The sequence below is a fragment of the Phoenix dactylifera genome, chromosome 4 (genome assembly GCF_009389715.1).
Source record: "Phoenix dactylifera cultivar Barhee BC4 chromosome 4, palm_55x_up_171113_PBpolish2nd_filt_p, whole genome shotgun sequence".
In the NCBI taxonomy this organism is placed as follows: Eukaryota; Viridiplantae; Streptophyta; class Magnoliopsida; order Arecales; family Arecaceae; genus Phoenix; species Phoenix dactylifera.
The window spans coordinates 32,993,245-33,137,423 of NC_052395.1; the positions used below are offsets into that span (position 1 = coordinate 32,993,245).

Consider the following 144,179-nt stretch of genomic DNA (forward strand, 5'->3'; position numbering starts at 1 on the left):
TGATCATGGTACCGAATTTGAAAATCAACACTTTGAAGAATTTTGTACTAAAAATGGTATATCACATCAATTTTCAGCACCTAGAACGACTCAACAAAATGGGGTTGTTGAAAGGAAAAATAGGACATTGGCAGAAATGGCACGCACAATATTGTGTGAGTCAAATCTTCCAAAGTACTTTTGGGCTGAAGCTATAAGCACTGCTTGCCATATTCTAAATCGAGTTTTAATACGACCAATAACCAAGAAAACTCCTTATGAACTTTGGAAGAATAAGAAACCAACTGCTAAATATCTTAAAGTTTTTGGATGTAGATGTTTCATCTTAAACAATGGCAAGGAGGATCTAAGTAAATTTGATGCCAAGTCAGATGAAGGTATCTTTTTAGGATACTCCACATCTAGCAGGGCATACAGAGTATTCAATAAAAGAACTTTAGTAGTGGAAGAGTCAGTCAATATTATATTTGATGAGTCTGATAGTGAGTCTGCTAGGAAAGAAAATATTGTTGATGATGATACAGGAATTATAGACTTTGAAAAGTTGAATATTGATGACGTGCCAAATCAAGATAAGGGAGATGATTGCGTGCCACCTCAATCCCAAAACTTGCCAAAGGAATGGAGGTATGCATATGGACACCCTAAAGACTTAATCATTGGTGATCCATCTCAAGGGATAAGAACTCGATCATCTCTTAGAAATTTAAATGATTATCTTGCTTTTGTTTCACAATTAGAACCTAAGACTTATGAAGAAGCTGAAAAAGATACTAATTGGATAAATGCCATGCAAGAAGAATTGAATCAATTTAAAAGAAGTAATGTATGGACATTAATTGAAAGACCAAAGCATAACTCAGTAATTGGAACAAAATGGATATTTAGAAATAAATTAGATGAAAATGGATTAGTCATAAGAAATAAGGCTAGACTTGTAGCTAAGGGATACAATCAAGAAGAAGGAATAGATTTTGATGAAACATTTGCTCCTGTAGCTAGATTAGAGGCTATTAGATTACTTCTAGCATTTGCATGTTTCATGGATTTTAAATTATATCAAATGGATGTGAAGAGTGCTTTCTTAAATGGTTTTATTGAGGAGGAAGTATATGTAGAACAACCTCCTGGTTTTGAGAATCATGAATTGCCAAATCACGTGTTTAAACTACATAAGGCTTTGTATGGATTAAAGCAAGCACCTAGGGCTTGGTATGATCGATTGAGCAAATTTTTGCTTAATAATGACTTTAGTAGAGGAAATGTAGATAAAACTCTATTTCTCAAAAGAAAGGACAAAAATCTATTAGTGGTACAAATATATGTAGATGACATAATCTTTGGTGCCACAAATGATACTCTTTGCAAAGAATTTGCTGATTTAATGCATGGAGAATTTGAAATGAGTTTGATGGGAGAACTAAGCTTCTTTCTAGGATTACAAATCAAACAAACTAAAGAAGGCATTTTCATTCATCAAACTAAGTATACAAAGGAAATACTAAAGAAGTTTGGGAATGAAAATCATAAAGGAGTAGGCACTCCAATGAATCCTACTAGTAAGCTAGACAAAGATGAAAAAGGGAAGAGTATTGATATTAAGCTCTATAGAGGACTAATTGGATCCTTGCTCTACCTTACTGCTAGTAGACCCGACATCGTATTTAGTGTAGGAATATGTGCTAGATACCAATCGGATCCTAAGGAGTCACATTTAAGTGCTGTTAAAAGAATCTTTAGATATTTAAGAGGAACTACCAATATAGGATTATGGTACTCAAGAGACTCCTGTCTAGATTTGCTTGCATATTCAGATGCGGATTTTGCCGGATGCAAATTAGATAGGAAGAGCACAAGTGGCACATGTCAATTCTTAGGAAATAACTTAGTATCATGGTTTAGCAAAAAGCAGAATTCAGTGGCACTGTCCACAGCTGAAGCTGAATATATAGCTGCTGGTAGTTGTTGTGCTCAAGTATTATGGCTTAAGCAACAACTAGAGGACTATGGAGTTAAGCTAGATAATATTCCTATTAAATGTGATAATACTAGTGCCATCAATCTTACTAAAAATCCAGTTCAGCATTCTAAAGCCAAACACATAGAGATAAGGTATCATTTTATTAGGGATCATGTGCAAAATGGAAACATATGTATTGAGCATATATGCACTGAAAAATAATTAGCCGACATATTTACAAAACTATTGAGTGAAGATAGATTCTGCATGCTAAGGAGGGAATTAGGCATATGTGATCCTTTTTATTGAAGAAATATAAAAGGAAGCTAGTAGTTTCATGATACATTCCTCCAATTTCTAAAAACCCATGAAACATGAGTCAAACTTGTTATCTATAGATTCCTTACTCATGTATCATTGTCCCAGAAAGAATTTATAAGGATTGGAAGCAAGAAAAATTTTTAGACGCAAAAAGAAAGAGAAAAGAAAAATTCTGCACTTGGGTCGACCCAACCCAGAATAGGGTCGACCCAACGTTGAGTCGACCCAAGAAAATTCTTGAGTCGACCCAACGTCGGGACCCCACTGTTAAAAGGGGGACCCGAGAGCAATGTTAGGGCACTGTTTGCCCTTGTCCTCTTCTGAATACTCTAATCTCCACTCTCCAAACTCCTCCAAACTCCTCCAAACAGTAGATTACCTTAAGATCTTGGAGAAATGGGACCCAAAAGAGCCGTAGCCAAGAGATCCGGAAGAGTCACACGGATCCAACGTGAGGAAAGGCAACCTACGGAGCCATCTACCGTGTCTCCACGACGTGAGGCACGTGCGGAGCCACCTCCTCCTCCTTCCCCCTCTGCTATACTTGCAAGATTTGCGGGAAGACCGGTTACAACGGGGAGAAGGATCCATTCCGAGTTCTTTGATCAAGAAGGGTTTCGGTTGAGGGAATGGATCCAAAGGCAAGGTTGGGAGTATCTTTGCTCCCTAGATGTGTTGATCTACCCCGGATTGGCTCAAGAGTTCTATGCCTTCCTTAAAACTGGTATGGGAGGGCTTGTTTCGGAAGTTCGAGGGGTTCGAGTTCGAGTTTCCGAGGAGAGCTTGAGTGAGCTACTTCATCTATCCTGCGTAGGAGCCACTCCGAAAAGGCCAGAAGATAAACTGAGAGCCCTACAGTTGATCATGGAAAATGAGAACTTCAACTTTTCCGAGAAGATAATAGCTAGTTCTCTTTCTGCTGAAATGAGATTACTGCTCAGTATAATAAACAGAATTTTATTTCCAAAGACCGGGAGATTCGATCTCATCACAGAGCGAGATCTAGCAGTGATGGAGTGTATGATTCAGGGGATTCCCCTAAATCTTCCGGCCATGATACTGAGACAGATGAGGAAAGTGATCTGCAACTCTAGGGTATCACTACCTTATGGTATGATACTCACTTTGATTTTTCGGCAGCATGGTATATCTGTTGAGGGGGAGGCATCCAAGAGTCTGCTTCATACTGACACATACACTGCACGGACACTTATACGCATGGGATATGAGAAAGTGAACGGGCAGTGGATTAACACTGGAGCAGGCATTCAGGGTGAGGCACCAGAGGGAGATGCACCAGAGGCTGAGGATGAGGAGCATATGGATCATCCTACTGCACCTTCAGAGGCTGGACCATCGTCATCCGTTCCTCCGAGAGATACGGATGAGTTCTGGAGCAGGATGACTGAGCTCATGTCAGCTCAGGCGAGGACTATCACTGACGGGCTGATGAGCCGATTGGACGTCCGATTGGACGTCATGTCTGCTGAGATCAGTGATATGAGGCAGCAGATAGGAGCACTCTGGAGAGAGAGAGACCCATGGACCATCTGTGCCACAGGCTGCTGAGTCAGAGATTTTGGCACAGAGTCATCCAGCTCGTCGTGCTCCACGCCAGACACAGTCTCACCAGGCTCGACCTCCCCTCGCCACGTACACTAGGAGGATGAGGACTAGATCCCAGCCATTAGATTCTCCCTAGGCTGATATTAGCATTTCTATTTAGAGCCTAGGCTAGATATCTAGTTCTCATATGTATCTTGCTTTTATCATGTATCTTTAAATCTTGATTAAGGAACAGTGTATCTGTTTTTGTTTTTGGACATGAATGTACTCAAATGTTCCTATTTTGATCAATGAAGTTTGAATGGTTGTTATTTATTGCATCTTTTCCCATGTACCTATTTGATGATAACAAAAAGGGGGAGAAGTAAAGAAAGAGTAAATAGGGGAGAAGCAAAGATAAAAGTAAATAGAGTAACAAAAAGGGGGAGAAGTAAAGAAAGAGTAATAAGGAGAGAAGTAAAGAAAGAAAGTAAAATAATTTGTAAAACAAATTGAAAATCATATAAAAAAGCATATACATCCAAAGGGGAGCAATTTGCAACAATGAAAATGTTCAACTCAGAATTTATATCAAATTTCAGAATTTGGCACACATAAATTCAGAATTTGGCACGCACCTTTCACACCTCGATACATAACCTGAAACTCATGTTTTATCTCAAATTTTTGGAGTTTCATCTTTAATGAATTATAAATGAAAGGGGGAGTAACACAAAAAGTCAAATTGGCAACATTTAAATGATATAGGGGGAGACTTCACTCTTATATATGAAAAGCTGAAATTCAGCAAGTTAAACCCTTTCAAAAACTGAATTTAAGATAAGTATCAATAGGCTCATACTCTTTATTTTGTAATCATCAAAAAGGGGGAGATTGAGGATGATAGTGTTATTTTGATGATTAGCAAGCAATTATCTAGAGTATGTTATAAGTTAAATCGATACTTCATTCATAAGTTTATTATTCTCAGTATATTTTGTATTAATTGATATAGATACATTTTATTGTTCATTTGAATGAATCTAACCTTGAGATGCAGCAAAGTGTGGATTGAGTCGACCCAAAGGATGATTGGGTCGACCCCGGCACATCAAGAAAACATTTGGCACACTTCTGCAAGAATGGCAAAGATGAACAGTGAGTTGGGTTGACCCAAGGAAAGCATGAGTCGACCCAAGGATCAAGATCCTCAAAACAAGACAGAAAAATGGTTCTCTGAATTTACTGAGAGGGTCGACCCAAGAAGTAGTTGAGTCGACCCAAGCTTGAGTCGACCCAAACCCTGAGAGGGTCGACCCAAAGGCAAGACAGAAAAGAAGACAGAAAAGGTTCTCTGGAAACCCTGTTAGGGTCGACCCAAGAAGAAGTTGAGTCGACCCAAGTGGACTTTGAGTCGACCCAAAGAAAGGTTGGGTCGACCCAAATGAAGGAAGGCTGAATTATAAAGTTTCTGTGTTTCTGAGAGGGTCGACCCAAGGAATGTTTGAGTCGACCCAAGTGAAAGTTGGGTCGACCCAAGGACAGGTTGAGCCGACCCAAACACGGGCTGAAGCATAACGGCTAGTTCTGCAGATGTACTTTTTGTCCTTCCAAAAGGGAGTAACGGCTAGTTTTTGAATTCTAACCATTGGGGCTTGTCCAATGGATGTAGGAAGCTATTTAAAGTGGCACTATTCATCAGATAGAACAACTTTTCCAAAGAATATCAAAGAGTACACAAGAAAGAGAAAGTGCCCTAATCTTCTTCATCCAAGTGCTTCATTCAAGAATCAAAGAAAGGGGTTGAGCAGATTCAAAGAGTCATCTAGAGCTCCATCCTTCCTTGAAGAGTGAAGCATCCTTGACAAAGAAGAGAGAAGTCACTACAAGCGATAAATACTTTCTAAACTCTTCTTTGTAGTTTATATTGTTTCATTTGCTCATTTAGGAGTTTAAATTATCTAGAGTATGTTATAAGTTAAATCGATACTTCATTCATAAGTTTATTATTCTCAGTATATTTTGTATTAATTGATATAAATACATTTCATTGTTCATTTGAATGAATCTAACCTTGAGATGCAGCAAAGTGTGGATTGAGTCGACCCAAAGGATGATTGGGTCGACCCCGGCACATCAAGAAAACATTTGGCACACTTCTGCAAGAATGGCAAAGATGAACAGTGAGTTGGGTCGACCCAAGGAAAGCATGAGTCGACCCAAGGATCAAGATCCTCAAAACAAGACAGAAAAATGGTTCTCTGGATTTACTGAGAGGGCCGACCCAAGAAGTAGTTGAGTCGACCCAAGCTTGAGTCGACCCAAACCCTGAGAGGGTCGACCCAAAGGCAAGACAGAAAAGAAGACAGAAAAGGTTCTCTGGAAACCCTGTTAGGGTCGACCCAAGAAGAAGTTGAGTCGACCCAAGTGGACTTTGAGTCGACCCAAAGAAAGGTTGGGTCGACCCAAGTGAAGGAAGGCTGAATTATAAAGTTTCTGTGTTTCTAAGAGGGTCGACCCAAGGAATGTTTGAGTCGACCCAAGTGAAAGTTGGGTCGACCCAAGGACAGGTTGAGCCGACCCAAACACGGGCTGAAGCATAACGGCTAGTTCTGCAGATGTACTTTTTGTCCTTCCAAAAGGGAGTAACGGCTAGTTTTTGAATTCTAACCATTGGGGCTTGTCCAATGGATGTAGGAAGCTATTTAAAGTGGCACTATTCATCAGGTAGAACAACTTTTCCAAAGAATATCAAAGAGTACACAAGAAAGAGAAAGTGCCCTAATCTTCTTCATCCAAGTGCTTCATTCAAGAATCAAAGAAAGGGGTTGAGCAGATTCAAAGAGTCATCTAGAGCTCCATCCTCCCTTGAAGAGTGAAGCATCCTTGACAAAGAAGAGAGAAGTCACTACAAGCGATAAATACTTTCTAAACTCTTCTTTGTAGTTTATATTGTTTCATTTGCTCATTTAGGAATTTAAATCTTCTTTCTTTGTTTATTAAACTACTTGTAAAGGTTGGTTGGTTAGCCCGCAAAACCAACGGAATAGGTTGATTGGTGAACCCGGAAAACCAATTGTAAAGGTTCGTTGGTGAGCCCGTAAAACCAACAAAGGTTCGTTGGTGAGCCCGTAAAACCAACATAGGTTTTTGGTGAACCCGGAAAACCAAAGTGTAAAGGTTTTTGGATTGTGAGCTCGGAAAACAATCCAACTGTAATCCGCGGAATTATAGTGAATTCTCAAGGGGTCGCTTGGGGAGTGGGCGTAGGTGCTAAGGAGAGCACCGAACCACTATACTTTGTGTTGTTTGTATTGTGATTTGTTTTAGCTTACTAATCATTCATTTAACTTAAGTAAGTTAGTTAAATTTAAAAGAAACCAATTCACCCCCCCCCCCCCTCTTGGCTTGTCACCTTGGGCAACAAGTGGTATCAGAGCAGGTGTTCTTCTATTAATTATAGTCTTAATCGACTAGAGCTAAAGATTATGACAACCCCACATAACATATTATTTGCCGAGGGACTTTCCATAAACAGACCTCCACTGTTTGATGGAACTTATTATATTCAATGGAAAGCTAGAATGAAAATTTTTGTTCAATCACAAAACTATAAAATATGGAATATCATTATAGATGGACCTCACACACTCTCTCAAAATGTCAATGAAAAAGACTTAGCACAATTGAATGCTAACGCTATGAACTTTCTATATTGTGCTATCCATGAATCTATATTTCATAAGATTTCTGCATGCTTATCTGCTAAAGAAATCTGGGATACTTTAACAATTATTTATGATAAATCTCAGATTAGCTCACATGTGCTTCAATTGCGCACTAACAATGAGATTGCAGAATTCTCCACATTAGCCGAGTCGACTCCCAGTTTGTCCGAGTCGACTCCTAGAGAAGAACAGTCTGAAAGACAGAGACTCAGTCTTGAAGACCCTGTGAACGAGTCGACTCCAAGTATTTTAGAGTCGACTCCCAAGTTAGCCGAGTCGACTCCAACAAGGCCCGAGTCGACTCTGAGGCAGATTAGTTCAAAAAACAAAGAGTTCGGTGATGGAAACAAGGATCTATTCCCAAACACCGAAAGATTCAAAAGCTTCCTAAAGACAAAGAAGAAGAGGAAGCAAGAAGAAAGGAAGAAAGAGATAAAAAGCAAGAAAGCTTTGACCAAGAAAGAGTCAAGCAAAAAATTGAAAGCTAGAAGCAACAATGAACTACAAGAGGTAACTAACTTATGTTTTATGGCATTAGAAGATAAAGTAGAATCTGAATCTAATTTTACACCAAATGAATTTCATGAAGAATATTCTTATGATGAACTATTAAATGCTTTTCATGATTTGTATGGTGAATGTAGAAAAATAACTATCAAAAATAAAAATCTTAAAAAGCTAAATCTCGAAATCTCAAAAGAAAGAAATTCTATTGCTGAAATATATGACAAACTAAATTCTGAAAATAAAATCTTAAGGTTAAATTCAGAACAATTGATTCAGAAAAATCAGAATTTAATTAAAGAAAATCAAAACTTAAGTGAAGAAATTAACCAATCAAAATCTCTTATTAACAAATTCACTGTAAGTTCAGAACGATTAAAATTGATGTTTGAAAGCCAATATGTTGCTTATAATAAATCAAAACTTGACTTGACTCCTTTGCTTAACAATAAATCTCTAGAGAAAAAGGTTATCAATGCATTAAGCAAACCATTAAACAAGATAACTTATTTCAAACATGAAAAGAATGGGCATAACAACTTTTCCCATCGTTCTAACACAATTAAATCAAATGGTAAATTTATTACTATTAAACAGATTTGGGTTCCAAAAAGAACCATATGTCCTAACTCTCAAGGACCCAAGCAAGCTTGGGTACCCAAAATGAAAACATGAGGATGTAGACATAGGTGTGCCAAGATACGCATGGAACAAAAGAAACTTAAAATATACTTATGAAAAGTAATTAACAAAAATAATAATAATGAAATCAGTAATCCTTGCATCTCATCATTATTTTTGCTTTAGTACTTGATATGAATTGCAAGTATTGATCAATTTTGTGATATAGAAAATACTTTTGGAAATATAATCAAATCACTTCATTTTATAGTATGCTTTACTCATGAGGATGATAGTGTTATTTTGATGATTAACAAGCAATTATCTAGAGTATGTTATAAGTTAAATCGATACTACATTCTTAAGTCTGTTACTCTCAGTATATTTGTTTAAATTGATATAGATACATTTCATTGTTTATTTGAATGAATCTAACCTTGAGATGCAGCAAAATGTGGATTGAGTCGACCCAAAGGATGATTGGGTCGACCCCGGCACATCAAGAAATCATTTGGCACACTTCTGCAAAAATGGCACAGATGAACAGTGTGTTGGGTCGACCCAAGGAAAGCATGAGTCGACCCAAACATCAAGATCCTCAAAACAACTCAGAAAATGGTTCTCTGGATTTACTGAGAGGGTCGACCCAAGATGAAGTTGAGTCGACCCAAGCTTGAGTCGACCCAAACCTTGTGTGGGTCGACCCAAAGGCAAGACAGAACAGAAGACAAAAAAGATTCTCTGGAAACCCTGTTAGGGTCGACCCAAGAAGAAGTTGAGTCGACCCAACTGAACCTTGAGTCGACCCAAGGAAAGGTTGGGTCGACCCAAGTGAAGAAAAGCTGAATTCCAAGTTTCTGTGTTTCTGAAGGTTGGGTCGACCCAAGAAAAAGTTTGAGCTGACCCAAGGTTTGGGTCGACCCAAGAAAAGTTTGGGTCGACCCAAGCACGGGCAGAAGCATAACGGCTAGTTGTGCAGAAGTGCTTTTTGGACTTCCAACGGCTATAAACGGCTAGTTTCTTCAATCCAATGGTCAGGAAGGACTATTTGGAGGTTGGAGAAGTATTTAAGAGGGAGTATTCATCAGAGGAAGCAAGCTTTGGAAAATACATCAAGTGCATTCAAGAGAGAACCCTAGCAAGGCAAGCTTCATCCAAGTGCTTCATTCAAGAATCAAAAGAAAGTGGTTGAGCAGATTCAAAGAGTCATCAAGAGCTCCATCCATCCTTGAAGAGTGAAGCATCCTTGACAAAGAAGAGAGAAGTCACATCAAGCGATAAATATTCTCTAAACTCTTCTTTGTAGATTATATTGTTATATTTGCTCATCTAGGAGTTTAAATCTTCTTCCTTTATTTATTAAACTACTTGTAAAGGTTGGTTGGTTAGCCCGCAAAACCAACGGAATAGGTTGATTGGTGAACCCGGAAAACCAATTGTAAAGGTTCGTTGGTGAGCCCGTAAAACCAACATAGGTTGTTGGTAATCCCGTAAGACCAACGTAGGTTGTTGGTCAACCCGTAAAACCAACGTAGGTTGTTGGTGAACCCGTAAAACCAATTGTATAGGTTCGTTGGTGAGCCCGTAAAACCAACATAGGTTTTTGGTGAACCCGAAAAACCAAGGTGTAAAGGTTTTTGGATTGTGAGCCCGGAAAACAATCCAACTGTAATCCGCGGGATTATAGTGAATTTCCAAGGGGTCGCTTGGGGAGTGGACGTAGGTGCTAAGGAGAGCACCGAACCACTATACTTCTTGTTGTTTGTATTGTGATTTGTTTAAGTTCACTAACTCATCATTTAACACAAGTAAGATAGTTAAAATTAAAAGAAACCAACTCACCCCCCCTCTTGGCTTGTCACCTTGGGCAACAAGTGGTATCAGAGCAAGGTGCTCCAATAGTAATTATTGATCTCACAATCAAGAGTTAAAGATCATGACAACCCAAGTGGGATGTTCTATGAGTGAGGGACAATTAATTGATAGACCTCCACTATTTAATGGTATAAACTACACACATTGGAAAGCACGCATGCGCATTTTCATTCAAGCACATGACTACGATTTATGGAGTATCATAGTCAATGGGCTACATACAAATGCTAATCATAATAAGAAAATGGCTCAGCAAAATGCAAAAGCCATGAATATTCTATATTGTGCATTAGATGATAGTGAACTTAATAGCATATCTTTTTGCATAACTGCTAAGGAAATCTAGAATATGCTTGAAGGTAAATATGAATGCACTAACATTTTTAGTGAATCTGAAACTAGCTCTGAAGAAGAAGAGCAGCAAACTGAAATTAAAAATTCTTGCTTTATGGCACATGAAGATAAGGTATGTATTGGAACACAAAGTGATTTCTCATTTCAAGATAAAGTACATGCTGAAACTCAATCTGATTTTACATTTGATGAACTTCATGATGCTTTTTCTGATCTATACTTAGAATATAAGAAGCTTAGTTTAAAGAATAAAAAGCTAAATCAGAAAAATATATCTCTTGCTGAAAGCTATGATATAACTCAGAAAAATAATAAATTACTTTCAGAAAACAATGAAAGGCTAACTAAAGAAGTTAACAAATTTAAGCCTATAGTTGAAAAATTTACTATCAGCTCTGAAAAACTGAACTTAATGATAAATAATCAAAGAGCTGAATTTGAAAAGGCTGGATTAGGATATCAATCTTGGTACACACAAAAATCCCTTAATGACATATGTGTTAAATCCTCCACTATCTATCATAAAATGGATTCTAATTTATTTGATGAACCTAATGAACAAAAACAGAAAATTAAAAATCCATCATCTACTTATATTAAATCGATGTTTGTTAAATTTAATAAGAGTATGCAAAAATACATTCCTTATAATCCTAAAATCTGCAAGCCTATAGACAAAATAGCTATTAAGAAAATATGGATTCCAAAAGGAACAATAATAGCTAACCTACAAGGACCCAAAAGAGCTTGGGTTCCTAAGTTGAAAATCTGAATATTTTCTGTAGGTGTGTCTAGCACTCAAGGCTCCAACAAAAGATGTTAATTTAGACATTAGGTGCTCTAGACATATATTAAAGAATGAAACTTAAAATATACTTAAGAAAAGTAATTGAAATGAAAAGAATAATGAAATTAGTAATCCTTATATCTCATCATTCTCTTTGCCTTAGTATCTAATTAAAACATAAATTGCAGGTATTAATCAATTTTGTGATATAGGTAATATTTTTAAAAACATAATCAAATCACTTCATTTTATAGTATGCTTTACTTACTGCTGGATAAGTTGCTAAATGATTAATCAATTTATTAAGAATAACTCTATGAATTCTCTATATGCTTGATTGAGAGTTTTTATCAATGGTATTATCTTTTATTGATCATAGACATGAGAATGTATACTTGGTATGACTTTAAATATATGCACTATGAATACCAAGATTAAAGAAACCACTTTTGGCATATAAAATCAATTCATACTAGTATGTACTTAATCTCAAAAGGCCTTGTCATTGGCTTACTTAAATTAATTTCTACAAGGTCAAAGTTTGCTATGCATGTCATCTAGAAAAACAAACTAGAATCATTTCGAAATCTGAAAACATTGTTTCCACCTCTTAGTCTTTGAAAATTCTCCATAAGAACTTATTTGGATCTCTAGGATAGTGAGCCTAGGAGATAAGCTTCTTGACTTTGTAATTATGGATGATTTTTCAAAGCTAACGTTGGTTTTATTCTTGGCACTTAAATTGAAATATTTTCTGCTTTGGCACAAACTTACAAAAGGTTTCAAATGAAAAGGGTTTGCAAACTGTGAAAGTATCATGGCACAGTTTTGAAAACCAATTTGTTAATAAGGTTTGCATAGAAAACGGTATTGAATACAATTGTTTTTGCATCAAGAATACTATTACATATAGGGGTTATAAAAATATAAAAATAGAACCTTTGTTGTGTAAAGACAATGCTTTGTGATAGCAGTTGATTAATGTTATCATCACAGCTTGTCATATTATAAGGTTTCTATTAAATCTATTTTTGAAAAAAAAACCCCATGTGAACTCATGAAAAACAGAATATCAAATGGTGCATACCTTTATTTTTTTTTTCAGTTATACATGTTATGTTCTCAAGAATGAAATATATGCCAAATCTGATAAAACAAGTGTTTCTTTGGATATTACTCTCTAAGCAATGCATATAGAATATTCAATGAAAAGATACCAGTTGTAGAAATGTCAATTCATATTATTCTTATTAAAACTAGATCTTTTATTGAGAATATAGTTTGTCATTTTTGCTTCTATTTAAAAGACATTAAGAAGAATGAACAAGATGATAATTGGTTAAGTTAAACTAAATCATTTTGAAAGGGATAAAATTTGAAATCTTATTGAAGAATCTGAAAACTTTTTATATTTGGAACAAAACTGAGTTTTTCAGAAACACACTAAATTAAGAAGAATTTGTGATTACTAAAAGAATTAATCAGAAAAGATGAAATAGATCTTGATGAAATCTTTGCATAATTAGAAGCCAAAGATAACCACTTTCATTTGATTGTTTTATGAGACTTGTATTTTGTCAAATGAATGTGTAGAATGAACTTCTGTATGGTTATATTATTAAAATTTTTATGTAAAAATAACCATCTATATTTGAAAAATATTCATTACAAATATGATAAAATACTATTTGATTTAGAACAAGCACCAAGAGCATGATATGAATGATTAAGTAACTTTTTGATAGAAAGTAATAGTGATAAAACTATGTATCAAAAAGAAAAATTCTGATATCATAATTGCTTAAATATATATTGATGATATTATTTGTGGTGCTACTAATGAAGCTTTATGTAAAGATTTTTTTTTTTTAAGCTCATGCAGGGTGAGTTCGAAATGAGTAAAATGGATGAACTAATCTTTCCTCTCGAACTCCAAACTAAGACAAATAAGAAAGGGAATCTTCATTGGCCAAAGTAAGTTTACAAGAATATTCTTACAGAAGTTTGGCATGAAGAAAGGTATATCTATGACCCCATATTGTAGAGTTTAAAAATAATGAGCAAGGTAATTTTATTGTTTGAAGCTGTATTACTATATCATGCAGCTTGTAGGCCAAATTGTATGCTCATTTTGTGCTTATATGCAAAGATATCAAACTAATTCTAATGAATCACATCTAATTGATATCAAAAGATTCATAAAAATCTGTTAAGATAATAAAACTAAGTACTCCAATCTTAGGTAAAAGCAAAACAAGTATAATATATTCAGCATATTTATAAGAATTATGTGAGCATTTCTTTGGATGGGATAAAATCCATAATCAACTATAATAGGAAGAGTTTGGAGTGAACATTTTTAAAGAGAAAAGTTTAACCTTTCTACATTGCTCATCATAGGGATGGTGCCAATGGGGAGGCTAGTGGTAGTACCCGGCACTATTTGATCCAACTATTCGGTGTAGGGTATATTAGGGACGGCACAAGAGGGAGGCTAGTGGTAGTACCTCGTGCCCCTTCCAACTCTACCGGATAGGAAGCAAATAGAGTATAGAGCATAGAAAAGTAAAACCAAAAGAAATGAAGATTAGAATATTCACTGAGTGGTTAAAGAAAGAAATTCAAAAATGAGGAAATGAATGACAAGATAAATGAAAGTATATAAAAAGCTTGTGAAAAGCCAAATGAAGTTTCGATCACTTGAAAACACACCTTAAGGATAAAAGCTTAAACTTAATTTAAAAATGCTTCTATCGTTGCATTTTTTGTAACTTTCATTATATACTTCAATGATTGTATCATTTTGGGAAATAACTCAATATGATTTCTAGATGAAAACTACGGTTTAAGAAAAATAGAATTACTTTGGATACCTTGGTTGTTTGCTCCGATACGCATCTGAAACATATCATTTTTTATCTTATAAGTATACTGAAATTGGTCTAAATGATGTGTTTTTCAATGATCTTGATTGCAAATAAATGGTTCTAAACATATGATATTATTTTGATATTAAAAAGATTTATGGTGCTTCATATATACATTGCTGAAAAACTATGACTAAGAAATTAATATTTTGAATATACACTCCTACATAATTAAATGCTTCTATCATTAAAAAGAAAAGCTATTTTTAAGAAGAGAGTTAATGATCCTAAAGCTTAGAATATTTCAACTCACTTCAATAATTCTTATAGGAAAGAAAATGTAATTACTTTTGAAAGAAATTTGAGCTTCAAAAGAATTATTTTCTGATTAATATCTCCATACATATTCAAAAAAAAAATAAGAGGAAATATAATTTATTCTTGAAAGATTAAAAAGAGTGATTGCTATAAATTTTGAAAAATTCTAGAATCACTCTACATTCTTGATATTATAGAAGAACAAAAAAAAAAGGTTTGAAAGAAAATGCATCTTTTGAGGGGGAGCTTTAAATACTCAATCTCTTTATTGAAAATTATCTTCAAACTCTAAACTCTCAAATGGAATGATTAATTAAGGGGGAGAAAGAAAATTTCAGAGTGAGAGATCATATAGAACTTAATCGTATAAATTCGCATCTAACGATGAGACAAAGAATACTAAATGTAAAGTGGTATTAAACTTTGTGCTTCATTGAATATCTTTTGAAAGTTGGATTTCCATCTGTATTCATCGGTAAATCATTTATTTCTGAAAATTTAATTGAAAAGGATTCCATCTGTCTTAGTTTCGAAAATTTATCTTGGAATCTACTAATGAGCTCTTATTGGCTTGCACTTTAGTGTTTCAATCCTGAGCCAATTCATTTTAATTGATTTTGATGCTAGGATCTTTAAAGGAGTAAAAAAAAGTCTTTAAGAGAGCTTTAAAAGAACTTCCAAAGCCCTGAATTTTATGTATCCTACATTGCATAAATTCATATTTTGGTATCTATACTCCAATACTTTTATATCATGAAAGAACTTTGAAGTTATTAAGAATTAAGGATTCAACATAATCTTATGTTTTTCGAGTATATAAATTTTGATCTTTATCTGCTCTTATACTATACTCTAAAAATTAATTAGATTGCTCTCATGTTGCTATATACTTAATATATTAAAAAAAAAGGATATTGGATTTTCATTCGTGCTTTCTTTGAATATTATTCTTGATACTCCTTGAAATAACTTGAAAAGGATTCCATCTACACTTGATTTTAAAACTATCTTTGGAATCTACATTTAGAGATCACTTCTGGCTTACATCCTAAATATCTCATTCCTAAAGCCAAACACATAGAAATAAGAGATCATTTTATTAGGGATCATGTGCAAAATGGAAACATATGTATTGAGCATATATGCACTGAAAAACAATTAGCCGACATATTCACAAAACCCTTGAGTGAAGATAGATTCTGCACGCTAAGGAGGGAATTAGGCATATGTGATCCTTTTTATTGAAGAGATATAAAAGGGAGCAAGCAGTCTCATGATACATTCCTTCCATTTCTAAAAACCCATGAAACATGAGTCAAACTTGTAATCTATAGATTCCTTACTCATGTATCATTGTCCCAGAAAGAATTTGTAAGGATTGGAAGCAAGGAATTTTTTTTTTTTTTTTGAAGCGAAAAGGAAGAGAAAGCAAAAATTTCTAAACTTGGTCGACCCAACCCAGAATAGGGTCGACCCAACGTTGAGTCGACCCAAGAAAATTCTTGAGTCGACCCAACGTCGGGACCCCACTGTTAAAAGGAGGACCCGTGAGCTATCTAAGGCACTGTTTACCCTTTGTCCTCTTCCGAAAACCCTATTCCCCACTCTCAAATCTTCTCCAATCATCTCCAAACAGTAGATTACTTCAAGATCTTGAAGAAATGGAACCCAAGAGAGCCGTAGCCAAGCGATCCAGGAGAGTCTCACGATCTTGTTTAGAGCCTAGGATATGTATCTAGTTCTCATATGTATTTTGTGTTTATCATGTATCTTAAACTTTGATTAAGGAACATTGTATTTGCTTTTGTTTTTGGCATGAATGTACTAAAATGTTCCTATTTTGATCAATAAAGTTTGAATGTTTGTTATTTATTGTGTCTTTTCCCATGTACCTATTTGATGATAACAAAAAGGGGGAGAAGTAAAGAAAGAGTAATAGGGGAGAAGTAAAGATAGAGTAAATAGAGTAACAAAAAGGGGGAGAAGTAAAGAAAGAGTAATAGGGGAGAAGTAAAGATAGAGTAATAAGAGGAGAAGTAAAGAAAGAAAGAGAAATAATTTGTAAAACAAATTGAAAATCATATAGGAAAGCATATACATCCAAGGGGGAGCAATTTGCAACAATGAAAATGATCAAGTCAAAAATTTATATCAAATTTCAGAATTTGGCACATATAATTTCAGAATTTGGCACGCACCTTTCACACCTCGATACATAACCTGAAACTCATGTTTTATCTCAAATTTTTGGAGTTTCATCTTTAATGAATTATAAATGAAAGGGGGAGTAATTCAAAAAGTCAAATTGGCAACATTTGAATGATATAGGGGGAGACTTCACTCTTATATATGAAAAGCTGAAATTCAGCAAGTTAAGCCCTTTCAAAAAAACTGATTTTAAAGACAAGTATCAATAGGCTCATACTCTTTATTTTGTAATCATCAAAAAGGGGAAGATTGAGGATGATAGTGTTATTTTGATGATTAACAAGCAATTATCTAGAGTATGTTATAAGTTAAATCGATACTACATTCTTAAGTCTGTTACTCTCAGTATATTTGTTTAAATTGATATAGATACATTTCATTGTTTATTTGAATGAATCTAACCTTGAGATGCAGCAAAGTGTGGATTGAGTCAACCCAAAGGATGATTGGGTCGACCCCGGCACATCAAGAAATCATTTGGCACACTTCTGCAAAAATGACACAGATGAACAGTGTGTTGGGTCGACCCAAGGAAAGCATGAGTCGACCCAAACATCAAGATCCTCAAAACAACTCAGAAAATGGTTCTCTGAATTTACTGAGAGGGTCGACCCAAGATGAAGTTGAGTCGACCCAAGCTTGAGTCGACCCAAACCTTGTGTGGGTCGACTCAAAGGCAAGACAGAACAGAAGACAGAAAAGGTTCTCTGGAAACCCTGTTAGGGTTGACCCAAGAAGAAGTTGAGTCGGCCCAACTGAACCTTGAGTCGACCCAAGAAAAGGTTGGGTCGACCCAAGTGAAGGAAAGTTGAATTCCAAGTTTCTGTGTTTCTGAAGGTTGGGTCGACCCAAGAAAAAGTTTGAGCTGACCCAAGGTTTGGGTCGACCCAAGAAAAGTTTGGGTCGACCCAAGCACGGGCAGAAGCATAACGGCTAGTTGTGCAGAAGTGCTTTTTGGACTCCCAACGGCTATAAACGGCTAGTTTCTTCAATCCAATGGTCAGGAAGGACTATTTGGAGGTTGGAGAAGTATTTAAGAGGGAGTATTCATCAGAGGAAGCAAGCTTTGGAAAATACATCAAGTGCATTCAAGAGAGAACCCTAGCAAGGCAAGCTTCATCCAAGTGCTTCATTCAAGAATCAAAAGAAAGTGGTTGAGCAGATTCAAAGAGTCATCAAGAGCTCCATCCACCCTTGAAGAGTGAAGCATCCTTGACAAAGAAGAGAGAAGTCACATCAAGCGATAAATATTCTCTAAACTCTTCTTTGTAGATTATATTGTTATATTTGCTCATCTAGTAGTTTAAATCTTCTTCCTTTGTTTATTAAACTACTTGTAAAGGTTGGTTGGTTAGCCCGCAAAACCAACGGAATAAGTTGATTGGTGAACCCGGAAAACCAATTGTAAAGGTTCGTTGGTGAGCCCGTAAAACCAACATAGGTTGTTGGTAATCCCGTAAAACCAACGTAGGTTGTTGGTCAACCCGTAAAACCAACGTAAGTTGTTGGTGAACCTGTAAAACCAATTGTATAGGTTCGTTGGTGAGCCCGTAAAACCAACATAGGTTTTTGGTGAACCCGAAAAACCAAGGTGTAAAGGTTTTTGGATTGTGAGCCCGGAAAACAATCCAACTGTAATCCGCGGGATTATAGTGAATTCCCAAGGGGTCGCTTGGGGAGTGGACGTAGGTGCTAAGGAGAGCACCGAACCACTATACTTCTTGTTGTTTGTATTGTGATTTGTTTAAGTTCACTAACTCATCATTTAACACAAGTAAGATAGTTAAAATTAAAAGAAACCAATTCACCCCCCCCCCCTCTTGGCTTGTCACCTTGGGCAACAACTCACTATTGGATAAATTGCTAAATGATTAATCAATTTATTAAGAATAAATCTATGAATTCTCTATATGCTTGATTGAGAGTTTTTATCCATGGCATTATTGTTTATTGATTATAGATATGATAATGTGTACTTGGTGTGCTTTTGAATATATGCACTATTGTGGAGTGATTGATTAAAACCCCATTTGATTTTGATGAGCTCAAAGCATTTGAGTATATCTTTTAATTACTAATGAATTCAATTGAGTGTTTCAGTGAAAATCCTGTCTAAGTGTCCCAAGACCTGGTTCATAATTGTTGGATAAGTTAAGGAGTCTGTTTGAACCAATGTCTGAGACTCGAGTCGACTCCCGAGTATCACGAGTCGACTCCAAGCGTATCAAGTTCACTGGCACGAGCTCGAGTCGACTCCAGATGAGTACGAGTCGACTCCGACTGAGAACAGACAGAAGAACAGAAAGGATCAACTCAGAACCTGTCAACGAGTCGACTCCTGAAGTGCGCGAGTCGACTCCAATGTTCACCAAGTCGACTCCAGGGAAGTAAGAGTCGACTCCAAGCAGTCACAGGCAGAAAAGTCAGAGAGCAGTTTTCGGGTTTGAGATTCGAGTCGACTCCAGTGGAACGCGAGTCGACTCCGATGGTTGACAGGTCGACTCCAAAGAAAGCAAGAGTCGACTCTCAGCGGTACACAAAGAAAGTCAGAGACCATTTTATGGACTCTGAGATTCGAGTCGACTCCCGCAATACGCGAGTCGACTCCAAGACACCGCGACCCCAAGACAGACAGAAAACTAAGTTACTGCCTCTGAGATTCGAGTCGACTCCCAGACAGCTCGAGTCGACTCCAAGACAGCTTCACGTCAAAAGGCAGAAGACCATCTTTCGGAAACTGAGAGCCGAGTCGACTCCAAGGAAGTTCGAGTCGACTCCAAGACTGGACGAGCCAAAAGACAGAGGATCGGGAGTTCGGGCTCTGAGATTCGAGTCGACTCCCAGGACAGTCGAGTCGACTCGAGTGGACAAAATTCAAAATTGGATCCACGGACTTCAGTGGATGAGCCGACTCCAAAATTGCCAAGTCAGCTCCAGAAGTTGACGAGTCGACTCCAGGTCAAGACGAGTCGACTCCCAGTCGTGAAGGCAACTTTAATTCAAATTTGGAACAGTTGCCGAGTCGACTCCGAAAAAGCTTGAGTCGACTCCCGCTACAGCCGAGTCGACTTCTGATCGCGCGAGTCGACTCCAACCCACCAACGGTCATATTGTCAGGCTGCGCAGAGTGTTCAGAACGGGCAGAAAAAGCACTCTAACGGCTAGTTTCCGTGGGGGTTGGCTTAAATAGCCACAGAGGACTGTAGCAAGATAGAGAACAACTATTTCACTCCAACTAATCAAGCATTCAAGCTCTGCAACGTGCTCTTCAACGAAAAAGAGGAAGATCTGCATTTACTGCTTCCAACTACATCTTCCCAGCAATTAAAGCCTCCTTCTCCTGCATTCAAGTCGACTACTCTTTCAAGAGGAGACCAGAAGTTTAAGAAGCCATTCCTCATCTCCAATCTAAAAGCGTTTGAGGCTTCTTAACTTCATTTATTGTTCATATTGTTTTCATCTGCTTTTTGAGAAGCTCATTTTCTGTTTTCTTTCTACAACTTGTATTTACTTGGTTCAATCGGGGATTGAATCAAGGGGATTGAGGTTGGTTGGTGAGCCGAGTTAAAACCAACGTGTGTAAGGGTTCGATTGTGATCCCGAAAAAACAATCGGGGGTGGTTCTAGTCGGTGAGCCTGGGAAAACCGACCGAGTTCGTTGTGAGCTCGTAAAACAACAAGTTTGGTTGTGAGCTTGGAAAACAACCGGCTGTAATCCAAGGGGATTATAGTGAATTCCCAAGTGAGACTTGGGGAGTGGACGTAGGAGCAAGGGTTAGCTCCGAACCACTATAAAACTTGTGTTTGTGATTGATTGTCTCTCCTTCTCATTTCATATTACTCACAGCACATAGTAATTAATTAAATAACTTGCAATAGTTTTTAATTAATCATCCATAACGTTTTAAATTATCTAAATTATTTTAAAACCCAATTCACCCCCCCCCCCTTGGGTTGTCTATCTGGGCAACAAGTGGTATCAGAGCCTAAACTCTTCCACCCAAGAGTAAAAGATCGAAATGACAACCCCATTTGGATCTTCCCACATTGAGGGTCAGTCCACCCAAAGACCCCCATTCTTTAATGGGTCTGACTACTCATATTGGAAGGCTAGGATGAGAATATTCATCCAAGCCCAAGACTATGAGATGCGGACTATTGTAGTAAATGGGCCATACATCCCATCCATATATGTAGATGGTGTCAAGGTACCCAAACTAGAAACGGATTGGGATGAACATGACATGAGGAAGGCACAACTAAACTCTAAAGCTATGAATGTGTTTTATTGTGCCTTAGATAGAAATGAATTCAATAGGGTCTCTACTTGCAACTCTGCAAAAGAGATTTGGGATAGACTTGAAGTGACCCATGAGGGCACAAATCAAGTTAAAGAATCCAAAATAAATATACTGGTTCATAAGTATGAACTATTTAGAATGGATTCTAATGAGACAATCATTAGCATGTTCACTAGGTTTACAGACATTGTCAATGGCCTAAAAAGCCTTGGCAAGAGCTATACTAACAGTGATCTTGTCAGGAAAATCCTTCGGTGTCTACCTAGGTCGTGGGAAGCTAAAGTGACGGCAATCCAAGAAACCAAGGACTTGAACAAGTTACCACTAGAGGAGCTTCTTGGATCCCTAATGACGCACGAGCTAACCATGAAGCAACACAACGAGGAAGAGTCCTCCCATAAGAAAAAGGTAATAGCTCTAAAATCTACTTCATCTAACAAGGACTTATCTTGCAGTAGCAGCAGTGACGAAGAAGAGGATGAGGAAGATGATGGTGAGGCTCTTCTTGTGCGCAAGTTCAAGAGATTCATCAACCACAAGAAGTCCTATCATTAAAGGAGAGGCCCCTCAAATTTCTACCGCAAGGACAAAGGTAAGGAAAGGGAAAACGAGGGGATTGGGTGTTACGAGTGCAAGAAGCCGGGTCACATAAGAGCTGAATGCCCTTTACTGAAAAAGGGGAGCAAGTACAAAAAGAAGAAGGCTCTTGTCACGACTCTATCCGACTCCGACTCATCATCCTCTTCATCGGATGAGGAACAAGAGGAAAAGGCCAATCTCTGCTTCATGGCCAATGAAAGTGAGGTAACATCCGAATCACCTTTAGATTTTACTTTTGATGAGCTTTATGATGCTTTTAATGAATTAATGATAGAATATAAGGCAATAAATCTGAAGAATAAAGAACTAAAAATAGCTAATCAATCATACATACTTAAGTACGATAAATTAGTTAAGGATAAGGACTTAATCACCAAAGAAAATATGGAACTTAAGACAAGCAATAAACTTTTAACTCAAAAGACTAATACCTTAACTAAAGAAAATGAAAGGCTAAATAAAGAAACATTAGAACCCAAAAACCATAAACAAATCCTAAACAAGGATCTCACAAAAGAACTTAATGATCTAAAAGCAGAAAATCAAACACTAACTAAAGAACTTAACAAATACAAACCCTTAGTTGAAAAATTTACCTATAGTTCTGAAAAGTTAAACATGATACTTAATAGTCAACGAGCCGTATTTAATAAAGCGGGGTTAGGATATAAACCAAAAAATAAACAAAAACTTCTTAGTAACTTCTTTGTTAAAGCTGGAGAAACTAAAACTAAGAAAATAACCTGCTTTTGTTGTGGAACTATCGGACATAAGGTAAATGTATGTGACTATAGGAAAAGTAAAACAAAAAGGAAAATAAAAAGGGTATGGGTTCCAAAAGGAACCAACTTGACTAACCATGAAGGACCCAAGAAAACTTGGGTACCTAAGATGACATGATTTGCTTGTGTAGGAGTGTCTTGCAGCCAAGGTCAACAAAAACTGCTGGTATTTGGATAGTGGCTGCTCAAGGCACATGACGGGTGATAAAGATCAATTCTTCACCCTCGAAGCTAAGAAGGGAGGTGCTGTGACTTTTGGAGACAACAACCAAGGTCACATCATTGGTATTGGTAAAGTTCAAATCACCCCTTCTACTTTTATAGATAATGTTAGATATGTTGATGGTCTTAAGCATAACTTGTTAAGCATTAGTCAATTATGTGATAAAGAATATGATGTTATGTTTAAACCATCACTATGCATTATAACAAATCCTAATGATAATAGTTTAGTTTTTAAAGGGATTAGGCGTGGAAATGTATATGTTGTAGACCTAGAAGATCTTGCAAAACATAACCAATGTTTAGTTGTTAATGAAACTAAAGAAAATGATGCTAGTTGGTTATGGCACCGTAAGTTAGGTCATGCAAGCATGGACACAATAACTAAACTAGTTAAAAGAGACTCCGTGATAGGTTTGCCAAAATTAAAATTTGAAAAGAACAAAATATGTGAAGCATGTCAATTTGGCAAACAATCTAGGAACTCATTTAAATCCATAAAATGTGTCTCTACTTCTAGACCTCTAGAATTATTACACATGGATCTATTCGGTCCAACTAGAACAACAAGCCTAGGTGGAAATAAATATGGTCTAGTCATTGTAGATGATTATTCTAGGTACACATGGGTCATGTTCCTAGCACATAAGGATCAAGCATTTTCTGTCTTTAAGAAATTCCATAAAGAAGTAACCAATGCTAGAGATAACTCAGTAATAGCTATTAGAAGTGACCATGGTACCGAATTCGAAAATCAGTCATTTGAGGAGTTTTGTAGTAAAAAGGGGATAACCCATAATTTTTCAGCACTTAGGACACCACAACAAAATGGAGTTGTGGAAAGGAAAAATAGAACACTAGAAGAAATGGCTAGAACTATGTTATGTGAAAGTAACCTCCCTAAGTACTTTTGGGGAGAAGCCATTAATACTTCTTGCCATATATTAAATAGAGTTTTGTTAAGACCCATTATAAAGAAAACACCTTATGAACTTTGGAAAAACAGAAAACCAAAAGTTAATTACTTTCATATTTTTGGATGTAGGTGTTTTGTTCATAATAATGGAAAAGATAATCTAGGTAAATTTGACTCTAAATCGGATGAAGGAATATTCTTAGGTTATTCTACAACTAGTAAAGCCTATAGAGTCTTTAATAAAAGAACCTTAGTTATAGAAGAATCTATACATGTTGTTTTTGATGACTCTAGTGACATCTCGTCTAGTAAGAAGATTAATTTTGATGATGATGTTGAAATACTTGAAGAAAAGATAGATGAGATGGGATTTCAAGATAATAATCAAAAGTTGATTGAAGGAGAATCATCAAGCCAAGAGGGTATTGTGGATCATGGGCTAACTAAAGCTTGGAGGTATGCTCATGGGCATCCTAAGGAACTAATTCTAGATGATCCATCTCAACCCGTTAGGACTAGAGCATCCCTTAGGAATTTGAATAACCATCTAGCTTTTGTTTCACACTTTGAGCCCAAACATATAGAAGAAGCCGAAAATAATGTAAATTGGATAAATGCAATGCAAGAAGAACTAAACCAATTTACTAGAAACAAAGTGTGGAATCTAGTAGAGAGACCTTCTGAATATCCAATTATAGGTACTAAATGGATATATAAAAATAAGCTAGATGAAAATGGAATTGTTATAAGGAATAAGGCTAGACTAGTAGCAAAGGGTTATAATCAAGAAGAAGGCATAGATTTTGATGAAACCTTTGCTCCCGTAGCTAGACTTGAGGCTATTAGATTATTATTAGCATATGCATGCTCTAAGGACTTCAAACTATATCAAATGGATGTAAAAAGTGCTTTTTTAAATGGGTATATTAATGAGGAGGTATATGTAGAACAACCTCCTGGTTTTGAAAATCATCAATATCCCAATCATGTATATAAACTAAACAAAGCACTTTATGGTTTAAAACAAGCACCTAGAGCATGGTATGAGAGGCTTAGCAAATTCCTATTAGAACATGAATTCTCTAGGGGAAATGTAGATACAACATTATTTCTGAAAAAGCAAAATAAGGATATGTTATTAGTACAGATTTATGTTGATGATATCATTTTCGGTGCTACTAACAATCGCCTCTGCGAAGAGTTTGCTGATTTGATGCAGAGTGAGTTTGAGATGAGCATGATGGGAGAGCTGAACTACTTCCTCGGGCTTCAAATCAAACAGTCTGAAGGAGGCATCTTCATCAATCAAGCTAAATATATCAAGGAGATGCTCAAGAAGTTTGATATGGAGGGAAACAAATCAATCAGCACCCCCATGAGCTCATCATGCAAATTAGACCAAGATGAATCAGGTAAATCTGTAGATCAAAAACTTTATAGAGGTATGATAGGATCTTTACTGTATCTTACTGCAAGTAGACCTGATATTATGTTTAGTGTGTGCATGTGTGCTAGATATCAGGCTAATCCTAAAAAAACACACCTAGCTGCAGTTAAGAGAATTTTTAAATACTTAATAGGAACTAAGAACATAGGGCTATGGTACTCTAAAGAATCTAGCCTAAACTTAATAGGATACACAGATTCAGACTTCGCTGGATGTAAGCTTGATAGAAAAAGTACCAGCGGGTCGTGTCAATTTCTAGGAAAAAACCTTATCTCATGGTTTAGCAAGAAACAAAACTCGGTTGCATTATCCACTGCAGAAGCTGAATATGTTGCAGCCGGGAGTTGTTGTGCTCAAATCTTATGGATTAAACAACAGTTAGAAGATTATGGCATTAAACAAGATAAAATTTTCATTAATTGTGATAATACAAGTGCCATAAATCTAACTAAAAATCCAATTCAACATTCAAGAACTAAACACATTGAGATAAGACATCACTTCATAAGAGATCATGTATTGAATGGTGATGTGACACTCCAATTTGTTTGTACTGATAATCAATTAGCAGATATTTTTACAAAACCCCTAAGTGAAGAGAGGTTTAGTGTGCTTAGGAGGGGATTAGGAGTGATTGATCCATCCTAGTGGTAGTTTCCACTAGATTCATTGATTTTGATGATTACAATGTGGTTAAAATAGAGTTCCTTTTCAATGATCATCAAATCAGATCTTAATTAGGTGATTTTCCCTCATTTGGCACGATTATAGCATGATTTTTAGGTGCGTGCCAAGGTTAGAGACGACTCGAGTAAGTTACAGAGCCGGCTCCTAAGGGGGAGTCGACTCGCGCATTGGCGGGAGTCGACTCGCAAAGATGGCAGCAGAGGGGGAGTCGACTCGCATATTGTCGGGAGTCGACTCGAGGCCTACAGGCGCATAAGGAGAGTCGACTCACGCATATTCTGGAGTCGACTCGAGGTCGAGTCGACTCGGGACTCAGTGGAGTCGACTCGCAGTCGGGATCCGACTTTTTAACCCTAGATTTGTCGTTTCGAAAACACTTCTCTCTCAAGCCGCCACTGTTCAAAAAGCCCTAGAGCCGACTCCTAGGTCGTCCCCGATCGTCTCCAACCCTTTTTCCGTCGATTTTTCACCGGTTCTTAGGGTTTTCGTCCGTTCCTAGGTCGTCTCCGGTCCGTCCCAAGCTTCCTCCGTCGACCCTTCTCCGTCCTTTAGGTTCTTCATTTCATTTTAGGTCAAAATGCCACGTAAGACCGTGGTTAGGAAGAGGTCCCGTCCCGAGGCCGGTCCCGAGCGGCGCTCCAAGGCGCGGCACGATCCCGCGAGGCAACCACCTCCGGCTCGTTCCCCGCCTAGGGCGGTTCCCGCGAGGCCATTGGCCGGGAAGGTCGTCTCCACCGGGAGGTATGTCGATTTCGACTTCCTCTCCCGGGAAGGGTTCACTATAGGTGAAAGACTTAGGGTCCAGGGCTTAGAGTTCTTCCTTACATTGGACCTCCCCACATATCCAGGGCTCGTTAGAGAGTTTTACGGTACCGTCCATCGGGGAGATGGGGGTATCGAGGGCACAGTAGCCGGTGTCCCTGTGTTTGTCACGGAGGATCTTATTGGCCACATCCTCCACCTTCCACTAGTAGGGGTGGCTCCCACACATCCCGAGGACAGAGTTGAGGCCCTTACGGCCGTTCTCGGGCATCCACCCCAGTCACCCGTAGACGAGGTATCCGCCAGCTCACTACCGATTGAGATGCGGATCCTCTTGAGTATACTGTCTAGGTCCATCTTCCCTAAGACAGGGAGATTTGATTTTGTAAATGAGAGGGACCTAGCTCTTATGTTCTATATGCTTCATGACACCCCAATCAACTTCCCTAAACTCATATATCGATACATGTGTGAGCCCCTAGATAGACCTAGGCTCACCCTCCCATATGGCATGATATTCACCCTTCTGTTTAGGGAGTACGAGGTTCCCATTCCTGAGGGGGAGCCCTTTCGCGCTTTGCGATGGACTGATCGCACGCGTGCGGGGACCCTACACAGGATGGGGTTTCGGAAGAGAGAGGGGGTATGGGTTAGGAAGTCTACCCTCACCGCTCAGACCACCAGACCTTCACCCAGTCCTGAGCCCGATTCAGACTACCCAGACCTTTCAGACCATCCAGACCTTCCATCCACTCCTCCTGCTCCTACCACCTCCGCCGGACCTTTCTCCTCGGCACCACCCACTATGGCGGTCCGGATTGATCCTGAGCAGCTCCGGGAGCTGCGACAGGAGATAGTCAGAGAGGTGAGGGATGAGCTGCTTCGGGAGCTCCGAGGTGCGGTGCCTACTCCCACTCCTGCACCCGTATCTTCTCAGTTGGTCCCTTCCTTGACAGCCGTGACTGACATGACGGCTCATGTACGGGAAGAGATCTACAATGTCCGGAGTTTGGTCCAGGCCCAGTTCCAGAGCATGAGTGAGGTCACGAGCACCACTCGACAGATGCGAGAGGACATAGGTCGTGACATGCACACCACCACCGAGGGGGCCGAACGCTTGTCGAATGTACTCATCGACAAGCTGGACGCACTTCAGACGTCAGTGACTGGGCTTCAGACGTCGGTGACTGAGCTCTCCACTACACATAGCAGAGCCACTACGTCTATTATCACGCAGCTCGGACATGTTACAGATGCAGTCACCCTCCTCATGGAGCAGAGCCGATTGAGAGGAGGAGCACCATCCTCGAGAGGAGGAGCCACATCCTCGAGAGGAGGAGCCACCTCATCGAGAGGGGGAGATACATCCTCGAGGGGGGGATCTTCATCCTCGAGGAGACCATAGATGTTCTTTTTGTTTTGTTTTGTATTGTTTTGCTTTACTTATTGTATGCTCAAATGTATTCACATTCATATCAATACAATGAGTAGACATCTTATCTTCATTTCTGTGCCATTTGATGATTGGTTGTGCCATTTGTGCCATTGATTGTGTGTGATTACCTCCTTTTTGATATGATGACAAAAAGGGGGAGAAATATGTATAAAATATGTAAAAGGGGAGAAATATGTATAAAATATGTAAAAGGGGAGAAACATGGATAAAATATGTAAAAGAAATCAATAAAAAGATAAACTCTTAAAAACACACACAAATTTGTTCTAAGTGGATTCGGTACCTCGAGGCTCATTATCTCTCTTTTGGGGCTCCTAATGGAGTAATCTCCAGAATCTATTCAAGAGATATTCGGAGATTAGCTGAATCCTACTCATGAACAAATTGACAGATTTTTCCTCTAAAAACCAAAAAATTCAGTTCAAAAACTTCAAAGCATTAAAAGGAAATTCAGAGAATCAAAACATAGTTGAATGCATATGTTGAGGGGGAGAATCTGAATTTTAATCAAACTAAATCATTAATGACATATAAGCCAAACAATTGATTGCATAATATGAAGGCTTATATAATTCCAAATGAAAGGGGGAGCTTTAACTCCGAAATTTAATGTTTCACTTCTTTCAAGCTTGGATAAATTGAATTACCAGACATTTGAATTCATTTATGGATTTTATTTCATTATTTATTGAGCAATTCATTTTACATATACTCAATGTTTTGTCATCATCAAAAAGGGGGAGATTGTGGAGTGATTGATTAAAATCCCATTTGATTTTGATGAGCTCAAAGCATTTGAGTATATCTTTTAATTACTAATGAATTCAATTGAGTGTTTCAGTGAAAATCCTGTCTAAGTGTCCCAAGACCTGGTTCATAATTGTTGGATAAGTTAAGGAGTCTGTTTGAACCAATGTCTGAGACTCGAGTCGACTCCCGAGTATCACGAGTCGACTCCAAGCGTATCAAGTTCACTGGCACGAGCTCGAGTCGACTCCAGATGAGTACGAGTCGACTCCGACTGAGAACAGACAGAAGAACAGAAAGGATCAACTCAGAACCTGTCAACGAGTCGACTCCTGAAGTGCGCGAGTCGACTCCAATGTTCACCAAGTCGACTCCAGGGAAGTAAGAGTCGACTCCAAGCAGTCACAGGCAGAAAAGTCAGATAGCAGTTTTCGGGTCTGAGATTCGAGTCGACTCCAGTGGAACGCGAGTCGACTCCGATGGTTGACAGGTCGACTCCAAAGAAAGCAAGAGTCGACTCTCAGCGGTACACAAAGAAAGTCAGAGACCATTTTATGGACTCTGAGATTCGAGTCGACTCCCGCAATACGCGAGTCGACTCCAAGACACCGCGACCCCAAGACAGACAGAAAACCAAGTTACTGCCTCTGAGATTCGAGTCGACTCCCAGACAGCTCGAGTCGACTCCAAGACAGCTTCACGTCAAAAGGCAGAAGACCATCTTTCGGAAACTGAGAGCCGAGTCGACTCCAAGGAAGTTCGAGTCGACTCCAAGACTGGACGAGCCAAAAGACAGAGGATCGGGAGTTCGGGCTCTGAGATTCGAGTCGACTCCCAGGACAGTCGAGTCGACTCGAGTGGACAAAATTCAAAATTGGATCCACGGACTTCAGTGGATGAGCCGACTCCAAAATTGCCAAGTCAGCTCCAGAAGTTGACGAGTCAACTCCAGGTCAAGACGAGTCGACTCCCAGTCGTGAAGGCAACTTTAATTCAAATTTGGAACAGTTGCCGAGTCGACTCCGGAAAAGCTTGAGTCGACTCCCGCTACAGCCGAGTCGACTCCTGATCGCGCGAGTCGACTCCAACCCACCAACGGTCATATTGTCAGGCTGCGCAGAGTGTTCAGAACGGGCAGAAAAAGCACTCTAACGGCTAGTTTCCGTGGGGGTTGGCTTAAATAGCCACAGAGGACTGTAGCAAGATAGAGAACAACTATTTCACTCCAACTAATCAAGCATTCAAGCTCTGCAACGTGCTCTTCAACGAAAAAGAGGAAGATCTGCATTTACTGCTTCCAACTACATCTTCCCAGCAATTAAAGCCTCCTTCTCCTGCATTCAAGTCGACTACTCTTTCAAGAGGAGACCAGTAGTTTAAGAAGCCATTCCTCATCTCCAATCTAAAAGCGTTTGAGGCTTCTTAACTTCATTTATTGTTCATATTGTTTTCATCTGCTTTTTGAGAAGCTCATTTTCTGTTTTCTTTCTACAACTTGTATTTACTTTGTTCAATCAGGGATTGAATCAAGGGGATTGAGGTTGGTTGGTGAGCCGAGTTAAAACCAACGTGTGTAAGGGTTCGATTGTGATCCCGGGAAAACAATCGGGGGTGGTTCTAGTCGGTGAGCTTGGAAAAACCGACCGAGTTCGTTGTGAGCTCGTAAAACAACAAGTTTGGTTGTGAGCTTAGAAAACAACCGGCTGTAATCCAAGGGGATTATAGTGAATTCCCAAGTGAGACTTGGGGAGTGGACGTAGGAGCAAGGGTTAGCTCCGAACCACTATAAAACTTGTGTTTGTGATTGATTGTCTCTCCTTCTTCTCATTTCATATTACTCACAGCACATAGTAATTAATTAAATAACTTGCAATAGTTTTTAATTAATCATCCATAACGTTTTAAATTATCTAAATTATTTTAAACCCAATTCCCCCCCCCCCCCCTCTTGGGTTGTCTATCTGGGCAACAACTATGAATACCAAGATTAAAGAAACCATCTTTGGCATATAAAATCAACTCATGCTAGTATGTACTTAATCTCAAAAGACCTTGCCATTGGCTTACTTAGATTATCTTCTGAAAGGTCAAAGTTTGCTATGCATGCTAACTAAGGAAACAAACAAAAATCAATTTCTAAATCTAAAGATGTTGTTTCCATCACTAAGTTTTCAAAAGCTTACATTGGATTTGTTCTTGGCAAATAAAATTGAAATATTTTCTGTATTTGCTAAATCTTGTAAAAGTGTTTCAAATGATAAAGGTTTCCAAACTGTGAAGATAAAGAGTATCATGGCACAGTGTTGAAAACCAAAATCCTGATAAAGTTTATACAGAAATTAATTATTTCAGCACCAAGGACACCTTAAGTAAAATAGGGTTAATAGAATTCTTGAAAAAATGAAAAAGACAATTGTGTATGATAGTCATCTACTTAAATGATTTTTAAAAGCTATCATCACTGCTTGTCATACATATGATTTCTATTAGATCTATTTTTGATGAAAACTTCTTTTGATCTTCTAAAAAATGGAAAATGAACCATTGCATATCTTTCATATTTTTCAGTCATACACGTTATGCTTGATATGTTCTTATGAAAATAATGCCAAATCTGATAAAGACATCTCTATCCTTGGATATCATTCATCAAGCAATGCATATAGAACATTCATGAAAAGATTCTAGTTGTAGAAGTATCAATTCATTTTATTCTTTATGAGACTAATGATTTATTATCAAAATATTAAAATCAAATTATATATGTATATGGTTAATCTTTTACATATAACAATTTGAAAAAAAACTTGTTAATAATTAGAACCAAATTGGATTTTTCAGAAATGCACTTAATGAAGAAAAATTGATGACTACTAAAAGACTAAATCAAGAAAAGATGAAATAGATCTTGATAAGATTCTTGCATGATTAGAAGTAAAGATCACCATTATCATTTGCTTGCTTTATGAACTTTAATTCTGTCAAATGAATGTGTAGAATGCACTCCTATGTGGTTATTTTATTAGAAAAGATCTATGTAAAATAACCACCTTATTTAAAAATACTCATTACATATATGATAAAGCAATATGTGATTTGGAACAAGCATCAAAAGCATGATATATAAAAGCTTGAGTAACTTTTTGATAAAAAGTAATAATGATAAATCTATACATTAAAAAGATGAATCTGTGATATCTTGCTTGCTCAAAGCACACATTGATGGCATCATTTTTGGTTCTACTAATGGAGATTTATATGAAGATTTTACTAAGCTCATGCAAGGTGAGTTTGAAATATGTATGATGAATGAATTAACATTTTCTCTCGAACTCTAAATTAAGCCAAACAAGAAAGGGGATCTTCATTGACCAAAGTTAGTCCACAAGAAAACTCTTATAGAAGATTGGCATGAAGAAGGTATGTCTATGACCCCATCTTGTAGAATTTGAAAAGGATGAGCAAAGTAAATCTATTGTTTTAAAGCTGTATTGAAGCATGATAGAATAATTATTTTATCATACAGCTAGTAGACCAGATTGTATGCTCATTATGTGCCCTTGTGCAAGACTTCAATCTAACTCTAATGATTCATAATCTGAATTTTGATAGAAACAACTGTTTAAGATAAATTGATTAAAACTTAGCTAGCGTGTCTTATTGATAATTATCTTAAGCAAATAAAATCTAAACTAAATTAATTTTGAAAATAAAAAATTGATTTAACCTTGATAAATCTTCCTAGTGCCTCACATGCTTGTCCTTGAACCATCTTGGTTAATGAAACTATCTCTTTAGTTCAAGTGATATGTACTTGCTTATATTTAGGCAATCTCTTAAGTAAAGTGACTCAATATTCAACTATTGTCATATCTTATTTTGAGTCACCTAGTTAAAAAATTTGTTGGATGAATGGTTTGTATCTTGAAGAAACTAATGACTCTCTTTCAAGAAAGAAAAGGAGTTTGTTGATAATGCAGGATCCTTGAGCAAGAAAATGAGAGATTTCAACTTGAAGGACACCTCCACATAAGATACAATAAACATTCACATGCAAACAAGAGAGAGGACCTTCTTCAGCCAAAAGTTCACACATAAGAAATCTAGTTTGGCTTGAAGAATATAAAATGAATAGGTAATTTTAGATACCTCTCTCATAAATTAATTGAGCAAAGTCAATAACTTAATCTTATTATGGCATGAGTAAATTCTTTAATTATTAATTTTTGATATCATGTCTATGTATGTATTGATTGACTTATACTTTTAAAAAGTGTTTCATGGTTTGCCCAAACTAAATTATTTCTTTGCCTATATCATAACCATGAAATACACAAGTATATGCTTAAAGTTTTGATGAAAAATAACTTGTGAGAAGTTGTGAATCCTTGAGCACAATGAAAATGTTGTTTGCATGTTATACATTTATATGATACATAAGATTATTTCTTTATTCTGCTCTTCAATGTAAATTACTTGAGAATAACAAAAAGAGAGAGAGAGATAAAGAAAAGAAAATGGATATTATTCAAGAGAAGTAAAATCTAAGCAAAGGCAAATACTCCAATCTTAAGGAAAAGCAAAACAAGCATAATATATTCGGCACATTTGGAAGGGATAAAATCCGTAATTAATTACACTTAAACAGGGAGAGTTTGAAGTGAACCTTTTAAATTTTCTATATTGCTCATCATAGGGATGGTGCCAATGGGGAGGCTAGTGGTAGTACCCGGCACTATTTGACCCAACTATTCGGTGTAGGGTATATTAGGGACGGCACAAGAGGGAGGCTAGTGGTAGTACCTCGTGCCCCTTCTAACTCCACCGGATAGGGAGCAAATAGAGTATAGAGCATAAGAAAGTAAAAACAAAAAACAATATCAAAATGTTCGTTAATTGGTTAAGAAAAGAAATTCAAAAAAAAGGAGGAAATGAATGACAAAGTAAATGAAAGTATATAAGAAGAATCAAGTCAAGTATTAATCACTTGGAAACACACCTTAAGGATAAAATTAGTGGAAGATTATATTTAAATAGGGGGAGTTAATTCGAAAAGAATTGATTTTGATCCTTGACATGCTTGTTCTTAATATTTTAATGCATGACTTAACACATAATATATTTTGCATGTGGCATGATGTTTTGAATTATGGGTTCTCAATATTTTGTAATGCTCCATGCTTGGATAAGTTGATTGAAATATGTCTTAACTTGGAATATGTCTTAACTTTGCTCACAAGTCCTTGCTTCACCCTTGCCTCAAACTAACTTGTGTTCCAATGCTTGAATGTTTAAAATACTACATAAAGTTTTTTTTTAAGTAATATTAAAAAGAAATTTCAGTTTTATCATTCACGATTATCTTTGAAAGTTAAATAGATTTACAAAAAGAAGAAGAGAAGGATATTTCTATTTAGGCAAAATGAATTGATCTTGATCTATCTTTCTACTTGCCTAACTTTGATACATAATGTCCTAATACTTGTTAAAATATTCTTTATTTTGTATCGAAACTCAATATTAAATATAAAGATTCTGAAAGTGCTCGAATGTTATTGAAATATGTGTTTTCAATCTTAGTAATTTAAGATGAGCTACAATGTAGAAGATACATATCTCAAATTATAATTATGAAAGCCTTCTTGGAAATTCTTATGAAAATTCAGAATCTGATTTTGTATAAAAGCTTAAACTTAACTTAAAAATGCTTATATCGTTACATCTTTGTAACCTTAGTTATATGCTTCAATGATCACGTCATTCAGGAGAATAACTCAATATGATTTCTAAATGAAAATTTTAATATAAGAAAAATAGAATTAATTTTGACGCCTTGGTTGATTGTCTCGATACGCATCCGAAACATATCTTTTCTTATCCTTAAAGTGTACTAATATTGGTCTAAATGATGTGTCTTTCAATGATCTTAATTGTAAACAAATATTTTTAAATATATAATTTTATTTTGATATTAAAAAGATTTATTGTGCCTCATGTATATATTGCTGAAAAACTATGATTAAGAAATTGAGTTCTATAAATATATATACTTCAATGATCATCTATATGTTTTTCTCTTCTACATTATTAAAGGCTTCCATCAATATATATATATATATATATATATTATTAAGAGAGTGAATGATCTTAAGTCTAGAAATATTTCAGCTCACTCAAATAATTCTTAAAAGAAAGAAAATGTAAATGCTTTTGAAAGAATTTGAGCTTCAAATGAATCATTTTCTGATTAATATTTCAGGACATTTTCTCAAAGATTAAGAGGAAGCATAACTTGTTCTTGAAAGATTAAAAAGAGTGATTGCTATAAATTTTGAATAATTCTAGATCACTCTACATTCTTAATATTATAGAATAATTAAAGAAGAATGCATCTTTTGAGGGGGAGCTTTAGTTATTCAATCTAAATGCATTCTGTATCTTATCCAAAATGTCACGTCCATTTGATGAATATTTTGAATGCTTTATGGATTGATTTTGATGAACCTCATTGTGTTGCATGACTTCATGAATACATAATAAGCTTGTACCTTGAGATGAGTTGTATAAAGGTTGTTTTATCTCAAAATTTGAGCTTTATGGAAATAGAATATATTGAACATATATTTTCGAGTTTGACAATTTTATTGGACACTATCTTCAAATTTTAAACTCTTAAATGGAATGAATAATTAAGGGGGAGAAAGAAAATTTTAGAGGGAGAGATCATATGGAACTTAATCGCATAAATCCATAACTAAAGGAGAGAGAAAGAACACTGAATGAGAAGTGATCCTAATACTCTCCAATAAGTATCATCTGAAATTTAAATATACAAATCTTTATGATACACCTTGAGGCTTGTTATTTGGTTAATATATCTTATGCATATATCATGAACCAAATTGCAATTCAAACAGTTAATCTTAAGAGCCTCTAACTTACTGAAAAAGGGGGAGAATAATGTGTTTAATTTTCTTGAGTATCTCTTAGAAAACCTATTTTTGGAATTCACTAATGAGTTCTTATGCCAATTCATTATTATATGTACCAAAATGTGCTTCTTTTTTAAAGAAATAAAGTCTTTATAAGAACCTTCAAAGCTTTGAATTTTATGTATGCTCTAAGATATATCATAAATTGCATGAATTCATGTTTTGGTATTTATGCCACAATATGTTTACACCATAAAAGAATTTTGCAATCATACTTAATATATTGCTCTTATACTCTGAAAATTAGCTTAATTGCTCTCTTGTTGCTAAAATACTTAATATATTGGGGCAAAAGATCTTAAATGAACAAGCTTTCATACTTATTATTGAAAAGAGGTTAGATTTCCATTCGTGCTTTCCTTGAATATCATTTGTGGTACTTCTCGAATTAACTTAAGAAAGATTCCACCTGTACTTGATTTGAAAACTATCTTTGGAATCACATTCGATGTGCTTTCATCATAATTTGCTCTGAAATCATCTTAATTGGCTCTGATCTATGCTAATTAATCTTATTCTGACATTGTTGCCTTGAGTTCTATGATTCATACTTGCAATAATTTAACATGCATTAACTGAAAATCAGAGTACTATAAGGAAAAGAAATATTTGAGTACCATTAACCTTGTGCTTAATGATTCATTATTTTACAACCTTTTTGATGTTGTTAAAAAGGGGGAGAAATATCTGAGTATATGCTCATAATGCTTTATGTGTTGATTATGTTAAGATTAAATCTAAAAGCATTATCATAAAGTATATTTTAAAGATATATATTTTTTCTACTTCAAACAACTTAGCTATGCATTTCTTCTAGAACACAATATATTTTATATTGCATATACTCCAAGTTTTGTTATCATCAAAAAGGGGGAGACTGATGACCCAAAGATTGATTTAAAGATTGATTTTGATGATCACAAAACTTTGAAGTATAAATACTAATGTTTGTGTTGCAAGGAGAAAGATATTTATTTTGCAAGGAACATAGCAAGTTGGAAGAATACAAGAAGGCCTCCAAAGCTCTCAAGAAAAGTTGGAAGAAAGCTACAATTTATTGGCCCAAGTTTCAAGTTTAAAGTATTCAAGTTGGAGGAGCAAATTCTAAAGAAAAATTCAAAAGAATAGTTCTCGAGTCGACACCTCGAAAATTCGAGTCGACTCCGATACATGCCGAGTCGACTCCCAACGTTTCCGAGTCGACTCAAAAGAGTAATAGAGGAAAGACAGAACAAAGAATTTTAGACCCTGCAACCGAGCCGACTCCAGAGGACCACGAGTCGACTCCGAAGTCAGGCGAGTCGACTCCTATTTGTGCAAGAGTCGACTCCCAGAGAAAAGCAAGGCAAAAAGTCAGAGAGACAATTTCGGACACTGAGAGCCGAGTCGACTCCCGCAAAGTCCGAGTCGACTCCGAGACAGTTCAACTCCAAAGACAGAGGATCAGTTTTCAGGCTCTGAGAGCTGAGTCGACTCCAAGAGAATCCGAGTCGACTCGAGGAAGAAAATCAGAAAATATGTCCTCTGGATTCCTGAGAATGAGCCGACCTCCAAGTGCCCGAGTCGTCTCCAGCTATTGGCGAGTCAACTCCAGTTTGGTCCGAGTCGACTCTAGGACAAGGCATGCACATTAATTCAAATTTGGAACAGTGGCCGATTCGTCTCCAGTCAAGCACGAGTCGACTCCTGCAACAGGCGAGTCGACTCCGATCCCAACGGAAATATTGTCAGGAGGTCTAAAGCTATAAAATCAAGAGGAGAGCTAGGAGAGAAGGTATGAAAGTGGAAAAGAACATTTAGGAAAGAGATTTCAAAGAGATTACAAGGAAAATCTCCCATAAGCACAAAAGGGCCATTCAAAGTAAAATAGAGAGAAGAAGAGCATCCAAGTGAATCCCAAAGCTTCCTCTCCATCCGTGTGCTGCCTCGATGATCCTCTACTTCGTGCCAAATCAGCAGAGGGTCAAGTAAAGAAGAAGCCGAGCTCCTTCATCTTCAAAACTCGTTTGAGAGCTTCTCTTTACTCTATTTGTTTATATTTGCTATATTTGCTTAGTTAAGAAGCTTGTATTTGCCTTAAATTCTTAGTCTAATATCTTGTAACTTGATTCAATCAAGGGATTGAATCAAGAGGTTAAGGTTTGTTGGTGAGCCAAAGGAAAAACCAACGGTGTTAAGGTTTGTTGGTGAGCCAAAGGAAAAACCAACGTTGTAAGGTTGTGGTTGGTGAGCCTTTGGAAAAACCAACTGGGTTGATTGTGAACCCGGAAAACAATCGTTGTAAGGTTGTGGTTGGTGAGCCTTTGGGAAAACCAACTGGGTTGGATTGTGAGCCCGTAAAAACAATCGGTTGGTTCTAGTCGGTGAGCCTGTGAAAACCGACCGAGTTCGTTGTGATCTCGCAAAACAACAAGTTGGGTTGTGAGCTTGTAAAACAACCGGCTGTAATCTGAGGGATTATAGTGAAATTCCCAAGAGGTCTTGGGGAGTGGATGTAGGTGCTGGGATGCACCGAACCACTATACTTTTGTTGTGTTTGTGATGCTCTTTGTTATCTAACTTCCTCACTCACTTACTTACTTGGATACTATGCTTGCTTAACTCTTCTCCGTGCATCCTTTTGTTGCAAGCATATTCAATTTACTTAATCAAGTCTCATTCAATATAACAGCATTAAGACTCATTGTATTGAATTGCATACTTGGGCAAACTTAGACTAATCTTTTATTGAGTCCGCTGCTTAATAGTTGATTAGATTAGAATCATACTCTTGCTAAGTTTAAATTCCACTATGCATTCATACAACTTAGCTTAATTAACTCTAAAAGATTAGAAGTAGTTGAAAAGTTTTTAAAAGACCCAATTCACCCCCCCTCTTGGGTTGTCACCTTGGGCAACAGTATACTTGGGCACTGTATATGGAACAAAAATCATATGGGGCCCCTACCATACTAGATCGCATGGTATGCGCTCTTATTTCGGCCACGTCAATATTTTACACGAATCTCAAAAAAAAAAAGGAAGAGTCCCAATAAGAGTAGAATTTTGTTCCTAACGGGAGTCCATTACGAATCCGTCAATATCTAATATTCAAATAAATAAGATAGGAGAACATGAAGGTATCCATCGCCGTATCAAGTAGAGAGACCCTCCATATCCTCTTTCTTATTTGTCAAGCTTCCCCTTCTATCCAATTCTTCATCAAGCCATCTCTCCGAGGAAACAATAAAGACCGCATCCGTCGCCATATCTTCTTTCTTCCTTGTGAAGTTTTCTTCATTCCTAACTTCTTTTCTTCTTTTACGAATGTGAAGGCATCCATCCCTCTTCGGTAAAACTATCTTTTTTTTTTCTTTCTAAACCCACCATCTAGATTCATTATCTCAATAGTGTATGAATCATTATCTTTGTACTCATTTTATTGATCGAGTTTTTTCTTCTACTCTAAATTTCAAATGATTGGGAAGATTTTATATAAAATTGTTACGCCGCATGGAAGTCGAGAAAAAAAGAATTTGACTAGTATAACACTATAAATATCTCTCTCGGATGAGTTTGGTAGTAGGAAGTATATTATTATTTTTTTTTATATGCTTGGAGCTTAAAATCTAAAATACTAATAATAAAAAAAAAGTAACAGCCTGGGAATTTTAATGTCGGCAAACCTATTTAGATACCCGACACGTTTGACATTAGCACCATATTCATCCCGTTGACCTTCCGATGACTGCAGCTTTTTTTTTTGTTTTTGGTACAAGATAGCTATAGTTTTTTTTTTTTTTTTTTTTTTTTGTACGAGGAAAAGAAGCAATGGCCGACCATAGCTTTTCTTTTGTTTTTTTGGTACAAGATAGCTACAATTTTTTTTTTTTTTTTGGTACGAGAAAAGAAGCAACAGCCAAGTTTGGAAGACGTTCCAAGGATGGGGTGAGGAGACATTCCACGGTTGGGGGAGGGGGATGTTATTTATATTTTATTATTATACAAACATCTAAACATCTCTTATTGTCCGGCAGTTTAACTCATACAATAGTTGCAGGCTTGGATACATTGTTTAAATATCTTGCATTGCTGTCTATTTCTTTCATATATTCTATTATATATCTCTTTCCTTTTATTAGAGGCTTCTCAATTTTTTTATAAAGTTGGATAAATTTCAATATACAATAGAATGTTAGTATTTGCATAATAAATTTTACTTTAAGATTTCAATCTCAATTTACTTTTTTTATATTCTCATCAAAATATTTTTCAATTGTATTAGATATGATAACAAATAAATTTGAGAAATAATTTTCAGAATTAATGGCATTTATTTTTCATTTTAATATATCTTTTGCAGATTAATTATGGCAAGAGAAAAGAAGGTTTATAGTCAAGAAAAAGTAGGCAAAGAAAAGATGACAGAGAAGCAAAAAGAGAGAAATACAAAAAAAAAAAAGAAAAATGGATGAGAATTTTGATAAAGAGAAAAAGATAGAGGAAGGAAAAAAGAGAACATGTAAGAAAATAGAGAAAAAGAAAAATATCATAAATTTACGAAAAATTACAAACGCAAATGAGAAATTGGTTTTTGATGATGAAAATAAATTTGAAAGAGCAGAGGGATATAAGGGAAATGATGGATGCAAACTAATAGATATAAGATGTTATGTCACCCGTTTTGCAAACTGGCATAAGTTTAATGTGGTCGAAAGCATGATGGAGGAGCAGCATAGGTTGTTGGCAAAAACCCCATTCTACCATTTTTTTTGATATTCCTGACATAGGATCCAATAGGGGTGGATTAGATGATATTTTAGAGTTGTGGAATGAGAAAGAAGGTGCCTTTTTAATAAACAAAAAAAGGGTGCCATTTGTTGGGGAGGATGTCGGACTCATATTGGGTTTGCCATGTAAAGGCTATGAAATAGAACTGTCTGAAAAAGCCAATATTGAGGAGTTTGAGATCTATACAAAATACTTCTCCACTCATTTTTGTCCAACAAGGAAGAATATTGAAAAAGACTTATGGAGTTAAAGTCAAACGAAAGGTATGTGGTAGATTTCGTCAAACTTGAAATATTATGTATCTTTTGCATCCTTTTCCCTCAAGCAAATTGGGAAGTACCCAAAATTTTGTTTTTTGTATATTGATGATTTTGATGATCTATGGTTGTATGCTTGGGGTATGGCGGTACATAATTATTTAGTAAGTGAAATTCAGCATGCTGCAAAGAAGGTACAATTAAGAGAGAAGAAGAAATACAAGAAAGTTGGCTATCTTCATGGGTGCACTTTCGTATTACTGATAAATTTTATTTTAGAAAATAATATTTTTAATTTTATTTATAATTACAATTATATACTAAAAATTGGTATAACATGCAGGTATGGCTATTTGAGCATACGTCATGTGGACAAAGGCATAGTTATCGCAGTATGCCTCGTTATTTGAACTGGGAACTTCGGGGCCATTATGAAAAAAAAGAAGTTCTACTAAAAGAATTATCTAAAGTACCTTCAAGTCAGCTAATGCTATACGTATGCATTTGATATTTGATTTAAATATTATAATGCCCTAAACGTTTATTGTAATTTTTTGAAATTGTCAGATTATCATTACTCCCTTGGTACCAATGGATGATGAGAAGTGGATTTTAAATGCAAGTTCCCACTCTGAGATGAAATCATTGAAAAGGCCAAGCCAGAAGCAAGATATTCATAAAAGCACTAATGATGAAGATCAAGAAAATATGACTACAATGCAAGCTAAGAAATTACAGAAGGATGATACCGAAAGAGTGCTCCAACTTGAAGAAGGAAACAAGAGATTAATTCAAGAGAAAGACCTCCTGGTTGAGCTTACAGATAACCAGAAGGCTACAATTGAAAAACTAGAAGCACATGTAAAGAAACTGGCACTGGAAATCGAAGTGATAAAGAAAAAAACAAAAGAAGAGAGAAACTATGAAGTAGAAAAGGGTGAGAATGAGCATCAACATATGGTTTTGGATGATTCAACATATGCATGTCTTACTGGGAATATTATTCCTTATAGTTTGAGAGGTCAAGATATAAAACCCTCTAAAGCTTTATCATCTCCTTTTGTAAATACGCTTGAAGCAATTTCAGGAAGTACAGAAGAAAGGAAAGTGGTACAAAACATCTCTTCATATGTACACGAAGAGGCAATGGTGAGCACAGAGCAGTCCAAGGAGTTCCTCTCAGTAGTGCATGTATCATCGGTTGAAGAGAAAGCACGATGATCGACGGTAACTAATCATTTATATAAGTCAACAACTTCAAGCTTATATTGAATAAATATTGCTAAACATTATACTACTTTTTTGCAGAAATTTCTAGAGCGTAATCGAAATTATAGTGGTAGAGAATATATTTCGGAGAATGAAAAGGCATTAATTGATACTTGGTTAGAGAAAGAAATTGATAGGTATATTTTTTTCATTTCATACACAATCAATATATTTGCAAGTTATATATTTAGTTGCGACAGCATGAGATTGGGAACTACTAATCAATTTTAATTTTTCATCAGTTCGGTGCTTGAGTGGTATGATGAGCACTCTTCCATTTCAAGATTTTGTATACATCAACTTTTATTTCAACGAGAATTATCAGATGATGTAAGTTTTAATAGTATAATATTTTGATATGTACTCTCTCATAATATAGTATGTCCCAATATATTAATTGCTTGGTTTTTATGGTGAAAGGTTATTTTAGTCATGCTACGTATTTGGAAACAAACACGTCAATGTGATCCTTTGTGGCTCTTTATACCACCACTCACAGAAGCAAGGGTGTTATCATACTATATTTTTCTATGTATGTTTTTAATCTTTTTTATATGTTCAGTTTTATATTTCTATAAAATGCAGAAATTAATTGACTGCAAAATTCCTACACCGGATGAATTGAAGAAATTCCTATGGTTTCTTACAAAGGAGGCAGTTACTCAAGCCAAGTTTTTGTTTGTGCCTCTACATTCTGAAAATCATTGGCACCTTCTTGTTGTTGACTTTGAAGAAAAAAAATTTAGAGAGTACAATTCGGTACGGTGAGGCCAAAGTCACAGGATGCTTGCCAATCGAAGTGTTAGTATTAAAACTATAAAATAAATTTAGGTTTTAACTTACATTTATACTAACAATTATTATTTTCATGTTCAAGTATAATTTTTGGAAAAAATATCTATCGGGGTTACTTGGCAAGTCGGAGATAAAAAAGTGACGATTAGAATGTATATCGAATTGTCCATTACAAGCACCAAGGTAATGCTTAGCATAATTAGTACTCTTATTATATTTGATAATATGTGTTTCATTGCTTAGTCGTTAATTATCATATTATTGCAGTTCCTATGATTGCGGAATTTTTGTTCTCAAATATATAAAACGAATATTGGATAGAGCATCACTCTCGATTGAAAAGGTTTCTACCTTCTTCTTAAATTTATTTATCTTTATATTATATTGTTCTAATACTTAGATGTATTTTTTTTCTAGTGAGAGATCGAACAAAGCCGTGCAAAATTTGTGGTTCAGATATTGCAACATCCAAATTCATTGACTACAAAGAAAAAGTTGGTTGATTGATGCACAAGAATTATCATTATAGTTGTGATTGTCCAGCGTCGTCTATTTTATAAGATGTAAAGTTTTGACAGTTTAGATGTGAACATTGATCTATATATATAATGGTTAACACTCTTCTTAGGTTTTTACTGAATTTGTTATCTATTTCAAGGAATGTAAAAGTTTTGCATATCTTTTGAAGTAATACATTATATGGCCAGTTTGAAAAATATGACATTCACTATACGGCTAGTTGATACACATTTGGTAATATATTCATCCAACATCGCAATATCTATCTTTTAGTAAATTGATACATAGTAAATAGCTAAGTGATACACACTCATCAGCTTAATGATACATACTTTAAGCTTTACTAATACATGCTAAGCATCGATCCAATACATACCTTTAGGTATATCGATACATACTTTACAGATCATGGTGTTCAGCAGTGCACATTGCATGGACAAATGATACACACTAGGAAGATGACCATCCAAGTTTCAATACATACCTTTAAGTATATCGATACACAGTTTCGACAACTTGGTGTTCACCAGTACACACCACATGGCTAAGTGATACACACTCATCAGCTTCTTGATACATACTTTAAGCTTTACTAATAAATACTAAGCATCGATCCAATACATACCTTTAGAAATATCGATACAAACTTTCCAAATCATGGGATTCAGCAGTGCACACTACATAACCAAATAATACACACTAGGAAAATGGTCATCCAAGTTTCAATACATACCTTTAATTATATCGATATACAGTTTGGACAACTTGGTGTTCACCAGTATACACCATATGACTAACTGATAGACGCTCATTGGCTTCTTGATACACATTTTAAGCTTTACTAATACAGACTTTAAGCTTTACTAATAAATACTAAGCATCAATCCAATACATACTTTTAGGTATATCGATATATACTTTCCAGATCATGGTGTTCAGTAGTGCATACTGTATGGCCAAATGATACACACTAGAAAAATAGCCATCTAAGTTTAAATACATACTGTTAAGTATATCGATACACAGTTTCGACAACTTGGTGTTCACCAGTATACACCACATGGCTAAGTGATACACACTCATCAGCTTCTTGATACACACTTTAAGCTTTACTAATAAATACTAAGCATCGATCCAATACATACCTTTAGAAATATCGATACAAACTTTCCAAATCATGGTATTCAGCAGTGCACACTACATAACCAAATAATACACACTAGAAAAATGGTCATCCAAGTTTCAATACATACCTTTAATTATATCGATTTACAGTTTTGACAACTTGGTGTTTACCAGTACACACCACATGGCTAAGTGATACACATGCATCGGCTTCTTGATACACACTTTAAGTTTTACTAATATATACTAAGCATCGATCCAATACATATCTTTAGGTATATCGATACATACTTTTCATATCATAGTGTTCAGCAGTACATACTGCATAGCCAAATGATACATACTTAGCAGAATGACCATCCAAGTTTCAATACAGTCCTTTAAGTATATCGATACATAGTTCCGACAACTTGGTGTTCACCAATACACACCACATGGCTAAGTGATACACACTCATTGGCTTCTTGCTACACATTTTAAGCAATTGCAATACACATTAGCAGCTAAGCATCGATCCAATACATACCTTTAGGTATATCGATACATACTTTTCAGATCATGGTGTTCAGAAGTACACACTGTATCGCCAAATGATACACATCTAGCAGAATGCCCATCCAAGTTTCAATGCATACCTTTAAGTATATCAATATATAGTTTCGACAACTTGGTGTTCACTAGTACACACCACATGGCTAAGTGATACACACTCATCAGCTTCTTGATACACACTTTAAGCTATTGCAATATACATTAGCAGCTAAGCATCGATCCAATACATATCTTTAGGTATATCGATACATCCTTTTCAGATTATGGTATTCAACAGCACATACTGCATGGTCAAATGATACATACCTAGCAGAATGACCATCCAAGTTTCAATGTATACCTTTAAGTATATTGATGCATAGTTCCGACAACTTGGTGTGCGCTAGTACGCAACACATGGCTAAGTGATACACACTCATCGGCTTCTTGATACACACTTTAAGCTATTGCAATACACATTAGCAGCTAAGCATCGATCAAATACATACCTTTAGATACATCGATACATACTTTACAGATCGTGGTGTTCAGTAGTACACACTGCATTACCAAATGATACACACTTAGCAGAATGGTCATCCAAGTTTCAATATATACATTTAAGTATATCGATACATAGTTCTGACAACTTGGTGTTCACTAGTATACACCACATGACTAAGTGATACACACTCATCGCTCCTTGATACACACTTTAAGCTATTGCAATACACATTAGCAACTAAGCATCGATCCAATACATACCTTTAGGTATATCGATACATACTTTTCAGATCATGGTGTTCAGGAGTACACACTGCATGGCCAAATGATACACATCTAGCAGAATGACCATTCAAGTTTCAATATATACCTTTAAGTATATCAGTACATAGTTCCGACAACTTGGTGTTCACCAGTACACACCACATGGCTAAGTGATACACACTCATCGGCTTCTTGATACATACTTTAAGCTATTGCAATGCAAATTAACAGTTAAGTATCGATCCAATACATACTTTTAGGTATATCGATACATACTTTCTAGACCATGGTGTTCAACAGTACACACTAAATGACCAAATGATACATACTTAGCAGAACGGTCATCCAAATTTCAATGTATACCTTTAAGTATATCTATACATAGTTCCGACAACTTGGTATTCACCAGTACAAACCACATGGCTAAGTAATACACACCAATCGGCTTCTTGATTCACACTTTAAGTTATTGCAATATACATTGGCAACAACCTAATACATACCTTTAAGTATATTGATACATAGTTTTCAAAATATGATATTTAAAACATGGTATTCGCCAATACATACTATATGATTTTTTGATACATTATCTATAGTCAGAATATGTCAACTCTCCAAATTTTCAATCATTGAATGGTACATTCATCTTACATTAATGCATACAAAAGTGCCAAAAATGGAGAGATGTTTACACCTAAAAGTTTCTAATGAACAAAAAAGGGTACGCATAATTCAAGCAGCATTCTCTTTCCAATCAATTACCTGTAATGCAATAAAAACTTGGTGAGCTCCAGTAGATATGTTCACTAGATCTTTTAAAACTTTAAAATGAAATATGAATAGTAATGTTAAGTAAAGACTTATAGTTAAATACCCATACTTTTTCTCAAAGTTTAGCTTGCAGGGCACCAACTGTTGTTGACTTGGAACCATGTAATACTGCAAAATATAAATACATCTATTATCATGATATATATTAATGAGAGATATCAACTAATACTAAAAATGTTATTAACTTGTACCATATGCGGGTTGAGATGATAAGGCACCGAAGAATTTGGATATGGATATGGGCATGTTCAAGGAGTCCAATTAACTATATGATTTATATTTCCTTGCATTATTGAATCTCGAACATTGATGGAGCATTCATGATAAGGTGTTATGTGGTCTTGTGAAAGAATAGATGATTCTTGAGAAGGAACAACATCATCAGATCCTCCTAGCACATATATGTTAATAAGGAATTGTCACACAACAAGTTATAATATTCAATTGACATATTAAGTATTATAATTCATAGATTATCAATTAGCATTACTTACTTGTATCTCCTTTCGATATAGCTTCTCTATTCTTTTTCCTTCTTTTCTCAAGTGCACTCTTCATCCTTTTAATGGTTGGACCTTTCTTAATAGGTGGGGGCTTGATTGTTATACGATTGCTAGGTATCTCCATATTATATATTTCTGATACAACATTCTTTTCTTTTCCATTGTCAACATTATTTATATTCATTTGATGTAGCATCCCTTTGACCTCCGTAGTCAATTTATCAAGTCCATTTTCTACGATATTTAAAATATCACTTGAAATAGCACCTTTGATTGCAACAGCGATTGCCTTTTGGCATACTCTGTTATAATAAGAAGCCAATGTTTTCTTGCCATCTGAATAGACCCCTCATTGATGACTGTTTGAGAATGCTCCATCTTTTGCATGCTTAGTCCATCGTTTTGGTATATATTTAGATGGCAAATGAAGAATATTATTATGATGAAGAACCTTCAGTGCATGCAAACATAAAATGCCCATACTCTCAAATTTTAAATAGTTACATTTAACTGAGATATCAAGTGAATTAAATTCAACAAAATCAGGGTAACAACCATCTGATGGAGTAATCTTATAAGCATATTTGCCACCCTCACATCCTGTACATTCACAAAGACATGCAAGTTGGCTCTTGAACTCCTCTTCGAAATCACTATAAACATGTCTTGTATATTTTTCAGCTGCTTCAACTAACATAGGCAGTCCGCAAACATAAACAACTGGTTTTGTTTGTCTTGATTAAAAATCTTCATACAATTCCTTCTCTTGAAATAGACCTACTGCTTTCTGATACCTTTCTACAAACATTGAAAGAGATAATTTTTTGCAAAAGAAGCTTTTGAAGTGACCACTCATACTCTGACTTCGTTGTGTCGTTGTTATATCAGCACAAAAGGACTCTCGACGATATACTGAAGCCTATTTCTCACGTAATTCATGCAATTAATTCATCCATCGATTTTCCTCGAGTTTATATTTTTTTAATTAAGCTTTTTCCATTGTGATTGAAAATACTCCACAGTGCGGCATTCATATATGCAAGCTTTGAACTCGACTTAAAATCCAAGATGACTAGAATACATATGAGAAAGTTTTTTTGCAGCATTTTGAAATATATGCCATAAACATAGACGGTGGCATGTATTGGGTAGGGCTATTTTGATCACCCTAGACATGGCGGCACATTGATCTATGAAGACTGTTTTAGGTTGTTTCCCTGACATGGCAGCTAAAAACGTTCTAAACAACCAAACAAATGAATCAATTGTTTCATCAAATAATAAAGCTGCCCCAAACACAATCGTTTGCTTATGATGATTAATACCAAGAAGTGCAGCAAAGGGCATTTCATATTTATTTGTCTTAAAAGTAGTATCAAATGAAACCACATCCCTAAAACATCCATAGTCCATAATTGATCTCCCAACTGCCTAAAAGAAATTAGCCAATTGCCCTATTTCATTGACCTGTATCGCATAATAAAATGAAGGATCTTCTGACCGCCGACTCTTCAAATAATCCAAGAGAATTTGTGCATCTCCAATGTTAAGTAGTCTCGTTTTCTTTGTACGCAAATAGTTAGAGTAATCAACTCTTGTAAAGCCGACATGTTCAACACCTTGGGATCCTTCGACAAAAAAATTGTAAGCTTGTGAAGGCTTCACTCCAGCTTTTTCCATCTGATCAATAACCATCATATGAACAGGAAATAGTTTGCGATGCGACCTTAACATATATGCCTTGTCAGGACTTGTTAGAGGATGATTATGATCAATGATAATTTTACTCACTACCCATAAATTTTTACGATCAATTTTGAATTTAACACAAGCCATGCAATTAGTTCTCTCGATCGCTCATGGTTTCTTAGATATATATGTAGGATGAGAACCACGAGTACGTTCTTTATTGCACAAAAATGTTCTACTCTGTATGCTTCCATCCTTTCTAATCCTACGGTGACCCTTGCGAACACTAAAACCAACTCTCTTCATATATGAGTTATAAAATTCATATGCTTCTTCTTCTAAAGTAAACAACATACCAACTTTTGGGTTTGAATATGAAACAACAACTATCTTTTGCAATGAACTTTCATCTTGAATAGATATCTAACAACATCAAATAATACAAAAAAAATAATATGTCATGTTCTTCAAGATAAAAAATAACTATGGTAATGCATTCAAAAGTAGTACATCAATAATTATAGTAAACTTAACTGATATTATATCTATATCAGAAAAATTATGCATGCAGTTATTCTTATTATATTATTTTAACTAGGTATAAGTATGTATTATTTGAATATGTTGTATATACTAGCATAAGTATAACGTAATATGTGGATATCAGCATATATTAAGTAATATAATTTAGCATTGCAAATAAGAGATGAAACATAGAAATTAATTTTAACTAATATCATAGCTTTTGGTGAGGAGAGCTCGGTATCCCGAATGGGACTTGTACTAGAACTTAAAATCTCATCTCTTGAGTACTCTTCCAACTTTTTCCTAACATAATTTATGAAAAGAAGAGAAGAAAAAAATTAACAAAATGATAAAAAAAATTTTTTACTTTTTTCTAACATAAATTTTTTTATACATATCATTCCTCAGATTCCATGAACTTTTAGATACAAAAATTTTAAAAAAGAGAGAAATTTCGAGGAGAAAGAAACTCGATGGGAGAAGGATGGGTTGGAGAGATGGTTTGATGAAAAATTAGATAGAAGGGAAAGCATGAGGAAGAAGAAAGAGGATATGAATAATCTCTCTTCTTGATACGGCGATACGAGAAAGAAAGAGGATACGGTGGTATAATTATTTTTCTCAACGTTACTTTGTTAGAAATAAAATTTTATTTTTATTAAAATTTTTTATATATTTTTTTGAAATTCGTATAAAATATCAACGTGATCGAAATAGGAGTACGTACCATACTATCTACCTATGATTTTTGTTCCTTAAGAGCAGCTGGCGGTCGTTCCCAACGGAGGACCCTCAACATCGTTTTATCCCCTCACGCCTTTGGCGGCGTATTCGGAAGCCCGCCGATCTCGCCCGCGGCACCACCGCAAAAAAATCGCACTCTCTGGGGCTTCTTCGAGCAAACCTGGATTAGGGTTTTTCTTTTGGCGAGATCGAGAGAAATAAGAAAATGGAAGCGGCGGGCGAGGAGGAGCAAGACGGCATCTCTGTCCATTCCCCGGGCCACGCTCCCCCCTCCTCAGCCTCTTCGTTACCTATGGTTCGAGATCCCCCTCGGACTCTTTCCGAATCAACTTTCTTTGTTTAACCTGTATATATATTTTTTAATTTTTTATGGTTTTTTTTCTCTTAATTAGGAGCAATCGCAGGTGGAACTGGAATTGAGGGTGCTGGAAGCTCTGGAAATCTACCCTCCTTCTAAACTGCAAGGTATTTTTTTTCTCTCTTTATCTTTATTTTAACTGATTTGATTACTAGTTTCTTCTTCACTTGACGCTGTGAGCTGATAAGTCTCTTCTATGTCTCAAAAGTTCTTGCATGTCTGTTTGTGGTTGAAATTATTTATGCCCGTGACGTGGAAATGAAAGGAGCAGCTAGTTGGTGGCAATAAAAATGATTTTATCTCTCGTGTTCTCTTTCGTAGGGGCCTCTGCTCACTCCCTCAGATATAATGCGGACAAAAAAAGGATACATGGAAATGCTTAGCTTTGATGAAAGATTTGGTCTTGGTTATACTTGATGTTAAAGGGTACATCTAGTTGAAACATACGCTGGGATAATGCTATTTGGTTCTAGATTCTTAGTTCATGATTAGGAAGATATTAGAGTGGCTGCCATGTAACCATGATCTATGCAGTAAGCTATGAAATTATCCATACTTTTTTTATATGAATGAAGATTTATGTCGTATTATTACTTTTGCGTCAACTTACCCAAGGTCTTAGTGACATTGACGCTATTACATGTTCCAGACAATATTCTAGAAACAAAAGAGTTGAACAATCATTTAGTTTTTCCAGTTTCTTGGTTCGCTATGCATGGAGAGTCTATCAACTCTGATATGTGATATTTTAATATGATGACAATGCAAAAGTTCAATAAATTCCAATCACCAAACCATATTTTGTGCGTCAGTGACCCGCATTAGGTATGGTCGATGTGCCTGGTGGTGGGTTCATCACAGTGTAGGCTGAATTATGATCGGAGTGGAGAATTGTGAGGGAACACTATTCTTTTTTAGACTTTTAAATACATTCTCTCTGTATATGCAGCTATCAATATCTTAGCTGTCACGTTTGCTTTCACATGTTCATTCAAGTATGTTGTGGATTGGCTGAAAGCTGGCTCAATTTATGCCCTGTCCATCCAAAGTGAAAGTAGGCCAAAATTGGTTGATTAAACTTTGACCTGGATGTTCAGTCCGACTTTAGACATATTTTAATTGCTGTATAAGAAATATCAACAATATCTGTAGGACTGGTTCAAGAGCATGCTCAGTGTAGAGGTGGAATTCAGAAAATTTTATACTTGAGTGTCATACAAATCATTTAATTTTCCATGAAAGAATGGATGGACATAACGTCCACTTATAATAGTCAAGATCCATGTCCTTGAAGTTAACACCCAACTTGATGGACTTGATGTCTCCATCTTTTATGTATATTAACCTCTGGGTGAAAAAAGGGTAAGTTTTGGGCCAAAATCTCTAAAACAAATTGTAATCAAGCTTAGCATACCATGATTTAAAAGTGAGAAACGTTATTCTGGGGATAATTGTTTATGATCTTTTGATTTCATCCTTTCTAGTTATGAATATGGTTGCCCATCTAAAATTCTCATGTTGTACGACCATTTCTATACAGGTATTCATCGCCATTTTGTTCTCTATGGGCTGATGGAGTATTTGCACAGGAGGTTTGTGGCCTTTTGATTTATGTATTTGAAATATACCTCATTACTATGCATGATTAATACAGAAGATTCACTATATGTAAATTATGCTTATAATTCTATAGCTTGTAATTGCAGCTTTGACAGACACTTCTCAGCGGACGAGGTTTTGCAGTTGCTAGACCGCTTCTTCAATTTAGAAATGCTGGTAAAGTGAAGATTCTTCTTAATATCTATGGTTCTATTGCTATAATGTTTGCCTTTATTCTCACAATTAGATGTAGCTAGAAAGTACAATGTATCCCTATCAACAATTTTCACTGGCAACTTAAAGGATAAAGGAAATGCAAGGGAATGTTTAACAGCAGGTAGAAGACGAATTAATTCCATGGTATTAGAGATAATGGCTGCATGTACTGAAGTTGTATAATGCATATTTGTGTGTTCTTTATTTTTTTGGGGGGGTGGGGGGGGTGGGGGCGGTGGGGCGGGTGGGTTTGGTGGTGGGGGGGCTGCATGTAAGTATTAATGAGGTCTAAGGGTTTGGTGGTGGGGGGACTGCATGTAAGTATTAATGAGGTCTAAGCAGAATTCATGTCATATACTACCTCATTTTTAATCATTTTATATACACAGGGTTCATGCACTTAATGTTGGTGAGCATCTGCAATGCTTGGTTCATGCAGGGCATGTTTATCTTGCTTTATTGTATTTCAAGTCAATCCATTGTCATGTGGTCTTCTGTGACAAAAAGGATACACCTCATACTTGGTTTGAGACGAAACGCTGATGATTGCTAATGGCTAAGATGGTTAGAAGCATGGCTGGGTTAAACTTTTTTATCCTAATTTTATGCAAAAACATGTTTTTGTATTATACATGACTATAGGTGAAACTATTCATTGCTACTTGGATGTGGAGCACCTTTTAATTGAAGAGATGCCAATCCCTCTAACCAGTAAAACAATCAAACTACAATGCTAAGGACTCATGATTTCGTTTTGTGAAGTTATGAAGTCATTTATAATGCATAGAAAGGAAGCAGAAGTGAATTATTGGCAAATAAAGAACTTGGTAGAAGTGGCTACAAAAAATTCTCATCTTTTACCTTCACTCAATTGCAATAATAAATTTTATCACCTTACTTGAGTTTTTAGTAATTGAAGATTTATGAGGTTGCAACTGAATGTCAACTGGTTTTTGGTTCATCTCATCAAGGAAAGTCAAGAACTAATTATTTATATTGAGAAGCGTCGTATTAAAGGCCCAATACATATTTTAAGTTGATACTCCAAAGAGAGAAGTAATTAATTTCTGAAGGTATACAAGAGAATGTCTAAGATCCTTTCAATCACCAAAAGACGTTGCAATATAGTTTCTAGATGTTAAACAATACCCAAATGTATCAAGGTATGAAATGTTTTTGGCACCTTTAAAATGGACTAGCAAATTTCTGAAAGAAATGGAATTACATTGTTTGTTGTTTCTTTTGGAGCTGGAGGTGAATGAGAAGGTTGATGAGCATACAGACTTCGACAACTCCTAACAAAACAGAGAACGTAGAGATGGTAGCGAGTTGTAGAATGTTGTGCATTGTTAAATTCTAGTTCTAAAGTATAATCAATGGAGAGGGTTGCAAAGGTTAGTGGTTTTGAGTGAGTAAATGAGGGTGCAGATGAGGGAGGAATCTACTTGCATGATTGATATGATTGATGAACAAACTATACAAAATTAGCCTCTATCATTGTGGACTGGATGTAGCATATTTGTTCCACCAGTATGTCGTAACACCGATTGATGCTTCAAATGCATAGCACGCACAACCATGTCATTTGAACATTTCAATGTCACGGTATGTCTTGTACATTATAGTATGAATGGATATTTTAGTCTTTGACGAGCTTAAGTAGGCTTCTATTGTGAAGTATCATTCTGAAGCCTACTAAAATGCATGTAACTAGGTTAATTGTTACGGCCATGGCCTGATGATGAATATTTTCTGATGGACGTTCTGATACACTGAATGACCTTTGGTGGGAAGAGAAACTTCTATGCTGAAGAAGGATTAAGTAAATGCCTCATTTACATCAAATGCAGGAATTATACCAATGCCATGAAACTTTCATTGGAAGAAAGCTGTAAAAAGTATTAGTGGAAGAAAGCTGTAAAAAGTATGAGTGCGGTTGTTAAATGTCTTATTAACTCTGGGAATAAGATGCAAAATTAGGTGAAATATTAAACCTTTGTTGTGTTAAAATTTTCGAAAGTTTGACTTGGAGGTAGAGGGGCTTTATATCACTCTGAAACATGTTAAAAAGGGTAGTCATATGCACATATGCAGTAGGTGTGGCAGATTATATCTGTATTCACATCTTAGAGAGAAGAATCAATATGAAGATTCCCTTATACCAAGCTTTTATATAAGTGATCCTTCTGTTGTGTCTTGGTTAACTCTAATGTATCAATTAGTTACAAAAGGGGTTGTTGTGCAACCGCTTTGTGATTTAGTAACACAACAGAAGGCACCGCAGGCGGAAATTGTACCATGGACAGCTCCTTGTAGTTGATTTACGTTTGTTGTTGGATCTGAAAGGCCAAAGACATTATTAATGCTTTTGAAGAAGTTATTGTCTTGAACTGTACAGGCTTTAACTAAGGCGCTTTTATGTCTACACGGTGGTCCTTACCTTGTAGAGCCTCATCCATCAAAGGAAGACAGATAAAAAATACTTCATCATTAGATTCGTAATTGTTGGTTTCTAAAAGTGCTCGTTGCTCTTCTATCATCAGTGGAAATGTGATGATTGCACACATTTAATGATTTGGTAACCTCTAGATAATCATGCAAATTACACCAACAAGTGCATTCTGTGTTGAGACTGGGTTGTTTTGATCATGGTTGCATGGTTTTGCTCGTGCATTCTCTGTGGGGTGGATTTTTTTACTTCCTCTCATAACGATTTGTATTTAAACAGACAATCATAAAACCTGATTTAACACGTTTATAGGAAACAAGGAGAACCTGTTTTAGAAAACTCATTTTTTAGGTTTAATGGCCTGTCAGTTTTTCCAAAACAGGTTCTATGAAAAGCAACCAAATAGAGTTTTTCAGAGAATTCATTCATGTTAAGTGTTATCTAAACTTATTTAATTATTACTGCTAGTATAGTTAATACTAATTTGAGGGGGGATTCTTTTAGGTATGTGCATTTTCTTACTGCATAAAGCTGATCGGCACAACACTACTGATTTCTACATGAGCCTTTTAAGGTGCTACTTTTTAGTGTATCACATCTTAATCTCTTTATGCAGGGGTCACCCTAGCACCTGTTCCAGTTTGATTCTAGATTTTGTTTCCCTGTTTATCAACGGGAAGAAAATCAGGACCTCAGTTTCTGTTACACATGGCAATCTTATGTCATTTTTCTCTTTCACCTGTGTTGGTCTGACTGATAATCTCCTGACTTATTTATCTTTTAAAGTGGACACTTGCAATGCATCTTGCTATCAATTTATATATTTTTCTAGTGAAATTTATTCATCTAGTAGTCTTTTATCGAGACATCTCACGTAAGCATTCACTTTTATATGTAGTGTTATTTATTTATTTATTCATCTGTCTCATGATACATGACCACCACATGAAACTCCGAGAATACCTTTGACTTCATCCATCTGGTATGCTGTTGGGGAAGTGTTCTTGTTTCCTCATTCACTTTTTTTTGTGACTTTTGAAGCAAAGTCAAGAAGTTATGAAGCTGATGCTTCTCCAGCGCATCTGTTGGCTATTGATTTTAGCCAAAGCCTCAATAATATACAACCTTAAAATGCAACTTGTTTTTCTTTCCTTTTTCAAGTATAAATTTTTAGACCTTGCCATGCCTGAGCTTTCTTTTAACTATAAAATTCTCCTTTTCAGTTAAGTGTTCGAAGTTTCTACATAAAACATGTGAATTCAAAGTTGAGTTTTATTTGATGTCACCTGGTGTAATGTTATAAATTGCTGAAATCTTGGTCTTGCATTTGTAATTGTTTTGCATCAAATGTTGGATGGCTTTTACATTCTGCTTTTAAATGCAATTTGCTGTCTGGATGATAGAGCATAAATAACAGCAGCTAAACATGTTTCCTTGTAAATCCAGAAACCAGATGACGAAGAGACAGACACTTTAAATCAGGAGGAAGATTTTTCCTTGCCACAGAATTTTTTTGTCAAGGACGAGCAGTAACATGCATTAGTAGAGGTAATTTTTTTTTCAGATTACCATATGACATGGCAGAGAATGACCAGTCGAGTTCCAAGTATCTTTGTTGAAGTTTAGATTCATGTTGACATCATTCTATCATATGTCTAAAATGTTTTTTGAATCAGAAGAGGTGAGATCCACTAACAACATTCGACTTTTGGCAGCAACTCATCTGCACAAAGGTCAATACCAGAAGCCACATTTCCCCGTCTCAGACGTTTCAGCCCTTATGTGCATATGCATAGGTTCACTTTTCCATGTTTTTTGGAACTGAATAGATGGCAAAGGCCTTGCCAGCTCCATATATGTTAAGCGGAGGTTCCTTTGGACGTCCTTTGTAAATTCTATTTGGCTCTGAAAAGTTGATGTTATCTTGGTGATTACTAGCCATGGGATGCCTCACCTGTCTCAACAACTATTCAGTTGCATTTGGTTGAATTCAAGAGCTAAACCAGTTAAATGCTTGCGGCTGACTTTGAGATTACTCAAATGGTGTTCTAACCTCAAGATATTACGACTAATAGTCTCCTTATTGTAAATCTTTTTTCCATATATTTTGTTTCAGGTTCCCAGGGAAATATGTTTGTGGGGAAGTGAAGAAAACCTCCACAAGGTTTCAGCTGGAGGATCCCAAATTCTGGTTTGTTGGTGGCCCTAGAAATGCTCATCCTACAGATCTTTATGCTTTCAGGATAGTATGGCAGGTCTCAGGTTCCCAGCCTCCCAGCCTAATCCTCATCTCCAAAACCTCGTTAGGGTGTGATATGAGAGGGGCGAGGAGCCAATGTTATATGAGAACCTGGCCAAACGGCAGTGGCTGCACAAGCGCTTGTGTGCCATGTAACCAAGTACAAGAGGCAACCACCTCTTCATTGCTTCTAGTCTCTAGGGATTTGGAATACTTTAAATCAGAAAATAGGCGTGCCCTAGTTACCATCATCGAATCCATCTACTGCCTATCGCCGTGCTATTCAATTTTCTTTCAACAAAGGACGGAAAGCATTAGCGCTCACAACCCTATGGATGCCCTAGAACAAGAGGAGCAACCGTTTCTTTCAGAGAGCAGGGATATCTTGGTTACCATCTCAGCCATGGTCAAGGCGTTCTGCTTCTGGACCAGACCAGAGAACTCAACAACATTTGAGGACAGTTTCACCAGTCAGATCTCTTTATCATCTAAATCTCATCTCCTGTTGGTTGTTTATTTTATGCATTTTTTTCCTTCTCTTAACTACTGCACTTCTGTATACTTGATTTCATTTGCTTCATGAAAACTGTGGATGGACATTGCCCTCCAGTAGCTCAAGATAAAAAATGAAAAAAAGCTGCACAGCCCGTACGTTTGCTTCACTATGCCAATAGCTGACACCAATCTTTCTACTCAACCAAGCATTCTCATGAATCAAAATTGGTGATTAGCTATACCAACCAATCATTTCCACAGCTGATTGCAAATGCAATGAACCTGGGTTTACTATTTTTTAAGAAAGCCAACATATTCTAAAGCAATATCTGAAGAAGATTTGCCAACCTTGATGTTGGAACATTAAATTTCTCACAACCTTTGAGCCTTTCTTCTGTTTTTCCTTTTTCAGCAACATGACCAACTTGACCGAGAAAACTGCAATAAGAAGAGGCCTGTCATCTCCAACCATAACCCTGCAAGACTCCATATATGATCCACTAAAGTATCAATAATTCTCAAGGTAAATTACAACTCTCCTGATTCTGTATGAAGGCTCAACATGAAGACTCGAGTGCAATTATGCAAACTATATTTATGTATTACTAATTAGGAGATTATCGCCACCTTGTCCAGCCACTGGGTAACTAGGCAAGCCCACACTTCACTATTTTGTTCGAGCAATTGGCTCAATTTAAAGCAAGCCTTCTCAACCCCATTTTCGCTCGTCAGATTTAAACCCCACTCACCCATTGTCATTGTCCTTAGCTCATCACTGCAGGATTGAGCCTCAAAGAAATTTTCCCAGGATAAATATCTGGAAATAAACTATTGTTGCCTAAGCCAGATGTTGCTACCTTTCAGATATTTAATATAGAAAATAACATTAACAAACAAACCTTGCATGTTAGAATTAACAGATAGTGTAAAGAGCAATTTAGAAAATTGTGCAGTCATGTGAAAAGATAAATGTAGAGTTTGATTCCATAGACAGTTCAGAAACATTGAAGAAAATTGATAAGCAAAAAGAAAACAGAAATAGCAACATCGCCATCACTAGTCCACCACCAGTTGTATCTGTTTAACCTAATACAGACCACTATTAGATGCTTTTCATCATAAGAAAGAAGAATGAAGAAGGAAGAAGGTTAAAAGATCAGGAAGACAGACCACCGGCCAAGCTTTCTCCTATCATTATGTAGAACAGAAAACCCCTTTAAAGGAAGAGATCCATAGTTTGATATATAATGGAGCAACTCCCGTTCAACCAAAAAAAAAAAAAAAAACTTCTGAAGACTGGTATCACATGGCTGTCACGTATAAGACAGTCCCAATTTTGCAGAACATGAGCATCACCACTAGTTCTTGGACCGAAAAACAAAAGTTACATTATCGTTAATACGGACAAAACTCAAAACTTCATAATAGACGGTTTCATGGAAAAAGACCAGAATTCTGGTGACTACCATACCTCAGACTCAGCAGCTGCTTTAGCATCCTCGCCCTTGAAACCATCATCACCTGCAATGCATGTCAGATTTGAGACCAATTGAATTGGCTTTTTCTAATCAAAATACCTCTCTCTCTCTCTCTCTCTCTCTCTAAACTAGGAGGGCTGGAAGCCTGGTCTAAATTAAAGGGCAGGATTATACCCAAGTCACTGGTATCAATATGCAGTGACTTTACCAACTGAACCAGTTGGCAGCCCCACTGAACAAAGGTGATAATAATTGAGCATCCCTCTGGCAAGCATCAACATAACTTCATATTTGCCTCCCATAGAAATAACCAGCCAATATTTGGGGGCACATACATACACACAAACAACCCACTCATGCTAGCAAAATTCATAATTATCATACCAAATACAAAAAGGATGCCAAGTATATTAAACTTCTTGCAAATTTGGATTGCACAGAACAAGGAAAAATAACTCTGGGACTTTGTTTTAGTTTCCAGTGTTACTACGCCTTTTATTTTAGTTGGACCGGAATACATGCACATGTAAGATGGTAAAATGTTATACGTCAAATCAACCGACAATATTTATAGTATGATACCTCCATCATCAGGTAAATCAGAAGTCCAGAGGGTAAGATTGTCCCTCAACAACTGCATAATTAATGTGCTATCCTTGTAGGACTCTTCACTTAAAGTGTCCAGTTCTGCAATTGCCTCATCAAAGGCTTGTTTTGCCAAATGACATGCCCTGAAAAATTGTCCAAAAATTATTCTAGGAAACTAAGGGAGGAAGGTAACAACTCAAACGAAATATTAGAAAGACTTAGTTATACCTTTCAGGGGAATTCATAATTTCATAATAGAAAACTGAGAAGTTCAGTGCGAGACCAAGACGAATTGGGTGGGTCGGTGGCAGATCAGTGTTGGCTGTGTTAGTGGCAGCCTAAAGAAATGCAAACAATGTAAGAAAAAATACTGGTATTAAATAAAGAGCAAATGCTGGACATACTTGATAGCCCTTCAAAGACTGTTCGGCTGCTTCTTTCCTCTCTTGATCGGTCTTAAACTCTGCAAGATAGCGGTAGTAATCACCCTTCCTGCATTGTACATAATCAGAGAGATTGATAAGTATCATTTCAGATTTGGGCATCAAGGAATGAAAAAGGGTGAGCCTAGTTGATATCTTCACAAGTGGGAACCAATAATCTAAACTTCCATCCTTGGCAAGATGGCGATAATGATGCATGTAATCCAAGGTTCTGCTCACTAAATAGAACCATCGATGAAGATTCAAACAAATTGCAGTATAAAATTGTTATGTATCAATATCATTCAAACACAAGATCATGTAAGCGAGAATTGTGACTAGTAATTCACTTTGTGATCAGCCATAGGCACATTTCACCACGTTCTAATAAGTCTATTTTCCAGTGTTACTACCACACTTTAAAGCAATGAGCAAAACAAAAAAGAAAAAAAAAGAAAGCAGCCTCAATTAATTGATGGTGAAATTTACTTCTATAGATTATTGAAGCACTTCCTCATTATGAATTTGGATTGCCATGACTGATAAAACACATTTAAATGTCTTCTGCACCATTTCGATGATACATGCCGGTAACCAAATCTTTACCATGATTCCATGAATAAAAATTATAAAAAAATGCTATATGGAATCTGGAAGTAAAGACTATTTAACAAGCTATTATCTAAGATGATAGGTTAGCTCAGCAGTATCAAGTAACTTCCAAACATTTCTTATCAATATAAACTTAAAAGGAACTATAGAATAAGAAATACAATCAAGCGGAAATATGACTTACATTTTGTAATAGAAAACAGTAGACTCCCCAGAGCCAGAAGATGGGATCAGGTGCTCATCTATGATAGCCAAGATATCATTGCATATCTGAGTGAGTTCTTCTTCCACCTTTTGACAATAACCTTTAATTACCTTAACATTTTGTTCATTCCCTTTTGACTCTTCTTTCTGCTCAATAGATGACATGATGCGCCATGATGCTCGGCGAGCCCCAATAACATTTTTATAACCCACTGAGAGGAGGTTTCTCTCCTCAACTGTCAGCTCCAAATCAAGCCTGGCAACTTTCTTCATACTTTCAACCATTTCTGGATCAAGAGAGTAGCAACCATAAGACTGTTATTGCCATAACAGGTGCGCAGGTTTTTCTTGCAGTGTTTAGAAGCCATCCACACTATGAATAGCAAAGAAAGCTACGCAAGAAGTCTAGATAAATTTATATTTCACTATTTTTGATGAAAAGAGACAGAATACCCATCTAATAGAATTACCCAGGTCTAAATACTTGGATAATATCACCTCCCAAGTTTTGAACCTGGAATTTCCTCCAAATGGAAGAGGGGATGACAAGTACTGTTGCAACATGTATGAGATGCTGAACCAAACTCAAAATAGCACATTATGTGAAAACTAAAACATATAACACGTCCATTCATAGCATTGCACACCATATGGCCATCTACATGTCGATATAAATCCATGAAATAAATTTAATTTAGTATTACATCTGTACTCAGATGGCATGCTCCTCCATAAAGAAAATTATTAATTAACATAACAATAATGGGCCATCATAACTTTTGAATTTTCTCCTTCAGATTTTATCCCTGTTTATACTTGCAGATAACTAATATCTCGGATTTTGTCATTTTCCTACAAGAAGACAAAATTTTCCAACTACCATGAACCTTCATCTAAGCATAGGATCTCGAAGCATCTATATCAATCATAAATGATACTTCCACTCCCAATACCCTTTTGAGCTTTACAGAGACAATACAAGCACTGATCTTATGATCGTCTTCTGAATTTCCAAAAACAATCATGAACAAACCAATACGCCTTCAGGAAGATCCAGGAATTGCAAAATAACAGATCAAGACATGAAATTTCTATAATTTATCTCATGAACAAAGAAATTTATCCGAGATAAGATAACAACAACCCCGACAATAAATAATCCAAATAGGCGGCAAACATACAAGAACAGATCTAGCTGAAAAATCAAGCAAACAAGTAACAAAATTGATCTAACAAACGATATAACCGCATAACTCCGACAAAACCAACATTTCCCCAGAAAAAACGACAAAAACGTTAAGAAAAGCGCAGGGAAATGCAACAAGGAACAGATCCATGGCCTATTGGATTCAAAATATAAAATATGAATCAATGAAAAATAAACTATAGTAAATGAAATCTAGGTCAAAAAAAAAAACACAGAAAAAAAAATTCAAGGCGAGGCAAGAGGAAACACGGATCAAGAGACTCACCATCGTAGCGCTCGGCCTGCTCCGCGAGCTTGGCCATGTAGACATGGCTCTCCCTCTCCTTCTCCGTCGACATTGGCGATTATCCTTCGAACCCTAAGAAAACGCTTCTCTTTGAAATTGAACAAGAAAGATCCAAGGAGGGCGAGAGGAAGAATTTAAAGGAGCGAAGGGTGCGGTTAAAGCTCGAGCACTCTGTGGGTGGGAGGGGCCGGATCCAGCCATCCGTTACTCCAGTTTGAACGACCGCCGCGCGAATCGTGATGACAGAAACCGGTCGAGGGCTTCCTTTGGTCCATCTGGGCCGTCCGTTTATCCCCCGCCCCCGTGATTAGGGCTGACCAATGCGGGTTTCTTTCTAATTTAAGAAATTAAAGATTAAAGATTAAAGACTTCCTGGCCCACCTCCACCCCCCAATGTTTTGGAAACTGAGCCGGTCAATGAACCGTAAACATTCCACTTGGGCTTGTTTTTGTTTTTTTTGTTTTTTTTTGTTTTTTTATTTTGTTTTTTTTTTTTACCTCCTCCTCCTCTTCTTTTCTTTTCTTTCTTTTTTTTTTTTTTATTACAACTGCTACTCATACATTTCTAACATAAGTGCAGCTAGCAGAATCAAGAAAAAAAAAACATAAAATTGGAGAAACAGCTCTTCATTATGTTGGGCTTGTTTCACTTTCATTTAAAAAACATCAAAGGCTCGAAAGCTATTTTACAAGTTAGATTGGGCATGCATGGTCTAAATCTATTATGTTGCATAGAGTCCAAGTTTCATGTATAGATAAGAAATATTTTATCAACTTATTTATCTTTATATTTTAAAATTAAAAAATTATCAACTACGATCATGCCTAAAAAAAGATCAGCTTCTTTATTGAGTTTATGGTTACAATAAGCTTTGAGGCTGGCCTAGTTTGTTAACCATTGGATGTTGTCTTGGCCTGCGAAGGATGTTCTAAAGTTTGTTTTGGGCAAACCTTGGTCTAACCGAGGCTTCGCTTCACATTTATAACATCGACATGCTTTATAATGAGCCAGGAGGACTAAAACAATGCATTTAAACTAACTGCCAGGATGGACTTGGTAAGTACAAAATACCGGACATTATCATTATTTGTTTTTTAATTATGTGCTTTGTTTCTGTGGGGTAGACCGTATGCTAAGGCTGCTGGCCATTGGAAATTCCAATAATGAGTAAGTTTGCAAATCAGTCGCCGGGGGTTGACCCGTAACTCGATCCAATCCGACCAGCTTAGATTCGCCCCGATCTATTTTGAAGGACTCATGGGTCCGGATCGGGTCCTATTAGACCTATTCCATTTACGGAGTCAGGTCTGGACTTATTGAATTTAGATCCAACCTAACTTATTTGAAATTTCGGTAATTTTGGTTTTCAATCCTATAACCCGATCCGACTCGATCCGAATCTATAAAATTATTTGAGCTCGCGGGCTACGACCTGCGGAGGTGTAAATACAAGTTTGGAAGCCATAGATAGGTTACCCAAATCGGACCTAACCCGAACTCGAATTTTTTGGGTGTCTAGGTTATACAAGGACTTGTCCCGACCTGAATGACTCGTTGGGTCAAAAATTATAGCGGTGGACCCGACCCGACCCAACCTGACTCAATATTCTATTGGGTCGGGTCTGGGTCTAAAATTAGAATCCCAATAAAAATTCGGATTGGATCAGAGTTACTCATGATCCGACCCGACCCATTTGTACTCCTAATTATGAGGGTGTGTAATACTTGCTAAAAACTTTCACCTAAGGAACATTAAGAGGAAAAAAAAACTTCAAGACCCAATCTTGATATTAATTTTTTATAAAAATGCCACGTGTCATGATGTGATTGGTGCTTTGCAGCGACACCTCACTTCGTATCACACTAATCCTGCGAATCAGAGCTAACTCTCATGTACCCTATGTCTTCTTTTCTTTTCCCCCTTGAATGCCTTGGTAAGGCATTTATTTTACTACTGATCTAGGTTGTGTCACCACTTGCTTGCACACACATTACCTTCTTTTAAAGCTACGTTGATTAAAATGCGGGGTTTGGCCGAGGCCCCCCCCGGGTCGTGCATCCGTGAACCAAGGCATTTCAAACGGACTTAAGGGCTTCAAATAGGCCGGTGGGAACTTCAACACCTAAAACATCACGATGTTTAGGTGGTGGGCCCATGTTCTGCTGCCGCTGGGCCTGCTCGCATTTAGTGTTGGGCCCCGCCACCCGCATGAGATGCGCACCGTTTGATCCCTCCTCTCACGGCATCAACATCATGACGCACGTGAGTCGCGGCGTGTCCGGCGCTTGGGCGACTGCATGGGCACTCAGTGGTAAAATAAGCTGGAAATTAAAAATAGAAGGAAACTAAACCCTTCGACCGTTTCGTGATATTTGAATTTTGAAAGCCTTCAGCACCATATGGGGACTTTGAAATGGTAGAGCAAAGCTTTGTATGCTAAAGGCACAGTACTCGATCCCTTACATCTCCATCTCAACATTGCTTGGAACAATTTTTTTTCCAATGTCAATATTTTTTTTTTCTTTCCAGGTGCATTTTTTTCTAATTTTTATTATTGTTATCAATATTTTTTTGTCCTTTCCGATATGCTTGCCCTCTTCCCCACTTTTTTTTTTTTTTCTTTTGTGTGCGAACCGTCAAGTTATAGGACCCTAAAATAGACACACCAACCAGAGACAAAAATATTTTTCGATCTCTAACAATGTCATCCATATAGCATTGCTCTACAGCCATAAATAAAACCATCCAATCAGCTACATGTTGCCCTCTTTATAAGTATGCGTGCTCAAAATAAGTCTCCAGAAATCCACCTATAAAGGAAAGTAGGTCTCCTGGTGCTCCATCCCCGCTACAATCCATGAAGTAATTGTTCTAAAGTTACCTTAATGCAATCAGCTCTCGGAACGAAAATAGCGTACATCAAACTCTATCATGCAGCTCTTAACTTGACGAGTGGCACCGAAGTGTCAGATAGTGGCAACCAGTCACTGCTACCAATAATGATTCGAATGATGAAACTAGCTCTTTCTTATTGATAATTGCTTTTCAGACTTCTATCAAAGTTTACCTTGAGGAAGCCAGCCTCTCTCCCATCTTATACATGTGGAATTGGTGGCTAGGCATGGGGATTACGGTGGCATGAATCAAAAGCTTGTAGCTGCTATCTAAAAGAGGGTTAGAATGGGTAGGGTTTTTTTGCAGGGGATTAGGGAGGCAAAAATGACGTGCTTGAGAAGGGGCAGCACGCCCATCATGCACGCTGATATCATTCTCAAGCTGGGACACAGAGAAGGCGGCAAGGACCCTTATGTGACTTTTGTGTTCATGACTGGTGGCTTTTGAGAGCAATTCAAAGTTGTTGCGGGACGAAGGTAGTGATTATGGGGGACTTAGACTGCCGAAAATATAATTGTGTGTGGGGCTCAAATTGACTACGAAAATTTTCTGATTAGCTTTTCTAAAGAGGTGGGGTTATGATGCCTTGAGGAAGGTTGAACTGTGAAGAGAGAATTGATCAGTGATATTTCCTGATTTCCAAAGAGAAGAGAAAGTCAGTCTGAGTGAAGTGCAAATTTTTAAGCATCTGAGTTGGAATAAATTTGGATCGCCTTGACTCTCGAATTACTTGTTTACGTTCGCCATGTCTAAGTTATGGTAGCACAAACCCTGGAATAGGTAGATCTATCAAATGCCACCACACAAGTCGCGACCACCAAAGCTTGAATCTAATGGTAAACCCTTGGCACTTGTGGCAGGGCAGGGGTTTTGATTATGAAGGACATCAGTCCTTGCTTCAACCCTCATATGTAAATCCCCAGTTCCCTGAGAAGTGGCTTGGTCTGCTTGGAAGCCTCGACTCTGGTCCAAGAAAGGATGGGATAGGTTGCAAAGTACATGGATGGGGAATAGCCCCTCCTAGGGTTAAAAAAAAATGTTGTTTGACTTGAGATTCCATAACACAATCCATCAAATAGGCAACATCTATTTAGCACCACGAATAGCCTTTCAAAGAAAAACAATAACTAAACCGAATGACAAATCCCGAGAGCACTTGTATAATTATAAGAAGAGTTCAAGCGGTTTCTTAAATAGGCCATAGTTCACAGACAAAATTTGTAGTCTCGATACCAGACCTTGTATCGGTACATGTCCTATAGTGATCTTATATATTAAATACATACCTCAGTACTTACACTCAATACAAGAATTATATAAAGCCGATCAATACTGGTTGGTCCCATGCCGGTCTAGTACAAACTATGCGCATGAGTGAACTTTGTTTTTATTAAACCTTAAAAATCTTACATGCCAAGAGTTCTAGAGGCATCAGTCGAGCTAGTCACTGAAGCTTCAATTCGACTGCTTAATAGTTATTATTGCATGATAGATTTGCTCATGTAGATTTAGATTTGTATCCATGAGACAAGTAGTCTCTTTCTCTGTATTTCTCAAGAATAGACAAGTAATCTAGGTTTCATCTATAAATAGATAGAATTTACTGTCTCAACCAAATCTGATAATCAGAACCCCTGTCAACGAACTTCTGCCAGGTCCCCCCCAAATTATTCTCTTTGGAAGGGTTCCAGTCGAAGTATCCTATCTTCATCACAAGGCTGCTGTCGACTTTGGCAACGTATCCCTCATTGTTTGCATGGTATATCTTGACAGGGCTCCTGCAGTGTATTCCAGCTCGTCTTCGGGACTCAATTAGCTCTGTAATGGTGTCTCGAAGGCTGAAGTCATAGAAATGATCATAAAATATTACAGGCTGCAAAATGAAAGCACCTTGATATGGTTAGAAGGTATAATTTAGTAGAATAAAAACCATAATCCAATCATATTAGAACCCTATCCACCAAAACTTGAGACGACCTTATTTTTTGCAAGTCTACTGATAACCAATCTCGGCTTGCTGCTTTCCGATGCCAAGCACGTTAGTAGTTTTTTTTGGGGTTTCTGGAGTAGTTTATGTGGCATATTGTTGTTGCCATTGTTCATCGTTATTGCTTATCCCATAATATTTGGTTTTCTATCCAAAGTCTTATATAGATAACTCTATTTTGCATCCTTTTGATTTTTTATGTTTTTCTTTCCAAATTTTTGGCTTTTCACCAAGATACGCGGAACCGATCGAACCGACATACCGGTGGAGACTGGCATCGGTTGGAACCAGTACCGAACCAGTTCAGGAAAAAAAAAAAAAAACTGTGCGGACGCGCGCGCGTCTGCGTTATGCATGTCGTCCTCTTTCTTTCCCTTCTCTTCTTCTTCCCAAGCTCCTCCTCTCTTCTTCCCCTCTCTCCTCCTCTCTTTCCCTCCTTCTCCTGCGAGCAAGGGAGGTCTTCTTCCTCGTGAGGTGCTCGGGAGGAAGAAAGAGGCCCGGTAGCACAAGAGATGTCTTCTTCCCCTCTCTCCTCCTCTCTCCTCCTCTCTTCTCCCCTCTGAGTTCGCACTGGTACGGGCAAAGAACCATTCGTTTTCAGCCCCTTTGGGGTTGGAACTGAATTCCATGGTTGTACGTAACGGTGGAGGCCAGTACCAGTAAGGTACAGGCTGAACCGATCGGTTCCGACCTTGCTTTCCACATTCTTTCAATTTTGGAATTCCACTAACAATCATTTGTGCTTGCTGAACTTGAGTATGATGTCTGTTGCATTAAACAGGAATATAAATGGAAATTAAGCATTGTAATTAATTACCGTTCCAGGGTGTGTAAGAATGTAGGCATATCCTTGCCCAAGCTTGTCCCGTGGAAATGGCCAATGTCCCTGGTAATCAAGAGAAATATCACACAAGAATATGATTGTTTTTATAATAAGAATAATGTTTCTGGATACTTTTTCATGAAAAAATAATGCACCAGGCCTGCCATTGGTATGACTAGTTAATTATGAGGAGTGATGTACTTTCATATCTACAAGTCGAGCTAGACATTGTGGTCCATTATAGCCATATTTTCGAAACAGAAGAACATGCCATGAAGTGCAACAAGTGCTCAGAGACAATGTGGACATCCCAAATCATTATTATGAAGTGAAGAAGCTTGGAGGATGATCCGATGTTAACATCGTGAACTTTCCTAGATAGTACTGCTGGGAGCCTGGGACCTAACCTTACCTTTTAATTGGAGTTGGGGAATGTCTTTGTGTGCATGCAGTGTTTGTGCAATAGTGAAAAGTAAATAATATAACTTCAGCACTAGTTCTGTGGTCTTTTAATGAATGCAGATATACACATGGTAACAGATGGACAAACCTGGGTAGATCCTGTGTCATGGTTCTCTAAAAATGTCACTGCACGTGAGGGCCACCATCCCATGACTCCTGTTGGTTTCCCCTGAGGATCTATCAACCTCCAATATTGGTTATGCAAAGCAGAGTGGAGAATGCCCTGTCAATACACAGTTGAAGTGAGCCGCATTAGAACACATGCATGCATGCGCGCACACTTCTTGAAGCATGCACCAAGGCTCTTGACATATTGAGCATCACCTAAGTTTCATGTGGGCGGACAGAAAATGAACTAGGAGGCTCCAGTAATATCAGTGATAGAATTATTTAACTCAGAAGTGTAAAAAATGCAGATTTCATTGTGAGATATCCAATAAATAGTGCAATATATGGATTTTCATTTTTGAACTTTGCAATGTGGGAAGATCCAATGACTGACTGCTTTGTACGATTCACAAAAACAACAGATAAAAATCCACAAGCCCACACAATCATATTTAGTTCTTTGAGCCTTGCTGTGATAAAATCCTTTGGTCATTGCAGAAGGAGATTGCATCAGCCAAGTGTCATGGGCAGTGAATGTACGCTGGACAAATTATTCATGTGCAGGTGCAGATAGCACTCATAAGAATTTACAAACTCTGTAGGGCCCCGGAAATTTTAAAAACCAATGTTCTAAATATCAGGGTATGGTATCAGGTATATCCAAATTCCAAGTAGTGCTTTCCATACTAAACAAGTAAAATAATATTGATTACTATGCCTATTGTGAGAGACAGCTCCTCATAAAATCTGCTGTCAGAAATCCACAATGGTCAGCTGTTCACCTTTGTTGTGACATCAAATGCAGATGACGTGCCTCCAGTGGCATTGATCCAGTTGACAATTCTTTGCCGATGAGCATCTGTTGACGTGGAAAAATTTTGTGCATCAGACTAGTGTTCATTGGATCATCAGAACAAAGAAATAATTGTACGGACTATATTCAGCTAAGTGAATGTTACTGAAAATATCACATGATTCAGAGAGGACAAGAAAAAGAATACGAATGATGTCGCTTTTAAAAAACTTCAGCTAATCCAAACAGCAAGGTCAGTTTCAGGCTATTGGCAATGACAATAAAAGCGAAGCTGGTGTAGTAGATAAGGAGGTTCATACTGCAGAGTTCAGTATAGAGAGTTCCCAACAGAGGAACTCATCTTTTGATGTAAATGCACAATCATAAAGTAATGTACTTCAGATTCCATCAATGCCGTTGCAGTTTGTTGATGGAATCTGATCCTGCGGAGTTGTTCTATCGGACACTTTAGAATGTGTGGATCAGTGATATTCTCATAACATATTTGAAATTTTAAAAGAGTTAAGGCTACATATTTTACTTTGGTTCTTTGACAAAAGATTTAACAAATTTCAAAAGCATTGATAGGACATCTAAATCGAAGATCCATGACATCGAGGATGATCTACATTACAGAAAATGTCTAGAAACTAAAATTCAATCTCTAGCCTATGCATCAAGTGGGTACTCAATTGCACTAGTTTGCTAAAATCAAGGTTGGCTTCACTAGTATTAGGCACTGTACCAGTAGCTTACTGGTATGGTATGGGTAGGTACAGTACAGGGATGTTTTGACACATGGTATGTTGCTGGAGATAAGACAATAACTGTACATGCATTGGTATAGTGCCGAATCGAGTCCCCATATAATACTGGTACCTTACTGGTGAGGTACTATACATCCAGTACCAGGCGACAACTTGGTAAAACAAATCTTGACTTAAATACGTGATTGGACACAAATTGAAAACTCACTTCATTGATCAGATCTTCATCTTAAAATATGGGTAGATTTAAATTCACTAGGTTTTAATGATTAGATCATAGTAAAATATAATATCATGCTATTAAATTTACCTACTTGATGCTTAGGTTAGAGACCACCAAAATATATAAATTTTGGTTTCTAAGCATTATTTGTAGAGTAGATCATCTTCAACAGTTTGGACTTTCAATTTGGACGATCCATCATTTATTTGAATCATTGAATCTTTTTTCAAAGATTTAATGTGAAGTGTATAGTACAACTCATATAACAACATGGTCATTTATTTTAAATTCCAAAAAATGATTTTTTTTTTGAAACTTGATAAGACAATGAGCATTATCTTCATGGAAACAGACTCACCCACTGAAAATAAATGCTATAAGTCTGCAACCTAGACAAATCATGAGATGAACATACTCGTAGGCAATATTCGTTGACTATGCCACTACCACATGTAGAAGTGAAAAGAAATTTCTTACTGCACAAAAAGGAATCATAAAATAAGTCCATACTCAATAGTAGCTACCTTGATTGTAGCATAAATTGCCACCTTCATATGCCAAACTATCCCAATATTCTCCAATAGCAAATGCAGGATTTGAAGATTCAATATATTCCTTCACATAGCCACCAGAGAATCCTCTGAAAGCAATAAAAAATGTCATCTACTATTAGTGAAGTCCAGGCTTACATGATTGACTAGGCCTAAAAATTTCAAGGTCATCTCCACACTGCAGTAAGCCTTCAAATTTACTATATGAATCAATCTTTTTTGAAGTTTGCAACTGCAATAATGATCCATCTCTCTTAAGTTACTGGTTCAGAACTTTCAGGAAATGCAATTGATTGTTGAAGAAGAAAAAAGATGATTTCTTAGGTTATAGCAAATGAAGAAAATTTAAGATACAGATAGTCGTTGTATTGACTAGTATGAGAACATTGAAGTTGGAGAGAGAATAGGAATAATAAAGCATTTAAGATATGCTTGCCAGACATTATAGCCATAATTATGCTTCCACAAAATTAGGGTATAAAAAGTCCTATAAATGTTTAATAAAGAGGAGCATGTTATAAGGAGTGCATCTGGAGAGGAGGTAGTGGCAAAACATTTAAAAGAGAAATTGGGTGCTTGTCTCTTAAGGGAGAGTTACTTGCAGCATTTGGCTATAATTTCAGAGAGATATATAAACAATACAGTGAATAGCTGGCTTTGTTATGTAAAAGACACAATTGTAGCAGTCTGGCAAGAAGTGGTATAATTTAAGATGCATTGAAATATTTAAATATCATTAGATCGTTAATCTCTGAGGCATTGCAGATGAAACTGAGATGTGATTTGGGGGGACATAAAAGCATAAACTATTGTAAATTGCCCCAGAAAAATGATAAACTAAAGTGAAACAATGAAACTTATAGAAGTTGATTACCTTACAAAGTCGAGGCGCCATCCATCAAAGCCAATATCACTTCGAAGCCAGTTCAACCAATCCTTGATATCTCTTCGAACAAATTCTTGAGAATGATCTATGTTAGGAGCTGCATGAAAGATATCACCTGGAAACAGAAGCAGAGAACAAAATAAATAATAACTTACACTAAAACTGAGGGGCCCTGTTCCAACAAAATATGCACATGGAAGACAATGATATTAAAACTGATTAAATTTAATCATTGTGCAATAAAAAGAATAAAATAATTTTTCTCCAGACACTTGATCACTGATTACCAGTGCTGGAATACTAATTTTCCGGTGGTGTGTCCTTCAAACAGCGGTGTATGGAATTCTCAGCATGTCAAGTAATTGTTATACTACTCTTACAATAGAAGGGCCTGTTATCAGCATAGGTGTTTACTGTATGTAAGAGACAAGTTAGGCAGCAGGTATAGTTTAGGTTTGCGGGTGAAAAAATAAGGCAGGGTATTCTAGCCCCTCTCAGGTTCAAATCAATAAATGGTAAAACTCTCTCTTGGGTTCAAACCAATGAATGGTAAAACTCCTCCAAATTTGTATTTACACCAGATTGGTTTAAATCATTTAGTTTGTGGCCAGTTTGGTAAATCTAGTTTGACTCTTTGGTGCATTTTATCTTTGGATGTAAATGGCTTGATGCTAATTGGAGTATTTCTTGCAAAATCTACCCCTACATCCTGAACTATACAGCAGTTATCCAAGTGATTATAGTGTTCGTGCTCAAGAAAAGAAGCCTAACCACCATTAATATAACTATCTGGTTAGTGGGAAAGTGTGCAATGAATTTGGTTTCTCTAAAAGGTTCAACTGCTTACCCAAGTTATCTTCAAGATTGCACACGACACTCAATATGTTCCCTTTTTTCCTTTACTTTCTTTTCCCTACTCTCTTCTTCTTCTTCTTCTTCTTCTTCTTCTCTCTCTCTCTCTCTCTCTCTCTCTGCTCTCTAAAAGGATGGGAAACCCATCAACATTCATTAATTTCATGAACCCAAACACCAAAATCACAGCTCCCAACAGGAACCTACATGTGACATGGATAATGGAGAGAAAGGAAGGAGGAAGAGATTAGAAACAGGGTGTGGGTGACATCAGAATAAGGCAACAATTCCACTACTTGTCTCATTGATATTGCAATTATGTCATGCTATGCACTTGGTGGAAATAGGGTGAGATCTCCTATTTTCCATTTTAATTATGTTCACAGTAGGACCAATCATATGCCATTTTAATTTTGTTCTATCAATGCATTTCCCAAAGTCTTTCAGCATGTACTTTGTTTATAAAACCAAATAGCAGGCCTAAATGTCCAAAATGTATCAGTTCACTGCTAGAAAGCCTTATGATTAATTAAATGAATATGGCTATTTAAACAATTTACAGCTTTTCATATGCTTGATGATAAGGTACGCCATCTCGGTATTGGGCCCATACCAGTGCTATTCTGTCACTATGTCGATACGCCTGGTATAGGGGCAGTTCGGCGTACTGAGTGTCGGTACGCCCTCCGTACCATGTACCGGTACCGAATCAATATGGTTTGGTATGCTCCTTACCATCCGGTTTGGTACGGTATAGCATACAATGCTTGAAGGTTTGATATAATTTAAATTTGAAGTAGGCATATCCGATAGTCTCAAATGGATTTCTGCGAGAAATGGCATTGATGTTCCATAGACACTAAAAGCCGCACAACTTTTAGGACTTGGAAATTTCTAATTTTGTTCTTCTATAATGTCCTGTGAAATTTGGTTAGCAAAAAACACACTGGTATCGTATAAAGCAAATAGACTCATCACTATATGTTCTAACCAAATATGGCAATAGAAAGGTATGCTTCCACAAAGTCAAAGCATCACAATCAAGGAATGCTGAACGGGCCCGTACCGGCCGGTTTAGCCCATACCGAATCGGTCCGATCTTCGGTACAAGAGCGAACCAGACGGAACCGGACTGGTTCTGTCCAGTTCGGCCCGGACTTAGTGCGAACCAACACCGATCCAGTTCGAGCTGCGCATGCGCGTGGCTGTGGCATTAAATTGTGCGCACGCCGCACGTCTTTTTGGCCAGTTCGGGACCGGTCTGAACCAGTACCGAACCGGTCCGGTGGTCGACCAGTATGCCTACCGTTACCGGTTCAGCGATTCTTGATTACAATTCACAAGATTTCTAACCATTGAAGCCTATCGACAATTAAAATGCAGCTAAAAATGTTCCCTCAAAATAAAATGCAGCAGAAGGGCAAATTCTGTAGGCTGCATATGAGTAGCCAAAATTAATAAAGATACATAGTCATCTGTCTATGAATACTTTTTCCTTTTGGTTTAAGATTACATTTATTAGTTGATGGAAGTAACGGGCCATGCCGCAGATTAGAAGTAAAAAGTGGAGAACGGTTCATATAGTCTATCTTAGATACTCCGAATAAAATTTCTCTGTCATGGTTATGTATCCCCTATAAATGCCAGTCACACATTAATCAGATTGTCTACAATTATGGGCCCTGCATTTGCTAATCAGGCATGTCACTTACCAGTTGATGGATTTCCACGACCTTGGAAATTTGGATCATCACAGACAATAGCCTCAGGTCCCCATGCAAGCTTGCCATCAAAAATATTCCACACTCCATTTGGACTCTGGAGTACATTGAGTGCACTTAGACTAGATGGAGTTTCAACATTAGAAAGGCAAAATAAGAGGTCATGAATCTGCTAAAATGAGATAATAGCTGAGGCATGAGAAAACACAAGTAAACATGGGCTTATACACCTAGCGTGAAGATGGTGAAAGTGCATTATCTCAGTTGCTCGTCTAAGTAGAAATCTTGAAGATCTCACCATGTTATGAGGATAAAACAAAGAGTAAGATTCAAGATGGCAGATCCTGGTCATTTTGGAGTATGATATCTTTTTGAGCTTCGTCAAATACAGAGATTTCTGTATGTAAACGAAAAATCATGTGTACACTAAAATCAAACAATTCAGGCTTGAAATTTTTGGAGAAAAGGACTCTATCAGTCTTCTGTTTTCTTGGCTCGTTTCATATATCTTCAATCACATTCACACCAGCTATCTAATTAATCCAATAGCTTAGCATATTACTGCCATGCTCTCCTATTCATTTGGTAGATTGGTACCTTCTGGTTGACCCATCTTTTTTGAGGCAAAATGGATAGATTCCCTTCTTTTTTCTTTTTCTTTTTTTCCTTCTTTTTTTATGAGTTGGAGCAGGATGGAGGTAAGAAGGGGAGAAAGAACAATTTTGAGAACATGAATTATTCTCCTTGTAGGCTTCATATATAAAACGCCAGTGTGATGCTTCATACATAGGGCGTGAATAATTAAAACATGATACATTTGGCTTATGTCCTTACATCTATCAAACTCTGTCTCCTTAAATTCTATTTTGAAATGGTCTAAGTGTCATGTTTGAGGTCAGTGTCTAGGTCTAGTGGCACCTTTTCTTGGTCCATCATCTGAGTCCTCAGTTGAATGTTCATTATTCACAAGCAACATTTATGATGGCTAGACCTCAGACTTCAGCTCTTGGAGAGCCCTCAGAAGGTGGTTTAAAATTTTGAAATGGTGTGAAAGATGTTTTTGCATAAATAAATAAAAGAGTATATCTTAAAGTTTGTTGCAAGTGTGACCAATTTGATTGCAAAGTATTATAATAAGGCTTCTCAAGGTCAATCCAAGCATGGTTAGTTTGGATTTAAAGCATGATCACAAGGCTACCGAAGGTTATTTTTATGCTTAAAAGTAACTTAAATTTGAAAAATCATGGCAGGGTTTGCAGCTGTTTCGCTACCTTAATCTGGAACATATGCCCAATTATGAAACTGAAAGACAGAATTAGTGATGGCACAATGCGTTTCGTGCTATATCTTATCAATCTAACCAAAAGAGCATGGAAGATCAAATGCAGCAATATCTTATTTTATTAGAAAGATACAATTTTCATGTAAGCAAAATGTCTCAAACAATATAATCCGTTACAATCATTTCATGTTGATGGGCTGTTCTGACAGCATCTCTATGCGACAAAAATAATGTGTCTGTTTAAATGCAGACCTGTTTCTGTGCACATCGATGATTAAGTACAACATCTCCCAAGGCCTGTTTAAAAAGAATCAGCAAATGCAATTAAAATGCTGGCATGTTGAAGTGACATTAGATTGGGAAAACAATATGATAACAGTAACTATAGAAATAAAAAGAAATTTCATTCAAAAACAGAGAAAAATATGTGGTACACTTCAAGACTTTGGAAAAAAGATGATCATAAAAAAGAATCAACAGAACAAAAAAAAAAGAATGCTGACTTAAAGAGACAAATCCAAGATTATTCTCACTATGCTGACTCACAATGAATCAAGGTTGTATTGAGTGATATTTAAAACCTGAAGTTTGTACTCTCACCAGAAGATCTCGAGCATGCATTTCCTTGATACATTGTTTAAGCTCCTCCATAGAACCATAAGCAGAGTTCAAGTTGTAAAGATCAGAAGGCATATAACCTGCACCACATCCCAGAAAGCATGTCCATAAGTATATCAAATAACTAATGCTACTGGGACAATTTAGACCTATAGCTATCAGCATGATAATCAGCACGGAACACAACATTCTACAGAAGAGATAACATTAACATCTAGAGACTTTTGCAGCAAAGTCTTACGACATGATGCACCAGCTTGAAGGTTCACATAAGCCCATAACTATAGTCATACATGCATGCATATATGTATGTATGTATATAGGTGCATAAATTCAACTGCAAACACTATATTTGCAAGATTTATAACAACATAAATATATTTTAACATGGGAATCTAATCATGAGTCATGGTACAAGCAATTAATCAAATGGAAAAGAAAAAAGGCCTTATGTATTGGCACCATCATTAATTGTATTCAACACCCAGGCATCTGAAATAAAATGTCTCTCAAATCATATCTTTCTGAACTTTCAACTTGCAGGATACTTACTCTCCAAGGATTTAGGTTTGTCCATAGCCTAGGTTAGCCACCTCAAACACTTTTCTTGAGGTAATCCCTGATGTTGCATCTCTATTATGTTCAATAGTGTACACATTCCTGCCTCCTTCAGCGCTAGATTTATCATACATTCACCTGAACATCCTAACCTTCACTATGCTGATTCATGGTGGTTCTTCTCACTTGCCAAAATTCTGATTTATGCAATAAGCATTTAAAGAATATAGTTCGCGTAGATGCTTTTATCATAGTCTATTGAACCAACCTTGAGGGGCAACAGATTCTGTTGGTGGGGGAAACCACACTGCTGTCATCCCAGACTGCGATAGATCTGCAGCTTTAGGAGCTAGCTCCAGGTACCACCTCCTTCTCCAGCTTTCCCAATTGAATCCTTGAAACTTCAAATGAAGAGCATATGATGAAAATGAGTGTAAAGGTAGAACTTCATAATTAGAATAAGACTAAAATATATTCCATGCAATGCAGCACATTCACGCCATGTAAACCTTCATTATTAGAAATATATTTGACTAAATTTTTTCTTTCATGAAATATGAGTATGCAAATCAAATGCAATTTACTGGTATCTATGTTTTCTAATAAGTCCTGAGACCTCAGATCCAGTCCACCTAATCACAGAACAATCTCAACATTCTACCGATATTTCCTGCAACCCACATGCCAATGCCGACTCCCAAAGAGTCAAAAAAGGAATAATGTCCTCAATACTAATCATGCATGATATAAAGCAGGTACCTCTACATAGAGATTGGTGTACCATTCCTTTTATAATTTAACTTCCTTCCTCCACCTTATAGCTAAAGCTGCTGAAATCATTTATAAGACCAAGTGCCTTTTTCCATGTTTACAAAAAAATATCAGATACTTGGAAGATATTTTAAGAAGTGATCCAAGCTTGTAAATTATGGGTCCAGGTGCCCTTGTGCATCGTACAATTTATGTACCACTGATTGGCAATATCAGCATGGTAAATCATTTGCTTATCTTGGGTGAATTTCCTATACTGCAATATCAATTTTGTACATCATTATCATGAGACATCAATCTTAGTAGGCATGCTAAGCAAAATTAAAGAAAAAAGAACTAACAATATGCGATCAGCAAATAACTAGAAGACACCTTCTCAACTGATTATTAGTGATTCCAAATTTATCCTGATTTCTAGGAAAACCCCAAAAAAGCACAAGTGTTCAAATTTAAAACCTATGATCAGTTTAACATAATTCTGAAGACCAAGATTTATTTCAAAATTAATTTTGTTCAATTTGTTTTTTAGGCATGCTTTTGTGTGATATGGTTGTGACTTGTAAGATCATGGTACCATGGCTAGGTACCATATAATTTGATGATATTGCTAGGTATTGGAGAATTGCCATCTAAACCTAGGAATTGGTGAGCAAATTGAGGTAAGTAACCCTGGCACTGATCTTAAAGTTTTCAAATTACTGTTGAATTATAATTATAAAAATGTATATGTTATGATATATCTTTCTCAAAATTCGTATCAAGTATATGATTGCATGTGATTCATGAATTTGATTAAATAGCATCCTTCATGAATACTTGATGGTGTATGAATTATGAAATTATGATTGTGTTAGATTGCATGAGAAATGATATTTGAGGCATGTTTATGCATTTTAAATTGTATGATGCCATTTATCATTTTTCCAACCTATTTATGGTGATTATGATTTATGAAAGAAAAATAATATGATTTATGAACTCTCAGATAGCTATGACCGCCTCTAGAAATAAAGGCTAGTCAACACCCTGGAGCTAGCATCCAAAGAATAACAGGCCCTCTGTCAACGGGTTAAAGTTGGTAACGAATAACAGAATTAGTCGACTAAGATTAACAGGCCCTGTCACGGGATTATAGTAACCATAGCAGCACATCCGTCTGAGAGTATGTTTCATAAAGTATAAATAGATGGCAACATTTTTATATGACTTGTATTATTATGATTATGAACTTTCATGGATGGAACATGCATTGCTTTATTACCTGATTTGTGTATATCATCTATAAAATGCTTTATTTTAGCTACAACTGTTAGCTTCTTAAACACTGCATTGGCATAATTATGCTTGATCCAATAAGATAGTACTTGGTTACTTACTGAGCTGTGTGGCTCATATCTTTTCATCTATCTTTTTTTCCTATAGATGAATAAGACTGCTAGGAGCAGGGAGCTTGGTGTTATTCAGGGTTGGGGTAACTGAAAATGTTATATAATAATCAAATTTTAGAAGCTCTGTACTCTTCCCACTTCATGAATAATGTTATGACATTAGTAAATGAAACTATTTACTTTTGTTATAAAATTTTAAGTGGCTTCGTGTTATTGTGTGCATATGATTGCAATAGCATGACCGTGCCATGATCCGGATTCGGGGTTGACATTTAGTGGTATCAGAGCAATAGGTTTAATCAAGAGTAAAAAAAAAAACTCTTAAGTTTTAATTAGGGGAATGGGTAGTTAAGTCTCGTTTAGTTAGATTCCGCATAATTGAAAAGAAAGAAAAGATTTTATTAGTTGTACCATTGGTTAAACATGAAATTTGATTAATACAAATAGTTTGATAGGAGAAAATGAGCAACAGAGAGAGGCAAGTCTTGGCAAATATTGCAGCTAGGAGGAGAGGAGTAAGAGGGAGAGGAGTTGCCAGCCATCCAGTTGAGCAAACTGCTAGCCCAACTGCCACCCAGGCAGATTTTACTAGAGTATGTCAGGTGATGGCTCAGCTCCTTCAGCAGCAATAGCAGATGCAACAACTGATGCAGCAACAGATGCAACAACAGGTGCAAGCCATTGCCCGACCTGCACAGCTTATGGACTCCTACTATGAGCAGTTCGGAAGATTGAATCTTTCTATGTTTGATAGTGGAGCCGATCCGTTGGCTGCTGAGATATGGATTCGGAGAATGGAAGAGATGTATGATGCTCTATAGTTTTCCGAGGATGTCAAGGTTAGGTTGGTTGTTCCTATGCTAAGAGGAAATGCAAAGTTTTGGTGGACAACCATGAAAGCTGCAATTGAAGATGATGATGATCAGCTGACTTAGGATGAATTCAAGAAAATGTTCTATGAGCAGTACTTTCCTAAGTCAGTCAGAAGGACTAAAAAGAATGAATTTTTATCTCTGAGGCAGATAGATGATATGACTGTACTAGAATATGCCAACAGTTTAATGAATTGGGTCGATTCTGTCCCCTAGGCTAACAGATTTGAGCACGGCCTGAGGGATGAAATTCGATCCCGGTTGTCAATCCTGATTTTTACCAGCTATGAAGAAGTCCTGGAGAGAGTACTGAAAGTAGAAGAAGATCTGAAGAGGTTAGAGAAGGAAAGAGGTGATCAGAGAAGGCCCGGAATATCAAGGAACCTGATGAGCCGGCCAAGAAACTTTGAAGGCCCTCCTAACAAGAAGAAGAAATTTAAGGCTTGTCATTTCTGTGGCAAAATGCATGCTAGTCCTTGCTTGAAGAGGATGGGGGCCTGTTTTATATGTGGGCAGCCATGACACATAGCCAGAGATTGCCCAAACAAAAAGAAGGATGAATTTGGACCTTCTAGACTAGCTGATCAGATGTAGAGAGGAGCTGCACGGGTATTCGCACTGACACGACAGGATGCTAGTGCCAACGACAGAGTTGTGGCAGGTATGATTCCCATCAACTTTGTTGATGCTTTTGTACTATTTAATTCTGGCACTACACATTCCTTTATATCCTCCAAGTTCTCTGCATCCTTACATCTCATGCCTGTTAGATGAGCCTTTACTTGTTGCTACCCCTCTTAAGAAGATAGTAATGGTTGATTCTGTTCATAAAAACTGCATAGTTCAGATAGAGGACAGAGAATTATTGGCTGACTTAGTACTGTTAGACATGTATGATTTTGATGTCATCCTTGGTATGAATTGACTGTCTGAATATCATGCTCACATTGATTGCTTTGGCAAGAGGGTAGTGTTTCAGATACCTCTGAACGGAAATTTTTCTATCAAGGTGATGCACCCACTATGAATCCCTCTTTGCACATTATCTCTACAATGAGTACAAGGAAGGCCCTCAGAAAGGGGTGTCAGGCCTACCTAACTTGTGTGGTAGATACTACAAAAGAAACAAGGCTAGAGGATATCCCTGTTGTGAGAGAGTATCCAGATGTTTTCCCTGATGATCTACCTAGATTACCTCCTGATCGGGAGATTGATTTTCAGATCAATCTCTTATCGGGTGTTGGACCTATCTCGAAGGCTCCTTATCGGATGGCCCTGGCAGAGCTAAGAGAGTTGAAGGTTCAGCTATAGAAACTCCTAGAGAAGAAATTCATTCGCCGGAGTGTTTCACCATGGGGAGCTCCTGTACTATTTGTCAAGAAGAAGAAGGATGGAAGTATGCGGCTGTGTATTGATTACGGAGAGTTGAACAAGGTGACAGTGAAGAACAAATACCCTCTACTCCAGATTGATGATTTATTTGATCAGCTGCACGGTGCCCAAGTCTTCTCTAAGATAGATCTACGGTCTGGATATCATCAATTGAAAATCTTAGCTGATGATGTGCTGAAGACTGCGTTTCGAACCAGGTATGGGCACTATGAGTTTTTGGTTATGCCATTTGGACTAACCAATGCGCCAGCTGCTTTTATGGATCTGATGAACAGGGTCTTTAAGCAGTATTTGGATCAGTTTGTTATTATTCTCATTGATGATATACTGATCTATTCTAAGAACAAAGAGGAACATGAAGATCACTTAAGAATGGTGTTACAGATTCTTCAGGAGAAAAGATTATATGCCAAGCTGAGCAAATGTGAATTCTGGCTGGATAGTATTGCATTTCTTGGTCATGTGATCTCTAAAGAAGGGGTGTCAATGGATCCAAAGAAAATAGAAGCAGTGGTGGATTGGCCTCGTCCTACCTATATCACTGAAATCAGAAGCTTCTTGGGTCTAACTGGTTATTACAGAAGATTTGTGGAAAGATTTTTTCAGATCGTTACTCCTTTGACTTGTTTGACCCAGAAACGAGCAAAGTTTGTATGGAGTGAAGATTGCGAGCAAAGTTTTCAAGAGCTAAAGCAAAGGCTGGTATCTGCTCCTATTCTTACTCTACCAATCAGTACTAGGGGTTTCACCATCTATAGTGATGCCTCCAAGAAAGGGTTAGGCTGTGTACTGATGCAAAATGATAAGGTAGTTGCCTATGCCTCTAGATAGCTGAAGCCTTACGAGCAGAACTATCCGACACATGATTTGGAGTTGGCAGCAGTAGTCTCTGTGCTGAAGTTTTGGCGACATTATCTGTATGGTGAGCCTTGTGAGGTATTTACTGATCATAAAAGCCTAAAGTATATATTTACTCAGAAAGAATTAAACATGAGGCAAAGAAGATGGCTTGAGCTGCTAAAAGATTATGATCTACGCATCAAATATCATCCGGGAAAGGCTAATGTTGTGGCAGATGCTCTCAGTAGAAAGTCAGCAGTGGGCTCCATATCTCCTTACCACTCAGAAGCAAATTTTGAAGGATTTTGATATGATGCAGATAGTGGTGATTTCCAAGGGTGCTGGGAGCATGTTGGCTAATTTGTTGGTACAACCTACTTTGACAGAAAGAATAAAGATTCTTCAACAGATAGATGCACATTTGTGTCAGCTCAGAAGTGATGTGGAAAGAGGGTTACAACCCGAACTCCAAATCCACCCGGATGGTACTTTGCGTTTTGGCAGTAGATTATGTGTGCCCAAGGATACTGATCTAAAAAGAGAGATTCTGGAGGAAGCACGCCAGTCTCATTTCTCTATTCATCCCGGCAGCACTAAAATGTATAGAGATTTACGAGAACATTTCTGGTGGAACGGCATGAAGACAGAGATAGCAGGATTTGTAGCTCGGTGCTTGGTATGTCAGCAGGTAAAGGCTGAGCATCAAAGGCCTGCCGGTTTGCTAGAACCATTAGAGATTTCAGAGTGGAAATGGGAGCACATCATTATGGACTTCATAACTAGGCTTCCAAGGACAGTAAGGAAGAATGATGCAGTGTGGGTGATTGTTGATCGCCTCACGAAGTCAGCTCACTTTTTACCCTTTAGGGTTGGCACTTCACTTGATAGGCTGGCTCAGAGGTATATTGATGATATTGTACGCTTACATGGGGTATCAGTAAGTATTGTATCTGATCGGGACCCCCGCTTTGTATCTAGATTTTGGAGAAGCTTCCACACTGCTATGGGCACTGATCTGAGACTCAGTGCTACTTATCACCCTCAGACTGATGGTCAGTCAGAGAGGACAATCCAGACTCTGGAGAATATGCTGCGGACTTGCACTGTTGATCTGGGAGGTTGCTGGGATGATCATATATTCTAGTGGAGTTTGCTTATAATAATAGTTATCATTCTAGCATCCAGATGGCACCTTATGAAGCCTTGTATGGATGAAAATGTCAGTTTCCTCTGCATTAGGATGATGTTGGAGAGAAGAAGCTGTTGGGCCCTGAATTAGTTCAGAGAGCCAGAGAGAAGATTCTACTGATCAGAGAAAGACTCAAGGCAACTCAAGATAGACAGAAAAGCTGGACAGATAAGAAAAAAAGAGAAGTAAAATTTCAAAAGGGGGACTTTGTATTCTTCAAAGTTTCACCCTCAAAAGGTGCTACGAGATTTGGAAGACATGGTAAGCTGAGTCCTCGCTACATTGGTCCCTTCAAGATTCTTGCCAGAGTAGGAGAGGTTGCTTACAGATTGGCTTTGCCATCAGAGTTATCTAGTGTGCACAATGTCTTTCACGTTTCTCTTCTACGGAGTTACATTGCTGATCCCAGCCATGTAGTACAGCATAAACCCCTACAGATTAATAGAGACTGGACTTATGAAGAGTATCCTTTACGCATCATTGATCATAAGGAGTAGATCCTTAGGCGGCGTATCATACCCTATGTGAAAGTTTAATGGAGCAACCATTCGGAGAGAGAGGCCACATGGAAACTTGAGGAGGAGATGCGAGCGAGGCATCCGCAACTCTTTGAAAATGCAGGTATGTAAATTTCGAGGACGAAAGTTTTTATTAGGGGGGAGAATGTGATAACCACCCCCATTTCTGGGAGAAACGGGAGGAGGCCATCACACCAAAGGGCAGGTGTTTGTAACCGCCTGATGGTGGGCGGTTACAACCATCCGCCTTCCCTAGCAATTGGAGGCTATAAGAAGCCCCGATTGGTGGAGAATTTCATCACCCTCTTCCTTCTTCTCCACTGTCTCTCTCTTACAATCCTCTCCGGTTGGTAGATCCCAGTGTTAGACCCACGCCGCCGGAGCAGAAGGCCCCATCGCCGGAGTAGGAGGCGGACGACCATCTTCAGAGCAGGTAAAGCCCTTCTTCATCATTTATTTTTGTAGATCTAGCTTAGAGATTAAATCTAAATGAAAAAAAAGAAAAGGCGGGCGTCGGCTGGGGCGGCCGCGAGCAGCGTCGGCCACAGGCCATGGCTGTCGCAGGCCATCGGCCGCAAGCACCAGTTGCGGCCGCAGGGCGGCCGGTGCCGCTGACTGGCCGGGGAGCGCCGCTGGTTGCAGCTCGGGCCCTCCCCGGGTTCGATCTCCCCTCCGCGGGAGAAGAAAGAAGGGAAGGAAAAGAAGAAGAGAGGAAGAAAAAAAATAAATGAATACTTACTGATGGTCGATCCCCGGCCGCCGACCTCCGCCGCAAGATGTCGGCTGCGGCATACGGGACGCCGATTGTGGGCCCGACCGTGGGCACGGCCGCGGGCCCAGCCGCCAGCCGCTGCTCGGTCCTCCCGAGCTTGACCTCCCCTCATGGGAGGAGGGAAGAAGAGAAGAGGAGGAGAAGAAAAAAAAAGAAAGAAGAAAGAATGGGGGAACCTTCGGGAAGGAAGAAGAAAAGAAGAAAAAGAAAAAGAAAGAAAAGAAGGGAAAAGAAAAAAAAAAGTTTACATAATTAAATAGTAAATAATTAATTAGAGATTTAAGATAATAAACAGATATAAATAAAAAGGAAATAAAAATATTAACCTTATAATTGGGTCAGGCCTGAACCAGACATTGGGTCAGACCTAAACCAGAGATCTGACCAGACCTAAACCTGACATTGGGTCAGACCTAAAATAGAAATATGACCAGACCTGAACCAGACATTTGGTCCGACCTAAACCAGAGATCTCACCAGATCTGAACCAGAGATTGGGTCAGACCTAAACCAGAGATCTGACCAGACCAAACCAAAAATTTGGGTCAGATCTGAACCAGAAAGTTGGTTTGACTTAAATCAGAAATTTGATTAGACCTGAACCAAAAATTTGAGTCAGACCTGAACCAGAAAATTGGTTTGACCTGAATCAGAAATTTGATTAGGCCTGAACCAGAAATTTAGGTCAGACCTGAACCAGAAAATTTGTTTGACCTGAATCAAAAATTTGACTAGACCTGAATCAGAAATTGAAATTAAACCAGGTTAGGAACCCGATAATAAAATTGAGTCCTACAGATGGGCTGTAAATGGATTAATTAAGAAAAGAATATAAATAAATAGAAATTGAACATGCAAATAACATGTAATTTGATGATATTGCTAGGTATTGGAGAATTGCCATCTAAATCTAGGAATTGGTGAGCAAATTGAGGTAAGTAACCCTGGCATTGATCTTAAAATTTTCAAATTACTGTTTAATTATAATTATAAAAATGTATTTTTAATGATATATCTTTTTCAAAATTCGGATCAAGTATATGATTGCATGTGATTCATGAATTTGATTAAATAACATCCTTCATGAATACTTGATGGTGTATGAACTATGAAATTATGATTATGTTAGATTGCATGAAAAATGATATTTGAGGCATGTTTATGCATTTTAAATTATATGATGCCATTTATCATTTTTCCAACCTATTTATGGTGATTATGATTTATGAAAGAAAAAGAATATGATTTATGAACTCTCAGATAGCTATGACCGCCTCTAGAAAGAGAGGCCAGTCGACACCCTGGAGCTAGCATCCAAAGAATAATAGGCCCTCTGCCAACGAGTTAAAGTTGGTAACGAATAACAGAATTAGTCGACCAAGATTAACAGGCCCTATCACGGGATTATAGTGACCATAGCAGCACATCCGTCCGAGAGTATGTTTCATAAAGTGTGGATAGAAGGCAACATTTTTATATGACTTGCATTATCATGATTATGAACTTTCATGGATGGAACATGCATTGCTTTATTACCTGATTTGTGTATATCATGTATAAAATGCTTTATTTTGGCTACAACTGTTAGCTTCTTAAACACTGCATTGGCATAATTATGCTTGATCCAATAAGATCGTACTTGGTTACTTACTGAGCTGTGTGGCTCATATCTTTTCATCTATTTTTTTTTTCTATAGATGAATAAGACTACTAGGAGCAGGGAGCTTGGTGTTATTCAGGGTTGGGGTAACTGAAAATGTTATGTAATAATCAAATTTTAGAAGTTCTGTACTGTTCCAACTTCATGAATAATGTTATGACATTAGTAAATGAAACTATTTATTTTTGCTATGAAATTTTAAGTGGCTTCATGTTATTGTGTGCATATGATTGCAATAGCACAGCCGTGTCATGATCCGGATTCGGGATATGACATACAGCCTCCTCCAGATTTTGCTCATCCGCCTGGGAAGGTCTATCGTCTTCGTAAGGCGCTCTAAGCCTTAAGCAGTCTCCTTGAGCTTGGTTTTTTAAGTTCATCTCAGTCCTGACTCAGTAGGGCTTCATTCCTAGTGCATATGATTCTGCACTATTTCTTCGGCAATCTGAGGCTGGTATTGTTCTTCTCTTGCTATATGTCGATGATATAGTTATTACTGAAAGTGACGTCTCAGGGATTCATACACTTCAGCAATTATTTGGACAACAGTTTAAAATAAAGAATTTAGGATCCCTCAGCTACTTTCTTGGTCTTGAAGTGACATCCAGCTCAGATTGTTACTATTTTTCTCAGGCTAAGTATGCCTATGAGCTACTGTCTCGTGCTGGGTTGATAGATAGCAAGACTGTGGATAGTCCTCTGAAAGTGAATATTAGGCTTCTTCCCACTGATGGTGAACTATTGAAAGATGCGACTTTGTATTGGCAGTTAGTTGGTAGTCTCATTTATCTAACCGTTACACGTCCTGATGTCTCTTATGCAGTCATCTTGATTAGTCAATTTATGCATGCACTACGCTTTACACACTACGCAGCAGTTCTACGGATCCTCCGGTACGTTCAGGGTACATTATTCCATGGCCTTTCTTTCTCAGCCCACTCCACTTTGGATCTTCAGGCCTATTCCAATGCCGATTGGGCAGGCGACCCTACAGATCGTCGTTCTACCATTGGCTATTGTTTCTTGCTTGGTTCTTCTCTTATCTCTTGAAAAAACAAGAAACAAACAGTTGTCTCTTGTTCCAGTACAAAGGCCAAGTATCGTGCACTAGCAGACACTACCTCTAAGTTCTTATGGCTTCGATGGTTACTACACGACATAGGTATTCCTTTGGCCAAGAGCTCTTCTCTTTATTGTAATAATATGAGTGCCATGCAGATCGCTCATAATGATATGTTTCATGAGCGAACGAAGCATATTGAGAAAGACTGTCACTTCATTCGGCATCACATCAAGCAAGGCGCTCTTCAATTAAGATATTGCTTCTGCAGATCAGCTTGCTGACATTTTTATGAAGGCACATCCGCCGGGGCGTCATCATGATCTGGTTGGCAAACTCAAGTTGGCATCTTCGCTACCATCTTGAGTTTGAAGGAGGATGTTAGACTATAGCTTAGTTGTATAAGAGTTGTAACTTAGCTGTATAACAGTTGGGTATGAGCTATATTGATTAGACTAAATATGGGTTGTATATAAGCTGTGTATGCCTCTCCTCAACTATAAAAGAAGGGAAGGGCTATGACACTGGTGTCCAAAAACTTTGAACAAAGATCGTATTCTTCCCTCTACGCTTGCTCTACTCTTCCTCTGTCTCTCTCCCTTCCTTTATCATAGTCAATTCAACATTTTCTTGTTCTAAAATAACATTTTCTTATGCACGTATAAAAGGAAACCACATGTCCAAAGAATCAATTTAAGACATGCCTTTTTGAGAATCAATTGAATGCCAAAAGTTTGCACATACAAACTAATAATTAGAGAATCTCCTGATAAAATTGGATATCTATAAGTTCTTTATACAATGTGAAAATTCAGGTAAGTATTCTTTCTTCTTGCTTCCACTCAAGTCCCCGAAACACCCCCCCCCCCCCCCCCCCCCCCCCGCTTCCTCCCTTTTTCCCCTACATCCTGGCACAAGAATCCTGGCTCTGCTCCTGTATGAAGTAAATAAAGACTCTGAAGTCATGTTTTCTAGAGTCTAACTTTATATCAAATAAATATTTATCTGTCATAAAAAATATGTAACTGTAGATTGGAGTTTCTGACTCTGAATTTCACTTTGATTGCAAGCACCTGTGTCGAATGTGTCATTAGTTATCAACACCCAGGCAACAGTGGAGCAATTATTTTCTATTTATTGGAGAAAATGAAAAAGAAAATAAAATCCCTAAATCCCAGGAACTAAAAGACAGCAATCAATAACCTGTATGTGCAACGATGCCCATGCAGTATTGTGAAATATTAGAATCTGACCACAATAATTACTGAACAATCTCGAGAGGAATACTAACCACGATCTCATGCCCAGTGCCAGTGCCAGGCTCTGCACGAAAATCCACAGTTAACTATTGTTGACACTCGCCATTTTTGTTCGGAAGATAATATCATACACGAAAGCATACATAGCCATTGTATTAAATGAAAATAACCTAATTTTGTTTGTTCAGGGGTCCTTTGCCATTGTACAGTTTTCCTCTGTAAAGCACGTTCCAAAGCCTTCCGCTTCTTCTCTACAGCTTCTTTCTCAATTACATGCTCAACAAGCATATCTGCCTCTTTTGGTTTTTCTTGTGCTATAGACCACACTTCATCAGGTTTGGGCAAGTTCAATGACAGGGATTTTGCTGCTAGTGCCTCAGACATATTAACTTTTCTCGGTGGCAACCTAGGACAGATAGTTGTAATCCTACGGGCCATCCATTCAGGTATCTCTCTTCGAGGACCTTCAACAAGCAGTTTCCACTTTTGTGAATCATCACCAGTCAAAAGATCAATCCTTCCTCCATTAACTAGATAGTCCACATCTTCTTCATCTTCTCCAGGTGATTTTTCCCCATGCAAGATTGACTCTGCAATCTCTGCTCTCCGTCTCCAGACCTCTGAAGCAGCTTCAGATGCTTTCAGAGATCTCTGCAGGGCAGCACATCTCCTCATATAGGCTTGGTCTTTTATACGTGCTGTTTCCTTGATGGCTTCAACGGCAGCCATGAAGCTTTCCAGTTCAACCTTGAAAGCCTTTCCAGCTGCTTTTTCCCTTTCTGCCGCCTCCTCCTTCATTTTCTCTAACAATGACCTGACTTCCTCTTCCTTTTCAACAGACTTCTTCTTAGTTAGTTCTTGAAGATCATTCAGGGCTTTTTCTGCAGCATTAGCACGAAGATAAGAAGCCTTTGCTTGTGCTAGAGCTTGTTCCAACTCAGACTTAAATCCCTCAGCCTCACTTTTCATAATAAGCAATCGAGATTCTAAATCACTGACAGCATTCTGTAATGCAAAATTTTGAGACCGAAGAGCTGCAATCTCATCCATCAAATTTTCTCCACCAGAGAGAGCCGATACAGATTTTTTTGCATGGCTGCTGGCTTGTTCTGCTGCAGACAAGGCCTTGTTTATTGCATCTGTTGATTGATCAGCAATAGAGGAGATAGTACCCTCAGCAGCACTTCTTATCTGTTCCTCGATGCGATAAGCTGCTTCGGCAGCAGAAGTTTCCGCAGCAGACACCCTTAACCAAGCATCTTCTAATATGTGAGAGGTAGCTTGCTGGAAAGCAAGTTCTGCTAATTTCTCAACCTGCACAGCAAGTTCAATCGCATCTTGTTTGGCAAGAACCAACTTGGATTCCAAAGCAACTTTGTCCTCGATTGATTCCTGCAGCTTGTGATTGAACAGAGATTCAGCTGCTTCGAGTTCTGCAACTGCTAATTCCTTGTCATGCTTTATCATATCAGCATATTCCTGCAGCTTAGCCTGTGACTGTGCCAACTCTTCAAGTAACTCATCTCTCTCTTTTCCAGTGGCCTCCTGATTTGATCTTGCCTCAGACAGCGCAATAGTGGACCGAGCAAGTTCACCACCATTGCCTTGTGAAGAGTGATCTCCATCTCCAACAATCTCTTCAAAGGTGTCATCGGACTTGTCCTGTTATAAAATTCAGTACCATATTACAATTTCATTTGCAGTTGCATCTTTTGCATGTCCAAATAAATCTACATGAATATGTTTCGAGAAGAAAGTCCGAGACCAGTGCCCTCCATTCCTACCGGGCCAGCACGTACTCTAATACTGAATGCACGGAAGCCTTCATTAATTGATACATTTTTCCTGAGAGAAATCCATATCGATATGAAACTGAATGGGAAAAACAAAGTGATTGTCCATTTAAAAAGGGAAAAAAAAAGATCTTTGAGGATACCTTTTTCTATCAGAAAAATTCCTAGGAGCTTTCAGCTGCCACCTGCGGCAGACTGGTGAAATCTGGAGCCAACATTTGCGGAAATTGAGTGAACCACGAGAAGGACACCACAGGGTTGCATCAGCGCAGGTGGCAATAGCCATCTGTGACCGTCCATAGATACATAGCATTTTAATCTAGTAGGCATATCACTTGATCGAAATGACCAAAAAAATCATAAAAAAGAAGTACTTCGGACAAAAAGATTCAGAGAGAACATAATAAAGGATGAATAATTTGAAAAAAAATGGAGATCCATCATCTGTAGCTGAGTATTCTACTGAAGAAATATTTCCACATTTGTTTCATTTCACAAAATTAAATATTTAAATGAAAAACCCTCGTCACTACCATTCCCATACAATTAAAAAACAATAAAAAAAGTGTTTGCCGAGTCCCAATTAAAAAAAAAAGCATCAAATGTGAAAAGTGAAGAAGAATAAAATGGGAGAAGAAGAAGATCCAAAAAGTTCAACCTATCATATCAAACAATGGCAATGGTCACGTCGGATCGGCACACGAACCAAATGAAAAAAAAGAAGAAGAAGAAAGGAGACCTATCTTACCTAAGAATTGGAATCAATCGTAGAGATACGAGCCAATCTAGCGTTCTTGGTCTCCGTAGGAGTTGAGATGACCTTTCTTGCTTCGTCTTCTCCGTTCCCCTTCCGAACTCTTGGAAGCCGACCATGGAGTCGGAGTGGCGCGGAGTTGTTTGCTCACTAATAAACCAATCTCTATTCTAACTTACCTTAATGCCCCTGTATTACGTGAAAAGGACGAGCCGTGGTTTTGATGGTATTAATGTAATTAAATGTCGAAGCGTGACGGAGAAATGAAGGCGTGGAATCCCCTCCCCGAGTTTCGGCTACGAAAGTTCGTCAGGGGATGTCCATGCTTGGGATCACGGGGATACCCTTTCGGCCTTTCGGGAATGATAGCGGGCTACAGCACTTCGGGAACAGCTAACCATGGCCTTCTGTTAAGATGTTCCGTCAAGCATTGTCGTGGCCTCGTGCAGATTTTTCGTCTCTACAGGGAGCCATCTTTTACATCCAAAGTTGTGAAGGAGCACCAGAAGCAAAAGGACCGATTGAACCTGGTGCAGGTGGAAAGATTGAATCCAGGACCAAGCGACCGTTTATTGACTCCCATACCATATCAGATGTGCCGTTCATCTGTGCCGAAAATAGATCTCAGCCATCTGTCAATAAAAATATTACTGATATGCTCCAGCCCCGTCTAGCCATCACTATCGATCAACACTAGCCATTACTATCGATCAACATTAGGGGTGCAAATGGGTCTGATCGGATCATGAGTAACTCCGACAAATCAATTTTTTACTCGGATCTTAATTTTGGAGCCAAATCCGACCCAATAGGTCGGATCCACCGCTACAATTTTTGACCTAATGGGCCATTCGGGTCGGATCGGGGCCATGTATAATCCAGACCCAACCCAAAAAATTTAGGTACGATTCTACTTCGGGTTGAATCCGGTTCATGTCAATCCATTCATGGCTTCAAAACTTGTATTTGCACCTCTGCGGGCTGCAGCCCGTGGGCCCAACAAATTTTACAGATTCAGATCGGTTACATTGGATTGTAGAATTGAAAATCTACCAAATTTTAAATAAGTTAGGTCAAGCCAGATCGGATCCAAATCCGATCTGAAAAATAGAACGGATCCAATTTTAGAATCCGATCCAGCCCTATGGTCCTTCAAAATGGGCCGGATCTAAGCTGGTCGGATCAGATCGGGTTACAGTTCAATCCAACCCATTTGCAGTCTTAATCAGCACCATTCATTTGATCTCATATCTACTCGTACGGAGGCTCCTGTATGGTACCAAAGTCCTTAATGCCACGTCACTACAACTATTTCAAGATGTCCGGCACCAATTCGCAATTGCCAAGGATCGCCATTTGACGATTGTTAAGCCTAAACTCATGCGGCGCTCCCAACTTGCGGTCGAATTCCTTGACCATTAAAGCCGGCATCTGTATCTCCGGATTCTACGAGGAGACCTCTTTAGGTCTTATATTAGATCATATTGGATCCGTGGAAAGGGGCGGGGAAGAAAGAGAGGGGAAGAGATGAAGGAGATGAGCTCAACCGCAAGCGACCCGAGGCAGCCATCGACGGCGAGGCCCTACGTGGCTCCGACGCTATCTCCGCAAGATCTCCCCATCGACTACTCCGGATTCTTCGCCGTGATCTTCGGAGTCACCGGCGTCATGTTACGAGTACGCACTCTATCGATCCTTCTAAAGCCTCCCTTTCTTATAGAATTCAAGCTTCCTTTTTTAAGCTCCTAAATTATATGTGTTTAGATTTTAGTCTTTTCTCCGGATTTTGTTCTTTATTAGTTCCCTAGCGTTTTATTCTTCTCTTTTGTAAAAAATTTCAATTTCATCGCAGATCTGTTAAACATATAAGTTGCGTTTTTATTTTATTACATTTCGATTGTTTCGTCAAAGTCAAAATCAAGAGGAAGGATGTGACGGTGAATAGGGATTCACAAAATCACCCTGAGCACTTTTCTTTTTTTTTTCTTTTTTTTTTTTTTTTGCTTTTTTCATTCTTGTTTCCTTCTCCAAGGTTTAGGAGAATTGTGCAGACCGTTTCCAAATTGAAATCGAAGAAAGCCATAAAGCTGCTCAAAACTTTGATAAAAATTAGGAATTTAGTAGAAAATAAGGTAAGTATGGCAATACTACCAGTTCCTATGAACAAATGGAGGCACAAACTATTGCAAATTGGAGTAAGGATGATGTTGATTTATCGAGAATATTGAGACTTTTAGCTAGTTCTGTGTTGCTGGACCTTCAGTTGAACTAGCTATGGCATAGCTTATTGAATGGACCTTTTCAAAGATTCTTTAATAAACATGCCCCTACCATCACCAGCAAGAGTATAGGTGCGGTTTGTTTAGAAGCTTTGTCATGTGGCTAATGCCTCAAGCTTGTGAATTTTCTAGCTTTCTTATTTAGCATTAGAAACTATCATAGTTAATATCAAAGTAGACTAAATAAAAGAAATGCTTTGGTAACACAGAAACCTAACCCAACGGGAAAAACAGGGCAGCACAGTGAATCTGTAATTGCTCCTCCATTTGGCAACCTGTGTGGTGCCAGTTGAAAGGAAGAAAACCTTTGTAGCTTTATTGTATGAAATTTCTTTATTACCGTACCACTGCTCTTAAAATTGGCATTAAAAAACATTTTGTCCACATTTTATTTTATGTTAAAGTTAATAAACAGAAACAGGGAGCATAAATATTGTAGTGTCAAAACTGCTCTGGGACAATACCCATTTAATTTTGTGCAAGAGGATTTTTCTTTCACAAAAAAAAAACTTATTTGGCTTTCAGAATTTAAGAATGGATGGAATTGACATCTATTTTGAAGTTCCAATTCCCTTTACCCTTCCCCCTGTACCTTTTTTTTATTATTAAAGTGCATGAGAAAATTAGATGTTTACTCTCACTGTAGTCCGGAGTCAGGACTATGTAGCATGGTCTTGACTGTTGATGATGTCAAGTTGAGATGAAAGTTACCTGATCAAGGCATCTATTTTGGTAAGACTGAGTCCTGCTACCTATGTTGCTCATCTTCTTCTTTTTTGTCCTATGTTCATGTTTTCTTCCAGGTGTTTTAAGCTGAGAATGCTGATATGACTATCGAACATTGATCCTGTCTAGGTCTAAATTCATCATATTTACTAGATGCTTTGGAAATATTAGGAAAAGTGTATTGGATGCTGAGGCATTCTTCATGAATATCCTTGTGCACATGCATTTTCCAGCTCTCCCGTGCTGGTTCAACTGCTTGTAATGATTGGCCAACAGAGGCTGTGGCAATAAATATTTTATTTGCAATTGTAACTTCTATGAACAAATTCATCATGCCTGGTCTTGCATTGATATTCAGTAACTCTGTTGCTTATGCTGTACTTCTGATTTACAATGCATATTCAGAACACTAATAATTTTTTGGTGAAGGGTTGGTGATAGTTGTTAATAGTCTGAATTGTTGGGATTTGCTATCAGAGGTGAATGTGTAACTAAATTTTGGCTGCTGTGGTCCAATCTAGAACCAATTACAATGTTTCTAGTGGTCTTTGTGATGATATTAATTGACTTGAGATGCTTCCACACTTAAAAAGCACATTTATTAATTTGGGATGAATTTCAATTTTTAGGTTCTCTCTATTCATGCATGTATATGTGCATGCAAACACACATGTATATATAAATATGTGCGTGTTTGTGTTTGCTATTTTTCTTTTTCTTTGACTTGTTTAATCCAAAAACCATTCGCTCTTAAGTCGATAGAAACATTCCAATCCCCAAAAATAAAACTACGAATTTATTATTTTATTCTATTTTTATTAATTATTTGATTATTAGAGTTTAATCAAAAATTCAAACAGAAGTAGTTGTACACTATCTAATATAATATTTGCATAATAAATTATGCTATAATATAGTAGAAACTTATATGATGTGTAACTTTATTTCCAATCATATAGTTTTACTATGGAATGATTATGGTGACGTATTAATATTTTGTATACATATTTTATTCACATCAAGTTTTAAAGTAACAACCATTTTAACAGTTTGAGTCCCCTTTGTTATGTGATATTCATAATGATTGGAAGATAATAACAGCCATTATAATGGGTTATTTAGTGTTATATGGGTCTCAATAAGGTAAATAAAGACCATTTTCATAGATATTATTCTGTATTCGATTTTCTATATCAATTTTTCATCCAAAAGTGAGGGTGAGCCTTGCACAATAGTAAGGTTATTCCATTGTGATCTAGGTGTGATAGGTTCGAAACACATAAACAGCTTCTTCGCTTGTGGGGTAAGTCTGGGTACATTTGACCCTCCTCAAATTGTGCAATGGTGGGAACCTTGTGCACTGGGTTGCTCTTTTTAATTTTCATCAAAGAGTGATTATATGAATTGAAAAATAATAATTTTCTATCAAGGGAACAATGCTGACAAATAACATAATTATTTTTAGAAATCACACATTTTAGGACAAATAATTGCCACTAAATGCATCAATAAAGTTGCTGGTAGGGTTCCATTATAATGGGATAACCATGTTATCTAAATCTTTGTTCACAAACTAATATTTAAATTGATAAACTTTGTTATAAAGATATAATAAATTATAGTTTTGATTATGGTTCTCCTTGTAAACATGTTTTTGCACTTACATTTTCACTAGTATATATAGTCTGTGTAAATCGTATAAGTCTTTGAAGCCTTGAACTTCAAGTCAACTCATTATTGTAGTTCTATAGTCTACTCAAGTGTTGGAATATAGTAGTAGAAGCAGCATTTTTTGAGTTTTCTATGGATTTATTTATTTTCTGTCAATGTTTTGGTTCAAGAACGAGCAAATGTCTGCTTGGTGCTCGGTGATTATGATGATGATACTGATATAGACATGCTCTGTCATGAAGATACTTGAGTTTATCTAGTTAACCTCTTTTTTGTGTTTTTGTTTCACTGCATTTTCCCCCAATCGCATGGTTAGAACTTCGAACAAGCTCACTAATTTGATTGGAATTGTTACACCTATGATCTTAATAAATTTTTCTCCTCCTGTGTGTGCAGTACAAGCTTTGCTCTTGGCTGGCCATAATTTTTTGTGCTCAGTCTCTTGCAAATATGAAGAATCTTGAAAATGATCTCAAACAGATATCTATGGCTATGATGTAAGTAATGCTTTCAAGTTTTGTTCCTTCTAGCTTTCTATTTAGATCATTGTTTGTTTCTGCCTAAATGGTTTGTCAGTAAAAGATCTTTATTATTAATTCATTATTGAATTCTATTTGCAGCTTTCTTCCATTTCATTTTTCCAGAATGTAGCTTAGCTAGGAGCGTGCGTAATTTTTATTTAAACTTAGCATAGAATGAGATATCACATTATGCTGCTATGAATTTTAGAGTTCTCATCCATTAATTGGTTGATAAACAAAGCATGGAGTCAATATTGGAAATGTAGTATATTCCTTTGTGGTTCTCATGGTAAGTTTGAATATGTCTAGGTAAATTACGATTTCTTTTTCATGTTTTGCCTCTCCATTTTTTTGATATAGATACACTTTACAGTTTAAGGAGAGTACAAGTGTCCACAGTGTTCCTTAAGCCAATGATTAGAAGGTTTGAGAACGGATACATAATGCAGTCCTTCAGAGTTAAGCGAACTGTTATTCCCAACTCCATATGTGATCCCTACATGACATGATTTGTGGCTTAAAAACCCATACCCATCATTGACCTTGGAGAACTTTCAAACATATGCTCCTTTTGTGAGATTGTCTAAGGATGACCTTGGTTCAAGTCCTCTCCACCCTCATTGCTAAAGCCACTTTTGTCTGACAGCTGTGCTTACATGGACTGTCTTCACTTGTCAAATAATTACCTTCTTGGTGATTTTGCATGTTTTACTCCATCACCTTGACCATCAGTATCTTGGCAGCGTGGAAGCAAACAATGGATTGGTAAGAAAAACTAGAATGAAGTCTTCGTTTCCAGTTGGGAAGTCTAATTTTGAGCTGGTAAATCACAAGGTCTGAACTCTGAAACTTGGATGTAGAGCTTACCCGCAGCTGCATGTCATAGATGTTAGTACATCTCTCCACCCTTTTTGAAAAATCACTATAATGAAAGCAGCTGCCACTTACTATCAAAAAAGAAAGCATCTGCCACCTGATAGCCCCTGACGTGTTTTATAGAAATTGATGGAAGGCACAAAGCCATTTCATAGCATCATAACATGAACTTAAGGTGTACAGAGACTTGCTTTTGGAGTGGAACATAATCATTTGTCATTGACATACTAAATGATACTTTCTCCTCTCTCCAGTCCAAGGTTTAAAATCATGGCTATTGTTGCTGGAAATTGGACCCGAGGGCGGCCGTCGGCTGAGGAGGAGGAGCTCCGGCGCTGGGACGGCAGGAGGAGGCGGTCCGTCGGCGGGCGGCGTCCTTCGGAGGACCTGCAAGAAGCCGGTGGCCGGGGTTTCCGGCGCCGACCCTCCGATGCTTAAGTCAAAGAGGGCTAATGTGTAAGGGGAGAGAGGAGATGGACTGTATGTAGAAGTCCGAAGCCTCCCCTGGGAGGAAGAAGCTTCCCTTTTTATAGGAAGAGTGGCAGGGTTATCTGTGATGTGACTGGGCGAATTAATGGGTCACCGTCACGATTGGACGTGGGCGTGTGAAGTAATGAGTTGCCGTGGATGGCCCGTTTCCATCATGGGAGGAGATGGCGCGTAGCCGGAGCTTGCTTGTGGCGCGCAGTGCAGTACATTCTTGGGAATGGTGAGGCGTTGACAGTCGTAGCAGGGTATGGTTCCTGATTGATATGTCGTGGCGTGGCCGACAAGTAAAGCATGGTGCGGTGAGGCTGCTGCAGGGCATGGCCGCAGCATATAGACGACGAGGTCGGCCTTCTGAGGTCAGCTTTCTGAGCTCGGCAGCCTTCTGTGCTCGGCCTTCTGGTCTCGGCCTTCTGAGCTCGGCAGCCTTCTGAGCTCGGCAGCCTTCTGTGCTCGGCCTGCTGTGCTCGGCCTTCTATGCTCGGCCTGCTGTGCTCGGCCTTCTGAGCTCGGCAGCCTTCTGTGCTCGGCAGCCTTCTGTGCTCGGCAGCCTTCTGGTCTCGGCCTGCTGTGCTCGGCCTTCTGAGCTCGGCTCGCTATCGGATTTGGATGCTTTAATTGTATTTGTGGGGTGGTCCATTTTTTTTCCAACACTACCCCCCGACTTCCGAGTTTGAGTTGCTTTTTGGCTCGGGCGAAGGAAGTAGTCCAGTCGTCGATCATCCTATAATATAGCCAAATATGTATAGAGATGTACGTGCCAAGTAGGGTGTACCTCTAATGCAGTTGGAGTTAAGTGCTTCAGGTTGACTCAGCGGCCTTCTTTGGCTTGTGGTCGACTCAGCAGCGCCCCCACTCAGATCGGGGCGTGTTGGAGATGTAGATATCCGGAGACGCGGACCTTGTCCGTTGGTGACCGTGCGGCCCCACTCAGATCGGGGCGACGTTGGAGATGTAGATATCCGGAGACGACGGACCTTGTCCGTTGGCGACCGTGCGCCCCCACTCAGATCAGGGCGATGTTGGAGATGTAGATATTCGGAGACGGCGGACCTTGTCCGTTGGCGACCGTGCACCCTCACTCAGATCGGGGCGACGTTGGAGATGTAGATTTTCGCAGGTCAGCTTTTGCCTTCTCCGACCTGGGAATATATTGAATATTGAAATTATTTAAAGCCGAAGTGACGTCTCGTACCTTTTGGAGGCATTTTGACGACTCCCGAGCTTCGAAGTCCCTCAGGACTTGGCTTAGCACCGGCGGAGAGTCGTTGGAGACCCTTAGGAGATAGGCGTTGAGTTCTGGGCTGCGGCACTGCCCTCCAAGGCCACAGAGTCGTCGATATGTAGTATATAGGAGCTATATTGAGAGAGTCTTCTTCTCCATGTTAAGCTCGGCCAGTGGAGAACTGCACGAGGGGGTGGCAGATAGGGACCGCAGCTCGGAGAGAGCCTGGTCGGCCAATAATAGCGTTGAAGGCCGAGCCGACCTGGGCTACAAAAAAGTTTAGCTTCACAGTACTTTCTCGGGGGGCGCGCGCAGCCGTGATTAGCAGGCCGAGAATCCCTTTCGCCGGTACGGGACCTACTGTGAAGCCGGCCAGAGGGTTGCTCATCTTCTCCAGTTGTTTTACAACCATTGGAAGGCATCAAGAAACAAGATGTTCGTAGTGCTTTTATTATCCACAAGTCCTTTTACGTCAGATTTTGCAATAACTACAGCATGGCTATTAGGGGTTTCAACACTCTTTTGGTCTTCATAAAGGGAGCTCTGGGTCCTGTTCTTCTGGCTGCCCCCTTTTAGTCATGGACGAACCAACCCAGTCGACCTCGGCGGATGAGTGCCTCGATCTCGTCACGGAGCCGGTAGCAATCTTCCGTGTCGTGGCCGTAATTTCGGTGGAAGCGACAGTACTTCTTCGAGTGCTTCTGCAACTCTGATGGCCATGTTTTTGGGGGAGGTCGGAGGTAGCCCTGACCCTCAATTTCCATGAGGATCTCGGCTCGGTTGGATGTGAGGGGAGTGTATTCCTCGAATTTTTGGAGGGAAAACCTCTGCCGAGCTGGACTTTTGGGCCGAGGAGGATTATCCTCATGCCATGGGGATCTGCTGCTTAGTTGGGAGCGCTTCTTTTGCATCTTGGCAGGTCGCTCGACTGCTTTCCGCCGAGAGGCCATGGCTTCCTCAGCTTTGGCGTACTTGCGAGCTCGGGCCAACATTTCAACAAAGTCGGCATGGAAGCTCTTCTCAATCGAGAAGACAAATTTGTAGGACCGATCTCCAGTCTTCAATGCTGACATTGCAATTGACTGGTCGAGATCGCGAACCTCCCACGTTGCAGCGGTGAAACGGTCGATGTAGTCTTTAAGGGACTTTCCTTCCTTTTGCTTGATATTGAGGAGAGAATCCGATGTTCGCCGCTGGTGTCGGCTGGCAGCGAAGTTGGCAGCGAACTGCCTGCCGAGCTGCTCAAAGGAGGATACAGTGCTCGGCTTCAGACCGGAGAACCAAAGTCGAGCCGACTCCTCGGAGGGTTGCAGGGAAGGCTTTGCAGAGCAAGGCCTCCGAGGACCCTTGCAATGCCATAAGGGCTCGATAGCTCTCCAAGTGATCAAGGGGGTCGGTGGTCCCGTTGTAAGGCTCTATCTCAGGCATTTTGAACCTCGGTGGGACCGGCTCATCTTCGATCTGGCGAGAGAAAGGTGACTTGGTGGTGAACTCAAAGTCATCTTCACGCCTTGCTTTCTGGCTGTGGAGCGCCTCGATCTGCCGCTCGAGTTTCTCGATCTTTCTGCCGAGCTCGGGTGGGACTCTTGTTGCAGCTCGGCATGGGGCAGGCCCCGCCTCAGATGGGTGCTTCCGGGCTCGAGGCGTCAGGCTTCGGCGTGAGCTCGCAGGATAATGGATGCGCGACAAGCCCTCCCGGCTCGAGGGTCGAGCTCGGTGGGAGCTTTGGTGGTGGCGACGCTCTACAGAAAAATGACGTTGCGAGCGGCGTCCTGAGGACTCATGGTTGTGAGGAGGGAGTAGAGGCTGGTCTTCTACTTGCTGTAGGCCTCGAACGGCCATAGTGAGTGTTTGTACTTGTTGAACAAGCAGGTTGAACTCCTCTGGTTGGACCTGAGGGACTTGATCCGCCGGAGGCATTAGTGGCGAGTTCTGGACTGAATGTCTAGGACTTGGTGCGGGACGCCGTGAGGCGTTGGAGGCCCCTTTGCTCCTTAGCTTCATGGTCACGACTCGGGCCCTTCCTCTAGCGTCAACTGTTGCTGGAAATTGGACCCGAGGGCGGCCGTCGGCTGAGGAGGAGGAGCTCCGGCGCTGGGACGGCAGGAGGAGGCGGTCCGTTGGTGGGCGGCGTCCTCCGGGGGACCTGCAAGAAGCCGGTGGCCGGGGTTTCCGGCGCCGGCCCTCCGATGCTTAAGTTAGAGGGGGCTAATGTGTAAGGGGAGAGAGGAGAGGGACTGTATGCAGGAGTCCGAAGCCTCCCCTGGGAGGAAGAAGCTTCTCTTTTTATAGGAAGAGTGGCAGGGTTACTTGTGATGTGACTGGGCGAATTAATGAGTTACCGTCACGATTGGACGTGGGCGTGTGAAGTAATGAGTCGCCGTGGATGGCTCGTTCCCATCATGGGAAGAGATGGCGCGTAGCCGGAGCTTGCTTGTGGCGCGCAGTGCAGTACATTCTTGGGAATGGTGAGGCGTTGACAGTCGTAGCAGAATATGGTTCCTGATTGATATGTCGTGGCGTGGCCGGCAAGTAAAGCATGGTGCGGTGAGGCTGCTGCAGGGCATGGCCGCAGCATATAGACGACGAGGTCGGCCTTCTGAGGTCAGCTCGGCTTTCTGTGCTCGGCCTTTTGAGCTCGGCAGCCTTCTGTGCTCAGCCTTCTGTGCTCGGCCTTCTAGTCTCGGCCTTCTGAGCTCGGCAGCCTTCTGGTCTCGGCCTGCTGTGCTCGGTCTTCTGTGCTCGGCCTGCTGTGCTCGGCCTTCTATGCTCGGCCTGCTGTGCTCGGCCTTCTGTGCTTGACCTTCTGAGCTCGGCAGCCTTCTGTGCTCGGCCTTCTGAGCTCGGCAGCCTTCTGAGCTCGGCAGCCTTCTGGTCTCGGCCTGCTGTGCTCGGCCTTCTGAGCTCGGCTCGCTGTCGGATTTGGGTGCTTTAATTGTATTTGTAGGGTGGTCCAATTTTTCCCCCAACAGCTGTTATAGCATTATAAGAGCTGTTATTGTGGTACTGGCTGCCCCCAGTCAGTCCAACCAACTTCCTTGGAAACCTGTACCATGAAAATATTGAAAAAAGCAATTTGATCCATATGTAGTTTATCTGTACATGATTCATTAACCTCTGATCCATTTTAACACTCTGTTAAGGATTCCAACTTTGTAAGAATTTAAGCTTCAAGTGGGATTCTTTTTAAAATATTTTTAGATAAAATTCTTTGTTTATCAAATATGAAACAACTCCACCTTTCTTAATCTGGTCACCAACACCTTCAAAATACTATGTGAGGCCAACATGTCTGGTTTCTTCCCACTTTCCTTTAAAGGACATAATCTGGTAGTCGAACATTGAGCTTGAGCACCACCTCACTCAATCTGGTCACCAGCACCTTGGAGATGATCTACAAAGGTTTTTGGTCCATAGACCCCAAAATATTCTCTCTATATAACACGTGCACACAAGCATGAATTGGTTCATTCAAATCAAAGCGATAGAAGGCAGCCTTCTTCGGAAAATTTATGCTTGCCACTGAATGTAATTCAAAAAAATCATCTCAGAGAACAGCTGTTACAGATTAGTAAGTTTTAAGTTGCTGTAAGGCTCTTAGAACAAGTAATTTCTGTTTGTGCAACTCCTTGGGCCAGGTGCTTGATTTGAATGATTTTTTTATTCGATATTCTACCCAATCAATTTGTTGATAACGTGTATGTTAATCATTCAACCATTCTGGTTGATACAGTTATTTTAATAGGTTATGTTGGGGAGCGGATGGGGACCCGAAACTTTAGTCCTACATCGGTTGAATAGCGGAAAAGATTGTGCCTAATAAGGAGGGGCAACCCCTTCCCTTCAGAGGTGCCTTTTTAAAGGACCAAGCCGTGAGGGGAGCGTGGACCCATAAGAGCGGACACCGCTCAAAGGAGTCCATCCCCAAAGTGGACAATACCTTTCGAGAGGATGCAATCCATTTTCCTGCTCTAACAGATGGCGCTAGAGGAAGGGCCCCACCGTAACTTTTCCGCACGAATCCTTCCCGCTAGGGGGGCTAGTGTTGGGGGGCGGATGGGGACCTGGGACTTTAGTCCCACATCGGTTGAGTAGCGGAAAGGATTGTGTCTTATAAGGAGGGGCCAACCCATTCCCTTCGGAGATGCCTTTTTAAAGGACAAAGCCGTGAGGGGAGCGTGGACCCATAAGAGCGGACACCGCCCAAGGGAGTCCATCCCTAAATCTGACAATACCTCTCGAGGGGACGCGATCCGTTTCCCTGCTCTAACAGGTTTCTTTAAGATTGTGCTTTCACTGTATTAGCTGTGCATTTAAGTCTCTATCTTCAGGGACTGACTAATAGCCTCTTCACCCCTTTCTACTCTTGCCATGTTCAGCAGAATGACAAAAACTGCACCACTAAGGTAGATTTCACATATAGGATTCTAACCAGTAATGTAAGTCTTTTCGTGTATCAGTTGGTCGTTTTAGGTCCTAGTTCTGTATCACTCAGGAATGAGAAACCAATTATGGAAAGGGTAAACATCACATGGGGAGCCAATCATAAATTCCCAAATCTTGAATAAAACCTACTTTGGCCCATGAAATCAACTATATAGACAGGATAATATTTTTGACTAAGGTTAAAATTAATAGAAGGTTATCGTGTCATTATGTCTAGCAACAATACCCTCTCTGTAGATTGATCGATCTTAAACATAATCGAGCCTCCCAAATGATTTGTTTCATACTGGGGCCTGAAAACTTATATAAATGATGCACATTCTCATGCACCTTGCCTATGCTGGCAATCTGAGGAGTTTCCATTTACTGAGACGTTACAAGATCATTTTGCTTGTTGACATCATTTGGACTTCAGAGTGAAGGAGTTCGACACACGATGTCTTATGAAATGGGTGCTATCCTGTTAATTTATGCAGTTTAGGTAATCTTTGAAAAAAAATTGATCAACACCAGCAGCAGATGAAAGAAGATACTGTATCATAATCTTTTCTTCCTTTTTCTATCAATTTCTGCCATTTTATTTCTTTTCCTTAATGCTATGAAAGTACTAAAAGAAACTCTCTTGTTTTTTGAACATATCCAAAGTAAGGAAGGATGATACCTTATTTCAGGCTTGAAGCAATATATTTAATGTCCTTGATATTTCATGTGGTTGGCAGTACTTTTCTGCAGCATGTACTTTATGTACTTTATATCTAAATGCCATGCTGTAAAGCTGCTGGACCTTTAAAACGAGCTACTTTTCATTTTGATGGTATGCCTAATTCTGTTGTTACTCAATAATGTATTCCATGAATAGTTCCCTGAGAATAGGCAAATTAACAAAAGTGAAGAAAGTATTGTTCAATATCAAAATATTAAGATGAATATACTAATGACTCAATCTCTATCAGGTTTGCGATTATGGGTTTAGTTACAAATTACTTCGGCCCTTCTCGTTTAGCCAGCAAACAGCAATAATTTCAGTCCATGACGCGCAGTTATCTGCTATCATCTTTCGGACAATTTGTTGGATCTTAGTATGGAGATTGAGCATCTGTATTTCTTGTCATATACTGGGATTAGACTATTCTAAAAGGTGCTCAATGGTGCTTCCTTGAGAGTATAACTTTGTATTGGCAGTGCATGGTGATCAAATTGATTTGGTTGTATTCGTACTGATTTCAAGCTTTGTGCATTGCCCATCTCTTAGTTGGATAGCCCTGACAGTTTGCGTGGTAATTTTATCACAGTTTGTTTTTCTCTGGCAGCAAATTAACTTGCATGAGTATAGTTGTTGATCACCTATTTTGTTACAGGCAGCATGGTTTTGCTGTTTCAGGTACCAATCAGCAGACCTGCATCTGACTTCAGTCAAAGCAAATGCTGTTTCAAGATTGGAAAGCTTAAACACATGGTCCTTTGTCTGATGGTTATTTCATAATTAATCCTTTTTGTTTCGTCCTATAGACTGATTTACATCAGTTTCTATACATAGTTATGCAGGGGCAGGGGCAGGGTAAAGGGTCAGTGTATACCCCCTTCTCCCCTTCAATACATGCCTCATCTCAGGCCCCACCATCACCTCTTTTTCCATTTCCCTCACAATTAAAATGCTCTCTTCCCCTCCAGGTTGCACTGTTTGGGCTCACCTAGGCTTTTAGATTCTCATTCATCCAACAATATCTAGTCCCACGGTCTCCCATTCATCCCAGTCTTTAAACCCACGATCTCACGGATGCATATTATCAGTTTCCTGTTCAGTGAGACTGTCGAAAACAAATTGTGACATTTGAATAATTTCAAGAACAAACTGAAATAAAAAAATGTAGCTATTTTAAATTTTTTTTGGCAGATCTTGATCCCTGTAAATGCTTGATGATGCCATGATCATTGATTGGATTTTGTGACATTCTTGTTTGCATTTCATGTATTGCTTGTTCTGTTAAGGATACGACTAATATTTTCTCATTTGTAGCGAAGAAGCCTGTCTCTAACTCTCTTTTGTTCAAATCGTTTTTTTTTTCTTTTTTGATAACATCTTTTGTTCAAACCTTAATCCAAAGATTCTGAGTGTCCTGTTGCAGCGGCAGCTTAAACTCTCCATGAAAGCCTAATGATTGTAAAATTTGTTTCATTCCATCCTATCATGAGGGGATACCATGATGGATGAGTTTTTAAGCCGACCAGTTTTCTGACCTGTTTCGTGACAACCTTTGGAACACCATGTAAAAGTCTCGCTTTCGATTTTTGATAAAATAAATCGATAAAGATAAGGAAAAAGAATGAATCTTTACAAAACAAATGCTAAAACTAGGAAAATAAAAAGGAACGAGAGGTGCTATGCCCAGTCTTTCTGGATAGCAGCGAGGGTTAAAGAAGTGATACACCGATGGTTAAATAAGCGATCAAATAAATCAAGAAACACGAAGATAGAGGTTAAAGGAGGGTCAGGGATAGAAAGAGGCATGGGTACCATTGTGGAGGAGAAGAACATATGTCGAAGAAGTGAAGGAAGGCAACGAAGAAGCAAGGGGGCAGGTGTGCCAAGTAGCAAAATGGAAAAAGTGATAAAGCTATGGAGGAGAGACCCCTAATGTGTCCGAAGAACCTCTTTAGAGCGCTGAACAGCATAGATGGCGATTCAGTCGGCAGCCCTTTAAGGAGCTACAGTCCTCTACCATCCAGCAGAGGTTTTCATCCCTCCGTCCCTCATCCCTATCCGGTCAATCGCCGTCGTGAGTCCCCCTCTCACACCTCTTCTCTCAAAATCCCAAGCAATCTCCAATCACCACTCTAGCTTGAAGCCAAGCAGACATGCAACACACCTCTCATGGGCTCCCCCGCCGCCTTTGCAGGCTCCCTCCGTATTATCTTCTTCCCCCTAATGAGCTCGGCCACATGATCCCAACAGTCGACATGGCCTGCCTTTTCGTCACCTGCGGCGTCAGCTCAACCATCGCCCCCATGCAGCCCTCCTCCTCCTCGTCCTCCACTCCCTCCTCTCCTCCCATTTCTCTCTCGGCCTCAGCAGGGGTGACCCAATGCATTTGGAGGCCTATGACAAATTCAGTAAATGAGGCCTTTTTTTAAATAATAAATTTTTTTAATAAATACAAAATACTTAGAAAAATGATATGAAAATAAATAGCTGTCAAGTACACTATTTCAACAAAGATGCATGAATCTAACAAAGATAGACAAAAAGGCTCTTCAGTTTAACATAATTTTTGAATGGAAGCACAGAAAAGTAATTACTCTAAAGGTCCATGAAACTGATTAAATAACTGAGGTAATGCTTGGCAATACTGTTTGCCATGCCAAGCAAGAGCAGAATAGGAAAAAGTTATCCCATGGCACTTCATGGTCAAGGTAAAGGAAAGAATTTGTTCAGAAAGGGACCCCTCTATAAGAGAAAGTAGAGGCATTATGGGAAATTCACTCCATCTAATTTATAAAAGTCCCATCCCGCCATCTCCCCTTCAAGCGAGTACCCAAGCAGCAACTGCAACATCACAGCACAGCAGCCATTCAACCCCCCCTCCTTCCATCTCTCTCTCTACCAACCAAGAGGGGAGAAGAAACAGAGAGGAGAAAATTAAAAGAATCTCTACCCTCCAAGAAGTCCATCTCCAATCCCCCTATCTTTCTTTCTGATGGCCCAGCTGGATCAGGAGTAATGTGAGGGAAGGAAAACCAAGACCAAAACCAAAAAAGAGAAGGGAGGAAAGATGAGAGTGGCTTCAGACATGTGTATCAAGCCAACCAAATCCCTCCTCTCTCTCCACCCAAAACAAAACTACTGTCCCCAACTTCCCAAATTGCCCCTCTGCAAGCCAGGAAACTCTCCACCTCCCTTCCATCAAGAGGGAAGACTTGTAGTCAGCTCCTGTTCCCGTTTTATATGGGGCCTTTGCTTTTTTTTGGTCACGATCAGACATAGAAAACAGAGCAAGAAACCTCCCTCCCTTTCTCTCTCTCTCTCTCTCTCTCTCTCTCTCTCTCCTCTCTTTATTTCATCGCAAGTCGGTGCCTTTTTGCCTTCTTCCTTTCTTCTGTGGTTATATTCTCTTTGCCTCCGGAGGCTTTCCTTTGAGGCCGGCCCTAGGCCTCAGCCTCGACTCTATCCCCCCCCGGCGATTGGATTTTGGAGTAGGTCACCATTTTGAGAGAAGAGTGGTAGCATATTGAAGGGAAGTTTGGGTTTTTTTTTATTTCATGCCATGGACACGTAGCAGGCGAGTACAGAATTTGCGAGACCCATGCTGGCTCTACCCTCCTTATTTTCTAGCTTCTCTCAGTTCCTTAGGATTCATCCAGATTCAGTGATGTGGTTTATTAATGTATGCTAATAACAATTATTGGAATGATAGATGTCTCTTTCTAGTGGACTGGAATGATAAATATCTCTTTCTAGTGGCAAGCCAGTCAGTAGTTCATGTATAGTGCTATCCGTGTAACCAACAGAGGCGAAACTGTTTTCACATAATTTATCAATCTTCATCGATTGTTGCTCCTTTTTTTTTTGCTAAAACGGAAGTATCATACATAACGTATACGGATACAACTAAGAAAGTCAAAAGCAATACATCATGGAGAGCACTAGGCAACTCCACCTCGCCCATCCATACATGGTCCTCTGAGTGGTCAGCAACAAAGGAAGCCATGTAATCTGCGGCCCCATTGGCCTCCCTGAATACATGTCTCACTTGAATCACCATCCTATCACAAACCATGGCCCAGATGTCTCTCATGGAAATCGAAACTCATCAACGCCCTTCGTAAGAAACACCACCAGATCCTATCGTATGCTCGCTCCATATTGAGCTTCATGGCCCTAAACCGCCGCCGTGAAGCTTGCTGCAAATTCCACATCATCTCCTGGGCTATCATAATGTTGTCGGTAATGCTGCGGCTCCCGACAAAAGCTCCCTGCTCCGAACAAATCAGATGAGGAAGGAGGGGCTGCAACCTTCCAACCCACACCTTGCCACCACCTTGTAAAGGGTGGTACAAAGGTTGATGGGCCTGAAATGGCTGGGCTCCATCGCATCCTACCGCTTTGAGATCAAGATGATAAAAGTCGCCTTCCAATCATCTGCCATAACCGCTGACCTAAAAAATAGCTAAACTGCCTCCACCACCGTTCTCCCAACAATACCCTAATATCTCCTAAAGAGAAAGCGGGGGGGGGGGGGGGGGGGGGGGGGGGGCCTCAGGCCCAGGGGCCTTGTCCTTCCCCAACGCCCAAACTGCCTTCCTGATCTTCACTGATGGCCCCACCACCGTGTCTAGGAATGGGAAGACTGCCCCGCTATCCGAGCCCTCCTCGGTCCATCTCAACCGAAAGAAGTCAACCAGGAGACGTCTGATCGAGCTCTCCTCCAGTCGTGACCCCGCTCCATCCCTCAGGGATCATGCTCCTCTGTCTCCTAACGATGGTAGACTGGTGGAAAAATCGGGTGTTCCTATCCCCCTCCCGCAACCACTAGATCTTGGATTTCTGCCTCTAAAGCACCTCCTGCTACCTCAGAAGAGAATGATGCTCCGCAAGCCTCTGCCGAAGATAGCACATATCATCCTCGGGGAGAACTCCCAAACTATCCTCCCTCCCCTGCAACTCCAAAATGGACGCCTCCACCTCCTCCAATCTCCTGAATATGTCCCCACAAACTCGCGATTCCATCTTCATAGTCTGCGCTTGGTAAGCTCCAACCTGTAAGAGATCCACTGCATGGCATCATCCCGTACCGGCATCACCCAGGCCTATCGCACAACCTTCCAAGAGTGGGGGTACTCCAACCACAGTCTCTCGAAGCGGAATGGAAGGTGGTGGTGTGACTGGTCGACTGTGGAGAGCAGAAGTGGATAATGGTCAGAAGTAATCCAAGCAAGGTGGCGCACCTGGAAAGCCGGAAACTGCTGAATCCAGTATGGCGACGCTACGGCCATGTCGATCCTCTCCCACACCCTGGCATGGCCCTCTCTGTTATTACACCATATAAACTGCGCCTCCGTGAAGCCAAGGTCCATCAAGTAGTTCCTGGATAGAAATTTACTAAACTCCCTCCTCTTAGCCTTATCAGTGTACACATTGCCCCCTCTCTTCTTAGCCAGCTCCACAATGCAGTTGAAGTCCCCAACCAACAGAGTAGGGGCCCCCTAGGCTACAATAGTGGATGCCTCCTCTCATAGAGCTTTCCTTAACATGTAGTTAGGACAAGCATACACACTGCAAAAAACCCATGGAGTAGCATTAGGTTTAGAAATTACCATGACCACTTGTTGGGGGCAGTTGCGTAACACATCCACCGTAGCCATCCCTCACTTCCACAATAGCAGGATACCCCTAGATAGCCCTCGTGACTCCACCGAGAAGGACTCCCAGGTGGCACTATAATGGCGCTGAATCTGTTGAAGACTCCGCCCAGACCTGGACCAATCTTCCAAAGGAGGATCTGAAGGAGGGTTTTGCTGCCCCCCTACAATTCTAAATCAAAATCTCATAAATCACTGTCAACGTGGGCACGGTCCACACCCGCAGAGCCGCCCCCCAATAAACGCCGGACCACCATTCTCCTCCAAACCCTCCATCTCCGATGCATTCACTATCGACATTAGTTGAAGGAGCAATTGAACGTGCTCCTCTTTCACAACTTCCACTAGCAATGTTTCCTGTGCCAAACGGCACGCTACAGGGCCTGAAACCAAGGGCTCGGGATGGGGGCACTCCACTCCCCCAAGATCATCCTCCCCAGCTGAATCCTTCCTACTTTCACCGGAGTTGGAGTCGGCCCCCACCACCGCCGGCGGAGGCTCCGCCGTCACCGCGAAGAGCTTTGCTAGACCCGCAACTGTAGAGAATGTTCGTACAATAGGGCGTCGGTCCAAGGGAGCCCTGGCTCCTCTTCCTCAGCCGCATGCGGCCGGCCGCCCTCACCTGCGGGCCGCTCGTGGGAGCTGGCCCTGCAGGTCTTGATGGGCCCGACCCGTTGACGCTCAGTTCAGGAGCTCCTCTGGCCTTGGGCGGGCTCCTGGGCCGCTTTAGAGGAGCTGGGCCTCGCCCAGCCGAAGTCGATGGGCCTGTAGGCCGGCCCGCAAGGCACTCTGAGTCAATTGGCCGAGTTGAAACGCTTGGCTTAGGGTCGGTGCCGAGTTGACCCGCAGGTTGACCCGCGAGTTGAACCCCGAGTTGACCCACGAGTTGACTCGTCCCTTTCGCTTGTGCGCCCCCACTGTCGGCTGGGATGCCCTTCTCTGGTGACCTCCTTCGGGCAACTTTGGTTGGCTTTTGCCATCCTTCCAAGTCCGCTGGGGACGCCGGCAAGGATGGCCTCCCACCGATGGAACAAGACCCTAGGTTTGTCGGGGCTGCGGCCTTCTCTTCGACCCCGCTCGCCTGCCTCCTCTGCCCCGCCCCGTTGAGGTCCCTGGGGAGCCGGATTCGGTTGGTGGCTGTTGCCCAAGGTGACAACCCAAGAGGGGGGGTGAATTGGGTTTTCTAAAAATTATGTTCCCTAATTTTTACTTTGAATAAAATGCAGCGGAATAATAAGATGTTATTTACTTAAGCTCTAGGCAATTACAAGTAAAGCAGTGGAAAATTAAGCTAGAGCAATTATACTATGGCTTTAGGGTGCAATTGATCTAAAATTAACTTTTAGTTGTATGATCAATTTTAATCTATGTGTATGGTAAGAATGGAGTGGAAGCTAAGCAAATTCTAAACAATCACTTATAACTCTATGGAAAACAAAGCTAGAAATATTACACAATCAAGCATGAATGTAAGGCATGAAATACAAGAGATAAGGCATCACAAACACAAAGATGTATAGTGGTTCGGTGCACCCCAGCACCTACATCCACTCCCCAAGACCTCTTGGAAATTTCACTATAATCCCTCAGATTACAGTCGGTTGTTTTACAAGCTCACAACCCAACTTGTTGTTTTGCGAGATCACAACGAACTCGGTCGGTTTTCACAGGCTCACCGACTAGAACCAACCGATTGTTTTCACGGGCTCACAATCCAACCCAGTTGGTTTTTCCAAAGGCTCACCAACCACAACCTTACAACGATTGTTTTCCGGGTTCACAATCAACCCAGTTGGTTTTTCCAAAGGCTCACCAACCACAACATTACAAAGTTGGTTTTTCCTTTGGCTCACCAACAAACCTTAACCCCTTGATTCAATCCCTTGATTGAATCAAGTTACAAGATAATAGAGCAAGAGTTTAAATCAAATACAAGCTTCTCAAATAAGCAAATATAGCAAATATAAATAAGTAAAGTAAAGAGATGAAGCCCTCAAACAAATTTGTAGATGGAGGAACTCGGCTTCTTCTTTACTTGACCTTCTTCTGATTTGGGACGAAGTAGAGGATCACCGAGGCAGCACACGGATGGAGAGGAAGCTTTGGGATTCACTTGGATGCTCTTCTTCTCTCTATTTTACTTTGAATGGCCCTTTTGTGCTTATGGGAGATTTTCCTTGTAATCTCTTTGAAATCTCTTCCCTAAATGTTCTATCCCACTTCCATACCTTCTTCCCTAGCTCTCCCCTTGATTTTATAGCTTTAGAGGGAGTGAGAACAAAAATCTAGCCGTTAGAGACAAAAATAGAGCCGTTGGAATCAAGAAAAAAACTAGCCGTTATGCCTCCCAGCGTGCTCGAGTCGACTCGGCTGAAGTAGGAGTCGACTCGGCTGAAACAGGAGTCGATCTGTGAATAGTAGTCTGCCGGCACTGTAGCTGGGAGTCGGCTCCGCACTGTAGCGCTGAAGTTGGAGTCGACTCGAGATCACTGTAGCGCTGAAAATCAACTCTCTGTCCTTTTGTTTATTCTCAGTCGGAGTCGACTCGTAGAGTATCGGAGTCGACTCGAGCACTGTTTCTTGAAACTCTAGAGTGCCAGAGTCGACTCTAAACTTCCCGGAGTCGACTCGAGGACTATTCTTTTGAATCTTTCTTTGAATTTGCTCCTTCAACTTGAATCCTTTGAACTTGAAACTTGGGCCAATGAAGTGAAGCTTTCTTCCAACTCAAGGCAATAATGTTAGAAAAAGATTAATGAGCATAGATCAGAGCCAATTATAATGAGAACACATCGAATGTGGTTCCAAAGATAGTTTTCAAATCAAGTGTAGGTGGAAACTTTCTCAAGTTAATTCAAGAAGTACCAAGAATGATATTCAAAGAAAGCATGAATGAAAATCTAATCATTCTTTAATAATAAGTATGAAAGCTTGTTCATTTAAGATCTTTTGCCCAATATATTAAGTATTTTAGCAGCATGAGAGCAATTGAACTAATTTTCTTTTTGGAGTATAATAGCAATATATTAAGTATGATTTCAAAGTTATTTTATTCCTTTAAAAATAAGTACATTTTGATACATATAATAATGAATTGGCACAAAATTGAAGTTCTAAAGAGCAAGCCAATAAGAACTCATTAGTGAATTCCAAAATAGATTTTCTAAGAGTTACTCAATGAAGTTCAACATTATTCGGTGTTCTTAAGCTAGAGGCTCTTAAGATCAACTGTTTGAATTGCAATTAGGATCACTTCTTATTCGGTGTTCTTTCTCTCTCCTTTAGTTATGGATTTATGCGATTAAGTTCCATATGATCTCTCTCTCTAAAATTTTCTTTCTCCCCCTTAATTATTCATTCCATTTAAGAGTTTAAAATTTGAAGATAGTGTCCAATAAAATTGTCAAACTCGAAAATATATGTTCAATATATTCTATTTCCATAAAGCTCAAATTTTGAGATAAAACAACCTTTATACAACTCATCTCAAGGTACAAGCTTATTATGTATTCATGAAGTCATGCAACACAATGAGGTTCATCAAAATCAATCCATAAAATTCAAGGTACGCATCAAATTAAAGTAACTTTAGGATAAGATACTGAATATCTAAAGCTCCCCCTCAATAGATGCATTCTTCATTAATCATTCTTTTCTTTTGTTGAATTTCAGATTTTAATGATAAACGTGAATAAAACTGAAACTTTATGATATCAAGAATGTAGAGTGATCTAGAATTATTCAAAATTTATAGCAATCACTCATTTTAATCTTTCAAGAACAAGTTATGCTTCCTCTTAATCTTTGAGAAAATGTACTGAAATATTAATCAGAAAATGATTCATTTGAAGCTCAAATTCTTTCAAAAGCATTTACATTTTCTTTCTTTTAAGAATCATTTGAGTGAGCTGAAATGTTTCTAGACTTAAGATCATTCACTCTCTTAATAATATATATATATATATATATATATATATATTGATGGAAGTCTTTAATAATGTAGGAGAGAAAAACATATAGATGATCATTGAAGTATATATATTTATAGAACTCAATTTCTTAATTATAGTTTTTCAGCAATATATACATGAAGCACAATAAATCTTTTTAATATCAAAATAAAATCATATATTTAAAAATATTTGTTTGCAATTAAGATCAATGAAAGACACATTATTTAGACCAATATTAGTACACTTTAAGGATAAGAAAAGATATGTTTCGGATGCGTATCGAGACAATCAACCAAGGCGTCAAAATTAATTCTATTTTTCTTATATTAAAATTTTCATTTAGAAATCATATTGAGTTATTCTCCTGAATGACGTGATCATTGAAGCATATAACTAAGGTTACAAAGATGTAACGATATAAGCATTTTTAAGTTAAGTTTAAGCTTTTATACAAAATCAGATTCTGAATTTTCATAAGAATTTCCAAGAAGGCTTTCATAATTATAATTTGAGATATGTATCTTCTACATTGTAGCTCATCTTAAATTACTAAGATTGAAAACACATATTTCAATAACATTCGAGCACTTTCAGAATCTTTGTATTTAATATTGAGTTTCGATACAAAATAAAGGATATTTTAACAAGTATTAGGACATTATGTATCAAAGTTAGGCAAGTAGAAAGATAGATCAAGATCAATTCATTTTGCCTAAATAGAAATATCCTTCTCTTCTTCTTTTTGTAAATCTATTTAACTTTCAAAGATAATCATGAATGATAAAACTGAAATTTCTTTTTAATATTACCAAAAAAAAACTTTATGTAGTATTTTAAACATTCAAGCATTGGAACACAAGTTAGTTTGAGGCAAGGGTGAAGCAAAGACTTGTGAGCAAAGTTAAGACATAGTCCAAGTTAAGACATATTTCAATCAACTTATTCAAGCATGGAGCATTACAAAATATTGAGAACTCATAATTCAAAACATCATGCCACATGCAAAATATATTATGTGTTAAGTTATGCATTAAAATATTAAGAGTGAGCATGTCAAGGATCAAAATCAATTCTTAAATAAACTCCCCCTATTTAAATATAATCTTGCACTGATTTCATCCTTAAGGTGTGTTTCCAAGTGACTAAAACTTGACTTGATTCTTCTTATATACTTTCATTTACTTTGTCATTCATTTTTTTTGAATTTCTTTTCTTAATCAATTAACGAACATTTTGTTATTGTTTTTCGTTTTTACTTTCTTATGCTCTATACTCTATTTGCTCCCTATCCGGTGGAGTTGGAAGGGGCACGAGGTACTACCACTAGCCTCCCTTTTGTGCCGTCCCTAATATACCCTACACCGAATAGTTGGGTCAAATAGTGCCGGGTACTACCACTAGCCTCCCCATTGGCACCATCCCTATGATGAGCAATATAGAAATGTTAAAATGTTTACTTCAAACTCTTCCTGTTTAAGTGTAATTAATTACGGATTTTATCCCTTCCAAAAGAATGCTCACACAAGTCTCACAAATGTGCCGAAGATATTATGCTTGTTTTGCTTTTCCTTAAGATTGGAGTATTTGCCTTTACTTAGATTTTACTTCTCTTGAATAATATCCATTTTCTTTTCTTTATCTCTCTCTCTTTTTGTTATTCTCAAGTAATTTACATGGAAGAGCAGAATAAAGAAATAATCTTATGTATCATATAGGTGTATATCATGCAAACAACTTTTTTATTGTGCTCAAGGATTCATAACTTCTCATAAGTTATTTTAAATCAAAATTTTAAGCATTTACTTGTGTATTTCATGGTTATGATATAGGCAAAGAAATATTTTAGTTTGAGCAAACCATGAAACAATTTCTAAAAGCATAAGTCAATTAATGCATATATAGACATGATATCTAGAAATTAATATTTAAAGATTTTAATCATGCCACAATAAGATTTAAGTTATTGACTTTGCTTAGCTAATTTATGAGAGAGATATCTAGAATTACCGATTCATTCTGCATTCTTCAAGTCAAATACCTACTAGATTTCTTATGTATCAACTTTTGGCTGAAGAAGGTCCTCTCTCTTGTTTGCATGTGAATGTTTATTGTATCTTATGTGGAGGTGTCCTTCAAGTTGAAATCTCTCATTTTCTTGCTCAAGGATCCTGCATTATTAACAAACTCCTTTTCTTTCTTGAAAGAAGGTCATTAGTTTCTTCAAGATACAAAACATTCATCCAACATATTTTTTAACTAGATGACTCAATATAAGATATGACAATAGTTGCATGTTGAGTCACTTTACTCAAGAGATTGCCTAAATATAAGCAAGCACATATCACTTGAACTAAAGAGATAGTTTCATTAATCAAGATGGTTCAAGGACAAGCATGTGAGGCAATAGAAAGATTCATCAAGATCAAATCAATTTTTTATTTCCAAAATCAATTTAGTTTAGATTCTATTTGCTTAAGATAATTATCAATAAGACATGTTAGCTAAGTTTTAATCAACTTATCTTAAACGGTTGTTTCTATCAAAATTCAGATTATGATTTATTTGTTATCAATAAAATATGATTCATTAAAGTTAGATTGAAATCTTGCACAAGGGCACATGATGAGCATACAATCTGGTCTACTAGCTGTATGATAAAATGATTATTCTATCATGCTTCAATACAGCTTTAAAACAATAGATCTACTTTGCTCATCCTTTTCAAATTCTACAAGATGGGGTCATAGACATACCTTCTTCATGCCAATCTTCTATAAGAGTTTTCTTATGGACTAACTTTGGTCAATGAAGATCCCCTTTCTTGTTTGGCTTAATTTGGAGTTCGAAAGAAAATGTTAATTCATTCATCATACATATTTCAAACTCACCTTGCATGAGTTTAGTAAAATCTTCATATAAATCTCCATTAGTAGAACCAAAAATGATGTCATCAATGTATACTTTGAGCAAGTAAGATATCACAAATTCTTCTTTTTGATGCATAAATTTATCACTATTACTTTCTATCAAAAAGGTTGCTTAAGCTTTTATATCATGCTTTTGATGCTTGTTTCAAATCATATATTGCTTTATCATATTTGTAATGAGTGTTTTCAAATATGGTGGTTAATTAACATATATTTTTTTTAATAAAGTAAGCACATAGGAGTCCATTCTACACACTCATTTGATAGAATATAAAGCTCATAAAGCAAGCAAATGATAATGTTGATCTTTACTTCTAATCATGCAAGAATTTCATTAAGATCTATTTCATCTTTTCTTGATTTAGTCTTTTAGTAGTCATCAATTTTTCTTCATTAAGTGCATTTCTGAAAAAAACTCAATTTGGTTCTAATTATTAACATGTTTTCAGATTGTTATATGTAAAAGATTAACCATATACATATATAATTTGATTTTAGTATCTTGATAATAAATCATTAGTCTCATAAAGAATAAAATGAATTGATATTTCTGCAACTAAAATCTTTTCATTGAATATTCTATATGCATTGTGATGCCGGACCAAGTTTTAAATGGAAGAACGAGAAGAGGGGAAGAGAAGGAGGAAGAAGAAGAGAAGAAGGAGAAGGGAGGAGAAGAGAAGAAGAGGAGACGTGGGGGAAAGAAATCTTTAATTCTTCATTAAGCTCTCATCAACATAAAAGTTCCCTATAAATAGGGCCCCATAAGAACAATTAAAATAAAACCCCTTACATAAAATAATTCTCAATAAACCTACAAATAAGCCCCTAAAATGCAAATAAGCCCAGAATAAAATAAACTACAAATAAACCCTAAAACACAAATAACCCAGAAATAACAATAAACAAATATGCAAATAAAATGGGGACCTAGCTGATGTCCCCATCAACTCCTCCCGGGTGAGAAAAACTCGACCCCTTCGAGTGTAGATCGGGTCGGCTGTCGTACTGCTCCAGAAGATCCGGGTCAAGACGCTGCAACTCAGCTCGCGAAATCCACGACACATCTGATTCGGGTCGACCTTTCCACCGAACAAGGTAACGTTGGTAGCTCCCTCTCCTGGTAGATATAACCTGCGCATCTAATATATGTTCTATATGTTCTCTGCGTGCATGAAACTGTGGAGGTGGAGGCTCACTAGCAGGTGCTAGATCAGGGTGATCAACAACAGTGGATGTATCAACAAAAGGGTCAGAAGGAATGAATGTTGATTTCTTGTATGGGACTAAATCTTCAATATTAAATGTCGCACTAATCCCATAGTCTTCAGGAAGATCGACAACATAAGCATTCGAACTGATTTTCTTTAGGACTTTGAACGGTCCCGCACTACGAGATTGCAACTTTTTGAACGTCCCCGAAGGAAGTCGTTCAGGTCTAATTCTTACCATGACTGAATCGCCTACATTTAATTCTTTATAACGTCGGTGCAAATCAGCAAAGGATTTATATTTTAAGTTATTAGAGTGAATAAGTTTGCTGATCTCCTGATGCAATGAATGCAGGTGTGAAGCAAATGATTGTGCAGACTCAGAGACTCTATGTTGATGAGACATGGGAATCAAGTCTATGGGTTGCCTAGGTTTATAGCCATTCACCACTTCAAAAGGACTCATGCCTATGGTCCTATTGACCGAACTATTATATGCAAACTCGGCAGTTGGTAACACGAGATCCCAAGTCCTAGTATGCTCACCTACCAGACATCTGAGAAGACTCCCTAGACTTCGGTTGACAACTTCGGTCTGGCCATCAGTTTGGGGATGATAGGCAGAGGAAAATTTTAATTTGGTACCCATCATGTGCCAAAGAGTTTTCCAAAAATAGCTCATAAATTTAACATCCCTATCGGACACAATAGATTTAGGGATACCATGGAGTCTAACGACTTCGTCAAAATAGAGTTTCGCAATCCTAAAAGCATCAGAAGTCTTAGAACATGGGAGAAAATGAGCCATTTTAGAGAACCGGTCCACTACTACAAAAATGGAATCGTGTTTGGTCGAGGTACGTGGAAGCCCTAACACAAAATCCATGCTAACATCTTGCCACGGACAATCAGGAACAGGTAGTGGAGTGTAAAGCCCAGTATTCTGTTTACGTTGTTTGGCTAATTGACATGTGCGGCACTGAGCGACGATCTTGGCCACGTCTCTCTTGAGACTCGGCCAGAAGAAACGTCTTTCCACCATCTCAATGGTTTTGTCTCTCCCGAAATGCCCAGACAATCCTCCAGCGTGTACTTCCCATACTAGAAAATCTCTCAAAGAAGTTCGAGGAATACACAATCGGTCGGAGCGAAAGAGATAATCATCGTGTAAAAAGAAGTCATCGTGCTCTCTCTCTACTCCATCTCGTAAGGTCAGGTATACATTACTAAAATCGGGACAGGTGGTATATTGTTCCCTGATCCTTTCAAAACCAATTACTTCAGTGCTCATCATGGATAGGAGGAAGATCCGTCGACTGAGTGCATCAGCAGCTTTATTCTCAACTCCAGCTTTATGTTTCAGCACAAAAGTATAGGCTTGTAGAAACTCAATCCATCGGCCGTGTCGAAGGTTTAATTTCTTTTGAGAATTGAGATACTTTAAAGCCTCATGATCTGAATATAGAACAAATTCTTGCGGTAGCAAATAGTGTCGCCAATGTCGGAAAGTTTGCACTATCGCATAGAATTCCTTATCATAGGTGGAATAACGCAACCTGCCATCACTTAACTTTTTGCTAAAGAACGCGACAGGGTGACCTTCTTGGCTCAACACACCACCTATGCCAACGCCAGAGGCATCACATGCGACCTCGAATACCTTAGTAAAATCGGGGAGGCGCAAGACAGGTGCTTCGGTCATTCTATGCTTAATATCTTTAAATGCTTGGGATGCCGACTTAGTCCAGATAAAGTCTCCTTTCTTCATGCAATCTGTGATGGGAGACATTATTGAACTAAAATTTCTAATGAAGCGACGATAGAAAGTAGCCAGACCATGAAAACTACGTACTTCTGCTAAGGTCTTGGGCTCAGGCCAATCGACTATCGCGCTTACTTTTTCTGGATCAGCGGAGACACCCTTGGAAGACACTATGAATCCTAAGAAAGTGACGTGATCAGTCAGGAAGGCACACTTCTTAGGGTTTGCAAAGAAGCTTTCTTTCCGCAGGACTTCACAAACCTGCCTTAGGTGTGAGAGATGGAGCTCTTGAGTTTGACTATAAATGAGGATGTCATCAAAGTATACAACGACAAATTTGTTCAAGAAAGGTCGAAAGATCTGTGTCATCACCCTCATAAAAGTACTTGGAGCATTTGTTAATCCGAAAGGCATTACTAACCATTCGTAGAGTCCATCTTTGGTTTTGAATGCAGTTTTCCATTCATCCCCAGGACGAATCCGAATCTGGTGGTACCCACTCTTTAGGTCGATCTTGGAAAAAACTGTAGCACCAGACATATAGTCTAAAAGGTCGTCCAGCCTAGGAATGGAAAAACGATACTTAACCGTGATTTTATTGATCGCACGGCTATCGACGCACATCCTCCAAGAGCCATCTTTCTTGAGAGTGAGGAGTGCAGGTACAGCACAGGGACTCAAACTCTCACGAATATACCCTCGAGTGACTAGTTCGTCAACTTGGCGTTTCAGTTCAGTGTGCTCGTTTGGATTGAGTCTATGGTGGGGAAGATTTGGCAATGACGCTCCAGGAATGAGATCAATTACGTGCTGGATATCACGCATTGGAGGGAGTGCCTCTGGAAGATCAGTGGGGAAGACAGAGTGAAACTCCTCCAACAGAGGAACTACGGCGGCCGGATGTTCGGCATTTGACTCCACATTGATAACTCTAGCCACAAGGGCGAATACAGGTGAATGGCTTTCGATATCTTTCATTACCTCTTTCGAAGTAATGATGTGAAGTGACTCATCTTTTTGTGGTGTAGCACCCTTCTTCTCAGGGCCGGGCTCTCTAGGAGGCAATGAATTCAGTATAATTTTCCGACCCTGGAACATAAAACTACACGAATTTGACCGACCATGAAGTGTGACGTCCCTATCGTATAACCAAGGTCTTTCTAGAATGACTTGACCTACGTCCATCGGAAGGCAGTCGCACCAAATCTCGTCTTTATAAGATAGGAATTGAATCGGGACAAGGCATCTTTCTGAAACCGAAATGGATGTCTTGTCTACCCAGGCTACTTTATATAGATTAGGATGAGGGATAGATTTCAGGCCAAGGCGAGAAACAACTCCGGACGCAATGGCATTGATGCAACTCCCGCTATCAAATAAGATTTTGCATGTTTTACCATTGATCTTAATAAGTGTATAAAATAGGGAGGTTCTTCGCCAGTCTTGTTCGGTCTTTGTTTGGGCTAGTGTGCACCTAACCACATGGAGCCTATGGTTTTGATCATTCCTATCAGTGGGCTCATTTTGGTATTCAGTCTGAACAAACTCTAACCCAGTCTTTTCATCTCCAAAGTCATCTACAAAATCCTCAATGTTTGGTTCATAGACTTCTTCGACACATTCAGTATCCTGGGTTCCTGCTTCCAATTCAGTCATTAAATAGGTCTTGGCGTTACATTGGGACGCAATATGGCCAAACTTTTGGCACCTGAAACACTGGGTTTGGTTTCCTAAGGGCGGGTTGGACCCTAATATGCCTTTTTCTTTATCAGTTGATGTACTTTGAGCAGGCACCGGGAACGTCCTAGTCGGTGTTTGGCTAGAACCGGGCTGGGTAGGATGGTTGGAGAGTGGTCTGGGTGGTGGAAGATGGCTTTGATTAGGTCGGGCTCCTGGGGGTAAGAATCGAGAGTCGGTACGTCTCACCACAGGGACTCGTAAAAAACTATCCACATCTTGAGCCAATTGGTATGCCTGGCCAAGGGTAGTAATCTCTCGGAGGATCAACTCTTTCTGGATCTCCTCGCGGAGTCCTGCTCGAAACCTAGAAAGAGTAACAGTCTCCTCTTCGATTACACCGCACCTCATGTGAAACTCCTCAAATCGTGCAATGTAATCGGCAACAGTTGAGGTTCCTTGAGTTAGTTTCTGCCACCTATCCATAAGGCGTTGTCGGTAAGAGAATGGCAGATACTTCTCATTCAGTTTTTCTTTCATATCCTCCCAAGTGGTGATGCGTGGAAGCCTTTGGGTCTCACGCCGATGTTCAACGTTATGCCAGTACCAGTGAGCTTGCCCAATAAGCTTCATTTTGGCAAACCGTACTCTTCTATCATCAGTCATATCGTACCACTCAAAATAATTATCCATGGCTGCTCTCCACTCAAGGTACACGCTCGGCTCTAATTGACCAGCAAATGTGGGGGCTTCTACTCGCACGGTACGAAGTAGTCGCTCGTCAAGATCACGCTGGTGATCAGGATGATGTTGGTTCCTAGGGGGATGGGGAAAAGCTACAGGCGTTGTGGTCAAACCAAACTCGGGATAAGCTGCGATTGGGGATGATGGTTCCGGAGTCCTAGGGTGTTGTACTAGAGCACGGATCTCACGTTTGAATTCGTCTTGATCAGCTCGTATTGCAGCTAATTGTTCCAGAATATCTTGTATAACTCTGGGGTCCATGGTGGATAAAGGGGTCTGAGAGTCAGTGAGGAGGTACTCTCTACCACTACGGGTGGGCATACAGGAACTACTCTAGTTGGTGATATGATATGCAATGCTATTAATGAACCCTAATTGTCCAAATGTGATGCAGGACAACCTACTGATGCAACCCACTAATGCAACCTACTATGAATTCGGAAATCAGCAACTTTTCACAAAAGTAACTTACAATTAAATGTTACTAATTTGTACTTTGGTTATTTCAGAATTAAAGTAGAAAATTAGTCACTATAAGAAGTTAGGTTGCAAACACGTTTTACAGTCATTCAAAGTCCGAAAGTAATCTGATCTATGGATGTTGATGATGTCCTGACACTAAGGTGTGCTAATTTAATATTTAGATTTAATTGATAGGTAGGACGGGTGTGGTGAAAAATGTTCTAGATTTTGCAGTTTGACAAGAAAATAAGTTTCAAAATAGGATTGTCATGCAAGAGAACTAGAACATAATTAGATAAACAAGCCCAAAAGGAGGAAAAACCTGATACCTGTGGCGGATACAGTCAATCAGAATCATGTACTCGTGGGATGGTGCGATGGTCGGGGCGCGGTGAGCTGGCTCGTCGGATGGCGTGAATCTGGTCGGGTTACAGCAACTTTGGGGCCTGCGGAACCTGTCAACGATGGGTGTACTGGGTGGTGTGGCTAGCGGGCCTGTAAATGAGGGAGGCTTGTGAGTTGATCCTTGAAGCAGTGGCGGGCCTCCAGTCGGTTGGGCCGCAGGTGATGCAGTGGGCCCTGGATCAAGCGTGGGTGTAGGCGCGGCCCGTAGAGTGATGGTTGGGCTCTGAAGAAGGGACGGGCCTGTTAATTGGTCCGTGAGGGACTGTAATCCTGGGAACCGGAACCTGGAGAGCTACACGGTGGCGGTTGAGGAGTGGAGCTGGGGTGGTGTTGCTCGGCTGAAGGAGGAGCGGCGGGCGGCGCTGAAGAAGACGAGGTAGAGCACGGCGGGCGGCGACGTCGACCGGAACGTCGGCGAAGGCGGTCGCGGAGGCTCAGACAGTGCGGCTCGGCGGGAAGCTCGGGACGGGCGATCCTGGCGGACGCGGCGGAGGCTTCTCGGCAGCGAAGGCGGAGCGGCACGGGCAGCACGGGCACAGGGGTAACTCGGAGGCTCGGGTGGAGGTGCCGGAGGCTGGCGGCGCTCGGAGTAGGCACGCTTGGCAGAGGCGGCGTTCGGACAGAGGCAACAACGGCAGCGACGGGAGGCGGTCGGCGGCTCGGGCTCTGGTGGCACGACGGTGAAGACGCGGCAGAGGCGGTGGTGGCGCGGCGTGCGAGCGTCGGCGGCGGCGGGAGGTGGATTGGGCGCTGTAGGCTAAGCTCGGCGACGGCGGCTAAGGAGGCAGTGGAAACCCTAGGGTTTCCTTTTCGGCAGAACAGAGGTTAGTTGTTTTTTTTTTTTTTGGAAACACGTGCAGGTCACGTGATCCTACGGTTTTTTTTTTTTTTTTTTTGAACCTTAACGGGTTCGGGTTATCGGTTTCGGGTTTCGAATGAAACCCGCTCCGATAACTGTAAAGAACAGCACGTGCAGATCACGTGATTTTTTTTTTTTCTTTTGGGAGACCCGGGTTATCGGGTTGCGGTAACGGGTTTAGAACCGACCCGTTACCGTAACTCCTTCTTCAACCTCCCGATCGATTCGGGAGGGCGTTCCGGCCGCTTCGGCGGTGGTTGCGGAACGGCCGAACGGCACGGTGACGGTGGCTACGTTGTCGGCGGCGACAGGCGGCGGCTGATCGTGGTGGCGGCCGGGATTCCCTTGTGCGCGGTGGTCGGCGGGTGCGTCGACAGTGCCGGGGGACAAGGTGGCAAATAGATCGGCGACGCTCTTCCTCTTTCCGGCAGCGGGAGTCACACGCGGTCCTTCGACGCGCTCCGGTGTCCGTGGTCGACGTACGGCGTAGTATTCGTGCGGCCACAGGAATCCGGAAATCCGGCGACGCTCGGCCATACACCGGTGGTGGTGGCGTCGGTTGCAGGCTCCGGTGGAGGGCCAGAGGCGGCGCTGCAGGGAGGGCTCCGGAGGATCTGATGGAAAGAGGTGGTTGCGGCAGGGAGGGGCACAGTGGAACTGCTCGGCCACGGGGAAGATTCCCTTTTTTTTTTTTTTGGGACACTGACAGAAGGAAAGAAGAAGGTACCGAGAGAAGCCCGGTGAACCAGGGGTTGTTCCCCTCTGTCCCTTCTTGTGAGAACCGAGAGAGCGAGAGATTTTTTTTTTTTTCTCTCGGTTTGGAAGAGTAGCCGGGAGATGGAAGTGCCCAACACAGTCTTCTCTATTTCACAGGAAGGCTCGGACGATCTGGATCGGGCTTTGGCAGTAGGGGCAAAGCCTCTTGCTCTGATACCAAGATGATGCCGGACCAAGTTTTAAATGGAAGAAGGAGAAGAGGGGAAGAGAAGGAGGAAGAAGAAGAGAAGAAGGAGAAGGGAGGAGAAGAGAAGAAGAGGAGACGTGGGGGAAAGAAATCTTTAATTCTTCATTAAGCTCTCATCAACATAAAAGTTCCCTATAAATAGGGCCCCATAAGAACAATTAAAATAAAACCCCTTACATAAAATAATTCCCAATAAACCTACAAATAAGCCCCTAAAATGCAAATAAGCCCAGAATAAAATAAACTACAAATAAACCCTAAAACACAAATAACCCAGAAATAACAATAAACAAATATGCAAATAAAATGGGGACCTAGCTGATGTCCCCATCACATTGCTTGATGAATGATATCCAAGGATAGACATATCTCTATCAGATTTGGCATTACTTTCAAGAAACCATATCAAGTATAACATATACTACTGATAAATATGAAAGATATGCAATAGTTCATTTTCTATTTTTCAGAAGATCAAAAGGAGTTTTCATCAAAAATAGATCTAATATAAATCATATGTATGACAAGCAGTGATGATAGCTTTTAAAAATCATTTAAGTAGATGACTATCATACACAATTGTCTTTTTCATTTCTTCAAGAATTCTATTAATCCTATTTTACTTATGGTGTCCTTGGTGTTGAAACAATTGTATTCAATATTATTTTCTATGCACAACTTGATAAAAATTGGTTTTCAAGACTATCCCATGATACTTCTTTATTTTCATAGTTTGCAAACCTTTTTCATTTGAACCCTTTTTGTGAGTTTGTGCCAATGCAGAAAATATTTCAATTTACGTGCCAAGAACAAAGCCAGTGTAAGCTTTTGAAAACTTAGTATTGGAAACAACATCATTAGATTTAGAAATTGATTTTTGTTTGTTTCCTTAGTTAACATGCATAGCAAACTTTGACCTTTCAGAAGATAATCTAAGTAAGCCAATGGCAAGGTCTTTTGAGATTAAGTACATACTAGCATGAGTTGATTTTATATGCCAAAGATGATTTCTTTAATCTTAGTATCCATAGTGCATATATTCAAAAGCACACCAAGTACACATTATCATATCTATGATCAATAAACAATAATGCCATGGATAAAAAACTCTCAATCAAGCATATAGAGAATTCATAGAGTTATTCTTAATAAATTGATTAATCATTTAGCAACTTATCCAATAGTGAGTAAAGTATACTATAAAATGAAGTGATTTGATTATATTTCCAAAAGTATATTCTATATCACAAAATTGATCAATACTTGCAATTCATATTTTAATCAAATACTAAACCAAAAATAATGATGAGATGCAAGGATTACTGATTTCATTATTATTATTATTATTATTTATTTAAAATTACTTTTCATAAGTATGTTTTAAGTTTCATTTTTTGACGTGTGTCTACATGGGTATCTTGGCACATTTATGTCTATATTTTCATTTTGGGTACCCAAGCCTGCTTGGGTCCTTGAGAGTTAGAACATATGGTTCCTTTTGGAACCCAGATTTGTTTAATTTTAATAACTTTACCACTTGCTTTAATTATGTTAGAACGATAGGTAAAGTTGTTATGCCCATTCTTTTCATGTTTGAAATAAGTTATTCTTTTTGATGATTTGCTTGACAAATTCAAAACATTTTTCTTTAGGGATTCATTGCTAAGTGAAGGAGTTAAGCCAAATTTTGATTTATCAAAATCAGCATGTTGGCTTTCAAACATCATTTTTAATCTTTCTGAACTTACAGTAAACTTGTTAATAAGAGATTTCAGTTGGTCAACTTCTTTACTCAAGTTTTGGTTTGTTTTGATTAAGCTATGATTTTTCTGAATCAATTCTTCTGAATTTAACCTTAAGCTTTTATTTTCAGAATTTAGTTTGTCTTGTATTTCAGCAATAGAATTTCTTTCTTTTGAAATTTGCAAATTTAGCTTTTTAAGATTTTTATTTTTCATAGCTAATTTTCTACATTCACCATACAAATCATGAAAAGCATTTAAAAGTTCATCATAAGAAAATTCTTCTTGAAAATTATTTGATGTAAGAGTAGATTCAGATTTTACCTTATCTTCTTGTGTCATAAAGCAAAAGTTAGTTACCTCTTGTAGTTCTTTGGAGCTAATATCATCATTGTTGCTCCTAGCTTTCATTTCCTTGCTTGACTCTTCCTTGGTCAAAACTTTCTTCCTTTTTATCTCTTTCTTTCTTTCTTCTTGCTTACTCTTCTTCTTTGTCTTTAGGAAGCTTTTTAATCTTTTTGTTGTTCTTTCTTCCTCGAGTCGACTCGGGTTTACTTGGAGTCGACTCGACTGACTTGAGAGTCGACTCGAGATCTTCGGGAGACGTCTCGTTCTCAGAGGCCTAAAAGATGATTCTCTGTCTTTTGAACTGTTCTGCCTCGGAGTCGACTCGGGCCTTGTCGGAGTCGACTCGGTTAACTTGAGGGTCGACTCTGAAATACTTGGAGTCGACTCGTTCACAGGATCTCCAAAACTAAGTCTCTGTTTTTCTCTAGGAGTCGACTCGGACAACCTGGAAGTCGACTCGGCTGAGGTGGGAGATTCAACACCTTTTTCTGCAGTCTCATTGTTAGTATGTAATTGAAGCACATGTAAGCTAATCTGAGATTTATCATAAATATTTTCTAAAGTATCCCAGATCTCCTTAGCAGATAAGCATGCAGAAATTTCATTAAACTTCGTTTTATGAATAGCACAATATAATATGTTCAATGCATTAGCATTCAATTGTGCTAAGTCCTTTTCATTAATAGTTTGAGACAGTGTGTGAAGGTCATTTATTATGATTTTTCATAAATAATAGTTTTGTGATTGAATAAAAATGCGCATGCGTGCTTTCCAATATGTGTAGTTTATGCCATTAAACAGTGGAGGTCTATCAATTAACTGTCCCTCTCCTAGAAAACTATCTATTTGAGTTGTCATGATCTTTGGCTCTTGATCGTGAGATCAACAATTAATCTTGAGCACCTGCTCTGATACCACTTGTTGCCCAAGGTGACAATCCAAGAGGGGGGGTGAATTGGGTTTTCTAAAAATTATGTTCCCTAATTTTTACTTTGAATAGAATGCAGCGGAATAATAAGATATTATTTACTTAAGCTCTAGGCAATTACAAGTAAAGCAGTGGAAAATTAAGCTAGAGCAATTATACTATGGCTTTAGGGTGCAATTGATCTAAAATTAACTTTTAGTTGTATGATCAATTTTAATCTATGTGTATGGTAAGAATGGAGTGGAAGCTAAGCAAATTCTAAACAATCACTTATAACTCTATAGAAAACAAAGCTAGAAATATTACACAATCAAGCATGAATGTAAGGCATGAAATACAAGAGATAAGGCATCACAAACACAAAGATGTATAGTGGTTCGGTGCACCCCAGCACCTACATCCACTCCCCAAGACCTCTTGGGAATTTCACTATAATCCCTCAGATTACAGTCGGTTGTTTTACAAGCTCACAACCCAACTTGTTGCTTTGCGAGATCACAACGAACTCGGTCGGTTTTCACAGGCTCACCGACTAGAACCAACCGATTGTTTTCACGGGCTCACAATCCAACCCAGTTGGTTTTCCCAAAGGCTCACCAACCACAACCTTACAACGATTGTTTTCCGGGTTCACAATCAACCCAGTTGGTTTTTCCAAAGGCTCACCAACCACAACCTTACAAAGTTGGTTTTTCCTTTGGCTCACCAACAAACCTTAACCCCTTGATTCAATCCCTTGATTGAATCAAGTTACAAGATAATAGAGCAAGAGTTTAAATCAAATACAAGCTTCTCAAATAAGCAAATATAGCAAATATAAATAAGTAAAGTAAAGAGATGAAGCCCTCAAACAAATTTGTAGATGGAGGAACTCGGCTTCTTCTTTACTTGACCCTCTTCTGATTTGGGACGAAGTAGAGGATCACCGAGGCAGCACACGGATGGAGAGGAAGCTTTGGGATTCACTTGGATGCTCTTCTTCTCTCTATTTTACTTTGAATGGCCCTTTTGTGCTTATGGGAGATTTTTCTTGTAATCTCTTTGAAATCTCTTCCCTAAATGTTCTCTCCCACTTCCATACCTTCTTCCCTAGCTCTCCCCTTGATTTTATAGCTTTAGAGGGAGTGAGAACAAAAATCTAGCCGTTAGAGACAAAAATAGAGCCGTTGGAATCAAGAAAAAAACTAGCTGTTATGCCTCCCAGCGTGCTCTAGTCGACTCGGCTGAAGTAGGAGTCGACTCGGCTGAAACAGGAGTCGATCTGTGAATAGTAGTCTGCCGGCACTGTAGCTGGGAGTCGGCTCCGCACTGTAGCGCTGAAGTTGGAGTCGACTCGAGATCACTGTAGCGCTGAAAATCAACTCTCTGTCCTTTTGTTTATTCTCAGTCGGAGTCGACTCGTAGAGTATCGGAGTCGACTCGAGCACTGTTTCTTGAAACTCTAGAGTGCCAGAGTCGACTCTAAACTTCCCGGAGTCGACTCGAGGACTATTCTTTTGAATCTTTCTTTGAATTTGCTCCTTCAACTTGAATCCTTTGAACTTGAAACTTGGGCCAATGAAGTGAAGCTTTCTTCCAACTTTTTTGAGAGCTTTTGAGGCCTTCTTGTATTTTTCCAACTTGCTATATTCCTTGCAAAATAAATTATCTTTCTTCTTGCAACACAAACATTAGTAATTATACTTCAAGGTTTTGTGATCATCAAAATCTTTAACTCAATCTTTGGGTCATCAGTGGCCAACCAGGAGCCAAATACCGGCAGAGCATCCACCCCAGTGCACACCTTCCCAGCTTCAATATCCATTGCTGGAGGGGTGTCCATCCCCTCCGACCTCCGAGATCCCCCCGACTCACCCTCCGCCTGGCTCGAGGGAGAAAACCGGCATTTGGCGGCACATGGCCGATGCAGCCACATCGCTGGCAGGGGACTGGTAGGTTTTCGTAGGAGAAAATCTGCCAGAACTCATTCTTGAATCCCTTCGCGATGCCCTTCACCAACGGCCAATGCCGCATCCCGGTCACCCTTCGAAGCAAACCAAGCGACGATCATGTCCTCGGCTAACGGGAGGTAGTTGACGTCATAGTTCAACCTCCCCCCGACTCTCAGTTCCTTGGCGATCCACTCAATCGGAACCTGTCGACCAAGGCTCCACACCAGGCCAACCTAGACTCTATCAGCTCCTCCGCCGGCACCTCTACAACGGCCGGAAAGAGCTTCTTGAGCCTTTCTACCTCGCCCTCCAATATACGGTGAGCGGTCCAAGTTTGCTGCCTTGAAGGATTCTTCGCCATAGCCGCACAAGATGGACCCCTTGCCCCTAATCCGGGGGGTGGGGGGGCGGTCGCCGGTCTGCAACCACCGGGGCCTTCATCTTGTCCGGCATGCAACCCGCCATCAGCGACACCCACCACCCGTTCGGGAAAAGTCCACAACGGGTGCACGAAGCAATCTAGAAAATGAGTACATCTATTAGTTCTTTTCTTCGTACAATTCATGATTGTGCTGTCTTATTGATGAATTATTTTGGATTAAAGTTTTATCAGCTAAAATAAGCTGCCAAGCAGCACCAAGCAATCTCCAACTCCAACAATAAGATTGGGTGACAAAGAAATAGCTGAAATATACTTATAGGTCCAGATGCCAACTCATATTATGTCATCTCCAAATACAATCGAAATCATTGGAACCCCCTTAATTTCCAGAGCGATGGAGGAAAAAAAAAAACCAAAAAATCATGAAATAAAAAGGCATTACGATCTAACCACCAATTTTCATATCATAAAAGAGAGACCAACTTATATTCAAGCATATGAAATATCAATATTACCATGCTATTTTCACACAAAAATCCAGTATAGCATATGAACCTCAGGTGATGCCCTTTGGTACTACAATAAGGGAGGAATCTAGAAAAGTATATGATCTATCAAAATGAGATGGGGTCCAAGACAGCACACACTCACCTTAGACTTCTTCCTCTTACCGAGATGGCAAATGATTTGGAGACGCAACAAGAGATTCACCGCATACATTGTGCGTCCCTTTAAGCGAATCTTTTTTGGAATATCCTGGCATTAACAGTGGCCACGGGGAACAAAAATCATAAGGGACGGACACTAGTGAAAGAAATATGAGGCGGATTTTCTATTTTGCCACCTTTATCTCTAGTGGCCATCTTTAAAAAAAAAATCTAAAAGTCAAAGAGCCCTAATACTAGTAGAGTCATCAGTCTCGTAATTACAAAAAAAAAAAAAAAAAATTGCCATCCTTTTTCATCTACGTTTTTAGAATATGTATTTTATTGATACACACTACATGACTAGATGATACGCACCAAGTAAATTAATTATTTATCAAGTTAATATACACTTTTAAATAAATCGATATATAATTTTTTTATATAATGTTCACCAATATACAATATACAACCAAGTGATACACATTTAGCAAATTAGGCATCTAGTAACCCAATACACATCTCCAAATAAATTGATACATAATTTTTCAGAACATTATATTCACCAGTTCACACTACATGGCCAAGTGATATAAACTCATCGATTTTCTGATATATACTGCAAGCTTCTTTGATACACACCGAGCAGTAATCCAATATACATTTCCAGATAAATTGATACACAGTTTTCAAAATATATTTTTTTATCAGTATACACTATATAGCTTGATAATATACACCAAATAAATTAGTTATTTAGTAAATCAATATATATTTCTAAGTAAATCGATACACAATTACAAAAATATTACATTCATTCATCAGTATCGGTACATATTACATATTTTTTTTAGCTTTATCTAATTTGCCACAGTATACTAATGAATACCATATTCTCAAAACTGCAAATCAATTTATCTAGAATATATATTGATTTGCTAGATGATTAATTTGTTTGATGCGTATCACCCGGTCATGTAGTATGTACTAATAAAAAATATGTTATGAAAATAAGAAAAAAAGAAGATGCCGTATTATAGGACTGACGACTCCATTAGTAAATAGAGTTTTAAATTTTTGGGTTGCTTCTTTAAGATAGATGCAAGAAAAAAATATAGCAAAATAGGAAGTTTGTTCGCTAACCCTTTCTTTGGTGGCCGTTTCGTATGATTTTTGTTCAGCCACAGGAGGATTTTCATCTTCTTTCTCCAATTGCAGCAGAAAGCAAAGAAACAAGCAAGAGCTGAAGCTTTAAATATTGAAAGACAATTATGAATAGGCCTAAGAACCAGGCAGAAATCCTGCAGGAATGGGTGGTTACAGATATCCTCAGTCATCACTGTTGCTAATTTTCAGCTGCTGTGGCAAGCAAATGGAGATTAGAGACGAAAAAGGAACAGTTTATGTTATGGTAAGGCTATCAAATCCACCATTTCTCAATCTTAGTGCAGCGTCACCGTTAAAGACGTGAACCACTAGGTACTCATCAACCCAACGTCAACCAAAACATAACCATTCATTCATTACAAAACATAATATTTATTGATATTTACAACACATGCACAAATTTTTAACCAAAATCATCAAAAATAGCAAATTGCAGGTAACTTAATGTGTTAAACCCGAAATTGCAAGAGACAAACAACGAGTTAAGACAAAATAAATATTTTCGTAGGGGTAAAACATAACTCAAGTAAAATACATCCAAGAAGAAAAGGGAATGAAGTTTATCGATATGTGGGAGCAAAGACACAAATAAAGTTGTCATGCTGCCGCCCCGATCATAAGCTAAGATCATGGCAACCGCTGCATACTAAGAACTCTCCTCACAAATAGACAAAGCGTTCCCATATGATATCATAGACATCATAACGAAAATATTTTAAATAACTAAAATTCAAAAATTAATTAATTAATAAATCCAATTGGCAAATAAAGTTTAAAAATTTTTTATATCAATTAAACCTCAAATAATACATCTAACAAAGTACTAACTTTAAACTATGCCGATATTGTTGAATCTCGCTTCTAGTCTTACTCTTATAGTAGTTCCTACATCCATATTTAAGTATCTAAATCTGTAAAAAAAAAAAAAAAAGATAATGAGCTCAACAGATAAGTAATAAGTTTTTTAACTAAATAATTTATGTAATAACACAAGATATAATAGCCAATATAAATTACCATGTTTCAGTATAAAAGCATAATCAATTTTTTTTTTCAAAATATAAATCCAGCAAATACAATATTATTTTTCAAATATTCATATAAATAATTATAAATCCAATGAGAAACAAATCGTATTCAACTCGACAACTTTAATCATATCTACACTTATACTCTATATCTAGGCCAAAAACAAAGACTACACTTACACTTTGTGGGATGGGCTTGAATACCATACTTATATCCTATGGTATGGGCCAGAATACTATATTTATACCCTGTAGTGGGCCAAAAATAAAACAATAAGCTTAATAATAGTCGAAGTGCCAATGCATAATCCTCAATTAGCATGATCCAAACCATTGTTAGCCTGACGGTCTAAATCTGATATGTATTAAAACTCTTTTTACAAAATGACATATATACCATAATCCAGTCAAAATATGCTTATTTCACAATGAATCAACAAACAATAATATTCCAAAAAATCTCAAAATTGTAAGTTTACTTTCCGTTCAAAAACATAATTTCATAAAACTCAAAAATCACTCATAAACTGATGACTAAGTTATCTAATTTCAAAAATAAAATTATTTAAATGAAATATCTAGAAAAGATGGTTCATTACTTATCTTGCATGAACAACAAGCAGATAAATCTAACTAATTCTAAAAATCTCTTTCAGAATCTAATATTTAAAATTACATTTTTGTCAAAATAAAAGCATGACTAATTTTTAGAATCAAAATCTTAGGTTTCCAAACCCCATATAACATTGAACCCAATAATTAGGAAATACTTCATAGAAACTAAGTCCTCTGGCATGGAAGCCCGGCTAGGATTGTTTCTGATCATGGAAGAAGGAGCCCTCTAGGGTTCATTAGTCACAATAGAGAGAGACAGCAGCAAGAGAGGGTGCCGAGAAAATAAAATAGGCAAACTACAGAACAGTGGAGGACAATTGCAGGGAGTCCCACTAGTGGGGCCTACGGTCATGAAGAGGGGAGAGAGAGAGAGAGAGAGAAAAAATATATATATATATATATATATATTATATTTTTATTTATTTATTTCTTTTATCTTCTTGCAAAATCATGGAGGAGGAGGGAGGACTTCTCATGTCACCCATACAGGAAGAGGAAGAGGAGAAAGGAACAAGTGGTAGCACAGTCGGAGGTTCGACCACAAGAGACGGTGATCGGCGGTGAAGAAATCAAATGGAACATAGGGATTTGGGCCTCTAGCGAAGATATGTTGGTTCGTCGGTGGTCAGAACTTCGATGGAGGCCATGGGCTAATCAAGGGAACAACCAAAAACTTCAGCAACAAGGGCCGATAGCAAGGATGGTCACAAAAAGAAGAATAGGACGAGAAATTGGAAAAAAAAAAAATAGGGCATCTTCTATTTCCACAAAAATTCAGTGATAGACAGCCGGAATCCAAGTTTTATGAACTAAGGAAGAGGCGGAGGAGGTTAATCAAAAGATTCCGGCCTCTTGCTTGGCTTCCGACAATGCCTAGGCCGCAGTGGTGGTGAAATTCGTCCAAAATGGAGCTCGAACAAACACCGACATTTGGGAGGAAGAGGTTACAAGCTTCGGTGGGGGATCGAAGAGTAGATTTGGCTGCTTAAATAGAGCCGAAGGGAGGCCTTGGAGTCCCTCCCAACTTCGGATTCCGCCGGAGAAATTGCGGAACAAGGCAGTTCCCATTTTTGCCTCTCTCCGGCTCCCATTGGAAGTTTGCCTCTCACTCTCCGGGGCACGCGCGGCGCACGTGCATCTCCACCACTCCCAGCACGTGCCAAGCACGTGCCGGGATTATTTTTTTTGTTTTATTTTTTCCGCTGATGCTTATATCTAGGCTTGTCAAGCGGACCATATCCAGCTTTCTATAGCCCAGATGTTACATAAGTACAGAAGCTTCCAAACAGGGAAAACAAGAAATAGCGCGTTATAGTTAGAGGTTTCCTTTAAATTCATCAAAATTGGTTTGTAAGACCAAATAGAGTCGCAGCTATGGCCCTTGGAGATGGCTTTCGAGTTGTGTGAAGCCGTTGGTCTTGGGTTCGAATCTCGATGGCTTAAATTTAGTCATTAAGAGAGCAAGTCATTTCTACATCCAAGAGACAACTAATTACTTGAAAGTACACAGGCTAGAGAATGCAATTTGCCCCAAAGAAAACTAGGGGTGGCAATGGTCAGCCTGGATCAAGTTTTTGTCAGCGCAAGGATAGTAACAAAGCCTAACATCGAATCAAGACCTCTAGATTTTATAGAATTCTATCTTCATGATCCAAATTAGATCAAAACTCTTATACACATTCAGATAAAAAAAAAAATGACCCAGATCTGACCCTAAATAAAAAATCCTTGCCCCCGGCTTGAATAGGCTCAAGTCAGGTCAATCTTTACCATCTCCAGAAAGATTATACACAAAACGCTATGTTGTGGTTCCAAAATTGTGAATTCTATACAAGGTCAGCTAAGAACGTCCACTCTAGAAAGATTATATACAAAACGCTATGTTTTAGGCCCCTTAACTCCAGTCTCCGGATTGCAGCTTCCACAAATGTCGCCTGCGCGCCTGCTAATGAGAACTTGGGAGTTGGGCCCCTGAATTGAAGCTTCCACGCTGGCTGTGCCGACTTCTTATATGTTGAGAGAAAATTAGTTTTATTTCATTACTTCCAGCACCCCAGCTCAAATCATTCATATTCTACCGGAAGACAGAAAAATAGACATCACTAACTCTAGAGCTAGCCCATACTCCAGAATCGGTTCCAAGAGAAAATTAACTTCACCCCCCCAAGCAGATCAAACAATATATTCCGAACTGATGTCTAAGGGGCCCATTGGCCACCATTACCACCTAAAAAGAAGCCAACTCTGCTAGGTTGTAGAACAGAAAAGTTCTTCCATAACTTGATTTAAATGTCAGAAAATACTCATCATTAAATATATTAACCACCAAGTCTCTCCAAGCTTCCTTGCAAAACCCTTACGAATTAAACATACAGATAAACTAAATTAGAAGTGCGAGAGAACAGGTCCTTAACTCTTCCACTGCTGAGAGTGGGATCAATTCTAACCTCCACCTAAACACATGTACATGAGTCTATATGTCCAGCAACCCCTGCAGAACTGATCAGATGAGGCTTGTGGACCGCCCTGGGTGAAGGTCTGGCTGAATGCGTTCACCCGTGAAAGGATCGAACTTGTAAGGCTGGCCAGTGAAAGGATCAAACTTGATTTGTGGGCGTTCAGTAGGACGTTCAGCAGAGGCGTGGAACGACCCAGATCCAATTCCAGTCTCATGTCCAAAGTTTGAAGAAAGTGAAGCTCTGTATGTGGGAACTACTCCCACTTTTCCTACACTTGATCGAGACAAGAGGGGACCATCATAGAGTGAAGAAGAGTAGGGATATAAACCTGGGGATGATGTGTAGCTGCCATGCCTGCCAAAATGCCGCCATTTTATATTAAAGATCCATTTTATATATATATATATTAGCAACAAGTACAAAATTTGGGGGGGGGGGGGTATGGGAATAATACTCTTGGGGGCGTTTAGTATGGTGTGATCGTCCCAGAATCAAGGGTGATGTGGGTGGAGGTGATAAGATCGCCGCGTTTGGTTGCACCACAGTGATCCTACGTGGCGGTGATCCTGTATCACCTCCACTTCTCAAATCACCTTCCAACCCAGTGATGGAATACCCGTCCTTCAGATCGGGAATGCAAGATCACCCAATGGCGGTGATCGTGGATTGAGAGTTAAAGACAAAAATACCCCTCAATTTAGCAGAAAAATTGATATATCAATATACCATCAATATATTATGTCAATGTTATATATATATAATATTATGTTGATATTATATTTTATATTAATAATATATATTATATTATAATATATTACTAATCATATTATTATCATATTATTATTGAAGGATAATTTTAAATTATAGTAGAAATATATTATTAAATTTTATATTTATATAATAAAAAATCTATTATAAGTATAAATAAAAATATTAATTCTATAATGAAAAATAACATATTTTTATAAGATTAATAATTTATAGGAGTAATAAATATATTTTTATAGAATATATTAATAATTAATATATTGATAAATATATTAATATTTTATTATAATATATTTTATATGATTAATAAATATATGATAAGGGCTACTAAAAGTAGAATATGTGACAAAATTATGAAATTATTATAGGAATTAGCATATTGATTTACATTTTTGATTCATGAGAATTAAAAATACATAAAAAATCCATCTAAGATATATCAAGGGTATTTGTGGTATTATGTGGTCGGTGATCTTGAATCTCCGTACCATACCAAACAAGTTATGCATGGATATCCAGAGATTTTTAATCACTGGACCATGGCCTACCAAACACATTGATCTTAGATCACTGAAGATCAAATCACCCCAGTATTCGGATCACCGGGGATCTTAGATCACCGTGGTGATTCTGTTGGGGTTACCAAACGCTCCCTTGGTGTGTTTGATGTGTGAATGGTATAAATTTCTAATCCAATGCTTTCTAATAGTTTTAGTATGTCCAACTAAAGCATAGAGTCAAGATTGAACTCTCAGAATCAATAACATTAAGAAAAATCAGAATTTGCAATGCATCATAAAGAATTTATTGGGACACCCGCTGCCACATGAAAGCAAAGGTTGAATTGAGAAATTACCATGCTAACGGGACAAGACATAAAGGATGATTGAGCTGCAAAATAACAATCAAACAGTAGATACCTTCTTATAACTCTGATGAGGTTGGTTACTTCTAAGAATAGGGGAAACAATAGCACAAAAAGATGCTAGAATACCTGAGCATGGAAGATTCAAGCTTCCATGGCAAGATTCGAATGTCTGGAAATTCATTTGTTTTCAAAGGAGAAATACTTCAAGGATGCCAACAAAAGTCAACTAGTTCATTTGTAGACAAAATGTACCTCACGTCCCTTCATTGTCAGATTTATGGCAACCCCATGCAACAGAAGTGGATAAGTTTGAGAATGAGTATCATGCAGTGGTTTTTGTTGATTTTAACTTTGTGTGGACACCATGATACTAATTTATATCCTTCCAGAAGATACATATTTCACCTAAAAGCTCTACATTACTTTATTAGAAACTAATTTTTGGTCCTGAAAAAACCTCCACTGTTGAAGAAGAAATTGAATGTTTAAACTGACCTTGCAGCAGAATGATCAACTGCTTGTACATGAAGCGGTGCACGTAGGTTATGCAGCTCATTATCCTTAGGTGCATAATCACTTGACTTTCTTGGAAGGTGGGACGTGTTCCACCCCAAACCAAACTTGCCAACCTGGTGCTGCAAAAGAGAATAGTAAAACCTTAGTTTCTACAAAAATCAAAGGAAAACCAAAGAAGAGGATGGAGAGAACACATCAAAATGCTAGGGGAACAAACCCTAGAAACCAATGATGCAAAGTACACTCCTTTATCACGCTTGTCAGCACCAGATAACATAAACTGCAAACCACAGCCTAGCAAGATGATGAAAAGGTTGCAGGCAAAGAAAATAAATTAAAATGACCAAAAAGTTTATGATGATGAAACCTGATCAAGGACTGCTATAGCTGCTGACTCTGGAAGCTCCTTGAGACTAGTAATGCAATGGATACCTAACTGCCAATCAAAGAAAAAATCAGTAAGAACCATGGTCTGCTATGCCGCTACCAAGCACTGGACGGTTGCCCGATGGCACGGGTCGGACGGGCCGGCATCATGCCAGGCCGGGCCTGTACCAACACAGTAGAGGAGGTAGGAGAGAGGGCAAATGGGAGAGAAGAAAAGAGAGAAAGAAGGGGAAGAGAGGGAGGGAGAGAAAGAGGGTGGCGGTGGGCCGTCGAAGGCCGTCGACTTGGGCAGGAGGCGGAGGAAGGCTCCGAGGCTGGAAAACAGGTCAATTCCCCTATTTCATTCGAAAAAGGGACCGGACCCCTGTTTCGAATGAAACAGGGGACCTGGCTTGTTTTTCAGCCGTGGAGCCCGAAGGAGTGTCCTCCGCGCGGCTCGTTGGTTTCCGTCGGCCCTTCGCCGGTCGGCCTCTACCTCCCTCTCTTTTTCTTCCTCTTCCTCTCGCTCCCTCCCCCGCTCGCTCTCTTTTTTCCTCTCTTTCCTTCTCCTCTCCCTCCGGCAACGAGTTTCGTTTTCGTTGTCAGAACCATCCCGGTCTACTGCTGGGATGGCTCGGTATGACCGAAAGTGCCTGATTCAGGACGGTTCCGCCGACCTTGGTAAGAACATAACTTTAAAATGATGAGGTGGGATGAAAGAACATAGTAACAAAATCTTTTGTTCAGCAAATTAACAGGAAACTGTATAAGAGAAAAATGGAAGATAGAAAGAAGATGATAAATATGAAACTGAAATCCTAAGACACCCAAGTGAGTGTCCTGTATCATTTCATCAACACGCTGTGTTACATTGATATCTATGTGGACCCTTACATTTTCTTCTGTGTGGGATATCCCCTTTGTACTCATTTTTGGGAGTCTACGGCATTGCATAAAGAGCACAAACAAAAGAAAAAAAAAGCTCTGTTGTTCCTTGCTTACATCATATCGACTAGCAATTCCTAGGCGCAATACTCGAAGTAGGCGCTCCTTAACTGCTGATGGTAATGAAATAACAGCTGCTTCATATGGATTGGCAGCATTAGATACCTAAACAGAAAATGAGAAAGGGAAGAGAAAATAAAGTCAAACAGTCAAAAATGAAATATCATTACTTGAATTCTGGATCAATCAATTCACTACAAGAGAGCATAACCCACACGAAACTAACACTAAGGTACACAACATGCAACATGGACGAAACCCCAATTTGAATAGTTTCCAATAAATTAAGATCAAAAGGGGTTGTAAAAGATAAATGCTATAATTACTAGGCAAAATAAACACAAGAGCATAAATCACATTAGATGCATTCAAAATGAGGATGGAAGAGAACTTGTGATAAAGATTGCTTCTTGGAGAAATGAAAAGAGTACCGACAAAGTTGTTGGATATAGATGTAGTAATTAGGAACTGAAAAGAGGATAAATCCAGCCAGCAAAAAGCTTGTAATTCCACAAGAAATTTACTTGAAATATTAAAAAAGAATGGAAAACCAAATGAAGTAGATTAAAGACAAAGAAATTAATATACAAAAAGACTTTTGAAATAAGTTTACTGATTTATGAGATCAGAAAATAGACAAAATTTAAAAATCAGGTCGGCTTTTGACTACAATGATTTTTTTTTTTTGAGAAAAAATATCTGCAACGAAATCGGGAGAGAAAAAAAATAAACTGAGAAGGCCTAGAGAATAATTCTGAGAATTTTCTGACTACCATGCGCTTGAAAAGAGTTGAGACTTCCAATTAATTTGACAAAAATATATGTGATTTTGGAAAGGAAAAAAAAAGTTAAGGCATGAGACCAAATAGCCTATAGTGTTTAAAACAATTAGGAAGCTTCATAACTTGTTTAATGATATCTTAAGGACTACAAAATTTCCAGATTAAGCACCAACTTCTTTCTTCTTTTAGAAAACTAAAGCACCAACCTATCAGCATAAAGATGTATAGGCACAAGCTATCACTGAATTGACTTGCTGTAAGTTGAAAGTTATTTGAGAGAGTAGCTGTGGACATACATAAATTAAACAAGGAACAATGATTTAAGAAACCAATTTTAGTTCATGGAAAGAATATCATGCATGGAGATGATTTACTTGCTCTGGGAATATTGAGAAAGTTCAGAGGAATATTTTGCACGAGATATGTGTTTGGAAGAGCACAAACTCCTTATGTAGAATAGTAAGATAATAAGCCTTCAGTCTTGGTTACTCCTGAAAGCCCTCGCATTGTTAAGAGGACTTAAACGTGACATCCATGAGGAAACCTTGCACTCCATATCATTCAAAGATTTAAGTGTACATTTATCAGAGCAAATAAAGATTTGGAAGGAAAAATTACAATTTGAGGTTCAGAAATTGGCCTACACCAAAACAGAGTACACAGACTAGATTCAGACAGATGGAGAAGAAAACCAAAAAGCAGTTGCATTTGAGAGAAAAATAATATCCATACAGAAAAGAAAAATTTCTCGTTTAACCTGCATAGTTTTTATTCCAGTGAATGGGCCACAAAACTGTTTTAACCTGAATAAAAAGGGCAGTCCATGGGTGTTTTCATTTTGAGGGAAAATTAGTCCTTATCCATTTATTTGTGCCAGTCCAACCACTGCAATTATTACAGTATATTCCACACTGCTAACCAAATAAGGCATGCATATAGCTTGAAAAATTGTGACACTTTCTACTTCAAAGGTCTTCACTTTCATAGAAACCAATTGTGTAGCAGGATTCATATAGTTGATCGCAAGTTGACAGTGCAGGGTTACATTTATTTTTACATGTGGCATGATTCTGATTATTGACTACTTAAGGAACTTTCACAATAAATTTGAGACTGTACAAAATTAATATGCAAGCATCAACATGAGCATAGAGGAAAAAACACACGTAATCCAAGTATAAGATAATCAAATGCTACCGGATCATCTAGTCTAGGAGCTTTTGATTTATGATCCGATGAATCACAAGTGTCTCTGTCATGTGAAGAATCAGGTCTATCTCCAGACTTGTTAAGTGGTTTGCTTTTTGTCTCATCATGAACTCGTTTCCTGTCCTTTTCCACAGGCCTTGCAACTGTCACCTATTACCACAGAGCATATGCATTCAGCTATTTTTGTAGAAAAATATCAAAAAAAAAAAGATGAAACTACAAACAAATAGGGCATTTCTAGAGCAACAAATGTACAAGACTTCTTAGTCTTCATCACATACCTGGATCTTAAAGCTTGGACCTTTATATGGTCCTTGCACTGTTTTTCCATCCATTTCCTTGATTGCGTTATCTAGTTCCTGTTAAAAGAATAGAGTTAGCAAAGCATAAAGGATAAGAATGTGTATATTCACAAAAGAAATAAAGAATAACACAGAATATTGAAACTCTATCAGGTGAAGATGCCACAATAAAGGTAAAAATAAGACAATAATTTTGTGCTGTTGCATGCAATAAATGATGAGAGTAAAACTGAACTAAATTGCAGTCGTATTTATAATAAATCACTTCAGGCAACAAAATTTTCAGGTAAATAATAGGTCACCTTATATTTGAATTTAAGGATATATAACTACTGTTCCAACATCTCATATACATTATTTCAATGAAGAAAAGATAAGAGGGCACATAAAATGCAAGAGAATGCCTATTTCCAGAATGCGGAAGACCATGAAGTAAGAAAAGGACACTCACTGAACGGCTGGCAAAATGAACAAATCCAACTGGAAAGTGACCCTTCCTTGACAGTGCTACCCTCTCCACCTGAAGGGAAAAAGTTCAACAAAGCAAATAAATTCTTGATCTCAAAAAATTATAACCAAAAAATTATAATTCCTTATGTTGACCTTTCCAAGTGGTTCAAAGAGTTTCTTCAAGTACTCTTCATCCGTATTTGTCGGTAGATTTCCAACAAAAGCAACTTTGATCTGACATAGAGAAAGAAAGCTCAAAATGAAAGAAAAATTAGCAGAAAGTATGTTATGTAAGGTTTAAGATACCGGGCTATGGGCCCATATCGGTCAGGTACATACAGCAGTAACACCCCCATACTGACACAGGGGTACTAACATGCATGGCAGGCACCTGTATCAGTACATGTGGTATGCCAGTACAGGCTGGTACTGGCTGTACAAACTGAGCATTAGACCCCTGTGCCAACTGGTACCTGAAACCGTGATGTAGCCTAATACTGCCAATACTTGCACAGTAAGCATTCAATACCTTTGCCATTTCTTCTGGATCAATTTCAGGTTCCTTCTCAGCCCAATCTATTACAGGATGCCAGTTCCCAGCAAGTAGAAAATCTGGTTTGGACCCTAAGCGGTATGCACGTGCTGCGGCCTGTGATTGAAATTTTCCAAGATGGGAAGATCAAATGCCTACAGTCTAGGCTGATGATTATGGATTTGTATGTGGTATCTCCAAGATGATATGATAACTGACTGACATTGATGTGCTTGAACGATATATTTGAAAATAAGGGCAGTCTGAAGTAAAATACAACTGACTATTGACAAATGGAGAAAAAAGATAGTAGTGGCGGTGTCTAATAAAGGCCCACAGACAAAAATGGTGAATGATCACATCTTACCAATCACAACAATGCTGGATTAGTGGGAAATATTCTGATAGTAAATAAGTGAAGAATTAGATCCACGCTTGCATTCCAAAAGACTCCTAGTAGACAACTATCAGTCAAAAAAATCATGTTTCCGATAGCAGCGCAGATGGTAAAATGAGAAAAGGGAAAAGAATTCTATAGTAGGATAAACAGAACCATCTCTGATAATTATGTGGCCAAATCGAAATAAATGATTCACATAATACACCTAAGCATACATGCGAAATTTGATGACATTATTCTGTTGAACTTCAAATGACATATTGCAAGATTGTCAAAACAAAGAAGAAATCATAAATTGAGTAGAAAAGAAGGATCTCGACAATGATTAAAAAAAAATTCAAAGTAATTGTTTCACCCTTTTTTCTTTTCAAGAAAAAGATCTTATCAAGATTTTGTCTTTCTTATAACAACATAATTTGGTCACAAGTCAATGTCATCACAATGAACTTTTAATGCACTGATCAAGCCATTAAGATCTGAAGACAATGAGAGATGCAAAGGAACAGAAAAACAAACTAGAACAATTGGGATAGCAAAGCAGCCTTTCGAAAGTCAACAACTTGACATTCTTGGCCTAATTGACCACTGTTTTGACCAAAAAAAATGCTCTCATGCAATCTGCTTTAAGAAGTGACTGCCCAATATAGAGTGCTTCCATGGACACCAAACAGCATAAGAGCTGAATAGCTAAACATAGGATGTATCTCTGAAATTACTGCCCTCAGAATCAATTGCCCAAAAATTCAATCAAACAAACTTATATGTAAATCAGATACAGACAGGGAAGCAAGTTTGCCAAAAAGACAAGATTTCCAACCACGGACCCACAAAATAAACTTATGTGTAATATGACAAAATTAACAGTCAATAGAAAAAAATAAAAGCATGGCAACTTTTATACAAAAAGA

At 38.6% G+C, this 144,179-nt stretch overlaps 5 protein-coding genes across 11 annotated transcripts in view; 2 read left to right on the forward strand and 3 right to left on the reverse strand.

Moving 5' to 3' along the window:
* The first annotated feature begins 50,334 nt into the window (after positions 1–50,334).
* LOC103720066 lies at positions 50,335–57,041 on the forward strand. Of its 3 annotated transcripts, none has more exons than XM_008809600.4 (6): positions 50,335–50,624; positions 50,722–50,794; positions 52,228–52,279; positions 52,394–52,463; positions 56,398–56,499; positions 56,628–57,041. In XM_008809600.4, the coding sequence occupies exons 1-5, from the start codon at positions 50,535–50,537 to the stop codon at positions 56,482–56,484; spliced, it is 372 nt and encodes a 123-aa protein (XP_008807822.1). In that variant the 5' UTR covers positions 50,335–50,534; the 3' UTR covers positions 56,485–56,499; positions 56,628–57,041. The 3 variants fall into 3 exon arrangements, with proteins under 3 accessions (XP_008807822.1, XP_026665402.1, XP_008807821.1); XM_026809601.2 differs by having other exon boundaries at positions 56,631–57,041; XM_008809599.4 differs by having other exon boundaries at positions 50,338–50,624; positions 56,667–56,986.
* Positions 57,042–58,642: 1,601 nt separating this feature from the next.
* On the reverse strand, positions 58,643–62,691 carry LOC103720068 (14-3-3-like protein GF14 iota). 3 transcript variants are annotated; one of them, XM_008809602.3, is made up of 7 exons: positions 62,462–62,691; positions 60,970–61,276; positions 60,156–60,243; positions 59,980–60,089; positions 59,746–59,894; positions 59,157–59,206; positions 58,643–59,043 (listed from the first exon to the last, which is right to left on the reverse strand). In XM_008809602.3, the coding sequence occupies exons 1-7, from the start codon at positions 62,532–62,534 to the stop codon at positions 59,038–59,040; spliced, it is 783 nt and encodes a 260-aa protein (XP_008807824.1). In that variant the 5' UTR covers positions 62,535–62,691; the 3' UTR covers positions 58,643–59,037. The 3 variants fall into 3 exon arrangements, with proteins under 3 accessions (XP_008807824.1, XP_026665401.1, XP_008807823.1); XM_026809600.2 differs by having other exon boundaries at positions 58,643–59,055; XM_008809601.3 differs by having other exon boundaries at positions 58,643–59,049; positions 62,462–62,690.
* A 4,136-nt stretch (positions 62,692–66,827) lies between these two features.
* LOC103720069 lies at positions 66,828–91,393 on the reverse strand. 2 transcript variants are annotated; one of them, XM_008809603.3, is made up of 15 exons: positions 91,273–91,393; positions 90,668–90,810; positions 90,516–90,576; positions 88,902–90,393; positions 88,764–88,795; positions 77,279–77,411; positions 76,435–76,532; positions 76,087–76,131; positions 74,544–74,649; positions 71,968–72,094; positions 71,067–71,182; positions 69,542–69,618; positions 68,740–68,874; positions 68,184–68,252; positions 66,828–67,252 (listed from the first exon to the last, which is right to left on the reverse strand). In XM_008809603.3, exons 2-15 carry the CDS (start codon positions 90,808–90,810, stop codon positions 66,980–66,982), a joined length of 2,907 nt encoding a protein of 968 aa, XP_008807825.2. In that variant the 5' UTR covers positions 91,273–91,393; the 3' UTR covers positions 66,828–66,979. The 2 variants fall into 2 exon arrangements, with proteins under 2 accessions (XP_008807825.2, XP_038982110.1); XM_039126182.1 differs by having other exon boundaries at positions 67,048–67,217.
* A 1,286-nt stretch (positions 91,394–92,679) lies between these two features.
* On the forward strand, positions 92,680–104,819 carry LOC103720070 (protein Asterix). The gene is made up of 3 exons (XM_008809604.4): positions 92,680–92,955; positions 96,351–96,451; positions 104,462–104,819. The coding sequence occupies exons 1-3, from the start codon at positions 92,806–92,808 to the stop codon at positions 104,526–104,528; spliced, it is 318 nt and encodes a 105-aa protein (XP_008807826.1). The 5' UTR covers positions 92,680–92,805; the 3' UTR covers positions 104,529–104,819.
* Positions 104,820–135,866: 31,047 nt separating this feature from the next.
* Positions 135,867–144,179, reverse strand: part of LOC103720071 (probable RNA-binding protein 46) — a 16,394-nt gene continuing 8,081 nt past the window's right edge. The window contains exons 9-20 of one of the 2 annotated variants that reach the window (XR_001880136.3): positions 142,869–142,988; positions 142,493–142,573; positions 142,341–142,409; positions 141,869–141,946; positions 141,576–141,737; positions 139,594–139,701; positions 138,593–138,661; positions 138,443–138,505; positions 138,205–138,344; positions 137,836–137,970; positions 137,698–137,732; positions 136,297–136,427 (exon numbers count right to left, since the gene is read on the reverse strand). Coding sequence is in view for 1 of the 2 variants with exons in the window: in XM_008809605.4 (XP_008807827.2) it covers positions 136,118–136,427; positions 138,205–138,344; positions 138,443–138,505; positions 138,593–138,661; positions 139,594–139,701; positions 141,576–141,737; positions 141,869–141,946; positions 142,341–142,409; positions 142,493–142,573; positions 142,869–142,988 (1,200 nt within the window). In the remaining variant the exon portion in view is untranslated. Of the gene's footprint in view, positions 136,428–137,697; positions 137,733–137,835; positions 137,971–138,204; positions 138,345–138,442; positions 138,506–138,592; positions 138,662–139,593; positions 139,702–141,575; positions 141,738–141,868; positions 141,947–142,340; positions 142,410–142,492; positions 142,574–142,868; positions 142,989–144,179 lie in introns of both variants that reach the window. The other variant, XM_008809605.4, reaches the window with a different exon arrangement.

Bases quoted from the DNA above. Each gene is read 5' to 3' on its own strand.
- LOC103720066 (XM_008809600.4), top strand. From the start codon at position 50,535: ATGGAAGCGGCGGGCGAGGAGGAGCAAGACGGCATCTCTGTCCATTCC. The intron at 50,625-50,721 runs GTTCGAGATCCC...TCTCTTAATTAG, and splicing joins CAGCCTCTTCGTTACCTATG to GAGCAATCGCAGGTGGAACT. The intron at 52,464-56,397 runs GTAAAGTGAAGA...TTGTAAATCCAG, and splicing joins TCTTCAATTTAGAAATGCTG to AAACCAGATGACGAAGAGAC.
- LOC103720068 (XM_026809600.2), bottom strand. From the start codon at position 62,534: ATGTCGACGGAGAAGGAGAGGGAGAGCCATGTCTACATGGCCAAGCTC. The intron at 61,277-62,461 runs GTGAGTCTCTTG...CTCTTGATCCAG, and splicing joins GCAGGCCGAGCGCTACGATG to AAATGGTTGAAAGTATGAAG. The intron at 59,895-59,979 runs GTATAACTAAGT...ACAATTTTTCAG, and splicing joins ATTATGAATTCCCCTGAAAG to GGCATGTCATTTGGCAAAAC.
- LOC103720069 (XM_008809603.3), bottom strand. From the start codon at position 90,810: ATGGCTATTGCCACCTGCGCTGATGCAACCCTGTGGTGTCCTTCTCGT. The intron at 90,577-90,667 runs GTATCCTCAAAG...GATTTCTCTCAG, and splicing joins AATTTTTCTGATAGAAAAAG to GAAAAATGTATCAATTAATG. The intron at 68,875-69,541 runs GTGAACAGCTGA...GTGTATTGACAG, and splicing joins CATTTGATGTCACAACAAAG to GGCATTCTCCACTCTGCTTT.
- LOC103720070 (XM_008809604.4), top strand. From the start codon at position 92,806: ATGAAGGAGATGAGCTCAACCGCAAGCGACCCGAGGCAGCCATCGACG. The intron at 92,956-96,350 runs GTACGCACTCTA...CTGTGTGTGCAG, and splicing joins TCACCGGCGTCATGTTACGA to TACAAGCTTTGCTCTTGGCT. The intron at 96,452-104,461 runs GTAAGTAATGCT...AATCTCTATCAG, and splicing joins CAGATATCTATGGCTATGAT to GTTTGCGATTATGGGTTTAG.